General features: G+C 44.6%; 4 protein-coding genes, 2 long non-coding RNA genes and 1 other non-coding gene across 12 annotated transcripts; 4 read left to right on the top strand and 3 right to left on the bottom strand.

The window, feature by feature from the left end:
* Nucleotides 1-23,094: 23,094 nt before the first annotated feature.
* On the bottom strand, nucleotides 23,095-53,229 carry LOC132403558 (uncharacterized). The gene is made up of 3 exons (XR_009515292.1): nucleotides 52,744-53,229; nucleotides 24,502-24,655; nucleotides 23,095-23,382 (listed from the first exon to the last, which is right to left on the bottom strand). It is a non-coding gene; the product is annotated as an uncharacterized LOC132403558 (long non-coding RNA).
* A 14,363-nt stretch (nucleotides 53,230-67,592) lies between these two features.
* On the bottom strand, nucleotides 67,593-87,732 carry LOC132404250 (uncharacterized). Of its 2 annotated transcripts, XR_009515475.1 has the most exons (4): nucleotides 87,565-87,732; nucleotides 85,830-85,916; nucleotides 84,518-84,840; nucleotides 67,593-70,338 (listed from the first exon to the last, which is right to left on the bottom strand). It is a non-coding gene; the product is annotated as an uncharacterized LOC132404250 (long non-coding RNA). The 2 variants fall into 2 exon arrangements; XR_009515474.1 differs by lacking the exon at nucleotides 85,830-85,916.
* Nucleotides 87,733-87,741: 9 nt separating this feature from the next.
* LOC132404249 (cytochrome c oxidase subunit 6A1, mitochondrial-like) lies at nucleotides 87,742-90,364 on the top strand. The gene is made up of 3 exons (XM_059988369.1): nucleotides 87,742-87,878; nucleotides 89,162-89,304; nucleotides 90,133-90,364. Exons 1-3 carry the CDS (start codon nucleotides 87,785-87,787, stop codon nucleotides 90,211-90,213), a joined length of 318 nt encoding a protein of 105 aa, XP_059844352.1. The 5' UTR covers nucleotides 87,742-87,784; the 3' UTR covers nucleotides 90,214-90,364.
* Nucleotides 90,365-99,974: 9,610 nt separating this feature from the next.
* trnak-uuu (transfer RNA lysine (anticodon UUU)) lies at nucleotides 99,975-100,047 on the top strand. The gene has a single exon. It is a non-coding gene; the product is annotated as a tRNA-Lys (tRNA).
* Nucleotides 100,048-100,273: 226 nt separating this feature from the next.
* Nucleotides 100,274-101,585, top strand: triap1 (TP53 regulated inhibitor of apoptosis 1). Its single transcript, XM_059988367.1, has 2 exons — nucleotides 100,274-100,568; nucleotides 101,139-101,585. The coding sequence occupies exons 1-2, from the start codon at nucleotides 100,422-100,424 to the stop codon at nucleotides 101,229-101,231; spliced, it is 240 nt and encodes a 79-aa protein (XP_059844350.1). The 5' UTR covers nucleotides 100,274-100,421; the 3' UTR covers nucleotides 101,232-101,585.
* Nucleotides 101,586-107,034: 5,449 nt separating this feature from the next.
* On the top strand, nucleotides 107,035-131,627 carry gatc (glutamyl-tRNA amidotransferase subunit C). 2 transcript variants are annotated; one of them, XR_009515473.1, is made up of 6 exons: nucleotides 107,035-107,445; nucleotides 110,515-110,565; nucleotides 111,542-111,702; nucleotides 121,283-121,386; nucleotides 126,562-126,723; nucleotides 131,490-131,627. XR_009515473.1 is itself a non-coding variant. In XM_059988366.1 (5 exons), the coding sequence occupies exons 1-5, from the start codon at nucleotides 107,284-107,286 to the stop codon at nucleotides 126,606-126,608; spliced, it is 525 nt and encodes a 174-aa protein (XP_059844349.1). In that variant the 5' UTR covers nucleotides 107,035-107,283; the 3' UTR covers nucleotides 126,609-127,014. The 2 variants fall into 2 exon arrangements, 1 of the variants encoding a protein (XP_059844349.1); XM_059988366.1 differs by lacking the exon at nucleotides 131,490-131,627 and having other exon boundaries at nucleotides 126,562-127,014.
* LOC132404245 (serine/arginine-rich splicing factor 1B-like) lies at nucleotides 127,540-141,235 on the bottom strand. Of its 4 annotated transcripts, none has more exons than XM_059988364.1 (5): nucleotides 140,914-141,231; nucleotides 140,613-140,824; nucleotides 133,546-133,709; nucleotides 131,520-131,692; nucleotides 127,540-127,785 (listed from the first exon to the last, which is right to left on the bottom strand). In XM_059988364.1, exons 2-5 carry the CDS (start codon nucleotides 140,801-140,803, stop codon nucleotides 127,654-127,656), a joined length of 660 nt encoding a protein of 219 aa, XP_059844347.1. In that variant the 5' UTR covers nucleotides 140,804-140,824; nucleotides 140,914-141,231; the 3' UTR covers nucleotides 127,540-127,653. The 4 variants fall into 4 exon arrangements, 3 of the variants coding, with proteins under 3 accessions (XP_059844347.1, XP_059844348.1, XP_059844346.1); XM_059988365.1 differs by having other exon boundaries at nucleotides 140,984-141,231; XM_059988363.1 differs by having other exon boundaries at nucleotides 141,009-141,230.
* Between the last annotated feature and the right edge of the window lie 2,944 nt (nucleotides 141,236-144,179).

The following is a 144,179-nucleotide window of genomic DNA, read 5'->3' as shown; positions in this document are numbered from 1 at the left end:
CGATGGCCACGAATCAGTCGGTGTGTCGATGGCCACAGGCCACGGCCACAAATCAGTCGGTGTGTCGACGGCCACGAATCAGTCGGTGTGTCGATGGCCACAGGCCACGGCCACAAATCAGTCGGTGTGTCGACGGCCACGAATCAGTCGGTGTGTCGATGGCCACGAATCAGTCGACGTGTCGACGGCCACGAATCAGTCGGTGTGTCGATGGCCATGGCCACGAATCAGTCGACGTGTCGACAGCCACGAATCAGTCGACGTGTCGATGGCCACGAATCAGTCGGTGTGTCGATGGCCACGAATCAGTCAGCGTGTCGATGGCCACGAATCAGTCGGTGTGTCGATGGCCACAGGCCACTAATCAGTCGGCGTGTCGACGGCCACGAATCAGTCGGCGTGTCGATGGCCACGAATCAGTCGGTGTGTCGCTGGCCACGAATCAGTCGGTGTGTCGATGGCCACAGGCCACGGCCACAAATCAGTCGGTGTGTCGACGGCCACGAATCAGTCGGCGTGTCGATGGCCACGAATCAGTCGGCGTGTCGACGGCCACGAATCAGTCGGCGAGTCAATGGCCACAGGCCACGAATCAATCGGTGAGTCGACGGCCACGAATCAGTCAGCGTGTCGATGGCCACGAATCAGTCGGTGTGTCGACGGCCACGAATCAGTCGGCGTGTCGACGGGCCACGAATCAGTCGGCGTGTCGACGGGCCACGAATCAGTCGGCGTGTCGACGGCCACGAATCAGTCGGTGTGTCGACAGCTACAGGCCACGAATCAGTCGGCGTATCGATGGCCACGAATCAGTCGGCGTGTCGACGGCCACGAATCAGTCGGCGTGTCGACGGCCACGAATCAGTCGGCGTGTCGATGGCCACGAATAAGTCGGCGTGTCGACGGCCACGAATCAGTCGGCGAGTCAATGGCCACGGCCACAAATCAGTCGGTGTGTCGATGGCCACGAATCAGTCGGCGTGTTGACGGCCATGAATCAGTCGGCATGTCGACGGCCACGAATCAGTCGGCGTGTCGACAGCCACGAATCAGTCGGTGTGTCGAAGGCCACGAATCAGTCGGTGTGTCGACGGCCACGTATCAGTCGGCGAGTCGATGGCCACAGGCCACAGCTGAAAATCCAGTTCCACACTGAAGCCCCTCGATTAAATTGCACAAACAGTGAAGCATGTTCAGCACAGGTGGCTCTAAGCATCAAACTACAGCATGAGGTGAGTCCTTAGCCGTGAGTCACCATGGTGATTGAACCCTGCAGCATTAAACCCAAGACTCCTGGACCTTCCACCAGGAGCCGTGAGAGGGAGACCAGTCATCTCAGGCACACAGCGCCGAACACCCATTCATTTTCCACTCCGGTCCTTGTCAATTTTAACCTTGTAAGATGCTTTAATCAGTGTGGGGTTCATGTTCCACCATTTGCAATGGAAACAGCAATGGCTATGGCTGACTCCCCACCCAACTCTCCACAAGATCACATAAGCACCAGATTGTTCAGCTGGCCCAAAAATACAATCTTAGAAGAGAAATTACAGGCTGCAATAAATCCCAGTTTAGAAAAAGATGCATATTTAGAAGGAGAGTATCCGGTAGTTTTGTAAGCTGTCTGCAAGATGTCACCATCGCTCACAGATATTGCTACAGATATTATTTTCAAATTTCTGACACCTCAGAGAGAGGAGTTGTGAAACTCCCACCCCAATCTCCTAGCCAAAGTCAGTAATTCAAGGGGCAAATCCATAGGTGTGGTGAGAGATGACAGAGCATATGGATTGGAGGTGAGAAAAAAATGGAACTTCAGCCAGGAGAACACCGGAGAGATCTCCATACAGAAATGGTGGCTGGGAGTAAAGCAAAGCCTAGGGTTCACAGGGCATAAAGATTCCAAACTGCTGGAGTAGGCTTTCAGTTGGCACATCCCTCTGGGCCAGCAGGTACAAACAGCATCCCTCTTCCTGATCATGGTAGCTACTTATTCATAAAGTGTGATTACTGGACAAAATGTTGGAACAGGGTCCAGTTTGAATGGGCTACCATCCGGAGTCACTGCATACAGGGTATGCAGGCCATTCAGCCCAGCAGGTGTATGGCAGCTTTAAGCTCCAAGTGAAGCTCCTCCCACCTCCCCAATAAACCATCCTTTAATTCACCTCTCCTTGGAGTGCTTCCCCTCACATTTATCAGGACTATTCACCTCAGTCACTCCACATGGTAGTCTGAGCCTCATTCTCCTCATCACCCTCTGAGTAAAGAGACTCTCTTCAATTCCTGCTGAAGTCATTACAAACCAGCTTACTTACTCAACCTTATGTTTCATCCTGACACAAATCTTTCCTTGTGTAACCATTCCAAATTCTGATCAGGCCACCTTTCATCTTGCTCTTCCACAGTGAATCACCACCGTCCATTCCCTTTCACCCGGTGGTGTATGTCACCTCCCTTCCCGGCTCTCTCAGAGTCGCCCTTCACCTGCATCCGGCTGGGCTACAGAGGGTGCTGGAGGCACCTATCACCTACTGAGCAGTGCCTCCCTGAGGCAAGAGGACACGAGGAGGGGACGTGGTAATGCTGACCCCATCCATGACTACCGGGGAATGTAAACTCGGGTCCCATTCACACTGTGTACTCTGTGAACAAGCTCTGGCTGTAAACAGGGCTGTTTGTGAGGAAGCAGTGACGGGCGTGTTTACTTACCCACACTGTTTGTTAGAGCTTCCGAGAGCTGAGCCAAACAGCAGCAGCCAAAAAGCACTCAGAGGCTGGAAACAGAGGCCATTATTTTACATAAGCCCACGGCCTCCTGCCCTTGAATTTTAATGTCTGTGACAGTGTAGAAAGCGATGCCAGGCCAATCCCACTGGATTCATTTCCCAGTCATCTCCAATTCACTCCTTCCGCTCTCTTCTCCACAGTTAGCCATCCCGCCCAGGCCCTGGATTCATATTTCAGGTCCCTCTCATCTAGTAGGCCATGTGGATGGCTGAAAAAGGACATCCACAGTTCAGGCCTCGGCCCCAAGGTCAAAGGCCACGCAAGCAAGAGGTAAGCGGGCTGGTGGTTCTTCACGCCCAGGGTTCGAGCCTGAAGTTCGTCTAGAATTCAGGGCCCAATTATCAGCTGGTGCGAGGGTCTATGTGTGGAGCCTGAAGTCCAGAAGATGATGCCGGACGGCTAAAGGCTGGCAACTGTCGATGTGTGTGGGTGGTGGGAGGGGAGGAGAGAGGCTTGTTTTTGTTGTTATTTTCTGGCTTGCTGCGTTCTGCTGGAGCTGAAACGTGCTGCAACACTTGCATACAGCACAGCCTTCGGTTGTGTTGGCTGTTTACACAAACAACACACTTTGCTGCATGTTTCGATGTACTTGTTATAAATAAACCTGATTCTGAATCGAACTGGCTCGCAGAGCAATCTTATTGTCCCCACTGAATTCTCCCCATCTATCCCCACCCCACCTCCACCCAGGAGCAAGTTACCGTGGCCAGTTAACCTCCCAACCTGCACGTCTTTGGGATGTGGGAGGGAACGGGAATTCTTTAATTACCTCATGATTCCTGTTTTCTCCCCTCCTGTGCTCAGTCTTACCGCGATCACCAGCCTCATTCCTCTAGAACCGTACAAAGATAGCACAAGGACCAGGCCATGCGGCCTCCCACGCGCCACTAATTCTGTCAGATTACAGCTCGTATCTTTTCCTCGGAACCTGACAAAGAGGTTGAGCATCTGACATTGACCATCATCCCATCAGCCAGATGTCCTCTGTTCACTCTGATTTCAGCAGGAACCAGTCCCAGGCCTCCAAGCGGTTTCAGAAGATGAATCTGTCCGATTATTTATTCGTTTACTTGTCACACGTCCATCAAAACATGCAGTAAAATGTGTTGTTTGCATTAGCGACCAACACAAGCAAAGGATGTGCTGGGGGCAGCCCGCAAGTGTCCGATGCAGGATGCGCAGAATGTCTGCAAAACAATAACAACAAAACGATGGCAAAACAAGCCTCCTTCCTCCCATCCGCACCCCCCCCCCCCACCCACTCTGAAAGTCCTCCAACCCCAGGGCAGGCTGCCTCCGGGCCTCCAGCCTCCATCGGACTTCCGACTTCCCCAGTGTGGTCGCAGACTGGCAGGTACAGTCTAGTACTACTAGTACTAGCACTCAAGTTCCAGACTTCCCGTCGGCCTGCGGACCCCCGGGACCCCGAACTTCAGACTCATTGCTGGCAAACTCCAGACCTTGAAATCTGGACTCGCCGACTCGGACACCCAGCAGGTCACAGGCCCTCGTGCCTCCGATCTTGCTGATCCCATGGGGCCTTGCTGAACTAGGGTGGTGGGGGGACCAGCCCTTCCTGGTCTTTGTCCACAGCGCTCACTAGCCTGACAACCGTCCATGGATATCCGTCATCTACAATCTCGCTGGCATTCTGACGCAGAGGACACACCAGAGGTCTCGACTCCGGCCTGACAATTAACTCCCAGATCGCTGTCCCTGAGTTTGTGTTGTGCAGGACATTGACTCGTTAACCAAATACAGGTTATGTCTGGTTCAGTGCTGGTTGAGAAGCTGATACCAGGCAGAACCCACTGCTGCTGGCCTCTCAGATTAGAGGAATGAAAACCAGATTGGAGTTCTCCCACCTGGTCCTGGAAAAGACTCCAGGTTTGGCTCCATCTCTGTATACTACCTCACTCCGTTACACCCTGCACCATCCCACGCCTCCCCACTGCCCTTCACTGTCGGCGAGGCAATTTGCTAATGGAAGCTCACGAATGAACACTTGGCAGTAACAGTTAGCACAACGCTTTACAGTGCGCCCGCTGTAAGATCGGGGTTCGAACCCCACTGCTATCTGTAAGGAGTTTGTGCGCTCTCCCTGTGACCATGCAGGCTTTTCCAATTCCCAACCGCACCCCAAAGGTGTAAGGTGAGCATGCTGGTGTTGGACACCTGGCCACTCTTGTGGGCTGCCTCCAGCACAATCCTTCCTGACTTGATTGGACGCAAACAATGCATTTCACTGTAGGTTCTGATGTTTCGACATACACTGACAATCTGTAACCTTTTCCTCATCTCTGCCCCCTTTGGACAGGGAGACAAAGGACGGCTGGGGAGAAACGTTAAGCACCACAACTTGTTCTAATTATCCATGGCCCAGGGTAGAACACACAGACAGATTCATTATTGATATTGAACTCTCTGGTGTTATTGTGTGATCCACTTGTGCCTTGAAGTGAATTAGACTTGATTCAGTCTGACAGGACTCAGCCAGGCTTGGCCAAACTCCGTCTCTGATGAGCTCCCACAGGCGGTCACATGATTAAACAAATGGGTGTGAGTGCACTCCACAAACACAAGCTGGAAAACAGGCCAGAGCTCCAGCCCGGCCCCCTCCCTCCCCTCGCAGAATGGGTCTGACAACAGGTGCAGAGAGCACGTCGCTGGGACAATGGGCGGGGAACAATGAGGGAGGGTGGGGGGGCAATAGGGAGAGTGTGGGGAAAGATGAGATGGTGGGAGAAGACGGGGTGAATGTAGGGGGAGGATGGATTGAGAGGGAACTGGGTGAGGGTGGGAGGGTACTGGAGGATGGGTTGAGAGGGAACTGGGTGAGGGTGGGAGGGTACTGGAGGATGGGTTGAGAGGGAACTGGATGAGGGTGGGAGGGTACTGGAGGATGGGTTGAGAGGGAACTGGATGAGGTAGGAGTGAGGTGAGGGTACTGGAGGATGGGTTGAGAGGGAACTGGGTGAGGGTGGGAATGGATGGGAAAGAGAGGGAAGGAAGACGAGGAGGGTTGGGATGATGGGAAGAGGGTTAGGGAAATGAGATTAAAGATGGAGAGATTAGTTTTATTTGTCATGGGTGACATCCCAAAACATTGAAACACTGAGTGAAATGAATCATTTATGTCAACAACTGACAGTCTGGGAATGCCCTCAAGTGTTGCCCATGCTTCCAGTGCCAGAATAGCACACCCACAACATACCAACCCGAAGCACACATTTGGAATGTGGGAGGAAACCAGGGCACCCAGAGAAGACCCATCACAGGGAGAACTCCATGCAGACAGCAGAAGGGGAGAGGGTGGGGGAAGATGGTGGGGGTAGTGGAGGATGGGTTGAGAGGGAACTGGGTGAGGGTGGGGGTTGGTCTTTAATTCACATCCTTACTCTAAGCCTGCTGAAAATAAAATGAGAAAAATCAATGTGATTCTCACTGTCTAAAGACCGGGCTGGATCTGTTCTCCTGTGGCCCATTGCACCTTCTCCAGCCCACCTTAAGTTCATCATTTACACCAAAGTCGTCTCTCTTTCTGTCAACACCCTTCCCCATTTACTCCCTTTCCCATCTCCAAGTCTCTCCACCATCAACTCCTGAAGTTTCCAAGGTCAGGCCGTCTGCAAACTGTCCGTGGGTTTACCATCTGGACTCTGGTTAGGGTCTGTGGCAAAACCTTTAGGAGGTGCTCTCCTGTTCTTGCCACTAAATCTATTCGATGCACTTCCTTCAGTGACCGAGCTAGGTGCAGAACTCTTGGTCAAAGCCCAGCATCTTTGTGTTCCTCTCCCCAGGAGTCCTTGTTTCAAAATAGGAGCTGCACGTTGGTGGGAGCCAAAGTCGAAAAGCCCCCACTGGACCATCCTGTGGGATTTCACTGGAGCAGTCAGTCACGACAGTGAGCGTGATGGTCTGAGCCAAGTGTCAGGAAGAGCAAGGGTTGTCTCCTCCTCTGGCACAGCAGAGAGAGCCTCCCTCACACCTGGGTTCAGTCTGAACCTCGGGAGCTGCCGGTCTGGACCTCGGGAGCTGTCCGTCTGGACCTCGGGAGCTGTCCATCTGGACCTCCGGAGCTGTCGGTCTGGATCTCGGGAGCTGCCGGTCTGGACCTCGGGAGCTGTCTGTCTGGACCTCGGGAGCTGTCGGTCTGGACCTCAGCATCTGTCCATCTGGACCTCCGGAGCTGTCCGTCTGGACCTCCGGAGCTGTCCGTCTGGACCTCGGGAGCTGTCGGTCTGGACCTCAGCATCTGTCCATCTGGACCTCCGGAGCTGTCCATCTGGACCTCCGGAGCTGTCCGCCTGGACCTCGGGAGCTGTCGGTCTGGACCTCGGGAGCTGTCGGTCTGGACCTCCGGAGCTGTCCGTCTGGACCTCGGGAGCTGCCGGTCTGGACCTCGGGAGCTGTCCGTCTGGACCTCGGGAGCTGTCCGTCTGGACCTCCGGAGCTGTCGGTCTGGACCTCGGGAGCTGTCGGTCTGGACCTCGGGAGCTGTCCGTCTGGACCTCCGGAGCTGTCGGTCTGGACCTCGGGAGCTGTCGGTCTGGACCTCGGGAGCTGTCGGTCTGGACCTCGGGAGCTGTCGGTCTGGACCTCGGGAGCTGTCGGTCTGGACCTCGGGAGCTGTCGGTCTGGACCCCGGGAGCTGTCCGTCTGGACCTCCGGAGCTGTCGGTCTGGACCTCGGGAGCTGTCGGTCTGGACCTCGGGAGCTGTCCGTCTGGACCTCTGGAGCTGTCCGTCTGGACCTCCGGAGCTGTCGGTCTGGACCTCGGGAGCTGCCGGTCTGGACCTCGGGAGCTGTCTGTCTGGACCTCGGGAGCTGTCGGTCTGGACCTCGGGAGCTGTCCGTCTGGACCTCGGGAGCTGTCCGTCTGGACCTCGGGAGCTGTCGGTCTGGACCTCGGGAGCTGTCCGTCTGGACCTCGGGAGCTGTCCGTCTGGACCTCCGGAGCTGTCGGTCTGGACCTCGGGAGCTGTCCGTCTGGACCTCGGGAGCTGCCGGTCTGGACCTCGGGAGCTGTCCGTCTGGACCTCGGGAGCTGTCCGTCTGGACCTCGGGAGCTGTCCGTCTGGACCTCGGGAGCTGTTGGTCTGGACCTCGGGAGCTGTTCGTCTGGACCTCGGGAGCTGTCCGTCTGGACCTCCGGAGCTGTCTGTCTGGACCTCGGGAGCTGTCCGTCTGGACCTCGGGAGCTGTCCGTCTGGACCTCCGGAGCTGTCCGTCTGAAGCTTGCATACTCTCCTTGCGACTGTGAGCTTCCCCGGGCGCTCCTGTCCCCACCCACACCCCAAAGAGGTGCACTGGCACTGGTTTAATTGCCTTCAGTGTAGATAAGTAGGTGGGAGGGGGAGGGGGGTGGGGAGGGAGGGAGAGAGAGAGAATGTGTTGGCAGGAGTACAGGGAAATAAGGAGGGGGAAATGTTATGAATGCTATTGATAGGATAAATCTGGTAGGGGCCAGCATGGATGTGATGACCAAATGGCCTCCTTTATGCCATAATAGCCAAGTCATCTACCATCACTCAGAAGTATAAGAACTACATTGATGTAACCAGCATCAGTAATGGTAAAGCATTCTAACTCGCTATTGTGTGAATTGCAGAAAGCCTTGTATAAAATGCAAATAAAGATCCTTTCACCTCTTCTCTTAGCTTCGTTTTTAGGACCTTGGTCTTCCTAGTTCGGCCAAAGTGTGGCTATCTCTGTCAGTAGTGAAACATTATTACAGCGACAGCTGCTGGCTTTAATTCCGCCACCGTCTGTAAGGAGCTTCTACATTCTCCCTGTGACCGCAGAGTTTCCTCTGTATGCTCCGGTTCAGTTCCGGTTACCCTTTTAAAGGAAGGATGTAGAGGCTTTAGAGAGGGTGTGGAAGTGATTTACCAGGATGCTGCCTGGATTACAGAATATGTCTTATAGGTTGAGCGAGCTCGGGCTTTTCTGTTTGGAGCAAAGGAGGATGAGAGGTGACTTGATAGAGGTGTACAAGATGATAAGAGGCGTAGATATAGTGGATAGCCAGAGACTTTTTCCCAGGGCAGAAATGGCTAAAATGAGGGGGTATGTATGTATGGCATCCATTAGTCTCGTGAGACCACGGAGCTGTGCCTGGAAAGTCTTCTCCAGGGCACAGGCCTGGGCAAGGTTGGAAAGGAAGACCGGCTGCTGCCCATGCGGCAAGTCTCCCCTCTCCACGACACCGATGCCGATACAGCTTGGCACCAGTGTCGTTGCCAGAACGAGGTTGAAGACAACGTTGGACTGCCTTTGGGACTCCAGCTCCAGATTTGTCCTCAGGGTTTACTCCCGAAGCCTTTCCCAAGAGTGGGTATGGCCGCAAGGCAGCAGAGGTTTGAAATCAGAGTTTCTCCCCCTTAGATGGACTGCTTTTCCAGGCTGACGAGCTCCATCTACCCAAAACGAGGGCACATAATTATAAGTACAATGAGGATGTCAGAGAGTGGCGAGTGCATAGGATGCCCTTCTCCAGGGGTGATGCTAGAGGCAGATTTATTAGAAGCATTTAGATAAGCACATAGATGATAGAAAAATGAAGGGTGATGGAGGAGGGAAGGGACAGAATGATCTTACAGAAAGTTAAATGTCAGCACAATATTGCGGGCCGAAGGGCCTGTACTGTCTAGTACTCTTATGTTCTATTCTGACCCAGCAGCAAGATGGGAACTGTGATATATCCCCACATTGATATGGTGATATTGATACAGTCATGAAGATTTTCTACAGAAGAATGGTGGACAGCATTCTGATCATTTGCATTATCGCCTGGAATGGAGGCTCCACTGCACAGGATCCAGAGAGGCTGCAGAGGGCTATAGACTCAGCCAGCTTCATCATGGGCACTAGCCTCCACATCAGCTAGGACATCCTCAAAAGGCATCTGTCGATAAGCATCCTCACTATCCAGGACAAATCCTCTTCATATTATTACCACCAAGGAGGAATGACAGGAGCCTGAAGACCCACGCTCAACACTTTAGCAACAGCCACTTCCTCTGCCATCAGATTTCTGAATAGTCCATGAAACACTACCTCACTATTCCTATTTTGCAAAATGTATTTACTTTTACTGCAAGTTATTGCAAGTTTTATCTCTTGCACTGAGCCGCTGCCACAAAACAACACAGTTCACAATTTATGTCAATGATAAACCTGATTCTCACTCTGAGTTGGATGAAACAGGGAGACATCATCCCATGGATCGGCTGTCCTGTTTGTCCTGGGAGGTGAAGCCTCTGCGGTTGGGGGGGGGGGGGGTCCTTTCTTGATCCAGAGCAGTTGTCTAGATTACCCAGATCTACAGCACAACAGCATAGTATCGCAAGGTGTTTCTCACAGGTGGAAACAGCAAACAAATATTTTACACCAGATCACAAAAAGCAGAAGTAACCAAGTGTAGTAAAAGACAAGGGTGTTAGAAGCATTTTCATGGAGGAGAGAGGGAAATACTTGGCAGCAGAAAGCAAGTCTTCCAAAAATGGGACAACGGAAGTTAAGGATGTTCAAGAGGGCAGGAATGGAGAATGGACAGCTGACTATTTAGGGGATCACTTTCCCCACCCCAATTCCAGATCCAATCAGGATCTTTGAAAGTATCTCACCAGGCCCCATAAGTTCAGCTTTCACACAGCCTATCTAAAAGTTTACTTTTATATATTAAAATCTTTTAAATCTTGACCTTAAGCAACACTTCCTTCCAAAGGTACCCCAATGGAAAAAAAATGTGGCACACATAGTTCCCTGTTGAATATGGAGCCATTAGCTGGTTATTATTCTCATACAAGTCCAGTGTGTGACAGATGTCATTCTGAAACCACTTCTTTAACTCATATGTTTTGGTCATGTTCCGCTCTGAAAAAACACTGGGAAGATATCTTTGATATTATTTCATCTGTTTTGAATATTGACTTACAACCTCATCCTATTACGGCAATTTTTGGTTTACCAATGATAGAACCACACCATTTAACCTCTGCAGCGCGTCGGATGATTGCATTTCTCACATTAATGGCTAAAAGATCGATTTTGCTGAATTGGAAGGAGATTAATCCTCCCACCACATTTCATTGGTTCTCTCAAACTATGTTATGTTTAAACTTAGAAAAAATCAGGTGTTATATATGACCCTTCTATTAAATTTGATCAGACTTGGAGGCCTTTTATTCAATACTTTCATATGATGTGATTTGACCTCTTTCCAACCTATTTTTATGTTAATATATGCAGGGAGGTTTGGAGCAGGTGATACTAATGGTCCTGTGTTTTTTTTGATGCAATAAACAGCCCATGTTCTTTTCTTTTCTGTTAGGTTAGTATTGGTTCGTTTAGTTCTTTTTGGGGGGGGGTATAAATTTTTTTGTTTTTTTTTTCTTTTTTTATCTTTTTGAATATGTTAATCCTTTTTTTATGTGAACTCTACTTTTGTATTTTGAACATTTCTGGGAGGTTTATTACCCTTGTACAAACTGAATATATAACTATATATGTTATCTATTAACAATGTAGTCCCAACAATTGTGTAACAATACTATGTATATCCACTATTTTGATATTAATAAAAGAACTGGAAAAAAAGAGTATGGAGCCCAGCAAGGATAAATGCACCTCAGCTGGTCAATGCCAGATGATGGAATAGTCATAAACCACATGGAAGAGGGAAACATGTTGAAAGCATATCTAGATGTATAGTTCAATAGTTCCATTTAATATCAGAGAATGTATACAACATACAACCTGGAGTTCTTACTCTCTGCAGACATCCTCGAAACAGGAGAAAAACTCCCAAAGAAAAAAGATGTAAAACCCCAAAGCCCCCAGCCCCCTCCCACGCACAAGCAGCAACCCTCCCTATTACCCCGGAACTGATGCAAGATTAAAAAAAACACAGTAAGCATAAAGAACATGATAAATACGCATATAGGAGCAATCCTATGAAACGCAGTGTAAGTGTAAAGTGGTAGTGTTGTGGGGGAGGGGATGAAGGGTATTAAGGGGCTGCTGTGGATATAGTGGAGGTAGGGTTGGGTTAATTCGTAGAGGTGTTGATCAGTCTCTTTAGTTTTTTGATTAATTAAACCAGGACCTACATGTAAATAATAGGGCCCATGAGAGTATTGTAGAACAGAGAGAGCTCAGAGTACAAGTACAGAGTGCCCTTAAAGTAGTGACACAGGTAGCTTGTCTTCATTGTTTAGACAGCCAAGCACAGGAGCAGGGACTTCGTGTTGCAACTGTACCGGTCATTGTTAAGATCACTGTTGTACTCACCCAGCTGCAGGAACAATGTTATTAAACTGGAAAGGATTTCACAGGGATGTTATCAGGATTGAGTTAAAAGGAGAGACTGGAGAGGGCTGGGACTTTATTCCGTGGAATGTGAAAGGCTGAGAACTGATGTTACGGAGGTATTTAAAATCATGAAGGACATAGATAAGGTTGATGGTTACTGCCTGTTTCCCAGGAGAGAGGAGCCTAAAATTGGAGGCCAAAGTGAGAGAGGAAAGATTTAAAATGGACCTGAGAGGCAAAAGAGCATGGCAGACACGAAGTGGTTCTTATAATGAGTTATCTTTCAGTGTGTATAGTATTGAGATTACTACTTGGGTAAACTGCTGAACTAATAGTTAACTCTCTGTACATTCTATAGTGATCAACCTTTTTGAGTTTCCAACACACAGTAAAAAGCACAGCAGTGTCAGGTGCCTTTGTGCATTAGATCAGGTGTACCAGAACCTTATTTTGCTTTGGGAATTGGGCTGCGTGTATGCTTCTCATTGGTTTCCCCCATCCCATGTGGGTCTCACTGGGGAACTGATGTTTTTCAGAGTTCTGAGCAACCACCTGGGACTTAAACGTGACGTAGGGCCCAATAGGTGCAGCTCCCAAATGCACGGAGCAGATTTAGTTACGGCTTCAGGGTGAACAGTGCGATGCAGCAATCTGTTTTTAATGAGTGGAATCATCTGCCATTCAGTCCCTTGAGTTCCTGCCCATCGTCAGCAGAGCTCTCCATTCTTTTCACTTGTTTGATTGGGCAACTGTGGCATCGGTGACATAATGAGGGCTCTGGGTTGCCACCTGCTGAGACCGATTAGAAACTGGAGAACCTGCACTCGTGGTGTTGCTTTGAAATCTTGTGCGTCACAGAATTCCTGGGGGAGCCGGCTTCTTTTTTCCTGCAGATGCCAGTCACCACTGAACCCCAAAAGGGAAGCTCGGCGAATGGTGGGGCAGCCTCAAGGGGCTGAATGGCTTGCCTCTGTGTCTATGACCCTTTCCCTATTGGCAAACCCTAGAGGCCTAAGGTGATCTCAACTCATAATGGGAAGAGAAAGATCAGCAGACCTCTGTCTTTGTGTCTACTAGTTCAGGAGTCCACCGTGGCCTCTTCAGAGATCAAAGTCACCAAATATTATCCTGAGACTAATTTTCTTGCAGGCATTCACAAAAGAACAAAGAAGTACAATACCAAATTCTAACTCTCTCTCTCTCACACACACAAACACAAACTCTTCTCCCTCCTGCCATCTGGAAAAGGTACTGAAGCATTCGGGCTCTCACAACCAGACTGTGCAAAAGTTTCTTCCCCCAAGCCATCAGACTCCTCAATACTCAGAGTCTAGACCGACATCTACATAATTTATTATTATCATATTGAAATTTGTCCTCTACTGTGCCTATTGTCTTGTTTATTATTAATTAATTATTCTACTGTCCTGCACTGTTTTGTGCACCTTATGTAGTCATGTGTAGTTTTGTAGTCTACTGTAGTTTTTGTGTCATTTTACGTAGTCTAGAACCTTGAGTTGTCTCACATAGTCTAGTGTAGTTTTGTGTTGTTTCATGTAGCACCAGGGTCCTGGAGGAACGTTGTCTTGTTTTTACTGTGTACTGTACCAGCAGTTTATGGTCAAAATGACAATAAACTTGACTTGACTTGAAATACAAAAGAAACAAGTGATGATAATAATAAAGAAATAAAGAATACTGAGAACATGAGTTGTAGAATCCTTGGCAGTGAGTCCATTGGTTGTAATCAATGGTCAGCTCTGTGTTGTACCAAGTGAAGATGGTTCAGGAGCCTGATGGCTGAGGGTTAGCTGCTTTTGAACCTGGTGCCGTGAGACCTAAGGCTCTTGTACCCTTCCTGATGGCAGCAGCAAGAAGACAACAATGCTTGGATGGTGGTGGTCCTCGATGACAGATGTGCCAGTGCTCCTTGTAGATACACTCACTGGTGAAAAGGGCTTCTCCTGCGATGCACTGGGCTGTTATCCAACAGGGTTTGTATGCTTTTCTGGTCTTGGGCACTGGTGTTTCCATGCCAATCTGGGATGCAAACAGTCAGGAAACTCTGCACTGTGCATCTGTAGAAGTTTGTCAAAGTTTTGGATGACATACCAAATCTGCACAAACTTCTAAGAAAGTAGAGGTGCTGCTGTGCCTTTGTAAAGAAACTCTTGTGCTGGTCCTAGGATAGATCCTCTGGTATGGTAACACCCGGGACTTTAAAGTTTCTGACCCTTTCCACCTCCAATCCCTTAATCAGCACGGCTCATGGTCTCCCAAATTCTTCCTCCTGTGTTCAACGATCAGCTCTTTGGTTTCACTGGTGTTGAGTGAGAGGTTGCTGTAGCACCACTCAAACAGATTTTCAATCTGCTGATTTGTCATCACCTTTAATTCAGCCAACAATAGAGTGTCGTCCGTAAATTTAAATATGGCACTGGAGATGTGCTTAGCTTCACAGGCATAGGTATAAAGTGAGTAGAGCAGGGGGCTGAGCACACAGCCTTGTGGTGCACCTTTGCTGATGGTGATTGTGGAGAGGTTGTTGCCCATCTGAACTGACTGGGGTCTGTCAAGAGGAATTCAAGGATCCAGCTATCGGCGAGATATCGGCTTTTATTGACTGGAAGAAGGAACCAGCAGTGAGTGACCACCATACTACATCCTGGAGACTGAGGGCAGGGCTCAGGCCTTGATCGCCTTTATACAGGGGTCTGTGGGAGGAGCCACAGGAGCAGTCAGCAGGGGGTGTGTCCAGAGAGGCACACGTAGTTCACCACACTGGTGTTGGAGTGGTAGAAGCTGTTCATAAAATGTTGAGGGGGGAAGGTCTTCAGGCTCCTGTACCTCCTCCCTGATGGTAGTAATGAGAAGAGGGCATGTTCCAGATAATGAGGATCCTGCTGCCTTCTTGAGGCACCGCCTTTTGAAGATGTCCTTGGGGAGCTGGAGCTGGCTGACTCTACAACCCTCTGAAGCCTCTAATGATCCTGTTCATTGGTGATTCCATACCACCTGGCGATGCGACCAGTCAGAATCCAGGCCAAGTTCTGAGTCTACAACCCTCTGAAGCCTCTAATGATCCTGTTCATTGGTGATTCCATATCACCTGGCGATGCGACCAGTCAGAATCCAGGCCAAGTTCTCTTCCCACTACTACTATTGGGCAGGGGTTACAGAAGCCTTAGGTCCCACTGGGTTCAAGAACAGACAGCACCCTACAACCATCGGGCTGCTTCACTCGCCCCTACACTTAGTGACTCCACATCCTACAGGCTCACTCTCAATGACTCTACAGCTCATGTTCTCAATATTACTCGTTGGTTTTTATTTGCACAATTTGTCTTCTTTTTCACATCAGTCGTCAGTCTTTACGGATAGCTTTTCATGTATTTTACTGTATTTTCATGTAAATGCCTGCAAGATAATGAATCTCAAGATGACACAGATGTCCCTTTATAACAAATTTACCTTGAACTTTGAAAATTCCTGCAAATGCTCTCCATGGTAGTCTAGAAATTTGCTGGAGTCCTTGGTGACATGCCAAAGCCATCAGCAATCTATGGTGTTGTGCTGTCCCAATTAAGGAACTATTACCATCAGAAGTCCTTAATAAAGCTACTCTCATACTGACCAAACATTATTAACTATTCATGAAATGGAAAGGCCAGACTCAGAATGCCAAAGGGGTCTCAGGGGAAGGGAGAGGAATCATCCAAGATGCCTAATTCTTAAAACTCTCTTGTTTCGCTGCCTTACCTTCTTTCTTCTCCTGTTTTGGAAATATTGAGTTGCGTTTAGGGTAAAGGTCATAGATCAAGGGTCACCGTGCACATCTGAACTGCATCTGTGAATGGTAGGGCATTCAACTGAGCCTAGCCCGTCTCCTCAGTCAGATCTGGTCTAGTCTTGCAGACGAAGCCGAGATGCTTCTGTATGAATCAGCAGCTTTTTAACAAAATGGAGACATAAGAAGCAAGCAGGCTGCTCCACTGTTCATCATGGCTTGGCTGATCGTCCTTCTCAATGTCATTTTCCTGCACTGGATATACCTCCTCTTCTTTCCCTTGACTGAACCTCTGTAGGACTCCGGGGTAGTGAATTCCAAAGCTTCACCACTCTCTGAGTGAAGAAACATTTTCTTGCCTCAGTCCCTTTACTTTGAGACCCTTCTCTCTTTCTTCAGCCAGAGGTAATGTCCTCACTCTTTCTTGCCTTTAAAAATGTTGTAAATTTCAGTAAGTTCCCTCACTTTACCAAACTCTAAAGAATATAGTTTCAGTCTTTCCTTGTACAACAATTTCCCCTGAACATACCTACAACGGTTCCCCTGGCTCATAATCCTGACCTACACATGACAAACACTCCAAGGAAGTGAAAGTGAGTGTTGATATATGTCCAGAGTCAAGGCTGAGTTTATTGTAATCTGCACAAGTACACGGACACACACCTGGAATAGAAGCCTTACTTGCAGCACTGTCACAGGCTGGTGGTGTCAAATAGGCTGCATTCACAAGAAAAAAGCAAATTAAACATAAATTAATCTCAATTTTTTCAAATTAGAATTTAGATCTAGAAAAAAAGTCCATTGTTGAGCAAAGAAGCAACAGTGTTGCTATTCTGAGTACGAAACAGAGTTGAGCTGGTTGGCTGAAGGGAAGTAGCTGTTCTTGAGCTTCGTCTGTGACTTTGGGCTTCTGTACAAGGTTGTGTTGGCATGGTTTGAATGTGGACAAATGCTCTTAGGTCTAAAAGGCAAAGTCATCCCTCCAATCAAATGCATATCGTGCCTACCCAGAATAATAACTACTGGTGTATGGTGTCAGGAGGAAAACCATATTCATTCAAACAAGAGTCTGACAAGAGGGAAGAAAAACAGAATGAAATACAAGAAGCGTTCAACAGATTACTTATCACTTGAACATTTTGATCACAGATGAAAGCAAAATTTTGGGCCTGAAAATGCAACAAAAGTGGAGATCATATTTCACACAAAATGCTGGAGGAACTCAGCAAGCCAGGCAGCATCTATGGAAATGAATAAACAGTGGACATTCCAGGCCGAGACCCCTCAATGGTCCTCATGATGTGCCTGAAACATTGACTGTTTATTCATTTCCATTGATGCTGCCTGGCCTGCTGAGTTCCTCCAGTATATTGTTTGTGCTTCTTTGGATTTCCAGCATCTGCAGAATCTCTTGTGTTTGTGATCATATTTCTTTATACGTTAACAGATCCATTGCCACACCTGTGACACTCCAAAGCAACCAAACATCACTTCAATCTGGGTTAATCAGGAATACAAAAGGACCAGACAATAACTTAAACATTCACTTACTCTCTCAATGCCTTATTGATTAAAACTGGCTGTCTTAGCAAGTACACTGTTTCAATCCACTTTTGTCTTTTATGATAAATCTGCAATTAGGCCAATGGGAATTGGTGGGATAATACGCTTCCTTTCTCTTGAGTTTTGTTCCTTATTAATTATTCAGAGCGAGGTAAGGTGAGAGGGGGCGCATCTGTTTTCTTTGAGGAGGTCAGAGGAATTTAAAAGTTAGCTGCCTGTGGAAATGAGAGGTCTGAGCAAAGGCGGAGGGGGTTTAGAGATTAACCGGAGTAAAATATCAGTTTTGCCACCACTGACTTTTTGTAGCCTTCCTTCCTGCCTTTCAGATTTAGTTCCCCCCTCCCACCCTGTGATTATCTTGCACACACGGTGTGCACTCCAGGATAGAATATACTGGTGGTAACACCACACCCTGCAAGGTTCTTGTAACACCCCAAACCCTGAAAGGTTGCTATGGTAACACCAGATTTCTGAAAATGGCTCCTACAATGCCCCACTTTTCTATGTTGCTGTAATGCCACTCTCTGTAAATGGGCATGAAAGACAAAGATATTGGCGATGTGATCTCTGGTCTATATAAACAACATCCCCCTGTAATGATACAACACCACCGGTCTAGGCTGGGTACATGGAACAATATGGTACTGTACAGAACAGTACAGCTCAGGAACAGGCCCTTCAACCCACCATGCCTCTGCAGACCATGGTGCCAATTGAAAATAATCCCATCTGTCTGCACATGGTCCATATCCCTCCATTCCTATCTGTTCGTGGCTCTGCCTAAAAGCCTCTTAAACATCACTGTCTTATTTTTTCCATCACATCTCCTGACAGTGAATTCCAACTTGCCTCATACAACATCCATAAATTCCCCTCCACCCCCTTCATTAACCTATGCCCTCCCACATTAGACATTTCCATCTTGGGGAAAAAGAGTAACTACCTGCCCTAACGATACCTCTCATCATTTTATATATTTCCATTAGATCATCCCTCATCGTCCGACGTTCCAGTGAAATTCAGCTACATATTGGCAAGTATGACGTTGTGGCCATCTCTGAAACTTGGCCAAAGGATGGCCACCATTGGAAGCTGAACGTCCAAGGGTACACAGTGTATCGGAAAGACAGGTTAGTAGGCAGAGGGAGTAGTGTGGCCCTGTGTATAAGAAATAATAATAAATCATTAGAAAGGGATGGCATAGGATCAGAAAGTGCAGAGTCTCTAAAGATTGAGTTAAAAAATGGCAAGGATAAAAGGACCCTAATAGCAGTTTTATACAGGCCTCCGAACGGCAGCCGGGATGTGGGTTACACATTACAGTAGGAGATAGAAAAGGCATGTCAGAAGGCAATGTCATGATAATCTTTGCAGATTTTAACATGAAAGTGGATTGGGAAAACCATGCCAGCACTGGGCCCTCGAGAGAGAATTTGTAGAATGTCTAAGGGGTGGCTTTTTAGAACAGCTTGTTGTTGAGCCCACTAGGGGATCGGCTGTGTTGGATTGGGTGTTGTGCAATGATCCAGAGGTGATAAGAGAGCTTAAGGTTAAGGAATCTTTAGGGAACAGTGATCACAATACGATTGAGTTCACTTTGAAATTTGAGAAAGAGAAACTAAATTCCAATGTGTCGATATTTCATTCAAATAAAGGAAATTACAATGGCATGAGAGGGGAACTGGTCGAAGTTGACTGGAAAGGGACACTAGTAAGAAGGATAGCAGAGCAGCAATGGCTGGAGTTTTTGCAAAAAAAAAAGAGGGAAGTGCAAGGCAGATATATTCCAAATAAGAAGAAATTTTCGAATGGAAGGACACCACCATGGCTGACAAGTGAAGTCAGAGCCAAAGTAAAAGCAAAAGAGAGGGCACACAAGGAAGCCAGAGCTAGTGGGAGGATAGGGGATAGGGAAGCTTTTTAAAACTTGCAGAAGGAAACTAAGAAGGTCATTAGGAAGGAAAAAGAAGCTGGCAACTAATATCAAAGAAGATACTAAAAGCTTTTTTAAGTATATAAAGGGTAAAGGAGAGTCAAGGGTAGATATAGGACCAATAGAAAATGACGCTGGAGATATTGTAATGAGTGATGCAGAGATGGCAGAGGAACTGAATGCATATTTTGCATCAGTCTTCACAGTGGAAGACATCTGCAGTATACCAGACATTCAAGAGTGTCAGGGAAGTGAAGTTTGTGCAGAGAAAATTATGACTGAGAAGGTGCTCAGGAAGCTTAATGGTCTGTGAGTGGATAAATCTCCCGGACCTGATGGAATACACCCTCGGGTTCTGAAGGAAGTAGCTGGAGAGATTGTGGAGGCATTAACAATGATCTTTCAAGAATCAATAAATTCTGGCATTGTACCGGATGACTGGAAAATTGCAAATGTTACTCCGCCTTTTGAGAAGGGTGGGAAGCAGCAGTGGTTGGGAAGTTGTTGGAATCAATTGTTAGGGATGAGATTATGGAATACCTGGAGGCACATGACAAGACCATCACTACACGTGCTAACCAGAAGCCATGGATGATCGCGGAGGTGCGTGCGCTGCTGAGGACCCGTGACTCCGCCTTCAGAGCAGGCGACAAGGCAGCCCTAACAACAGCGAGGGCCAAACTGTCCCGGGCCATCAGAGGGGCAAAGCGTGCACACGCCCAGCGAATCTACAGCCACTTCCAGGACAGCGGTGACACGTGGCGCATGTGGAAGGGCGTCCAGGACATCATCAACTACGAGACAACATCACCTGACTGTGCAGGTGATGCCTCCCTCCCAGATGTGCTGACCAACTTCTACGCTCGTTTTGAGGCAGGAAATGATGTGGCAGCGAGGAAGTCCACCCCTCCTCCAAATGATCAGGTGCTGAGTCTCACCGTGGCTGATGTGAGGAGAACCCTGTGCAGGGTCAACCCACAGAAGGCTGCTGGACCAGACAACATCCCTGGTACAGTGCTCAGAGGATGTGCAGACCAGCTAGCAGATGTTCTGACATCTTCAACATCTCCCTGAGCAGCACCACCATTCCAACGTGCTTCAAGGCTGCTACCATCGTCCTGATACCAAAGAAGATTTCAGTGTCCTACCTCAATGACTACCTTCCCGTTGCACTCACATCCATCATCATGAAGTGTTTCGAGAGGCTCATCATGAGGCACCTCTAGAGGTATAAAATATAAGAGCAGGGATGTGATGTTGAGGCTCTATAAGGCACTCGTGAGACCACACTTGGAGTATTGTGTGCAGTTTTGGGCTGCTTATTTTAAAAAGAATATACCTACATTGGAGAGGGTTTAGAGAAGATTCACGAGAACAATCCCAGGAATGAAAGGGTTACCGTATGAGGAACACCTGGCAATTCTTGGGCTGTATTCCCTGGAGTTCAGGAAAATGAGGGGGGATCTCATAGAAACATTCCGAATGTTAAAAAGCCTGAACAGATTAGATATGGCAAAGTTATTTCCCATGGGAGGAGAGTCTAGGACAAGAGGGCACTACTTCAGGACTGAAGGACGTCCTTTTAGAACTGAAATGCGGAGAAATTACTTTAGTCAGAGGGTGGTAAATCGGCGGAATTTGTTGCCATAAGCAGCTGTGGAGGCAAGTCATTGGGTGTATTTAAGGCAGAGATAGATAGGTTCTTGATTAGCCAGGGCATCAAAGGGAATGGGGTGAAAGCAGGCAAGTGGGGATGACTGGATGAAGTGGATCAGCCCATGATTGAATGGTGGAGCAGACTCGATGGGCTGAATGGTCTTCTTCTGCTCCTATAACTGACAGTCTTGTGGGAAGCAACTCGAAGTGAAGTGATTATCGAAGTGTGCATCTGTCATATACCAGCTCCAGATCCACTTTCTAGCAGGCATTTACAGGAAAGTAAAGAAATTCAATATAATCTATGTAAAACTATACATAAACAAAGACTGACAAAACACTTTCTGCAAAAGAAGACAAATTATGCAAATAAAAAAATACTGAGAACATGAAGGTGAGTCTGCAGGATGTGGAATCTGTTCAGTTGTGAGGTGGGTGAAGACGTCCATGCCAATGCAGAAGCCTGGTGGCCGTAGTTTAATAACTGTCTCTGAACTTGGTGGTGTTAGGATTAAGGCTCCTGTACTTCCTTCCCGATGGTAGTAGTGAGAGCAGAGCGTGGCCTGGATGGCAGGGATCCTTCCTTGTAAATGCTAAGAGCTTCGCCTGTGATGGACTGGGCTGCCCTGGTTGGAAATCCCAGGTTTTTCAACCTCTAATTATAGTTAATGCATTCCGATCCAGGCAGCATCTTGCTGAACCCCTTCTGCACTCTCTCCAAAGCCTCCACAGCAGGGATTTCTGCTCCTGATCTGGAACCAGTCCTGTTGACTGAGAACACGTGCTTCCGTGGTTAGTGGTTGAAGAAGGGTTCGGGCTCAGCTGTTCACGCTGACCATAACCTAGTAACTTGCTGAGGGTTGCCACCCAGAGAGAGTTATAGAGAACCACAGAGGGTTAGAGCACAGAAACCGGCCCTTCGGCCCACTGAGTCCATGCAGACTCTCAACCATCCAGTTACACTAATCCCACACCCACCCACCCCGCTGAATGTGCCATTCACTCACAGACTAGAAGCTATTTACAGCAGCAATATACTTTCCAATGCACCCTCTCCAAAGCCCCACTACAGGAAGGATGTTGAAGCTTTGCAGAGGATGCAGAAGAGGTTCACCAGGATGCTGCCTGGTTTAGAGGGCATGTGTTATCACGAGAGGCTGGACAAACTTGGGTTATTTTCTCTGGAGTGTCGGAGGCTGAAGAGGGATCTGATAAGTGCTTTATAAAGTTATGGGAGACACAGATAGTAGATTTTCTCCAAGACTGAAATGTCTAATACCAGAGGGTATGCATTTAAGGTGAAAGGAGGCAAGTTCAAAGGAGATCTGAGGGGCAAGTTTTTTGCTCAGAGTATCAAGGATGCCTGAATGCGCTGCCTGGGGTGGTGTGGAGTCAGATACATTAGGGACTTTTTAGATAGACACATGAACATGAGGAAAATGGAAGGTTATGGACATTGTGTACGCAAAAGGGATTAGTTTAGTTGGCCATTTCATCACTAATTTAGCTGGTTCAGCACAACATTGTGGGCTGAAGGGCCTGTTTCTGTGCTGTACTGTTCTTGCACAGTGTCTGGGAAGAGGGAGGAAAGCTGAGTGCCTGGAGGATATTCATGAGGCCACAGGGAGAGCATGCAAACTCCACACAGGCAGGTCACTGCAGCTGTAAGGAAGGGACTCTGCCAAATGCTCTACTGCGCCTCCAAGTTCTGTTTTTTTATTTTAATTCACCTTCCAAATCTGGACATGCTGAGGAAGGTCAGCGTTTGTTGCCCATCCCCGAATGGCCTTGAGAGAGTGAGTTGTGCTCTTGAAATTGAGCAGGAGCTCCTGAAGTCAAAATCAAGGGAAGCATATTATCCAAGTGAATATGTCATCATATAATACCTTAAGATTCATCATTGTGCAGGCATTTACAGGAAAATGAAGAAGTACACTGGAATTAATGAAACATTTATGAACTTTATGAAAAAATATAAATGACAAAGATTGACAAACAACCAAAGTACAAATTGTGTAAATAAAAACAAACAAGTAATACTGAGAAGGTGAGCTGAAGTGTGAGCATGCAGTGAGCGTGCAGGTTATGAAATCAGTTCAGAGTTAAGGCGAGTGAGGTTATCCATTGGTGGTTGTAAGGGGAAATAAGGCTCGTACCTCCTGCCCTCCAAAGGCGATGTTGAGCAGGAAGTTCCAGGAGTTAAACCTGGCAACAATGAACAACTGACAACACATTTGCAGGTCAGGATGACGTGCAATTTAGGGTGAAACCTCCGCCGGATGTTCCACGAAGATGCTGCCCTCGCCATCTTGGTGGTGCAGGTCACAGGTTGGGGGAACTGTCCAAAACGAGGAACAGCATCACATTTTGTAGATGGTGCAGACTGCAGCCACAATGCATTGATGGTGAAGGGAATAAATGTTTAATGCATTTCAGAGTCAGAATTAGAATCAGGTTTATTATTACTGAACAACAGCACACACAGAATTCTGGTGGAACACAGCATGCCAGCAGCATCTATAGGGAGAAGCGCAGTTGATGTTTCAGGCCGAGACCCTTCGTCAGGACTAACCGAAACGTCGACAGCGCTTCATCCTATAGATGCTGCCTGGCCTGCTGTGTTCCACCAGCATTTTGTGTGCTGTTGTTTGAATTTCCAGCATCTGCAGATTTCCTCGTGTTTGCTCTTATTATTGCTGACATATGTCATGCAATTTGATCTTTTGTGGCAGCTATATAGTGTAATACACAAAATGTACTATAAAGTGTAACAATATACAGTATATATAGATAGGGAGGGAGAGGGAGGGGAAGGGGGAGGGAGGGGGAGATAGGGAGAATAGTGCAAAAAGAGAACAAAAATAGTAAGGTAGTATTATTAGTTCATTGACAATTCAGAATTGAATCACAGAGGTGAAGAAGCTGTTTTTAAAATGTTGAGTGTGTGTCTTCGGGCTCCTGTACCTCCTCCCTGATGGCAGTAATGAGAAAAGGACATGTCCTGGGTGATGGGGGTGATGGATACTGTCATTTGGAGACGTCCTGGATGCTGGGAAAGCCAGTGCCCATGAAGGAGCTGGCCGAGTTCACTGCCCTCTGCAGCTTTTCCCAACACTGCGCCGTGGCTGTGTGATATCCACACAGACTGGAGGGCGAAAAATGGGCTTGCAGAAAGTTGATTTGGCGGAGTAGTGGAAGTTCCACTCTGCTGGATAACTCAAAGGGAATAACTCCAGCCTCATTAACCCGACATGCTAAGCATGGTCACTCGAACGAGGTAGCAGGCAGCTGCCAGTGACTGCAGCGTTGCTCCAGATCAGGGGCCAGGCCAGCGGGCGGCCATTACTGCCAGGTGCTGATTCCCCGAGGTGCTGCGTCTTTATGCTGGGGGTGGGGAGATTACGCAAATTAGCTGGGGACAATACAATAGCTTCAAAGTAAAATTGCTGATTCTTACCAGCTATTAAGTGGCTGAAGACAATACAGGACATGGAGTTGAAGAGCTTTGCCACCAGCACGAGCTGCAATGAGCCCATCGCTTCGAGTTCGCACAGCAGGTGATTCTTGCTGCACGCTAGGACTCAAAGATCCGCGCCAATTAGTGTTTTTTTCTAAAAAAAAGAGATGAAATCGTTTAAAGATTTGGCCAAGGTGCCTTGACGCAGATGGTAGGGCTTCATTCACAGTAATTCCTTTCTTTGCCAATTCCCTCCCTTCAGGCGAATTTGCCTGTACTGTCGACTCTCACAGGTTCCAACATGGCAACCAGCCCACAGCAGCTTCACGTGAAGCTCCACCCAGTCCCAGGACTGACCTCTGCAAGTTTGCTGAGGGAAATAATAAGCCTTGAAACAGCAAAAACCAAAAAGGAGATGGCATTATTCTGGAAATATCAGTTTGCACCACGTCTGGCCTGGCCTCGTTAAGTTTTGAGGGAAGCGCTTGTAAGTAGGTGTGACTGTCAGCCAGAATTCCTGTTCACATTTCAGGAAATATCAAAGGGCAGCTCAAATTATGTACTGTCATACCTGTGTGAAATGCAGCATTTTTGATTAGCTGAACACTGTCTGTGTCACCTCCCTCCACAAGGTATAATATGTCACTTGTCTATCGCTCACACAGTGTTTGTAATGCGTCCACCTCAATTCCTGTTCTCCCATCAATGAGTCCCTACACAAACGCACACCCCTTGTTGGGGATATGGGTCACACAAACCCCTGGGGAAGGCAGGAAATAGTTATGTACACTAACTACTTGTCAGAGTCATATTTCCCTCCACATTTGGTTGTGTTGGGTTCAATGTAATGCGACTTGCAGATGACAGTACAGTCAGCAATGAACAAAGAGGAATTTCTCTGTCTGAACTGGGATCCAAGGCGCAGCCCGGGAATAAAGGGGTGTCCTTTCAAACTGAGAGGAGGGGGAAGTTCTGGTGAATCTGTGGAATTTGTTGCCACAGAGGGCTGTGGAAGCCAAGTCATTGGGTGCATTTATGGCAGATTCTTGACTGGTAAAGGAATAAGGATTAAGAGGAGAGGTGGACGAATGGGGTTGAAAAAAGCTCTAACAAGAGAAAATCTGCAGGTGCTGGAAATCCTAGCAACAGACACAAAAAGCTGGAGGAACTCAGCAGGCCAGGCAGCATCTGTGGAAAAGAGTACAGTCGATATTTCATGCCAAGACTCTTCAACAGGACTCAGCCCTGATTGAATGGCAGAGCAGAACTGATGGGCCAAACAGTCTAACTCTGCCCCTATAGTTCCTGTCGGAGCCTTCTGGGACTTCTTCACACTGCTCTCACCACTGCTTTTTCTCTGGAGTACTTAAGTCATCTTAACCAGGCCTGCAATCGGTGGCAAATAAATGGCCAGCTAGTCCACGAGGATGCAGGGGAAAAGACCTACATTTATTTTCAGCCAGAGGTCGACAAGCCTGAGGTATTTCACAATCAGCAAAATGGTTATGAATTGTAGTCAGTCATGTGGAGCAGAAGGCGAGTGGAAAGCACAGCAAGATTCCACCTGGTACCGTTCCCCAGGGAAGGACTGGAAATGACTAGACCACCTGGCATTGACCAAGGCACTGAATTAGGACGTGACAAAGTCACTCCCATCTCAGCGGATTCCACTCCGTCCTCCTTATAATCATCTGGGCTCCGGTCTCTGAGTTGGTAGAGCGGTCCCACAGGCTAACCCAGTAACACCCTGAGCAACACAAACAAAATACTGAAGGAACTCAGCAGGTCAGCCAGCAGATATGGAGAGGAATGAACCGATCCAGGCATGTCAGAGTCCTGATGAAGGCTCTCGGCCCCAAACGTCAACTCTATCCCTCTCCCTGGAGGCTGTCTGACCTGTTGAGTCCCTCCGTCATCTTGTACATGTTACTCTGGACTTCCAGCATCTGCAGAATCTCTTGTGTTAAAGTGACACCCAGACATAGCTGTACCCACAGAATCATACCTTCCTCTCTCACCACACTGGGGGTATGTCCTGTCCCACCAGAGGTGCCGTGTGGGTGAGAGAGAGGAGCCTTTGTGATCTTCAGTATTGACTCCAGTCATCATGAAGTCTCATGGAGTTAGCTCAAAGCTGAGAAAGGAAACCTTCCCCTCAACTGATGAACCAATGTTTCTCTACGTCGGTCAGATTCAGATTCAGATCTACCCATCACAAGCACATCGAAACATACAGGGAAATGCTTCATTTGTGTTCACAACCAAGGGATGAGCCAGGGGCGGCCCCCAAGTGTTACCGTACATTCTGGCGCAAACGTAGCATTCCCACAATGCTCAGCAGAACAACACAGAACACAACAAGCAAGAAAACAACAGCAGCGAAACTCCCTCCCACCCGCTCAACCACACACAGTCCTCCAACACCAGGCTCCAGGCTTCCACCGTCGGGCTTCAATCTCAAGAGTTATGATCAACCCCCAGACGAGATGATGGTGGAATCCTGAACTCCAGGTCCAAAATCCGGCTGTGTCAACTTACCTAGCCTCGTGCCCTCCTGCTTGCACAGACATCCATACCCAGGACCCACCTGACCTGGGACAATGGATGCCCAGCACCCATCCACGTTGCACAGCACTCGGCAGAGAACGCACTTTGGGTGAGGACAACGCTCACCTCCTGTGATCTCCGTCATTGCAGAAGCCAGTCTCACAGTACCAGGAAACAGCTGAAAGCTCTGGGCCCAGCAAAGCTGGTGGGGCCAGACGGGGTTGCAGCCGTAGTACTGAAGGGGCACAGTCCAGAGAAAGCTGTGCCTCTAGCCAAGCTGCTTCGCAGAAGTTGCAACACTGGCATCTTCTCAACAATGTGGAAAAATGCCTAGGTATGACCCATTCACAAAAGCAGGACAAATCCAAGCCAAAGATTACTGCCCAGTCAATCTACCTTCATCAAATACCTTTAACGGTGCTGTCAAAAGGCTTTGACTCACCAATAACCTGCTCACCACAACCAATCAGCCAGTGATATCATCACAGACGATAGACAGTAGGTGCAGAAGTAGGCCATTCGGCCCTTCTAGCCAGCACCGCCATTCAATGTGATCATGGCTGATCATACACAATCAGTATCCCGTTCCTGCCCTCTCCCCATATCCCTTGACCCCGCTATCTATAAGAGCTCTATAGTCCTGGTCCAAAGAATCAGAATCAGGTTTATTATCATAAAATTTGTTATCTTGCAGTAGCAGTATAATGTAGTACATAAAATATGCTATAAATTGCAGTGAGAATATATAGAAACAAATTAAATAAGTAGTGCAAAGAGAGAGCAGTCACGGGTTCATGGACCATTCATTAATCTGATGGCGGAGGGAAGAAGCTGTTCCCAAGTTGTTGTACATGAGGTCTTCAGGCTCTTGTACCTCCTCCTGATGCCAATAACGAAAAGTGGGCATGTCTTAGATGGGGAAAGTCTTTGAGTCTTGATGAAGGGTTTTGGACCAAAACAGACAGAGACAGAGAGAGATCTCTCTCTCTCTCACACGATTTCCAGCATCTGCAGAATCTCCTGAGTTTATGAGGTGACAGTGATGTCAAATGTGGCTTGAAGTTGCCCTGATAAAACTGAAATTCATGGATAACAAAGCAGAAACATCTCAATGGTCGATACCATCGCTCATGGCAAATGCAGATGGTTGAAGCTGGAGGTCCGTCATCCCAACCCCAGGATACCACAGTAGTTCCTGAAAGAAACGTCCTCAGTCCTTCAACTGCTTTGTCTGTGACCTTCCTTCCACCGTAAGTTCAGAAGCAGGGATGTTTGCTATTGTCAATTCCACACAATCAACTCCACTCACCTTCCTTCCGTAGAGGAAGCAGTTCCACGTCTGCATATGGCAAACGCTGAGCAATACTCAGACACGAGCTGATAAGTGGCAACTAACACCAGTACCACAAACATAATGTTCCCTTTCAACAGGAGAGGTTTGTTAGCTTCCTGGGGATGGTTTGGGGGACAGAGGGGACAGGGATGTGGGGGAATTAGTGGTCAGAACCAGGTTTAATATCAATGATACATGCCACGAAACCTGCTGCTTTGGGGGCAGCAGTACAGTGCAATAAAAATACCAAGAAAAGTATTTTTAAACATTAAATTAAATAAGTAGAGCAAAAATAGTGAGGTAGTGTTCAGGGGTTTATGGTCCATTCAGAAATCTGATGGTGAGGGGAAGAAGCTGTTCGAGTGTGTGTCCTCGGACTACTGTGCCTCCTCCCTGATGGTGTAATAAGAACAGACAATGCCCTGGGTGATGGGTGCTGGGGAGGATAGTGCCCATGATGGGGCTGGCTGACTTTACAACTCTCTGCAGCTTTTCCTGATCCTGTGCAGTGGCCCTCTCTGCACCAGATGGTGAAGCAACCAGTTAGAATGATTATTTATTATTATTTTGAGTTTTCTTTCCTTCTATATTATGTACTGCATTGAACTGCTGCTGCTAAGTTAACAAATTTCACGACACATGCCAGTGATAATAAACCTGACTCTGATGCTCTCCATGGTACATTTGCAGAAATTTGTTCATCTTTGGTGACAGCAATTCCACTCACACTCCTACAGCCACTGATGTGCCTTCTTCATAATTGGATCAATATGTTGTCTGGTCCTTTGCTTCACATTAGAAGGCCACCGATGTTGACAAGGATTAAGGACATCCCTGGTCAGACGATAGCAAGTACAAGGGCAGGTCAGTCAATCATCGGTGGGTTCTGCAATCGGATTTCTGTGTGGGTACGAGCCACGAGGGCCAGTGACCCCCTGGGTAGACAAATCGGCGAGACAGGAATTCGAAGCCCAGTGATTGGGTTCCCGTCATTGATGAGACTGGAGTTCAAGGCCTTGTATCAGTGTCCTCCATCGTCAGCAGCAAGTCCCGGGGTCGATACCGAAAACCAAAGCCTAAGGGTCGATCAGATGTTCAGAGGTCTGCGAGTCCACTGGGGAAGTGTCTGCAAATCCTCGAGTGTGCTGGAGGCTGAAGACGGACTGTCCTGGGACTGGAGGATTGCGTGCATGTGGGTGGCAGGGAGGGAGGAATAGGGCTTGTTTCGCTGTTGTTGCCTGTTGTGTTCTGCTGAGCAATGAGCTTGCCTCTGTCATCTCATTAGGTTGTTGGCTGCTGATACAAGTGACACATTTCACTGCTGGTTTCGATGTACTTCTGATAAGTACATTATTCTGAACCTGAGCGAGTCATTGCTGCCAATTCAGAGCGCTCTAAACAGTGAGGTGCCTTTAAACCTTCACGACTTCCAATATAGAACATTGGACAGGGAACAGCACAGTGTGGGCCCACAATGTTGTGCTGATTTATATAAACCTTCACATTCGATCTAACCTTTCCCTTCTTACATCTGTGTGCCTCTCTAAGAGCGCCATAAAAGCTTTACCTTGAATCTTTGCTCCCTGGCTGTAAGCAGCTCAACCACAGTACAGGGAAATGCATCTCACGATTCACCCTGCTTACCCCCCTCATAATTTTGTACACCTCAACCAGGTCTCAACCTCAGCCTCCTCTGCTCCTAGGGGAACAAACCTAGTCCATTTAGTCTCTCCTGATATTTAAAATGTTCCCACAGCACCCTTGTGAATCCCCTCTCTTGTATGATGACATCCCTCCTGAAGTGCCGTGACCAGAACTGTACACAGACTCTGGCTGTGACCTAACTGAATGTTATATTCGTTGCCCTGGCTAATGCAGGCAAATATCCTACTCCTAACCACCTGTGGTGCTGTCCTCAGGTGATCCTTAGACATGTACGTCACTGCTCCTCAGAGGCCAACTGTACGCTCTGCCCATCCCAGTCACATCGGTCCTCACAACGTGCTTCACCTCACATTTCTCAGGATTAAATTCTACCTGCCGTTTCCTGCCTGCTTGTCAATTCATCCCTATTCTCCTGCAAGCTGAGACCACCCTCTTCATTGCTAACATAGCCAGTTTTCAAGTTATCGACACACTTACTGACCATTCTGTCTCCACTCACATGTACTAGAGTACCAATCCCTACAGTTTGTCATTGGTCACTGGTTTCCAATCACAAACCAGCCCTGCAACATCATCCCCTGCCTCTTATCACCAAGACAATTATAGATTTAATTTGCATAATTCCATGCAGCCCCCTTGACTCTGATCTCTTGGACCTGTCTCTCATGTCGGACCTTGTCAAAGACCTTACTGAATGCCACTTACAATGTCAGCCACAGTGCCCTCATCAGCATTCTTAGTCACCTCCTCCAGATACTTGGTTATATTAGTCAACAAGAATTAACAAAGCCATGACCCACCAAGTGCAGATCAATCCTGTCCCTCATTATTTTTAATAATAATTACCCTTTGTTTGATCTTATTCTCATCAGCCTATAATTACTTCACATATGCCAGCTGCCCTTCATGAATAAAGGCATGGCATGACACGGCATTTGCTGCCCTCCGCTTCTGCGGTCTGAAAGTCTTTACAATCTCTATCAGAGCTCAGCACTCCTGTGGTGAACTACATATACCTGTCTGGACACGGCCCCCGCTGACTGCTCCTGTGGCTCCTCCCACTGACCCCTGTATAAAGGCGATTGAGGTCTGAGCCCGGCCTCTCTGTCTCCAGGATGTAGTATGGTGGTCAACCACTGCTTGTTCCTTCTTCCAGTCAATAAAAGCCGATATCTCACCTTTACGTCTCAGAGTTATTGATGGTGCATCTACTCCTTCCTCACCTCCCATAGCTGCCTAGGTGCATCTTATTAGATCCCGTGGGCCCATCCACCTCTGAGCCAGCACAAGATTGACAACAGCACGCACAAAATGCTGGAGGAACTCGGCAGGTCGAGCAACAACCATGGAAATGAACAAACAGCCAACGTTACACGCTGATACCCTTCTTGAGGACTGGAAGGGAAGGGAGAAGACGCTTGCTGAGTTCCTCCAGTATTCTGTGAGTGTAGCTTTGGATTTCCAGCATCTGCAGGATGCCTCGTATTTATAAACATCTAATAGCTCCTTATTCTCGAATCCACTGTTTGCTCCCTGAATTCTCCAATTATAATGTTCCACAATAAATACAGACAAGAAGTATTCATTTAAGATCTCACTCACGTTTTGATGATGAACTTCAATAAAAAATAAATCACAAAAAAAAAGATTTCACTCACATCTTTCAGCTCCATTGGTCCCATTCTTTATCTGACTGCCCTTTTAACCTTAATATAAAGTCATTTGGGATTTTCCTTAACTTTGTCCTACACGGTTATTTTGTCTCCTCTCTTTCCCCTCCTCATTAAGTTTTTAATTATTCTGCTACACTTTCTAAACTCCTGTATGTTTTCTCCTGTTTTGTTTTATCAAAACTTGCCGTAAGTTACCTTTTCTTCTTTCATCCGACCTTCAATATTCGCTGACATCCAGACTTGTTATCTTCAAACTTCACCATTACCCAAACAGCTGGGCCCTGAATTCTCACTGTTTGGTTTTGGAAAACCTTTCCAAATCCAACTGTAAACTTACCTGAAAGTAGTTGCTTACAGTCCACTTCTGCCATGTACTACTATCTTATATATTGAAATCCGCCGACCCCAATTCAGTAACTTAATTTCTGGTCTATCCTCGTCCTTCATAACAATACATCTACCCTGGGATGGTAAAGAAAGCAAGGGAGAAGACTGTGATGAGATTTTTGCAACTTCATCGCCACAGGCAAAGTACTAGAAGAGTGGAGGATAGATAATGTTCTCTTGTTCAAAAAGGCCTTGAGGAACAGCTTGGAAACTGTGAGCTTGGGAGCCTCACATCAAAGGAGGGGAATTTGTTGGACAAGGTTCTAGAGGACAGGATTAATGTTCCCCTGGGAAGACAGGGACTGATGAGGAGGATTCAGCATGATTTAATCATGTCGCACAAATCTGCCTGAGGTCCAACAGAGGCAAATGGGATTGGTGTAGGCAGGCATCATAGTTGGCATGGATAAGGTGTGCTGATAGGACCTGATTCTGTGCTGTGCAAACCTCAGAATCAGAATCATTTATTATCAAGGACGTTTGTCATGGAGTATGCTGCTTCATGGCAGCAGAGCTGTGCAAGTCACAGAAATTACTGAAGCTACTCTAATAAATAAAAAGTGCAAAGGTTAGTGTTCATGGGCAGTTTAGGATCCGGATGGCAAAGCAGAAATAGCTGTTCCTAAAGCATTGATCGTGGGTCTTCAGGCTCGTGTACCTCCTCCCTGATGGTGGTTTTAAGAAGAGGGCATGACCTGGGTGGTGGGAGTCAGTAATGGTGGATGCTACCTTCTTGAGGGGCCACCTTTTGAAGATTTCCTCGATGGGTTCTAGTTGTGATGGAGTGGCTGACTCTACAACCCTCTGCAGCCTCTTTCCATCTTGTGACCTAGAGCCTCCATACCAGGTGATGATACAACCAGCCAGGATACTGCTCACCGTACATCTATAGAAATTTTCTGGAGTCTTTGGTGGTTTACCAAATCACCTCAAACTCCGTGGTACATCGGTAGAAATCTCCTCACACTCCGTGCTACATCGGTAGAAATCTCCTCACACTCCGTGCTACATCTGTAGAAATCACCTCAAACTCCGTGGTACATCTGTAGAAATCTCCTCACACGCCGTGGTACATCTGTAGAAATCTCCTCAGACTCCGTGGTACATCAGTAAAAAACTCCTCAAACTCCGTGGTACATCTGTAGAAATCTCCTCACACTCCGTGCTACATCTGTAGAAATCACCTCAAACTCCGTGGTACATCTGTAGAAATCTCCTCACACGCCGTGGTACATCTGTAAAAAACTCCTCAAACTCCGTGGTACATCGGTAGAAATCTCCTCAAACTCCGTGGTACATCCGTAGAAATCTCCTCACACGCCGTGGTACATCGGTAGAAATCTCCTCAAACTCTGTGGTACATCGGTAGAAATCTCCTCAAACTCTGTGGTACATCGATAGAAATCTCCTCACACGCCGTGGTACATCTGTAGAAATCCCCTCAAACTCTGGTACATCGGTAGAAATCTCCTCACACGCCGTGGTACATCTGTAGAAATCCCCTCAAACTCTGGTACATTGGTAGAAATCTCCTCAAACTCCGTGGTACATCCGTAGAAATCCCCTCACACGCCGTGGTACATCGGTAGAAATCTCCTCACACGCCGTGGTACATCTGTAGAAATCTCCTCACACGCCGTGGTACATCGGTAGAAATCTCCTCACACGCCGTGGTACATCGGTAGAAATCTCCTCACACGCCATGGTACATTGGTAGAAATCTCCTCACACGCCGTGGTACATCTGTAGAAATCCCCTCAACTCTGGTACATCGGTAGAAATCTCCTCACACTCCGTGGTACATCTGTAGAAATCCCCTCAAACTCTGGTACATCGGTAGAAATCTCCTCAAACTCCGTGGTACATCGGTAGAAATCTCCTCACACTCCGTGGTACATCCGTAGAAATCTCCTCACACACCGTGGTACATCGGTAGAAATCTCCTCAAACTCCGTGGTACATCCGTAGAAATCTCCTCACACGCCGTGGTACATCGGTAGAAATCTCCTCACACTCCGTGGTACATCGGTAGAAATCTCCTCACACTCCGTGGTACATCCGTAGAAATCTCCTCACACTCCGTGGTACATCGGTAGAAATCTCCTCAAACTCTGTGGTACATCGGTAGAAATCTCCTCACACTCCGTGGTACATCCGTAGAAATCTCCTCACACGCCGTGGTACATCGGTAGAAATCTCCTCAAACTCCGTGGTACATCGGTAGAAATCTCCTCACACTCTGTGGTACATCTGTAGAAATCTCCTCACACGCCATGGTACATCTGTAGAAATCTCCTCAAACTCCGTGGTACATCGGTAGAAATCTCCTCACACGCCGTGGTACATCTGTAAAAAACTCCTCAAACTCCGTGGTACATCTGTAGAAATCTCCTCAAACTCCGTGGTACATCAGTAGAAATCTCCTCACACGCCATGGTACATCTGTAGAAATCACCTCAAACTCCGTGGTACATCCATAGAAATCTCCTCAAACTCCGTGGTACATCGATAGAAATCTCCTCAAACTCCGTGGTACATCGGTAGAAATCTCCTCAAACTCCGTGGTACATCGGTAGAAATCTCCTCACACTCCGTGGTACATCCGTAGAAATCTTCTCACACTCCGTGGTACGTCTGTAGAAATCTCCTCACACGCCGTGGTACGTCTGTAGAAATCTCCTCACACGCCGTGGTACATCGGTAGAAATCTCCTCAAACTCCGTGGTACATCTGTAGAAATCTCCTCACACTCTGTGGTACATCTGTAGAAATCTCCTCACACGCCATGGTACATCGGTAGAAATCTCCTCACACTCCGTGGTACATCCGTAGAAATCTTCTCACACTCCGTGGTACGTCTGTAGAAATCTCCTCACACGCCGTGGTACGTCTGTAGAAATCTCCTCACATGCCGTGGTACATCGGTAGAAATCTCCTCAAACTCCGTGGTACATCTGTAGAAATCTCCTCACACTCCGTGGTACATCTGTAGAAATCTCCTCACACGCCGTGGTACATCGGTAGAAATCTCCTCACACTCCGTGGTACATCTGTAGAAATCTCCTCACTCCTACTGAAGTATTGCTGTTACTGTGCTTTCTTTGTGAATTCATCAAGGTGTTGGACCCAGAGTAGGTCCTCTGAGATGTTGATGCTTAGGAACTTGAAGCTGCTCAGTCTTTCCACTGCTGACCTAATGAACACTGGTGTGTGTTCTCCCTACTTTCTGTTGCTGAAGCTTACAATAAATTCCTTGGTCTTGCTAACACTGAGTGCAAGGTTGCTTCTCCAATACCACTCAACCACCTCGCTCCTATAGTCCTCCTCATCGCCTTCAGAGATTTTGCCATCAACAGTGGTGTCATCAGCAAACTTACAGATTGCATTTGAGCTGTACCTAGCCATGCAGGGATGAGTGGAGAGAGAGTAGACCTATGGACTAAGCTCGTACCTTGAGTTACACTGGTGTTGATTGTCAGTGAGGAGGAGATGGTATTTTTGATCACACTGACTATGGTCTCCCAAAGAAGAACTCAAACATCCACTTGCAGTGTTTGATGCTGGGTGTTGAGCCAAGTTGTTGACTCTCCCTTTGGCTTCACCTTATAAGGGGCAAGTGAGGGACAAGTTCTTTACTTAGAGAGTGGTGGGTACCTGGAAAGGCCTGCCAGTGGTGGAGGTACATTAGGGGCATTTAAGAAACTAATTAAAAGATGGAGGGCTATGCAGAAAATGTAACAAAGTAGGTCACATACAAAAAGCATGCTGGGCAGACAAAGTAAATGGGCTGCACAGGGAAGAGGAAAAGCTAAAAAGTCAAGCTGCAGTTTCAAAACGAGCACTAATTGACACACTATTGATAAAAAATCTGAAAATAATGAGTGACCCTGGACTGAGTAGCCTTGAGATTTACAGTGTGAAAATTAACAATAGACAAGTGCTATGGCTTATGCTGGAAGTGAACAGAAAATTAATTAAAATGGAATTGGACACTGGTTCGACTGTTTCAGTTATTCCACAGAATAAGTTTGAACACCATTTCAAAGATACTGGACTGAAACCTGCAGTTATCCACCTGAGAACTTATACTGGAGAGAAGATCATTCCTATCAGAGAAATACAACAAACAACAAGCTTATATGCAGTAAAAACAGGAGGGCCAATGTTGTGGGTGCATGAGTGGCTGAGACAACTCCAACTTGATTGGAGATCCATCCACCATTTGCATGTCACATCCCTTGCAACAGAGTCAACTGAAAGCAAATTAAGAAATGTTCTGGATGATGCTGGAGCAGTGTTCAGGGATGGCATTGGAAATCTCAAACATAACAAGGGTAAAATAGTGTAAAATAATGAAAATGCCACATCCAAGTTTGGTTCCTTACACCAACCATGATAAAATAGTCAGTAAGCTAGATCACATGGAGGCTGAAGGAATTCTTTCCAAGGTTCAGTAGAGCCCATCGGCAATACTAGTGGTCCCAGTAGCCAAGGAAAATAGTGTCTGTCAGGATCTGTGGTTATTTCAAGGTCAACGTCAACCCAGTACTGAAAGTAGATCTATATCCTCTGGCCAGGTTACCTTCGCAAACCTTTCTGAAGGAAGAACTGGACATACCGGAGGCCTTCCTACAGATCAAGAAGGAAGAAGTGTCTAACATAAACACTCACAAAGGGCTTTTTCTCTATAATAGGTGTAATTTGGGAGTAGCACCTGCACCTGCATTGACAGAAAGCTAAGGACCAGGTGCTACAAAGCCGGCCAGGTATTCCATGTTACCTGGATGACATCATTGTTACTGGTGAGGATGACAAGGAACATCTCCAAAATCTCAATACAGAGTTAAAAAGATTAGAAGATTATGGGCTCAGAGCACTATGCAACAAATGTGAATTCTTTAAGCCAAGTATCACTTACTGTGGGCACACCATTGACGCACAAGTGTGCTAAGAAAATACAAGGCCAAATGATGTGTCATAGCTGTGGTCCTTTTTAGGATTTGTCAACTACTACAACAGGTTCCTGCCAAACCTGGCTACTATGCTCCACCCCTTGATCTCATTACTACAGATCTGGAAGAAATGGCAATGAACAAGCAGTGTGAGGTGTCTTTCGAAAAGCTAAAGGAAACGGTAATGTCAGACACTGTACTCACACATAATGATTCACACCATCCAATGAAGCTTGCTTGTGATGCCGTGCCCTATGTTGTAGGTGCAGTCATGTCTCAAGTTATGAGTTATGGAAGTGAATGCCCCATAGCCTTTACATCACTTTCCAGAGAAAAGAATATGTACACTTTACAAAGATGCCTTAAGTCTGGTTTGGGGTGTAAAATATTTCAACCAGTACCTGTATGAGAGAGAGTTTACCCTCATTACTAACCATCAACAACTGGTGTCCATTTTCAACCCACAGAAGGCAGTTCCACTAACAGCGGCAGGAATGCAGAGGTGGGCTCTATTTCTTGGAGGGCACAACTACAAGACCAAATTCAAGAGGATGACTAATGACGATGGATTGTCCTGTTTATCCTTGAAGAAGGAAGTACCTGAGAAATGTACAGAAGAATGACATATTCCCTAATGCAAATCGACAGTCTCTCTACTATGGCAGAGACGATCCAAAGGGAAATCAGAAAAGAGCTCACATTGGCTCAGGTCTACATCATGACTCAAAATACCTGAAGGTGCAATGTGCAGCAGGAACTCCCGATATTTTACCAGGAATGGGATGAACTCGCACTTGACGGGAGTGGGAGAGGGGTGGATTACTTTATGTGGGGATTGAGAGTCGCGGTACCGTCCAAGCTGAGAGTTGAAGGGCTGGAGGAGCTACCTGCCAGTCAAAGTGTTGGCTGGAAGCTTTGTCTGGTAGGCTGGGATAGATCGAGCAGCTTGCCATGCACTGTTCAGGAAGCCCAGAGCAGAGCCTCTCCATCCCTGGGAATGGCCTGCATTGTCCTGGCACAGGATTCGTGGGGACCATTCAAAGGCACAAATTTTTGGTAGTAGTGGGTGCAGCTACAAAGTGGCCAGAAGAGTTCCAAATAGTCTCCACTACAGTTTCACACACTGTCAATGTGTTGAGAAGCCTCTCCTCAAGGACTGGTGTTCCAGAACTCTTGGTCAGTGACAATGGACCACAGCTTGTTTATGAACAGTTTCAGACACTCCTGAAAATGAATGGAATGAAACATTTTACATCTGCACCATACCATCCAACTAGAAATAGCTTGGGGAAAAGGTTTGTCCAGAGTTTAAAGAAGGCACTGCGAGCACTGTTAGTGGAACACACTACACTGACATTGAATCAAAAGCTCAACAACTTCCTCCTTGCATATTGCCATGCAGCACACTCCACAGCCAACAACTCACCCGCTATACTGTTCCTGGGTCATCCCTTGCGCTCACACTTGGATCTCCTCAAACCCAGTCTCAGGAGGAGGGTGCAGGACAAACAGCTGAGACAGACTGAGGGCTCCTCAAACGAGGAGGTTCGATGTTTCACCCCTGAACAAGCAGTCCTGGTGAGGGACTACAGAGTGATCAAATGTGCGAACTTGGAAAGATTAAGGTCAGAACTGGACCACTCTCCTACACAACGGAGACTGGGTCTGATGTCTTCTGGAAATGACACGTCGATCAGCTGGAGAAGAAAAGTGGTCAGAGCAGTCAGAACCACTTCCTGCAGAGCCAGAATCAACTCATACAAGCATTGTGGAGGAGGCTCCAGAACCTGAGATTGTTTCACAGCCACAAGTCACATCTGACAAGCAAAGTGACCCCCCTCCCCACCCACCTTTGTCAGGAAAGACATTATTTCACAAGATTAAGAAATCCTCCGCAGTGCTCTTTGGGCCTGAATAGAAAATTTAAAATTTACTGTGCTGTGTATGTCTCTATAGTAGTTAGAGACAGCTAAGCAGGGAGGAGTGATGTGCAATTTCCATTCCATTCCATTTCATTTCATTCATTCTCAAAGAATGTGTAAATTATGCAACCTTGAGATTTGCTTGCTCAAAGCAAGAAACCCAAAAGAACCCAACAAAAGAAAAAAATAATAAAAAGAAAAATGGAAGACCAACACTCAATGTGCAAGAAAGAAAAAAAAATAAAAATACAATTCAGGCAAACAAATGAAGCGAACAACAGCATTCCAAACCAAAACTGAGTCCCCACATCTGAACCCCAGAGTAGCCTGGAGTAGGCCCAAAGCCTTGCTCATCAGTTCATCATATGAGTGGGCACAGAGCACAGCAGCTGGGGCAGGCTTCATAGCCTCATCGCCATGGAGATGACCATCGCGAAGCGCGAACAAAATCAGCTCTCGCCTCAGATCCCAACACCCTGTCTTTTCAGTCTATCTGGGCCAGCGTTTAAACTGACACAATGATAGAACAGCAAGAGGCTCCAGCGCCCGGCAAAGGAGTGAAGGTCACGGAGAGTGAGCAAAATCGGCTCTCACCTCCAATCTGAGCCAGTGTTTAAACTTCTAAACAGTGTATCGTACCTCGCACTAGGACCCAGGCACTGCTGCTGCGAAAGGCTATGGACCTAGACCACATTGGCCAGCAACTCACTCCAGGCCCAGGTTCCGTCGCCCAGCCTGAAACCACTCTCAAGCTCTCAATATTTCAGTAATATTTGAATAATATTGTAAAGGTATGGTTTAACTAAGCATTCTTAGTTTGTTTAAAGAATTCAATTCAGGTTCTATGTAAGAAGTACTTGAATGACACATGTCATTACACCACCACATCATAAACACACACCTCAATGAAGAAAGACAAAGACACTCAACGTTTTTCCTTCAATTAGCTTTATGGTTTGGAATTACAGGTTACATTGATCTTAGACTAGGTTAAAAGGTCGGCACGACATCGTGTGCCTAACAGCTTGTACTATGCTGTAATATTCTACACTCATTGAGCCACTGAGTAAGTAGCTTTTGTGAACCCAGTTGATGATGATGATAATCCTGAGGAAAGATCTTGGCCCAAAAATTTCCACTGTTTATCCTCCCCCCCCCCATAAATGATACCTGACTTGCTGGGTTTATCCAGCATTTTGTGTTTGTTGGTCTGTATCAATAGTAGTGGAGATAGGGCATAAAATTTAGATCTCACCAAATAAAGTGTGGCTTAAGACAGCTGATATCAATGTGCCTTTAAACAGCCTAAGATGGCCTTGTTGTACATTCCCTGCAGTATTATTCAAAAGCACCATGCTGCCACATAAGAAATTCTGAATAGGACAAGGGCCAAGTCATAAATGCGGAGAATAAACTGACATGACAACTTCCACAGCATGCATATGGGAGTTTCCTAATGCGGTTAACTAATGAACATGGCTTTGTTCTTGCTCTCTCAAGCACCCAAGGGTTGGACTCAGTAGCAGCAGTTGACATACTGTACATTCCAATTACAGGGCCTTTAACATTGTGCAGAGAGTGTGTGGTTCTCCTTCTTGTGCTGAGTGACTTGACGTATCATTGGGAGCAGAGATCCAGATTTCTATGTGGAGCAGCCCTTTCCTCTGGTACTGCCACTGCCAGCCGGTGATAATGATGCTAAATGGGAACAAGACCCACTTAGAACATTATAGGACAGTACAGTACAGTACAGGCCCTTCGGTCCACAACGTTGCGCTGTCCTTTTCATCTTCCCTGAGATCAACCTAAACTTTCCCTCTCATAGAGCTTCCAGTTAAGAGTTTGATAATGCCTATCTAAGAGTTTCTTAAATGTCTAACAGCCCAGCAGGGTGTTCCATGCACCCACTACTCTCCGTGTTAAAATCATGCCTCTGACATGCCCTTCTATATTTTCCTCCAATCACATTAAAATCATTCTATGGTTCTCTGCGGGAATGGGACCCGCTCTTGGCGTTTCACGACTGGCCGTTGTTTGGCATCTGGGCAGGAGAGCGCTGTGTCACGGGACCCTGACCTGGAGTTACATGCGGACTATGGTTCTCTGCGGGAATGGGACCCGCTCTTGGCGTTTCACGACTGGCCGTTGTTCGGCATCTGGGCAGGAGAGCGCTGTGTCACGGGACCCTGACCTGGAGTTACATGCGGACTATGGTTCTCTGCGGGAATGGGACCCGCTCTTGGCGTTTCACGACTGGCCGTTGTTCGGCATCTGGGCAGGAGAGCGCTGTGTCACGGGACCCTGACCTGGAGTTACATGCGGACTATGGTTCTCTGCGGGAATGGGACCCGCTCTTGGCGTTTCACGACTGGCCGTTGTTCGGCACGCCAAGGGCTCGGCCTGAGAGCTCAGCTCGCCTTCGGAGGGCCGAGATCTCGTGGCTCTGGAGACGGGATCGAAGGTCGGCGTCTGGGCAGGAGAGCGCTGTGTCACGGGAGATGGAAGATCTAAAGCTGTGTGCCCAGAGACCCAAGATCTTTGGGCACAGAGCTCGGAAAAAGTGACACAATGGACTTTTAACGTTGTAAATCAGCAAGTTGTTTGTTATGGGTCCCCTCTCACTGAAACCGGGACACCTCTTTTCCCTTATTAGGGAGAGATCGAGCCTGTGGTATGTTGAATACTGGGTAAATGAGCAGTCTTCGGGGTACTGCAAGTCTGTGTCTTTACTGATACTTTGCTCACGCTTGAGTGCTCGGGGGGGGTGCCAATGCTGTTTTTTTGACAGTGGGGGGAGGGGGGAATCGTTGCTTGCTGCACTTACATATGGGAGGGAGGGGGGAGCTGGGGGGGACTTTGGGGTTCTAACATTTAACTGCCATTCATTCTTCGGGGACACTCCTCTGTTTTCGTGGATGGTTGCGAAGATAAAGCATTTCAGGATGTGTACTGTATACATTTCTCTGACATTAAATGTACCTTTGAAACCCCCTCATATGAACTATGTCTGCCCTGGAAAAGGTCTCTGGCTGCCCACTTGATCTATGCCTCTTATCATCTCGTAAACCTCCATCATATCACCTCTCATCCTCCTTTGCCCCAGAGAGAAAAGCCCCAGCTCACTCAACCTTTCCATATACAACAAGCTCTCTAATACAGTCAGCATGCCAGTAAATCTCCTCTGCACCTTTCCACATCCTTCCTATAATGAGGCAACAAGACTGTCGACACAGGGTGTCAGATCACAAACTTCCCTGAGACACTCAGTCAGTTTTATGGATGGAGCTGTCCTGAAAAGACTGGGAAGATAAAAGAGGATCAAATTGAGGGCAAAGCTTTAGGTCATAAAAAGTACACTTGAAGTCATCAAGATCTGGGGATGAGTGTGTGCCTCCGACATACCCAAACCAAAAGCTGTGGATGAACCAGGAGATCCATCGTCTACCGACGGCTAGATCTGTGGCACTCAAGACCAATGGTCCAGAACTACACAAGGAGTCCAGGTTCAGCCCACGAAGGCTATTTTAACAGCAAGAAAACAACTCTGATTGAAGTTAGAGACAGAATCGGCTGCACATCAGCTCTGGCATTTCTTCCTACAAAGCAAAGTCTAACCATGAATAGCTGTGACGCGTCAGTCCCAGATGAGCTCAACATCTTTTAAAAGGGAGAATAAAACTACACCTGTGTGAATCTCATCAGTATCTGGCGACCCTCTGATCTCTGTCTCAGAGACTGACATCGGAACACCTTTCAAGAGGGAGAACCCTCAGAAGGCGTCAGGCACTGATGGTATACCTGGCAGGGCACTGAAGATCTGTGCCAACTTACGGGCAGGAGTGGTCAAGGACATTTTCAATCTCTCACTGCTGCAGTCGGGGGTTCCCAGCTGCTTCAGAAGGGTGACAATCACACCAGTGCCCAAGAAGAGCAGGGTGAGCTGCTTCAATGACCATCATCCAGTTGTACTCACATCTGCTGTGATGAAGTGAGAGGCTGGTCATGGCCAGAATCAACTCCTGCCTAAGCAAGGACCTGGGCCCACTGCAATCTGCTCATCACCACAATCGGTCTACAGCAGATGCAACCTCACTGGCTCTCCACTCAGCCTCGGATGACCTGGATAATAGCAATACCTACATCAGGCTGCTGTTTATTGATCACAACTCAGTGTTCAACATCATCCCCTCAGTACCAATCAACAAGCTCCAAAACCTCCCTCAGCAACTGGATCCTTGTCTTCCTCACCGGGACACCACAGTCAGTGCAGATCGGAAATAAAATCTCCCCCTCACTGACAGTCAACAGAGGCACACCTCAAGGAAGCATGCTTTGCCCACTGCCCTACTCTCTCGAAACCTATGGCACAGTTCAAACACCATCTAAAAATTTGCCAATGACACAACTATTGTTGGCAGAATTTCACATGGTGATGAGGAGACGTACAAGAGTGAGATAGATCAGCTGGTCAAGTGGTGTTGCAACAACAACCTTCCATACAACATCAGAAAGACCAAGGAACTGATTGTGAATTTCAGGAAGAGCAAATCAAGGGAACACACAGCAGTCCTCATTGAGGGATCCGAAGTGGAAAGGATGAGCAGCTTTAAGCCCTTGGGTGTCAACATCTCTGAAATTCTATCCTGAGGGCAACATATGGATGCAATTACAAAGAGGCATGACTATATTTCATTAGGATTTTGAGGAGACTTGATATGTCATCAAATACTCTCATGGACTCCTACGGAGGAGCTAAAAGAATTGGAAAAAGCTGCAGGAAGTTGTAAACCCAGCCAGCTCCATCATAGGCGCTAGTCCTTCCTGCATCCAGGATACCTTCAAAATGTGAAGCCTCATAAAGGGCCCTCATCACCCAGGACATGTCCTCTTCTCATTGAGGGAGAAGTACAGGAACCTGAGGACACACACTCAATATTTCAGGAGCAACACATATAAAATGCTGGAGGAACTCGGCAGACCAGGCAGTATCTATGGAACAACCTGTTCCCTTCCACCATCAGATTTCTGAATGGACAATGAACCTATGAACACCACCTCAGAAAATGTTTTACTCTCCTTTTGCACCATTAATTTCATTTAATTTTTATATATGCTTCTTATTTATAGTGTTTTAATTATTATGTATTGTAAAGTACTACTGCCGCTAAACAGCAAAGTTGGTGACCTATTCCAGAGATATTAAACTTGATTCCGTTACTGTAATATTCTCACTGTTAATTCAGAAGGGCGTTGTATTCACCAATCCTACTTTGATTCCTCGAATACTTACTATTCCTGAAGTTTCCTCCACTCCTCTTCTCCCTCTCCAAACTTCCAAGATATCTGTCTTTCTCCAAGGCTTTGGAGAAGTTATCACACCCTTTCATTCACTTGATTGGGCATCAAACCCAGTACTAAAGCCCTGATGCATTTACCCAATTGAAAACACATTAAAAAAAAACTTAACTGGAACTCAAAAATTCCCATGGAAATGATTCAAAGCTATCCACTGCTTAGAATATTGAGTTCATTTCTGGTCGCCTCATTACAGGAAGGATATGGAAGCTTTAGAGATGGTGCAGAGATTTACCAGAATGCTGTCTGTCTTGTGAGAAAAGGTTGAGTGAACTAGAGTATTTCTCTTTGAAATAACAGAGGATGAAAGGCAACTTGATAGAGTTATGAGAGTGGGCAGCCTACACCTTTTTCCTAGACCAGCAATGGGCAAAAGCAGAGTTTAGAGGAGATATCAGAGGTATTGTTTTTAAACACAGAGAGTGGTGGGTGTCTGGAATGCACTGCCAGGGGTGGTGGTAGAGACTGGTACAATCAGGACATATAAACGATTCTTAGATGCCAGGATCCAGATGTCTAATATATGGGGGAACAGACGTAAGGGGAGACCCCCCCGGGGGAGGTTCAAAGGAGGTGTGCAGGGCAAGATGTTTGTAGGGTGTCAGGTGCCTGGAATGTGCTTTCGTAGGTGGCGGTGGAGGGAAATTTGATCAAAGTGTTGAAGAGACTCTCAGAAAGGCATACAGATATGCAGGTAATAGAAGCATTGAGACATGGTGTAGGCAAAAGGGGTTTGTTTCATTGACTCTGCACAACAACATGGGCTGAAGGGCTTGTCCCAGTTTGGTGCTGACCTATGTTCTATGGGCACGTGGATGTAAGGAAAATAGAGAGTTATGGGTGACGTAGGAGGGAAGGACTAATCGTGAAATGGGTTTATATAGATGGGCATAATATTGCAGGGTGAAGGGCTGTACTGAGTTACGACTTCCTATGTTCAACACAATCATTCCCTCAGTTCTAATCAAATGGCTCCAAAACCTGGACCTCTGTACCTCCTCCTGCAACTGGATTCTCAACTTCCTCACCAGGAAAAAAGATTTCCTCACTGACAGCCAACACTGGCCCACCTCAGGGAAGTGTGCTTGGACCACTGCTCTACTCTCTCTACACCGACGACTGTGTGGCTAAGCACTGCTCAAATGTCATCTATAAATTTGCCGATGACTTAACTATTGTTGGCAGAATTTCAGATGGTGACGAGGAGGCATAAGGAAGGAGATAGATCATCTAGTTGAGTGGTGTCACAACAACACCTTGCACTCAGCGTCAGTAACAGCAAGGAACTGATTGTGGACTTCAGGAGGGGGAAGTCGAGGGAACACACAGCAGTCCTCAAGCAGGGATCAGCAGTGGAAAGGGAGAGCAGTTTCAAACTCCTGGGTGTTGACATCTCTGAGAATCTACCCTGGGCCCAACATACTGATGAAATTACAAAGAAGGTGTGACAGTGGCTATATTTCATTAGGACTTTAAGGAGAATTGGTATGTCACCAAAGTCACTCACGACTTTTTACAGGTGTATCATGGAGAGCATTCTAACTGTTTACTTCACTGTAGGGCATGGAGGGCCCCTGGGGATCCGAAAATGCTGCAGAAAGTTGTGAACTCAGTCAGCTCCATCACAGGCACTCGCTTCCCCAGCATCCAGGTCACCTTTAAAAGGCGATGCCTCAATAAGGTGGCATCTATCATTAAGGACCCCCATCACCCAGGACATGCCCTCTTCTCGTTGCTACCATCAGGGAGGTGGTACAGGAGCCTGAAGGCACACATTCAATGTTTCAGGAACAGCTTCTTCCCCTCCACCATCAGATTTCTGAATGGACACCGAACCCACAAACTCTTCCTCAGTACTATCCCTCTCTTTTAGAACTACTTATTTAATTTTTACATATACTCCCTATTGTAATTTACAGTTTTTATTAATATGTACCGCATACACAAAGCAACAAATTTCACGACATATGCTGCTGCAATTAAACCTGATTCTGATTCTTCTGGGCATGAGGGAGAGAAAGATGCCGTTGAGGATGGTGTCTGTCGAAGAAAACCTCCTCACCAGAACCTCCCCCACTGCCGGCCTCTTTCACTGCCCTGACACGTCCCAGTGGTGTTACTGTGGGCAACAAAGAGCAACGGCCGTAAAAGGCAGTCTCCTTCATCCTCGTGGACAATGTAGACTGAAGCTCTGCTGGAGAGCAGGGTATTCCCTGGATGAGGAATTCTGAGGGCCCTGCTGTTACCCTTTCACACCATCCTTGACAACATAACAAGGGTTTGTTTGACAATAGAACATGTCATTCACACCTGATGCTGTTTCTTTGCAGAGCATCCAGCAGCCTGTCTCACAGATAGCAAGGGACATTAATCTTTCATTTTAACAGAGCGGCTGGTTATTATTCTCATTTCTAAAATGATTCTCTGTACAGCAGTGAGGTGGTTGTAAATCACCCAGCCTTATAGTGAGTGACCAGTTCACTTTCCTTGTGCTTTTCCCAGGATTTCTTTGCCTTAGAATGATTGGTTGGCTGGATTTCCAATTCATTGCCCTAAATTATGAGTTGGGCATTTTCTATGGAAATCGATAAAGTGTAATTCAGGTGTTTTCCTTACTGTTGTTCCAAGATAAAGATCAATGTTTCCCCCTGCCACCTGTATCACCTGTTGGGACTCATACAAGTGCGTGGTAATCTTGCCCCAAGGTCAGACAATCTTATTTAGAATCAAGCAGCATGAAATCAGGCTCTTTAGCCCACTTTGTCCAGATTTACCCTCGAATACCTCTCTATACTAATCCCATTTACCAACACCAGATCCCAAGAGACACTAGAGTATAGGAGCTGGAGTAGACCACTCGAGCCTCCCCATGCAATCTGATCATGGCTGGTCTATGCTGCCCTCATCTCCTCAGAGTCAGGTTCATTTACCACATGTACATCGAAACGTACAGTGAAATGTGACGGTTGCGTAAACAGCTAACAAACCCAAGCCCCCACACATTCCGGCGCCAACACAGCGTGCCCACGATGTTTGGCAGAACGACAGCAACAAAGCAGCCACACTAAAACAAGCAGTTTTCCAGATGCATTGGACAAGATCTTTCAAGAACCATTTGATTCTGGCATGGTCCAGGAGATGTCACTCCACTCTTTAAAGAAGGAAAGCAAAAGAGAGGCAATTATAGGCCAGCTAGCCTATCCTCAATGGTTGGGAAAGTGTTGGTTTATTATTAAGGATGAGGTTTCAGGGTGTTTGAAGACTAATGATAAAGTAAGTCAAAGTCAGCATGGTTTCTGTGAAGGGAAATCTTGCCTGACAAATCTGTTAGAACTTTTCAAGGAAGTAACAAGCAGGGTGGACAAAGGAGAGGCAGTGGATGTCATTTACTTGGATTTTCTCAAGGCATCGAATAAGGTGCCTCACATGAGGCTGCTTAACAAGATAAAATCCAATGGCATTACAGGAAAGATACTGGCACAGATAGAGGAATGGCTGACAGGTAGGGGGCAGTGAGGGGGCCTTTTCTAGTTGTCTGCCGGTGTCTAGTGGAATTCCTCAGGGGTCAGTATTGGGACCACTACTTTTCACATTGTTTGTCAATGATTTGGATAATGGTACTGATGGCTTTGTGGCAAAGTTTGTGGATGATACGAAGATAGGTGGAGAGGTTGATAGTGCTGAGGAAGCAATGCGATTGCAGCAGAACTTAGACAAATTGGAAGAATGGGCAAAAATGTGGCAGTTGGAATATAGTGTTGGGAAATGTATAAAAATAAAAGAAACAATAGTGTGGACTATTACCTAAATGGGGAGAACATTCAAACATCAGAGGTGCAGACAGACTTAGGAGTCCTCATGTAAGACTCCCAGTAGGTTAACTTACAGGTTGAGTCTATGGTAAAAAAAAAGACAAATGCATTGTTGCCATTTATTTCTAGGGGAATAGAATAAAAAAACAAACAGATAATGCAGAGGCTTTATAAGACACTAGTCAGGCTGCATGTGGAGTACTGTCAACAGTTTTGGGTCCCATGTCTCAGAGAGGGTGTGCTGTCATTGGAGAAAGTTCAGAGGGGGTTTCACAAGGGTGATTCCAGGAACGAAGGGGTTAACATATGAGCAGCGTTTGGCATCTTTGGGCCGGAACTCACTGGAATTTAGAAAAATGTGGGGGGATTTCGTTGAAACCTACTGAATGTTGAAAGGACTAAATAAGATGGATGTGGAGAGGATGCTTCCTATGGTGGGAATATTCAGAGCTAGAGGGCACAGCCTCAAAGTTGAATGGAGTTGAGGAGAAATTCTTTTGAATGATAAATCTGTGGAATGCTTTGCCATAGACTGCAGTGGAGGCCAAGTCCATGCATATATTTAAGGCAGAAGTTGATAGTTTCCTGATCAATCAGGGCATCAAAGGATATGGCGAGAAGGCAGGTGTGTGGGGTTCAGTGGGGTCCGGGATCAGCCATGATGGAATGGCGGAGCAGACTCAATGAGCTGAATGGCCTAATTCTGCTCCTATGTCTTATGGACCCAAGGTGTTTCCTCCCTCCCATCCACACACCCACACACAGAGTCTTCTGAACCCAGGACAGGCCACCTCCAGGCCTTCAGCCTCCAGTGAACTCACTGGCATTGGGCCTACAACTTTCCCAGTGTAATGGCAGACTCAGGGCTTTGGACATCAGGCCTCAACTTCCAGACTTCTGATTAATCTTCAGATTTGTTCTTCAGTATCAATCCCAAGAATCAACCATGGCGCAGTCCCGAACTTCAGACCTCGAACTCCAGACTCACCAATGGTGGGACCCTGAACTCCAGGCCTTGAACTCTGGACTCGCCAACTCGCTACGCAAGGGATCACTGCACCTTCAATAGCCACAGATGAGTATTCAAAAGACTGGATACCTCATGTGGTTCCTTGATCTTAGAAAGGCAGCCGGAATAAGCTCTGAGAAACAGAAATTTTGTCTTTGAAGCCTGACTGAGTGGACACTGTTGTCACTTCCCAGTCTTTCTTCACTATAGTGCTCCAGAATCTTTTATTTTCTCTTAAATTGGACATATAATCCCACTCGTAGTTTCTCAGAAAATGGAGCAGTCTGCACTAACACGCAGATAAACCTCGAAACCATCTGGGAACTGGACTGACAGATTCACAGGGTATATATCTCCATTAGAGTGTCCCACCACCTATCCATGATATTCAATCAGCTGCAAAAACCCTTCAACCCCCACAATTAAGACGCTGTAGCACATCACTGGCCAACCCCATCAATACTGTCTACAGGAGCAGGCTGGAGCCTGGTTATCCTGCAACAAAAGACTCGCCTCGCCACACCTTGCTCCAGCTGTCAGGAGTGGGATGAAATACTTTCCGTCTACCTGGGTGAATGCGGATACAGAAATACTTTTGGAATTCAACGTCAAGGAAGCCACTTGATCGGCACCCCATTCACCACTCTGAATGTACACCACCTGCACACTGTGGTTATATGGTTGAGTGGCATCTACAGAAAGCACTTCAGTTACATCAGCAGCTCTCCCAAGCCCGTGAAATTCGAAAGTCTAATCCAATACTGGCCTTTATTGCAAAGATATGGAGTATAAGGGTAAGTAAGTTTTAATGCAACTCTATAGGGAACTGTGAAACCATACTGGAAGTACTGCATGTACTTTTGGTCTCTGTTTGAAGGAAGGAATGTTTGTATTGGAGGCAGTAGATGGTTCATTCATTCGTTATGTGCTGTGCCATATAATGTAGGCAATCGTAGTCTTCCCATGATCATGACTGCTCTTGGCAAATTTTTCTACAAAGTTCGTCTGGGCAGTGTTTTTACAAGATGGGTGACCCCAGCCATCATCAACACTCTTCAGAGAATGGCTGCCCGGTGTCAGTGGTCGCATAACCAGGACTTGTGATATACACCAGCTGCTCATACGACCATCCACCATCTGTTGCCCTGGCTTCACGTAACCCTGATTGGGGAGGGGGGGAGGTAATAAGGCATTCCACCTTGCCCAAGGGTGACCTGCAGGGTAGTGGGGGAAGGAGCGATTATACCTCCTTTAATCGAGGTGCATCTCCAAGCCGCCACTCTGGAGACGGTTCACCAGGTTGATTCCAGAGAAGCATTGAACTGCTTCTTGCTTTTTGTTATTCCGGAAGCTCTCCATTCTCACCCTTTTTTAACCGAATAGGAAGACCTTGCAATTGAAGTTGAATCCGTTCGCTTAAGTCTTCAATTAACTTGTCAATATTTCATTGTAACCAGGTGCTTCCCTCTACACTTCCAACGATGCCATGCCTTGCTCTATCAATGGGGGTGTGGCTCCCTATCCCACCCTCTGAGGCACTGAAGAACATAATGAATGGTCAGGACCCTGTACAGCTTCACATGTGCCTCACATGATGGTAATTAGATAATCCAACTGCTGAACCTAATTTCAATGTTCTCCATCATCGAGTTTCATTGAATCGTTGAGTGAATGTATCACCAATTCTACTCAGCTCCTCCACCCACACCCATCTATTAACCCAGCCACTGCCCTGCACTGTAAACCCTTTATAATCCTGGTTGCATTGTAAACGCATGATGCTGTTTATGTATTTATGCAAATTTTATTCAATACCTGTACTTTCTCAACTTTAATTATTATATAATCTTTATTCTTTTTAATTGTTGAATGTTGTTGTATTTTGTTGCATGTTGTGCCTCACCAGAAGTAAGTTCCCAATAATGGAAATATATATGGTGGTCCTTGATGCTTGAGTTTCTCACTTGGGGCAATTAGTTACCATCAGTTCCAGGCTGCCAATGCAATGCAATCAGAAGGAAATGCTGTCTTGTCATTAGTGCACCTTACAATACTGCTTTGTAAAAGAGCATTCAGCGCTCCCTAGTGCAAACACAGAAAATGCTGGAAAATCTCAGGGGATTGGGCAGCACCTGTGGAAAGGGAAACAAAGTTATGGGTTCTGCCTGGTGTCCCGACAAACATACATCTTATGGGCACAACAATCTGACTCGTTGTTCGCACATAGATTACTGTGTTTCCCGCACACCATGGTGGTGCGAGCCCATGGAGAGTTTCACTTCGGGATATTGTGGGTTTATTAAATCTGCTACATAAATGCAACTCTCAATGTCAAGACGTTGGAAAGCCAGCAGAGGAAGGGTGGAAATAGGTAAAGGTGAATGGCCACACAGAAGCAGCAAGAAGTAAACCCGCTCCCAGATGCCCAGTATTCACCAAGGGGAGGGGGGGGGGATTTCTTCCACCAGGGGAAGTGAATCTGTGGAACTCATTGCCACAGGCGGCTGTGGAGGCCAAGCCTCTGTGGGATATTTAAAGCAGAGGCTGATAGGCTCTTGAACTCTGCTTCTCTTGAAAAATTAAGAACTGGAACTAATAAAAGGAAACATAAATTGTTCAAGTATCAAAATCGAAAAGCTCAAAGGAAATTTATCAAGATACATATATGTCACCTTATACAACCCTGAGATTTGTTTTTATTTATAATTGACATACAACACAGAATTGGCCCTTCTGGCACCCATCCAGCAATTCCCCCATTTTAATCCTAGCTTAATCACGGGACAATTCTACAATGACCAATTACCCTACCAACCACTATGTCTTTTGGACTGTGGAAGGAAACCCACGCGGCCACAGGGAAAACGTACAAACTCCTTACAGGCAGTGGTGGGAGTTGAACCCGGGTCACCTGTACCGTAAAGCATTGTGCTAACCACTGCACTACCGTGCCATTCTCTTGTGGGCATCCACAGTAAATCTAAGAAACTGAACAGAATCACTGAAAGATCACACCCAACAGGCCTGACAAACAACCACTGTGCAAAGACAAACTGTGCAAAAGCAAAAGAAAAAATAATAATAAATAAACAAACAATAAATATCAAGAAGATGAGATGAGTCCTTGAAAGTGAGTCCATTGGTTGTGGGAAGAGTTTGGTGTTGGGGCGAGTGAAGTTATCCCCTCTGGTTCATGAACCTGATGGTTTGAGGGGTAATAATTATTCATGAACCTGGTGGTGTGCATCCTGGGGCTCCTGTACCTCCTTCCTGATGTAGCATCGAAAAGAGAGCTTGGCCTGAGTGTTGGGAGTCCTTAGTAATGCACATTGCTTTCCTGCAACTGTGCTGTGTGTAGATATGCTCAGTGGTGGGGAGAGATTACCTGTAGTGGACTGGGCCATGTTCACTACTTTTTTTAAACAGGATTTTCCATTCAAGGGCGTCGGTGTTTCCAAACCAGGCAGTGATGTAATCAGTTAATATACTCTCCACCACGCATCTATAGAAGTTTGTCAAAGTTTTAGATGTCATGCTGAATCTTTGCAGTACAGACACTGCTGTGCTTTCTTTATAAAGGCACTTACCAGGCTGCCCAGAGCAGATCCTCTGAAATGATAACACAGAGGAATTCAAAGTTGCTGACCCTCTCCACCTCCGATCCTCCGAGGAAGTGCTGGCATAAATCACTCAGTTGGGTCAAAACTGCAGGAAAGAATTAACATAATTAATGGCAGCTTGCCACGCTGATAGAGCTAAAATCACAGCACATGGAGGCAAACCCATTGGCTCACCGAGACAGCACTGACCACCAGTCATTGACGCTAATTCCACATTTTACTCCCCCCACATTCCCACCAGTTTTCCCCAGATTCTACCATTCACTCACATGCAAGGGATAATTCACAGTGGCCAGTTCACCTACCAACCTACACCTCCTTGGGATGGAGGAGGGGTCAAAAGAATCTGGGAGGAGCCCTCACAGTCCCAGAAAAAAACATACAGGCCCCACACGGACAGGACAGGAGCAAACCCAGGGCAGCAGCTCAGCTACACTACTGTGCAATGTTTCAGGGAGCTGGTTCCCTCTCAAGCTCTAGGGCCATCTGAAGACAAGCTGTCAGCAAAACACATCCAGAGTACGCAAGTGAAGGGTAGAGCAGGAGCAGCAGCAACATCAATGGATTTGAACAGATTAAGCACCTTGAGGGACCCTGCTGAAACAAAATCAAATAAAAGCTGACATCGTCACTTAAGGTCAGGTGATGAAAAGTTTGGCCAAAGAGGATTTAACGAATGTCAAAGTCGATGTCAATTTGTCTAAGTGAACGTATTATCAAAGTACGTATGTTGCCATATACTACCTCGAGATTCATTTTCTTGCAGGCATTTTGAGGGCAGTAACAAAATAGAATTTATGAAAAGCTACAAGACCCTAAGGCCAAAAGACAAAGCAGAATTAGGCCACTTGGCCCATTATGTCTGCTCCACCATTCCATCATGGCTGATTTATCATCCCTCAACCCCAGTCTCCTGCCTTCTCCCTGTAACCTTTGGCACCCTGACTAATCAAGAACCTATCAATATATTCAATGACTTGGCCTCCACAGCCATCCGTGGCAATGAATTCCACAGATTCACCCCCTCTGGCTAAAGAAAATTCCTCCTCATCTCTGTTCTGAATGGATGTCCATCTATTCTGAGGCTGTGGCCTCTGGTCCCAGACTCACCCAGAGCCATCAAACACTCCTCATACATTAACCCTTTCAATCCTGGAATCATTCTTGTGAACTGCTGGGGCCATTGGGGTCCAAAACTTCTCACATTACTACAAGGGCAGTCTGACCAATGCCTTATAAAGCCTCAGCATCACATCCTTGCTCTTATATTCTAGTCCTCTCGAAATGAATGCTAATGTTGCATTTGCTTTCCTCACCACCAAATCAACCTTCCAGGCTAACCTTTAGAAAATCCTGCACAAGAACTCCCAACTTCCTTTGCACCTCTTAGAAATGAATTTTCAAATTTTCTCCTGTTTAGAAAACAGTCTATGCCTTTATTCCTTCTACCAAGGTGCATGACCTTGCACTTTCCTATGCTATACAGTGCATTCCATTTGCCACTTCTTTGCCCATTCTCCTAATCTGTCTCCGGAACCACTCCAGAACCATTCTGTACATTCTAGAATCATTCTATACATTAAGAAAGACTGTCAAACAACCACAGAGCAAAAGGAGACAAACAGTCCAAATAAAAAGATAAATAGTGCTGAGAACTTGAGTTGAAGAGTCCTTGAAAGTGAGTCTGCAGGCCGTAGGATCAGTTTAGAGTTGAGGTAAGTGAAGTTATCCTCAGTGGTTTCCAGGCGCCGGGTTATGGTGTGATAATAACTGTTCATGAACGTGCTGGAGCGGGACCCAGGGCTCCCGTACCACCTGCCGATGGTAGTAGTGAGGAGAGAGCTCGGCCTAGATGGTGGGGGTCCTTGATGATGGATGCTGCTTTCTTCTGGCACTCCCTGTAATGGTCGGGCTGTGATGGAAAATGAAATGATGTGGTGTGGGGGGGGGTGGGGGGGGTAGGGTAGGAAAGGTGATCCAAGGGGAAAAAACCCAGCCAGACAGACCAGGTTGGAGAAGCATGAGCATGAAACACAACAGAGCTTTAGCAACTGTTTAGCAGAGCACCTGCTCTCTGCCCAGAACAGACACCCTGAGCTCAGGCTGCAGGTCATTTCACCTCCCCTTCCCATTCCCACATTGACTTGTCCGTCCTTGGCCTTCTCCACTGCCACAGCAAGACCAAACACACACTTACCTATATGGTGACCAGGGAAACTGCTGGAGACAGTGACGAAGGAATGGCTTTTACATTGGCAACCAAAGACCAGGTCTTCTGTTGCCAATAATAGATTGGAGATTCCTGCTGCATCAGTTGAAATGGAGACCATCAGGGATAAGGTACAGGAGCCTGGAGACCTACACTCAATGTTTTAAAGACAGTTTCTTCCTCTCTGCCACCAGATTTCTGAACCCATGAAGAGTACCTAAGCCCCACAGTACATGGAGCTTGGAAAAATAGAGGGCTATGAGGTAGGGAAATTCTAGGCAGTTTCTAGAGTAGGTTACATGCTCAGCACAACATTGTGGGCTGAAGGGCCTATAATGTGCTGTAGATTTTGATGTTCTATGTTCTACCTCTTTTGCACTTTTTTTAATGTAACAGTTTTTTTAAATGTTATACCATGTTACTGCCACAAAACAACAAATCTCACCATGTCAGTGACAATAAACCTGATTCTGATTTTGACCCTTATTTTCACCTCCCGTTCTGTGAGGAGTGTGGCTCCTTTTACCATGAGGATATCAGCGGTGTCAGGGTGAAAGCAGGCAGCATCGGGGTACAAAGGCATTCAGCAGAAATTATAAAACAGACAGGAGTGTATATACATCCCTCTGATAGGAAATTTGAGTTTCCTCTCTGCCCCCGAGTGGGGCCGACAAAATGAAGGTCTGCGTTGTGTAACTGCCACTGACAGTGGGAAAGCTGGGCGTCTGCAGTCAACGGCACTTCTGAAGCAAGGTCCCACGGCCTTTATTCCCTACAAACAATCGCCTTTCTTCTCTTCCCTTGGTTCAGCGGCGAATCCAATTACTGGTCTGCTGCGCTGGGGAGCAGCCGGTCTGCTCACTAATGAACGCAGGGGGAGAGGTGGGCAGAGGGAGAGTACAGCGAAGGGCTTCAAGATGCGTGAGGACAGGGGCTGGGATCCGCAGAGAGCAGCCCTCTAACAGCTCCCTGCTTTTGCAACAAAAACACAGAGTTTTGTTAAAACTTTCCAAACGCTCCTCTTCAGTATCTTTGAGGCCCGGGCACTGTTTTGTTTTAAAGATGTTTAATGAGATTCTACTCCCTCTTTTGCTTTCTCAACTCCCCCCACCCCCGTTGACATAATTAAGTACAAAACACTCCTCTGGATGACCTTTAACCTGCAAGTCCCACCTCATTTACACATGAAATAGGAGATGCAGACCTTTTCTCTTTTCCCATTCAGGATGAGTCCAGCCCCTTGAACCGCACAATGAGGAAGCCAGTAAAGCCTTTGTAAGCAGTGGCCCTTTGAAAAGGGCGGGCTGCACCTCACAAAGAATTACCCTTTCACTCCATTCCAGCCATCTGCACTGGGACTTTGAATTGGATCGAATCAGATTCAAGAAATAATCAGGTGTAAAATTAAAGGGGATGACCGTGCTTCCTTGCACTTTCCAGCTCTGGGGTGCCCTTCCTTCTTTTTGTTTGTCCCCTTTATTTATTCTGCCTCCTCTGCTCGCTCCACCAAACATTAGACCTCCTCACCATGTCCCTATCTCCGGCATCCCTCAGCACAGGGCCATCAATATGGCGGCCTTCATTTTAGTTCTATCAAGGCCAAATCCTGTGGCTCGTTGGCACTAAAAATAAAGCAACCTGGCCCAGCGGGTTTAGACTTTTTTAAAAAAATCTGTCTTTCAGTCGAGCCTGCCCCTCGCGTCGACACCACCAGAGGAGCAGGTGTCCAACCTCTTAACCAGAATCCCTACAACGCTCTATCTGATCGTCATCCATTCATTAATAGAAGCACAGACTGCAGAACCATTTCCTCACAGTGCTAGCACCCCAGGTTCAATCCTAACCTCGGGTGCTGTCCGTGTGGAGTTCGCACAATTTCACCGTGGTTGCACGAGTTCCTTCTGGGTGCTCTGATTTCCAGGAAAGTTTGCGATGTGTACATTAGAACGGAAGAAAATAATACAGGAGAGGCCACTCAGCCCCTCAAACCTACACCACCAATCAACATGATAGTGCTGATCTGTGCTGTACTCCTCTACTGTGCCGATTCCCATAACCTTCAGTTCCTCAATCTTTCAGGTACAGACAGCCCCTGAGTTACAGAAGAGGGTTGCTGCTCCAGAAAATGGTCCATACTACGTTTTTCCATTACACAAAGCCCTGTCATTTGTCCACACAGGTTGAAGTAAACGTGTTTAGTGTTTCTTTTACTTTCTTCTGACATAAATTCAGTGAGAGCCTATTTTACTTCAACACCACCAATGACAGACTGGAGCATGGCATCAAAAGCAGGAGGGTTAGGCGTGGGGCTTGTAACCCCATCCTATGAAAAACTCAGAGACACAGAAACGCAGACAGAAGCTCTAAAGACCTTATCCCTGGGAGGGGAAGAAGGGGCACATCTGGAGACAATTTGAAGGACAGGCCCAGGAGAGAGGGCCCTGGTGAGCTGCTGTCAGCAGCAAATATCCAGAAGGGGTGAAGAAGAAGAAGAAATATTTTATTTCATATCACAAAAATTTGGGTAGCAATTTGTGAATTTTGTGAGGACAAATTTCTGTAACTTAAGAGCTGGGACCTGTATTTATCTAGGCCTACCTTAAATGTATCCAATACGAATTGCCATCTTTCCCCTTTTGCAGCAATGATTACACTTCAATACAGTTCTATCGGTTACTAAGGGTGGTGAAAGGTACTGAGTAAATTCAAGTCTTTTCTTTTCTAGATTGCTTGAGAACAGTGGGAATCTGGGATGTAGTAGTCTGGAACATGGGAATCTGGGACGTGAATGTGTTTTGATCTCTGAATGCTGCAAGCTCTAGTGACACCAACAGTAGGATGTGCACAATGCCCTTTGAGGAACGGTTGGACAGGCCAGGTTTGGATCTGGTGGAGTTTAGGCAAGTTAGAGGCAACACAGCTGAAACCAGTGAGGTCCTCAGGATGGATGTGAAGAAGATGTTTCCTCTCATGGGAGAATCTTGAACGAATGGTCATTGTTTAATAACGAGGGGGTCGACTGTTGAAAACGTAGAACAAGTCAAATCTTTCCTTTCAGGGAAATTGTGGATCTGTGATATTCTCTTCAGAAAAGGAGGTGGAAGAAAGCAGTCACCACTAGGCTCAGGGACAGCTTCTGACCCACTGTTAGAAGATTTTTAAACGGTTCCCTAGTACAAAAAGATGGACTCTTCACCTCAATCTACCCTGTTGTAATCTTGCACCTTACTGTTTCTCTGTAGATGTTACACTTCATTCTGCATTCCATTTTGTTTTACCTCAGTGCTTTGATCTGTACAAACAGTGTGCAGGACAAACTTCTCACATGTGACAATAATAAACCAACTCCAATTCCACGTCCAGTTCTGATACTTTAAAGGCGTAGACGAAAGAGAGCGGTGGGTGTCTGGAACACGCCGCCGGGTGTGATGGTAGAGGCAAATATATTAGAGGCTTTTAAAAGATGTTTAGATAGACATGAATATGAGGAAGATGGAGGGATATGGACATTGTGTCGGTCAGAGTGATTAGTTTTCGGGAGTATTTACTTTTTATCTGGTTTGGCACAACATCGTGTCCCTGTACTGCACTGTGTATGTTCTATGGAACCTGACCAGCAAATTGGATGAAGGGACGGGGACGAGGTGGAGATGAGCTTGCAGACAGATCAGCCATGGGTGGCCCTGTCAGACAGTGGAGCAGGTTCACGGGGCTAAGTGCCCTACTGATATGTACAGGAGGACCAGGAACCACAGTCTACATTTCCTGAGAAGAAATGGAGACGCTTCAGCACTTAATTCACCTGTAAACTCAGACATTTCTCTTTGTCTTGAGAACTCGTTGATAGTGCACAATATGTTCAACAAAAACATGTTTTGGGCTCCACTTAGGATAAGAACATGAGCAAACAGGAGTAAAAGTAGGCCATTTGGACCCGTGTGTCTGCTCAGTCAGATCAGGGCTGATCTTTTACCTCAGTGTTATTTTCCTGCACTAAATCCTTACCCCTTCAGCCCCTGGCGATCAAAAGAGGTGGGTTGTTCCCAGCCCTCCCTTTTGGCTGTGTTGATTTGAGTGAGTCATTAAATTAAGGGGTTATTTTTAAACCAAATCGAGTGACGCTCACGGCAAATGAATTAGATGGAGCAGATCTGGGTTTGCTGCAGAGCAGCTAACAGCTGGTGTTCATGCACATTCCCAAAATAGCGCCACCTAGGGCACACGCGGGACAGGTACCACTCTAAACAAACAGTATTTGCCCAAATGACGGGGACTTCCTCCTCCAAAACAAAAATCATTGGATTAGAAAGAACTTGTCAGCCTGATAGTCACATGACAAAAGTACACTGGAGGTTTTAACCATTGTAAACAATCACCTTCACGGCATGAACACTGATTTCTCTGACTTTTGGTAACCACTTCCCTCTGCCTCTTTTTCTCATAGATCAGTAAAAACAGTACAGTATTTTCACCCCATGATGTTTTGCCACCCTTTAACCTACTCTAAAATCAATCTCACCCTTTCCTCCCAAATAGCCCTTCATTTTTTTTTAAATCAACGTTATTATCTAAGGGACTCTTAAATGTCCTTAAACATTGGGGCCTAATGTATATCTGCCTCTATCACCACCCATGGTAGTGTATTCTTTATGCTTGTACTAAAAAACTACCTCTGGCACTCTCCACCCCACCTCCAAACTTCCCTCCAATCACCTTGAAATTATGCCCTGATGTATTAGCCATTTCCGCCCTGCGAAAAAGTCGCTGGCTGTCCACTCACTCTATAAGTCTTAACATCTAGTGCACTTCTACCAAGTCTCTTCTCATCGTCCTTCGCTCTGAAGCGAACAGCCCTAGCTTGCTCAACCTATCCTCATAAGCGTGCTCTTTCATCCAAGCCGCATTCCGACAAACCTCCTCTGCACACCCTCTAAAGCATCTTCATCCTTACTCCACAGAGGCAAGCAGAAGTGAACACAGCACTCAAAGTGTGATCCAACCAGAGATTTACAGAGCCACCGCATTACCTCGCAGCTCTTGAACAAGAACACGGTTAGAACAATCAAAAACTCTACTGCTGCGCAAAGCGGTCCTGATGAGGGCTGCACCCAGTGGGCCTGAAGGAGCCTGCTACCTAACGTAGGAAGTCTACACGTGGCTGTGGTCAGAGACACTGGGTCTCAGCTCTCCTTCTGGTCCTGACGAACCAACCCAACATCTGCAGGGCTGGAATTAAATGAACACTCTTTGGATACCACAACATTTTAAATCCCTCCAGGACACAGTCAGATCAGTGTCACTGCACTGGATTCTGTCCTTCTCTCCCCCCACACCACCCTCCGAATCCCTTCCACGGAGACTGCAGACTGTTGAATCTGCAGCTAGGCACCCCCCCCCCCACCTGGAACACGGACTTGAATGTCATCTCTCAGCCTCACAACCTCTCCCACCGAGAAGGACGTTCAACTGGTGACCACTCTCCCTCCAGACCTGGCAAGCTCATTCTGTGCACCCGAGGGAAGCTAACTAAAGTGGCAAGGCTTTGATGGAGGAGAGGTGTTTCTGTCCCCCGCCCCCATGTTCATTTGTTTCACGGATTATTACTTTATTGACCTGTCCAATTCTCTGCCAAGATTACCACACACACAGACAGCACATTCCAGATAAATACATGGACACTGCACAGAAATAGGTCCTTCGGTCCATCAGGGCCATGCTGACCATCACGCCACATACACTAATTCTATGTTAATCACCCAGTTACTATTTTCACATGGCAAACGAATGCCCTCAGACTCCACAATGCATTAAGAGCAATTTGCAGTTTTCCACTAAGCAACAAACCCACACTCTTTTGGGACATGGGAGAAAACCAGACAGGACCCCACACAGTCACAGGGAGAATGCATGAACTCCACACGGACAGCACCCGAGGTCAGGACTGAACCCATGTCTCTGACATGACCAAGGGCTTTATTTACCTCCTGACCTTCTGCCAAACACGCTGACCTGACGCAATGACGTCCCATCACTGCCAAGCTTAGAACCTCTCTTGGGGGGGAACAGCGAGACCAGCAGTGGTTCAGAGAGGACAAGTTCTGCTCTCTTTTTCCACTACTTGTTTAATTTAGTATTGCTTATACCTACTGTACACTCAGTGGCCATTTTATTAGGTACCTCCAGCTCCTAATAAATCGGTCACGGAATGGTCTTCTGCTGCAGTAGCCCATCCTCTTCAAGGTTTGATGTGTTGTGCGTTTAGAGATGCTCATCATTGTAATGTGACTATTTGAGTTTCTGTTCCCTTCCTGTCAGCTTGAACCATTTGCCTCCAATTGCTCCCATTAACAGGGCATTTCACCCACACCTGCCACTCACTGGATTTTTTTTTTAAACACCATTCTCTGTAAACCTAGAGATCGTTGTGCATGAAAATCCCAGGAGACTGACAGCTCCTGAGATACGCAAACCACGCCATCTGGCACCAACAATCATTCCACGGTCAAAGTCACTTAGATCACATTTCTTCCCCCCCCCCCCATTCTGATGTTTGGCCTGAACAAATGAACCTCTTGACCACATCTGCATGCTTTTATGCATTGAGTTGCTGCCACATGATTGGCTAATCAGGTATTTGCAATAACGAGCAGGTGTACGGGTGTACCTAATCACTGAGTACATGTTTCTTGTTGTATTTGATGCACTGCGCTGGACTGCTGCCACAAAACAACACATTATTCAACATATGTCAGTGATATTAAATCTGATTGTGATGCAGCAGTGTTTAGAGGAAATGAATCAAAAATGTGATTTCAGTAGCATCTCCCAAAGACTGGGAAGATACAGATGGCACAAAAACAATAGCGAAAGCATCTGGGTGGAGAGCACAACCAGCTTTCCAGTGCAGCTAGCTGACTAATTCCAGTAACTGGGCTGTTGTTCCTGAGTAATAGTCCAATAATGCATTGTGGACATTGAACTAGGACTGGCAGCGATAACCTTCTCAAAATCCAACAAGCCGGGACCAATATTCACCTGAAGACGTTGGATCCGCCGGCAGTGGGGTGCAGAAGGCACACCCTGCGGAACGGTGCCGTCTCAGCTCAGTCTGGAGGCTGAATGCTCCAATCGAAATCAGGAGGTGGGCCAGCGTTTATAATGGCAATGCCGAGGTTATTCGTGCGTTTCTGGGACTGGTGTTCTGGGGAGAGGGGGAGAGAGGAGACACGGTCCTCCCCACCCCCCTCCACCCACCAAGTTTGTAGTGGCCACGGGGCGGAGAAATCTGTGAGGGTTATGGATGCAATGTGGATGGTGTTCTAATGATATGGACAAGCCTGCAAAAGATCATAAATGCCAACTCAAGCATGGAGCCAACCTTAAATTAAAAAGTTATTTAATTTAATTAATTTTATGTAATTTTATCTATCTACTTATTTATTTTAATTTTATTTAATTATGTGAAATATGGCGTGTACACCCTCTCCCCAAGACCACTGGGTCTTCTCCCACATTCCCCAGGCTGAGGCAGTTGTGGCTATGCTGTACCGTGTTGGCTCCAGATACACGGCCACACTAGGGCTGCCCCCCCACAGCAACCTTTACTTGTCTGATTTGATGCAAATGGCACATTTTACTCTATGTTCCGGTGTTTCCATGCATATGTGACAAATAAAAAGCTAATCCTTAAATCCCCCTGCTTGTTATCCATCACAGCACGACTTACGGTCACTTTCACCTGCATGACGTCACCCACTCCTCACCATCACCACTCATCTAAATGCTCCTGTCTCACACGAACAACGCCCTGCCTGTAGGAGATTCATTCATTCAGACACAGTGAGAGGTGTCATTTGGGTTAACAACCAACATAACCGAGGGTGAGCTGGGGGCAGCCTGCAAGAGTTGCCACACGTTCCCACCAACACAGCGCGTCCGCAATGTGTGGCTGAGGAACACAGCAAAACGACTCCCAGCTATTCACCCTCCCACACGTACGATCGTCCAACCCCAGGATCGCTGTCTACAGCCCCCGACCCCGATGGATTCACAGACAATAGGCTTCAACTTCCCCAGCAGGCTCAGGGCTCCAGCAATCGGGTTTCAACTTTTGGGTTTCCAATGGACCTTTGTGTCTTCATCTTCGGAATGGACCCCTGGACTCACCGATGATGACAATTGAGGAGTCTCGATGAGGTCTGTGAGCTCCAGGCCTCGATTCTGGACTCTCCAACGACCAAGACCCTGACTCTCCGATGATCTGGACCCTGAATACAAAACCTCAATCTCTGATCTCCATTATTTGCTGACCAGGGGGTCTCGTTCGCTCATGACTCCTGCCCACGTGGTACTCCAATCCCAGAACCTGCCAGCGACTCGCTGACATGGGGGGGGGGGGGGCGGGGGGTGCACATTGACCTTCGAATGTAGACAGAGGCCTAAATTCTGACCTGGCCTCTAATTGGCCATATCCCTGTCTGTAAACCCTAATCTGACCTCAAACTCCCTGTTCTGTCCCCAAAACCATCCCTACGAATTAAAAATAAACTAAGAAAGATCTGACTGGAAAATTTACTCACATCATAAATGATCAAACTTTCATTTAATGATGATTTTATATGGTAGACGTTATCAAAAATTGTGTTAATAGTTACATTCATTTTCATGAATGTTGTTTTGTAAAACAAACTCAGGAAGAGACTGAAGAAAAGGTACATGGGCTCATTCATTTAGTCCCTCATCATTACATGTCTGTCCTATCAATCTCTGTACCAGGTAAGAGGACAAAACTGAGGTAACGTACCACAAATTGTACAGAGAAAGTCTTAGTCATGGTACTTGAGTGAAGGAGATATGGAGCTTTCAGACAGCAGATGACAGAATTACAGTTATTTCCACCATTAAAACATTGACTGCATACATTCCTTGACTGAAGGTATGTTGAGTGCACTGCTGATGGGAATTGTTAACACATTGTGTCATAACTACACAAAGAGAAGAATTAGGAGCGGAAGTATGCAGAAAGAGGTCATGCTTCAGTTAGATAGGACATTGGTAGGGTCACATCTGAAGTATAGTATACAGTTTTGGATTCTTCCTCATTTAAGGAAGGATATTAATGGTCTGGAAGCCATCCAGAAACTGTCTCTGTCTTAAATATTTAATTTAGTCTCTGTCTTGTTATTTTTAAACAGCAGCTCCTAGTTCTCAGTTCTCCCAAAAGAGAAAGCATTCTGTGCAGATTCCTTGAGAACCTATAACAAAAATCAAGCCCTCTCTCGCTCGCTCTCTGAACTCAAAGTGGATACAACTGCAACCTTTCCTCACAAGACTAGTGCCCAGGTGCAATAAATCCTCCCTGAACTGCTGCTCTGAGCTCTCGGTGACAGGGAGGATGTGCCCAGCATCCAAGGTCAACATTGGACTCAGTCCTGGATGCCCCAAGTAGAAGTTCTACCAGCTGTACCACCATGATCTCGTCACTGAAAGGTGTGTGTGAGCTCCTTCATCCTCCAACTTCTCCCCGGGGTGGCGCAGTGCAGAACAAACCATATAAAATGGAGAGCTACACAACAGGTGAGATTGATCTTGGAGTAGGCTAAAAGGTTGGCACAACATCGTGGGTCAAGGGGCTTGCAGAGTTTTATGTTTAAATTAACATCCTTCTGAGCAGCCTCAGTACCGTGGACAGTGGTGCACTTCCTCCAGTGATCTGCTGTGATCAAAGCACTCCTCATCCCAGTCCTACCAGGCCACAAGCTAATGTCAACAGTCTGAAACGCAAAAGATCCTGAGCAAAAGATCCAGAGCAACACACACACACACACACACACACACACACACACACACTCACACACACACACACACACACACACACACACACACTCACACACACACACACACACACACACACACAATCACACACACACACACACACACACACACACAATCACACACACACACACACACAATCACACACTCACACACAGACACAGACACACACACACACAATCACACACACACACACACACACACAATCACACACACACACACAATCACACACACACACAGACACACACACACACACACACACTCACACACACACACAATCACACACTCACACACACACTCACACACACACACACACACACTCACACACACACAATCACACACTCACACACACACACATACACAATCACACACTCACACACAGACACACACACACACACACTCACACACACACACACACACTCACACACACACACACAATCACACACTCACACACAGACACACACACACACACACTCACACACACTCACACACACACACACACAATCACACACTCACACACAGACACACACACACACACACACTCACACACACACACACACACAATCACACACACACACACTCACACACTCACACACACTCACACACACACACACACAATCACACACTCACACACAGACACAGACACACACACACACACACACACAATCACACACTCACACACACACACACACACACACACACTCACACACACACACAATCACACACACACACACACAGACACACACACACACACACACTCACACACACACACAATCACACACTCACACACACACTCACACACACACACACACACACACTCACACACACACAATCACACACTCACACACACACACATACACAATCACACACTCACACACAGACACACACACACACACACACACACAATCACACACACACACACACACACTCACACACACACACAATCACACACACACACACACACTCACACACACACACACAATCACACACACACACACTCACACACACACACACACTCACACACACACACAATCACACACTCACACACACACACACTCACACACACACACACACACAATCACACACTCACACACACACACACACACACACACAATCACACACTCACACACACACACACACATACACACACACACAATCACACACACACACACACACACACAATCACACACACACAATCACACACACACACACAATCACACACACACACACACACACACACACACAATCACACACTCACACACACACACACACATACACACACACACACACACACACAATCACACACTCACACACACACACACACACACACACACATACACACACACACACACACACACACACACACACACACACACACACACACACACACACACACACACACAAAACGCTGGAGGGACTCAGCAGGTCGGACAGCATCGATGGAGAGGAGTAAACCAATGAAGTTTCAGGCCGGGTCCCAATGAAGGATCTCGTGGCCAGAATCTCGTTCCCTGGATAGGTGCAAGTGTCCAATATTAGAGGGAATATTAAAGGTGAATGGGGAAGCTTAAGGGAGGTTTAAGAGAAATTTTTGAGAACAGCCGGTGGCTGGAGCAGAGACGTGGTGGAAGCAGATATGACAGCAATGTTTAAAAAGCATTTAGACACAGGCAGGAAAGAGAGGGACATGAACCTTGTGCAAGCTAATGGGCCTGTTTCTGTTTGGTACTATTTATTCTATGCATATCCCCCATGTCCAAAACACCAGGCACAACCTCTCTCTTAAGCATTTGTCAGAGCAAACTGAGACACATGGCTCAGATGGGGAAAGTGCAAGCTTTAACCACTCACTTGAACCACTCCTCAGTCTCCCTTTGATTTTCAGGCTCATATTCCCCAGCCCAGCAAGAGCTATGTTAAATTCAGATATAACGAAAATTCAGTTGAAAAACCATGTCGTTCGCCTCTCAATATCTGGCTGAAGTGTATTGATCATGGGCCCACAGTTAACCCCTCATGGAAGGTGATTCAATTATTTCTACCACTCTTCTGATCCCAAACAACTGCTACTGGGGTTAAGACCCCCACCCCCTTAGCAACTGCCCTTCTTCCCGAGGGGACAAGGGAGGAATGTCTGAGGAAATATGCACTCCCCATACATGAAAGGAATAAGTGCCAATATCAGCAGGCCAGGCAGCATCTATAGAAAAGAGTACAGTTGACGATTCGGGCCGAGACCCTTCACCAGTCCTGATGAAGGGTCTCACCCAAAGTGTCGTCTGTTTACTCTTTTCCACAGATGCTGCCTGGCCTGCTGAGTTCCTCCAGCATTTTGTGAGTGCTGTTTGGATTTCCAGCACCAGCAGATTTTCTCTCGTTAGTCAATAACAAGCTGCGTTTGAATAGCACCTGTTTCAAAACATCCTAGATACTTCTTGAGAAGATTGTGATGATCAAACACATACAGTTGCAAACAAAGTGTAACTCAGTATTTTTTTAACCTTTAGCTGAAAGTCAAGAGGCAAATCAGGCCATTCAGCCCATCGAGCCTGTTCCACCATTCCATCATGGCTGATCCACTATCCTTCAATCCCATTCTCCTGCCTTCTCCCCGTGATCTTTGATGTTCTGACTAGTCAAGACCCTATCAGCCTCCACTCTGAGGGGTTTAGGGCAGGAATATCAGAACGAAGGGTCTTACCAGGTGGAAGGCGCGATCATATATATTGAATGATACTCAGGATGATCAAAAGGCCAGAAGAAAAAGTGTGGATGAAGGGTTTCAGCCCAAAGCATCAGCTGTTAATTTTCCTCTGTAGCTGTTGCCTGACCTGCTGAGTTCCTCCAGCATTTTGTGGATGTTGCTTAAGGATAGAGCCGAGATAACATTGTAGAGTTGTGGGATTGCAGAAGATTAGCAAGGTTGAGTCAAAGCAATTGAGATCTGCAAATGAGGCTGAGTAGTATTTAATCAGTAGGTTAGTGAGTAAACGGTGATGGACCAACAGGATTCGGTTTACAAGTCATGATGCAAATGAAGACGAAATATGTGACAGTAACCAATAGATCACAACGCATTCAGCCCATCGAATACATTCTACCATTCCATAATGGCTGATTTATTATCCCTCCCAACTCCAGCCTCTTGCCTTTGACATCCTCAATCATCAAAAACCCATCAACTTTAAATATACTCAGTGAGGGCAGTGTAATTCTGAAATCTACCTCCACTATTGATCTGAGGTCATAAAATTAACTCTCGAGGGAAGCCTCCGTTCATAGGGGGTAAGTTTGCTGCACAGTGTGCCACGATGCCGTGTGTGGTGGAAGGTCCCGGATTTCACCTGCTGCTTTGTCCGACGTTGTCCCGCACGGCTTACTGCAAAGTGGCGGCTCCACCTCCTGGCTCCAGGGGGAACTGAAGGCTCCCCAAACGTGGACAGATCATTGTTTCTGCAGGCTAGTCACTGCAAACTACTCAATACTGAAAACATCAGCTGTTGCCTTAAGTAAGAGTCACGACAGATGAAATAAACACCAAGCATGTTACAGGGATGAGCAGAACAGGTATCACACTTACACTTCAGCCAAAGCTCCTGATCACAACAGCAATTGCTCAGACGTGTGTGACCCAAGAATTTTAAAGGAAACTGTGAGCACGGGTCTGGGACAGGAACACAGGTTGAGGAAGTTAGCATTGATGGAATGAAAACATTTCTATAAGGTATTTCACATGTAAGTAATGAAGTGAATTCAACTGAACAAACTCAGGGCATCACAAAGCTCTCAGCAGCAAACCTGCTCATAGATTCTGAGAGTGAGAAAGAGGCCATTCAGCCCATCAAGTCTACGCTAATATCCACCACCCATTTACACAAATCCCATTATTTTAATTCAACTCCCCCCAGATTGTACCCGCTCACCCACACACTAGGACAGTTTATAGTGGCCAATTAACCTACCCACCCGTCACCTTTAGGATGTGGCAGGAAAGCAGTGTGCCCATTGGCGTGAAGGTACACACACCGCTCTAAAGGGTACCTGAGGTCAGGATTAACCCCTATGGGGTAGTGACTCTGCCGGCTACCCCAAACAGCAATGTGATCTATTTTGTTGATGTTGGCTGGGCCCAATCACCAGAGAGAACTCATTCCCTCTATCCTTTAGTCTCTCGGATTAACTTGCACCAGCCTGACAGGGCAGATGGTACCAGAGTTTAATATCTCATCTTAAAGCAAGTGGGGCTTCCTTCCGCTCCATCTGGACACTCAGTTCAGAGCAGTGGAGCGAACACCATCATCTAATTCAAGGTGAGAATGTTTCCTACTCAACCATGGTTAACTGGTCTAAGATGACAGGAGGGCTCCGCTCCAACCCCTCCATCTTGTGACGCAATTGGCCCTTCCTCCAATGATCCCAGGAAGCATCCTTTAAACACTTGGTTCTTCTAGAGGCAGGAAGCTCTCATGTGCTGCAGGGATCAGTGCTGGATCCATTGTTCCTTGTCATCTATGTCAACGATTTGGATGATGATGTGATCAACTGGATCAGCAGATTTATGGATGACACCAAGATTGGGGGGCATAAGTGGACCGTATGAGGAAGGCTAACGAAGCTCGCAGAGAGACCTGGACCAGCCAGAAAAACAGCGGCTGGAATTAAGTGCAGACAAGTGCGAGGCGTAACACTTTTGGAGAACAAACCAGGGGAGGAGTTACACAGTGAATGGTTGGGCACTGCGGAATGTGGGAAAACAGAGGGATCTGGGAATACAGATCCAATCAATGTCACAGGCAGATAACGAGAGCTTTTAGTACGTTGTCCTTCATAAATCAAACTACTGAGTACAGGAGTTATATTGAAGTTGTATAAGCCACTCTTACTCTTCCAATCCCACCTCCCCTTTACTTGGGCATCCAAGAGGAGCTCCCCAGTCCTCTGAAAATTAACTGGCCCTCTGGCTTCCGCTTTCACCACCTGACTTCCTCTGGTCGAAGATCCTTCCTCTCTCGGGGATGAGGTCTTTGGTGTTTCCGTCGCTCTGGGTTCTTTGGGATGGGGTTGCTAAACCCGTGCACACCTTTCTCCTTTCCGAGCTGGGCTTGGGACTGTCTATGGCAAAGTTGTATAAGGCATTGGGGAGACCTAATTAGGAGTATCATGTGCACAATATGGTAACCAGTTCGATTAGTATCTCTGGCCATCATGATCACGAGTGACTGTATTCCTTGAGATTTATGTGCATTGAAATCTTTGCCAAATGAATGAGCTTGCTTCTCATTCTCTTGTGTGGATTTTTTAAAGAACAAATTATTCAATTGAGGTGTTCCTGATCATGAAAAGATACAAGGAAATGATTTCCTCTGACTTGGAACAAGTGGGTATTGCTAAAAACCACGAGGGAACAGAGAAAAAATTGTATCATGGAAAGAGGGGAAGAAATTTGGAATGTTCTCCCTCAAAGGGTCAGTGGTAACCCTGGATCACTGGAGCAAAAACGAAATACTGCAGACTCGGGAAATCTGAAATAAAAACAGAATACATACAGCAGGTCAGGCATCACCTATTGAGACAAACAGTTAATGATCTTTCATCAGAGCCAGAAGATGTTAAAAGTAAAAATTAGTTTTAAGTTGCAGTGAAAGCAGGGTGGGCTGAGAGATTAGATTTGGAGGTCTGCGGTGGGGTGGAGGCTGGAGGTATGATTCAAGGAATGGTTGACAGAGGGTGGTAGAAACCCGTCAGGAGGAGATGAGGGCAGGAGATCAGAGGGAAACAACCCTTTGCTTGAACTGTGGGATACAGTGGCAGAATGGCTGGTCTGATATTGAATTTGTTAAGCCAGAGGCTGAGGGAAGAATATTAAACTGGTATAATATTGGTTTATTATTGTCACACACACTGAGACAGTGAAAAGCTTGTTCATCCAGATCAAATCATTGCTGTAACCATTCTCTCCATCTGCACTTCAACTCCTCTTTACTGCTGCCCCCTTCCTAGAGGCACCACCCTGCACACCTACCCCTCTTCAGAGGCTACTCAAACAATATTGGATCAGAGCCACCTGGGGACAGAAGCGAATTACGATGTGCACACCTCCCCTCCCATCTCCCTCTGCCTCAACGTAAACCAGGGTGGAGCAGGAAGACATCTGTGTTCCTAGATACTTCGCTGCCCCTTGGGCAGTCCGTTTAGCTACAGAGCAAATCCCTTGTCTATGCAAACAGGGATCCCTGCTGCTCACAACTTGTTCTGTCAGGTGACATGACCCAGGTGAGAAACATTTCCACAGCAAACTCACACTCTGGTCCCTCTATAAAACCAGCAGGATCTGTCCCACTCTAATTGACAGAATGACAACACTGGAGAGCCAAAGGTAATATATTTTGCAATGAAATAGAATTCAAGTCATCACAGTATAATTGATGAGTACTGTATGATGAGAGGGACCTCCATCCTCTGCTCTTCAGGCCAATCTCAAGTCCTGAGTGGTGAGGAGATCAGTCTATGTAGTTCCCCTTAGCCAACTGACCTCTCCATACTGAATGGTGCTGGAGAGAGATTAGAGGATCTTGTTATGTGGAGAGACTGAAAAAGCCAGGTCTGCTCCCCCAGAGCAGAGCAGGTTATGAGGGAAAATGATTGAGGTATATAGTGAGGTATTCAGAGGGATATAGAGAGGGTAGGCTTCAGGAAGCCTATCTCAAAATCAGAAGTAAGTAAAACTAAATGACATAATTTTAAGATAAAGAGGTAAAGATTTAGAGGGAAATTCAAATGTTCAAGTAAATGTAATATCAAAGTACGTATATGTAACCAAGGAAGAAGACAGAATGAAGATAGAAAGATAGATAATACAAAGGACATGTGTTGTAGTGTCCTTGAAAGTTAATCCATAGGTAATAGAATCAGTTCAATGTTGGCCAGAGTGAAGTTATCCACTCTGGTTCAGCAGCCTGATGGTTAAAGGGTAATAACTGTTCCTAAACCTGGTGGTATTGGGACCCAAGGCTCCTGTACTCCCTTCCTGATGGTGGTAGCAAGAAGAGAGCATGGCCTGCAGGATGGGGATCCTCGATAATGGATGCCACTTTCTTGTGGCAGTGATTTGTAGATGTGCTCAGAAGGGGGGGTTTTGCCTGAGATGTGACCAGCACTTCATTCAAGAGCATTGGTGTGTTACCAGGTGGTGATGCAATGTCAGAACACTCTACACTGTGCATCTACACAAGTTTATCAAGTTTTAGATGGCCTGCCAAGTCTGCACAAACGTCTAAGACTACAGAGGCTTTGTCATGTCTTCTTTGTGATGGCTCTTAAGTGGTGGCCCCAGGACAGATCACCTGAGATTATCTAAAATGAGGTGGACCTTGAAGTAGAGATTGGCAAGAAACAGAGATGCCTGAGATAGTGAATGAAGCAAATTTGTTGCCTACATTTATCACATCTTTAGACAGACACTGGAATTGGTTAGGCATAGAGAGAGCCATGGACCAAGTGCTGGGCAATGGGATGAGCACAGAAGGGTGCATGAAAAAGCTGGGCTGTATGACCCTCCATGAACTCTATACTTCTCGCTGCCTCAGCGAAGCAGCCAGCACATTAAAGATCCCACCCACCCTGGACATTCTCTCTTCTCCCCTCTTCCATTGGGCAGAAGCCAGAAAGCATGTTAACACCAGGCTCGAGGGCAGCTCTTACACTCTTGAATATACTTCTTGTACAAGGAGATAGACTCCTGACCTCACAATCTACCTTGTTATGATATTGCATTTCTTGTTTCCCTGCGCTGCACTCTCTCTGTGGCTGTTACACTTTATTCTGCATTGTTATTGCTTTACTTTGTTCTACCTAAATGCTCTGTGTAATGATTTGATCTGCACGAACAGTAAACAAGATAAGCTTTCCCCTGTATCTTGGTCCATAAAAATAACCAATTCCAAATCGTGGGTACAATTCTATGATTAGATGTTTGGAGTAAAACACAGGCAGATATTGAAAGCTAAATTTATTATCGAAGTATTTATATGTCACCATATACTACTTTGAGATTCATTTTCCTGCAAGCATTTACAGGAAGTAAATACGATAGAAATTATATAAAAATAAAGACCAACAAACAATGTGCAAAAAGACAAATTGTGCAATTTAAAAAAATAATGAGAACATGAGTTGCAGAGTCCTTCAAAGGGAGTTTGTAGGTTGTGGAATCAGTTCAGAGTTGTGGTGAGTGAAGTTATTCATGCTGGTTCAGGAATCTAATGGTTGTCGGGTAATATCAGCTCCTGAACCTAGGCCTCTTTGAGTTGTGGAATGGGGCGGGGGGGGGGGGAGTACGGGACAGATTCTGATGGTCCATTTGCAGTGGGATATGCTTTTGATAGAGGCCACAGGAGATGAGCCAAACCTCGCCAGTGGCTGACAGAATCTGTTTGATCCCCGTCCAACTCTGCCAGTGTTTTGCGCTGTGTCCAACAGCGCCACCTACTGTGGAAACACCATCCAGGCACTTCTCATTCACTTTCTCTCCAAGCCCAGGCTCTGGGCCAAGGTCGTCACATCAAGTGAAGAGGAAAATGATTATTAATAATATCTCTTGGGAATATTTGCTTTGGTTTTGGGAGTTTAAAAGAAAGTACAAGTAGCGGCTGAGTTTGTATCCCTCAGTTTGGAAGTGATTCCAAACAGCTGCCGATCAGTAGTTACTTTTACGTAAGCCAAGACTAACATCGTCTCCCCACAGATTTTAACTAAATTGCAATAAAACTTTAACAGCTGCTAAGAGCCCTGTCAGGCCCTGGAAGTTACCCTAGCACTATTTAAAAACTGGAAACAAAAAAGATGGTGTCATTGAAAGATGACGTTGATACTTGCAGATTGCTGTACAATTTCACCTGGTTTATTATTGCTTAAAAAGACGAGCCAGTCAGCCTGCTCAAAATGTGACTCCATGTCCCGCACCAAAATTGATTACGTCCTTTGGTAAACCCTGGGCCACCAGCAGGTGCTGAAGAAACAGTGATTTCTGGAGTAAGGGGAGAGGGGAGATAGTGCCCATTTCATGTAACCTGACCCCACCATCCCCCAACCCATCATCTGTCCCTCATCAACTCAGTTTCTTCTACACACCCCCTAACCCCTGCAACCTCAAATCACCCAGTTTCTCTCCCCTCCTGCCACTGTTCCCACCTGCCCTCCACATCTCCCTTATCTGGTTCTACACACCGCCTTCCTTTCCTACCAGACTCTACCCTCTGCAGTTCCTTGTTGTCTCCACCAATCAGCTCCCAGCTCCCAGCCTGTCACTATTTCTGCTTCCCCTCACCCGGATCCACCTATCGTTCGCCAGCTATTTTATCTCTAATTTAGAGACGTAGCACAGAAACAACCCTTTCTGGCCCAACGCGCCCATGCTGTCCAATCACACACATGAACAGTTAACCTACTGACCAAACGTCTTCGGACTGTGGGAGGAAACCCACACGGTCACTCCCAACAAACTGCAGCGGAACTGAACCCAAGTCACTGACACTTGTATTAGCATTAGGCTAACCACTACCCTACCATGCCACTTGAACCTTCCTTGCCCCACACGGCCCCCTCATCTCTTTCAAGTCTCTATCTCCCCTCTATTCTTTGAAGGATCTTGACCAGAATCACTGACTGTCCGTTTAGCTCTATGGACCCCGCCTGGCCACTGAGTTCCTCCAGCATCTACAGTCTCTTGTGCCTGGACTGTACAAGGTAAACACTGTTTCCAGGAGAAACACTCCATTTCACGTTGGAACCACCAGCCTTCCTGGATGTTCCCTGCAACTCTGAGGGAATCTGCATGGCCAACCAATGGCAGACCACAGCATCCCAAAATTCCCTTATCCTTTAAACTCTACCGCCACCTGGCAGCTACCAGTGTGGAAAATATTTCTGAACACTACTAGCTTTGAAGTTGGTAAAATTGAAGTTATAATTAGTGTTGAACCAGATCTGGAAGTCAACTTATGTTGTATTAACGTTACTGATCTGATGCTATTTGTTTGCGATGCTGCTGTTAATAAGTTTTCCATGAACGTACTCTTGCATACGACAATAAACTTAACTTGTATCGCTCACTTTGTTACTTCAGTAAAGCTTTCATCACTATTTTTTGAAAACAGTCTTGTCTTTAAAACAGCTTCAGATTCACTGAGAGCTAGAACTCCGCAAGGTCCACACTATAACTTTAAATCTGCATTCACTTCTGGATTTCAAAATCTTCCTTCCTCTTACCACATCTTTGCACATCGTCATGACCGTACTTCTATCAATTTTAAATCCGTGAAGGAAAAGGATGAGACAGATCTACAGATTAGGGTCCAGAGCTAGTTTGGGAGGATCTAGCAGAGGTTGATTGGTGAAGTCTGTTTGAAGGACAAGTAGCAAGTGGCCAGAACCAGCAAGAAAAGAGTAAACATTTAGGGAACCTTGGCTAAGAGATATTGAGGCTCTGTAGCAGAAAGCTTATATTAGGATTTAGAGGTTAGGATCGAGTGAATCCTCTGATGACTATAAAAAGATATAGAGCAGTCTTAATAGGTACAGAGAGGGTCTGGAATTGATTGGGCAGGCAAGGTTACAGAAAACTGCAATAGATTCTTTAGCTACGTTAAGAGTAAAAGGAGAGACAGACAGACAGACAGAGACAGAGAGAACATAGGAGATGGGTGGAACTTAAATATTTCTCTTCGGTTTTTACTGAGGAGAAAAATCATGACGCTGAAGAAGAATATGGAGATGTTCTGGAGGATGTTTGTGTAACCCTCTCACCAGGGTTTGTATACAAACTCAGCTCATTAGCTAACAGCCATGCAACTCTGCAGTGAGCAGGTCACCTCTCATAAATGATGCACATCTAGGGTCAGTATGATTTGGGGTTCAACCAAACAGGAACATTGTGATGTTCTGAATGAAGGAGCCTCGATTTGATCAAATGCTGTGTAAATCAAGTTAACAGGAAAAATAAAAGGACCCATGACAGTGAAACCAGTCCACTGTGCACATAACGTTGGATCTCATACAGGAGTATTTGGGGGTGTATCTTTTACTCACATGCTGACCCACGGTCTACACAAAAACACCTGCCACATTCTGAAATTACCTCGAGGACCACCTCGAACAAACTGGCTCTCTCTTCGGAGTATTGACCCTTCCTCCTTGGAGCCATTCATCTGCACAAAGCACTTCTTGCAACAGGGACTCCCCTTCCAACGGCATTCTGCGGTAACTTGTCTTGTGCCCCATTCTGTAGCTCCCGCCAAAAGACCCCAAACCAGACTACTGTCCTTCAGAAATCTCTTCCCCACAGCTCTCCAGAACCTTCTCTCACAATTCACAATCCTGATTGGCTGACTCAGTTGGAGCACATGGATCCTTATCTTAGCTGAAGCTAAAACACACTTTCCACCATGGCCCACTGCTTTTACAGAAACCTGCTCATGTAAACCACTTCTCAGCATAGCCCGGGTATTACATTCATACAGGTGGCCCCCGTTTTTCGAACATTCACTCTACGACACCTCACTGTTACGAAAGACCTACATTAGTTACCTGTTTTTGCTAACAGAAGGTGTTTTCACTGTTATGAAGAAAAGGCAGAGTGCACCCCAAGCAGCCGAGCTCCTCCCCCGGAACTGCCATTCTAGCCCCCATTGCTTAAACACATGCCTGTGAGCATCTGTGCTTTACGTCGATTTATTTTGTGCATCTGTTAGCAAGATGAGTTCTAAGGTATCAGAAAAGCCTAAAGGAGCTCATAAGGGTGTTACACTTAGCATAAAACTAGACATAATTAAGCGTTTCGATTGTGAACAAAGCAAGGACATTGTCCACACGTTGAACCATTCGCACCATTTATACGCAGAGAGAAAGAATTTTGAAAGCTGCCTATGTTACTGTTGGTTCTGCTCGTAGCAAAGTGGTCTCTCTTAGTCAGCATCCAGTAATGGATAAAATGGAAAGTGAGTGGATTGATGACTGTAGAAAGTGTGGTGTTCTGTTAAGTTATCATACTTAAGGAGAAATCAGTCAGTCTTTTTAATAAGCTGAAACAGAAAGCACTGGACGATGGTGATGAAAGTGGAATTTAAAGGTAGTCATGGGCGGTTTGATCGGTTTCTGAGGCGAGGACAGCTTCAGAGTTTAAAGTTTACTGGAGAGAGTGCTTCGGCTGATACTGAAGCTGCCGAAAAGTTCCCAGCAGAACTGAAGAAAATAATTACAGAAGCTGGTTATTCATATAAGCAAGTGTTTAACTGTGATGAAACTGCAATTTATTGGAAAAAATTGCCAAGCACCCCAACCTCCAACAACTCAGCCTAACACACCGTCATCAGTGTGCTCGCTGTCTTCCCGATTCCGGTAAGTGAAACAACATTGTACATACATTATTTCTACTTTATATAGGCTGTCTATTTTTATGTTATTTGGTATGATTTGGCAGCTTCATAGCTTAAAGGTTACTGGAGAGACTGCTTCCGCTACGTAGTGAGATTTTTGCTATGCTAGACAGTGCTGCAATGATTGCAGAAAAATCTCTACTTCATATAAGCTGTGTATTTATCAGATCAGATCATTCCTGCTTTTACTATGTTACCGTTATATTAGGTTTTATATGTTATTTGGCATGATTTGGTAGGTTATTTTTTGGGTCTGCAAATGCTCACGAATTTTTCCCGTATAAATAAACTGTAATTGCTTCTTCACTTTACGACATTCCAACTTACGAACCGTTTCATAGGAACGCTCTACCTTCCAATAGCGGGGGAAACCTGTATTACCGAGGAAGAGGTATTTGACATTTGACACAGCCATGCAGCACATTAAGGTGGATAAACGGGCAGCCCTGTAGTTTAGCGGTTAGCATAACACTGTTACAGTGCCAGTAGCCCAGGTTCAATTCCCGCCACCGTCTGTAAGGAGTTTTAACATTCTCCCTCTGACCTCGTGGGTTTCCTCTGGGTGCTCCGGTTTTCTCCCATATTCCTGAGGCCTGCAGGTTAGTAGGTAAATTGGTCCCATGGGTGTAATTGGGCGGTAGGGCTCAGTAGGCCGAGAGGATTTCAGCCCACTGACGCATGACTGTGTCACAGGATTCACCTCAAACCATGTCGTCAGGCTTGAGGATGACACAACAGTGGTCGGCCTCGTCAACCACAATGAGGAGTCGGAGTATAGAGAGGAAGTGGAATGGCTGGTGTGAGAACAACAACCTGAGTCTGAACGCAGAGAAGACCGAAGAAGTGATTGTGGACTTTAGGAAGGTGCAGATGAACCATCCCTCTCTGCACATACTTGGCTCCTCCATAGAGAGAGTTAAGTGCACCAAGTTCCTGGGAGTTCACATCATGGATGACCTCACCTGGTCCGTTAATACCACCTCCCTGAATAAGGAGGCACAGCAGCGCCTCCACCTCGAGGAGATCGAGGCAAGCGAGTCTCCCCTCCATCTCAACTGAATGTTACAGGAGCACCACTGAGAGTATCCTGACAAGTTGCATCTCCATCTGGTGTGGGAGCAGCTGAGCATCGGATCGGAAGTCCTTACAAAGGGCAGTGGAAATGGCCGGAAGGATCATAGGAGTCTCCCCACCATCCATCGGGGATGTTTATCAGGAGCGCTGCATACACAGGGCCCTTAGTATGACCAACAATTTCACCCATCCATCCAGCATCCTCTGACCTTCTACCATCAAGCAGGAGACTCCAATGTTTGAAAGTAAGGGTCAGGATGGGGAACAGTTTCTTCCCTCAGGCCATTAGGCTTCTGAACGCCCTGCCGCATTGCAATCAAAGTGTCACTGGTTATCTTGCTCTGCACCTTAGAATATTTAAAGTGCAAAGTGCACTTTGTTTATTTATGCCTGATTCATTTTTATTCTTACTTTCCCAAGTTGTGTGTTATGTGTACTATAGTGCTTTATACCCTGGTTTGGAGAAACGTTGTTTCATTTGACGTATGTAGTTAAATGACAATAAACTTAGTACAGGAGCCTCAGGACTCACACCACCAGATTTACGAAGTTATTACCCTTCACTTATTACGCTCTTAAACCAAAGGAGATTACTTAACTCAACTTTACCTGCCCCATCACTGAAATGTTCCCACGATGTTCCCACGACTTACTTTCAAGGACTCTTCATCTCACATTTTTGATATTTATTGCTTATTTTTAAATTATATTTCATTTTCATATTTGCACAGCTCATTGTCTTTTGCACACTGGTTGAAGGACCGAGTCGGTGTGGTCTTTCATTTATCCTATTAAGATTTTTATTCTATTATGGATTTATTGAGTATGGCCACAAGACAATGAATCTCTGGGTTGTATGTGGTGACATTTATGTACTTTGAACTAGATAGCAAATTGACAAAGAGAGAAAACAGAGCGGTGGAAAAGTGATTTTCCTTAGACTGGATGCTGGTAGTGACCTTCCCTGATGCTCAGGGCTGGGAGCACTGATTTTCTTCTTAATATTGTGTACATATCAATGATTTGAAATGAAGCTTGAAAGTGTGGTAAACACTGAAGATTGCAAGGAACAATCAGATGTAATGCAGAGAACATGGAGAACTGGAGAAAGGATATGGAGAGATAATGTGGATTAAATGCTAGGTGAGTGCAAGAGCAGACAGACCTGGGTCTTCTGGAGACAGAGAGATGGAGAGATATGTCAAGAGGTTAAAGAGAGATAACAGAGGGAAGCATTTTTTTGTTAGCAGATGATTCAATAACTAGCTGTACAGGTTTAGGAAACAAGTTAGAGGTGACAGAGCAGGATGTGAGGCAAAATATATATAATTTTTTTAAAATCCAAGAGGTTCTATAGATGCTGGAGATACAGAGCAACACACAAAATGCTGGAGGAACTCAGCAGGTCAGACAGCATCCAGGGAGAGGAATAAACAGTCAACTTTAGAGCCAAAACTCTTCACTGAGACTGGAAGGGAGGGGAAGAAATCAGAATAAAAAGGTGGGGGGTGGGGGATATAGGGAGTACAAGCTGCCAGGTGAAACCAGGTGAGGGGGAAGGTGGGTGGCTGGAGAAGGGGGAATGAAATGAGAATCTGGGAGCTGATCACTGGAGAAGGTAAAGTGCTGAGAAGGAATCTGATAGGAGGAGAGAGGACCATGAGAGAAACATCTTCTTTAAACTGTTATAATCTGAAGCTTACTTCCTGTAAGTGTGCTGGAAACAAAATCAATATGGGCTTTGAAGAGGGAATAAGTAGTTAATGGATGGAGTGGGAAGCTAGGATTTAAAAGATCTGATTATTTTAACTTTAATTTGCACTGCCGGCAGCGGTGGAAGCAGATACAATAGGGTCTTTTAAGAGCCTCTTAGATAGATGGAGCTTAGAAAAATAGTGGGCTATGCAGTAGGGAAATTCTAGGCAGTTTCTAGAGTAGGTTACATGATCAGCACAACATTGAGGGGCGAAGGGCCTGTAATGTGCTGTAAAATTTGTATGTTCTATGTTTAATTGTCAAATGTATATTGAAACATACAGCATCAACAACCAACACAGTCCAAGGATTGTGGTGGGGGCATACACAAATATCACCATGCTTCCAGCACCAACATAGCATGCCCACAACTTACTAACCCTAACCCATATGTCTTTCAAATGTGGGAGCAAACCAGAACTCCTTACAGTCAGCAGTGGGAGTTGAACCCTCATAGTCGGCACTGTAAAGTGCTGCATTAACCACTACGTTACTGTGCTTTCAGGAAACCTGAATGGTCTCATTCTCCCATTTGATGACACATGAAAACGCAACCTTCTAGGCATTCTGTGAAGCAGAATGTGCTAGGGATCTGCAGGTCTGGACGACAGATCTAAACCCGAGGAAAGACAACCTGTGGACCAAAGTCACTGGTGTCCACAAAAGTGAACCCTGACACCTCAAAAATATGCAATGACATTGAAGAAAGACTGACAGACTGGAGGCTGTGGGCTAAGGATCTCAGAACTGAATCGTCAACTGTTCCTCTCTTCACAGAGGCTGCCTGACCTGCTGAATGTTTCCAGTTTTGTCTTATTATGGAGATTATTACAATGTCTTCATTTCAAACCAATATTGTCTCACATTTACCTTTCCCAATACAATGGCAGTTCTGCTAATGTTACAACATCCACCTTTCAATGTAGTAAATTCCCTGTGACTTCACAGAGGGAATTTCTGATTGTTCAAAGAGGAAATGGTTGGGAGCATTTATAGAAACATTAACTTCCTGTTGTTTTGTTGCAATTTTCTAATATCAACACTGATGAATTGGCCTGCCGTTTAGCAGTTTTTAATGGCGGGAAAGACCCCGAAGAGTCCCTTAGAACTACAGGAAATTTCCCTTTTTACAACTGAAGATAGTCTCAGGCACTCCCTGGGAATTTACTTGGAAGCGACATTACCCAACAACAGGGATCCTGCATGAAGGGCCAAGTAGAGTGAGAGAGAAGGTAACCAAGTTTCTCATCCCTTCACACTTAGTAGAGGGTGAGCAGAGAAAACAGTATGACCACATCCCTTCTTGATTAAAGATGGTCTTGTCTCATGGTCCTGGACAAGATGTCCTGAAGAATACTGTGATGACCATTTAGCAAGATCTCTTCCTTTTCAGTATCAAGTTATAACTACTTTCGAGCGGAAGGTAAAATCTAGCTCCGACCCTGAGCAAAAGGGATGATGCTAATGATTGATGCAAAGTTATTGGCTCCCAACCAGTCAGAAGTTCTGAGTAGATCCAGTGATATAGTACAAGACTGAGATCAAAAGCTTTTTATATCTCCATACTTGCAGAGTGTATTGTCAACAGTGTGAGAACTGGGGGGAGGGGGATGTTGGGAAGTAAGCTGCTTGTAGGAACTGGGTGAAGGGAGAAGTCTGTGGTGGACTATGGGCTGAACCACTCTCAAGCAGAGTCTCTGCGGTCCGCTCTGTGGAAGTGCATGACCTCGTTAACTGTAACATTTCAAGAACATGCAATAAATCAGACTGGAGGCATTACATTAATTTCCACTTGCCAAGTTTGTGCCCACTCACTCAACCTAACCATAACTCCCGTCATAAAAGCTAACATACTGTTTGCATTTCTAATCACCCTTCTATTGGCCTTCAGTTATCTGTGTGTTTCTTTGAATATCGGTATCCACCAGTCTCACCGTTTCCCTTTATGTGCACCAATGCAGATAACCTCACATTTTTCCTGATTATATTTCACAGACCCAGCCCCACCCATTCATTCAACTTTCCAAATTCCACTGAAGCCTCTTTCAATCAGCCACGATATTGATAATATGAGGGCTGGTTCAAAGAGAATGACTAATTAACTACAAACATAAAGCATTCTTGGAGGAGCATCAAAAAATAAATCTAGTGAAATGCATTGTTTCCATTAACAGCCAGCACACCCAAGGACGTGCTGGGGGCAGTCCACAGCTGTCGCTACATGATCCATTGCCAACATGGCGTGCCCACAACGCTCAGCTGAACATCACAGAACACAACAGCAAAAAGCAAGCCCCTTTCCTCCCTCCCACATACAAGGGCAGGCCAGACCTTCAAACCTCCAGCCTCAAGGCTTCAGCCATTGGACTTCGAATTCTGGACTTCCCATCAACTTCTGGGCTTTCATCTTTAGTATCTACCCCTCCCCCCCTCCCGGACTATCTGATGATGGGACCCCAATCTCCAGGCTCGAACTCTGGACTCATCCACCCTTGTGCTTCCTGTTCACACAGACATCCGAGCCCAGGACCCACCGACCTGGGAGAGCAAGTCACCCATGGACGTTCTTCATCACGCAGCTGGTCTTTTGAGTGCAGAGCAAATGCCTGGACCAGATATTCTTCGTCACCCGTCTATGTCACTAGCCTTTGAGCAAGGAGCAGAGGCCTATGCTCTGAATGTCCTTCATCCATGTCCACATTGCTGGCCTTTGAGCTTGGAACGAAGGCCTAGACTCCAGCATGACGTAACTCCTTTACCTCCCTATTCCAACCTGTGACTCCCTGATATCCCTGTCCCTGAACCCTAACCTAACCACTAATTCCCCTCACTGCCCTGAAAACCATCCCCAAGAAAATAAACAAACTAAGTCTGAGCCACAGCCTCGACAGAGGCACTTGAGGCCTAACAGAACACTCGGGACCCATAGACATGAGATGCATTGGGCATCTACATGGATTTGAGAGGCTTAAAGAGACAGGTGCCAACCACAGGCAAACGGGACCAGCTCCGTTAGGCAACTTGGTAAGCATGAGTGAATTAGGTTGAAGGACCTGTTTCTGAGCTATCTAACTCTGTGTCTGACAATTAGCCCATAAACTAGCAGTTTAGAAACCTGAGATATCGAAAGATTAAAGACTTGTCACATGTACATCAAAACACACAGGAAAAAAAACACATCACAAAGATGGCCTGCTGAGTTCCTCCAGCGTTTTGTGTGCGTTGCTTGAGAAAAAACATTTTCATCAAATCAGTCAGGATTGTGCTGGGCAGCCCACAAATGTCACCACACTTTCGGCACAAACAGAGCATTACAACAGTCACTAACTTTAATCTGTATATTTTTGGAATGGGGGAGGAAGCTCAAAAGAAATCCATGCGGTCACGGGGAGAACATACAAACTCCTTACAGACAGAGGTGGGAATCGAACCCCAATCTTACGGCTGGCATGCTCTAAAGCTGAGGTTCTCAACCTTTCTCTGCTCATGGCCTATGCTTGACTTTCATTTACTGTTCCTCTGTGCCCCCACCCCCCAGAGTCTCCATTAGTTGTTGGTTTTTTCCGGTCAATTGTACTAATTATTCTTACGTACAGTCAATATTTATGTTTTAACAGGTTATACATATATTGTGTTAAATATAATCTTACAGATGCATATGAAAAATAAAACTATTTCAAAGCTCTGAACAGGATATTCTATTTATAATACAGTTTATCTTCCAACCAGACTAGCAATTCCTTTGGGTATTTAGTGAGATCCTTACAACCAATACAAACTAGTGAGTTTTTGGAATATCTGGTTGCTACTTGGTTAATCAAAGATCACCACTTTTCACATCAAGATGGATACCAGCTTTTGATAGCAAGTGAACAGCTTGATTTAAAAAAAAATCACATTCAACTAAATAAGAGGTGGGACATCCAATTAATGACAGCGTTGCTTTCTCCCAGAGCTGTGGAAACTTATCTTGAGTATCAGGAGTTATCCAGGGGGTTTTTTGGGCTGCTTTTGAACTTTGTTTGAGCTGTTGGGTCACTCTGCAGCATCATTGTTGCAACGTGTTGTCAATGTCTTCCATGGGTCCACCACCCAATCTGGAATAGGCATCTCCAGCAGCTCTTGGAACCAAAATTCCATATCAGTATGCAGTTGTTTCAAATAATCAAGATACAATCAGGTCGCAATTCTGTTTTAAAGGAAATCACATAAACTTGTAACGTCCAATATTGCTGCTGAAAAGTTTGAGCCTTCCAGGGAAAGTGATAATAATCTCTTTGCATGATATTGGATTACCGTTTTTCCCTCGTTTAATGAAACCAGCTTTTCAGATAGATCTGACAGGCAAAATATGGTCAGATTTAACAGTGACAATTTGTTCCCCAAGCAGCTCATCGCTTCGAAACTACCCCAAGGTGCAAGAAGTGACAAAGGCAATTACCTTTTGATAACCCTTGGAACACGGTGTCATTAGCGGCCTTCCTTCCCCCCACTACGTTGTGGGGGAAGATGATCTTGAAGTGCTTCTGGTTTGATGAAGTTGGCAGCCGCTATTACAGCCCAAGGGCGTCGTGCAAACCTCCTCCCAGTTCCTTTGCCATTGAAGTGGCGCCATCGGTTGCAGAAACTTTCTGCCTGTAGTTTCTGCCGCCATGAATCAGAGCGCATACGAAGCCACCCTCGAGCAACTCAACAGCATCAAAGCGCTTTGATGAAATGTCGGATCATGTGGAAAATCAACTTGCTGTACACCGCGCGTTTGCCCTGGAAATCGGAATAAAACCAAGTTTTCAGGCAGTTCTTACAACATGTCATAAATATTTTCGAAATACTACTATATATGCACATTCTAAGTGGCAATAAAGAGCACGCACTTGCCAAGAAGCGTGAATGGAACTTCCTTTCACAGGTGATGCAGTGGCAGACCACAGGTGACCCCACTGCAGCCTTCGTGTCACGTTTCAAAAGCATCGTGACACGAACAGGTCAGTGGAACCAGCTTCCCACTGCAGACAACCTGGCTTGCCCGCAACACATCAACTGCTCCAATTAGATTACTACAACACGGACCAGCCCAGGCTTTCAGTATCACATCCCTTCTGATATGGAAAACCTGACAATTTCTGACAGTCTTTCAGGGGGGAATTAGATGTGGAAGGCTCCCTATTAACATATAATTACCTGTAACAAATTAATCATAATCACTAGCTGGCAGAACACGTGGCGGGGTGTCGTGCTGGGTTAGGCCCGCCTGCTCATGGTGGATGTGGAGCCCTGTGGGGTGTGAATGGGGGGTTTGTGCGTGATCAAGCAGGAGCAGAGATGTGCCCTACTCACCCTCCCCAACACACACACAGAGGCTAAGCAGTTTTCCAGCTTCAGTTACAACATCAAACATATTTTCCCATCCATCCCATTCGGGTTCCAATTAAATTAGAAATATTCATTTTTTATTTACATATTTTAGTAACATTTCATTAAAATAGTCATACCCCATTCCAAAACTCCTGTTCCCGCCTCCCCCACCCCCCAATTTCTTGTTTTTCACTTGTGGCCCTGCCAAATCTGGCCGGATCCCGAGGAGGACAGATGGCCCATGTTGACTGTATGTTGGCTAACAGTATGCTCGGGAGCAGGTATCTCAATGCTTTAATCTGACTTGAAGTCTGCCAGTGATGGCTGGCCTTTGTCTGTTTCAAGGTGTCATACATGAAAGTAAAGTTCACCAAATCCTTCGGGGGATCATAACTCACTAGTTTCTTTAGACGGTTCTATAGTATGTTTCTTAAACTTGGTGCAGAAGGACTTCAGTCACAAATTCACAAGCTCGTCATCCACATCTGCAAAGAGGGAGATGCCAGGAGACATCAGACATACTATAATTGTGACCATATTCAAGAAAGGAATCAAATGTAATGACAGTATCTGCAGGGGGGGTGTCCCAACAATGAAAAAGACAATGGAGGGCTTCCCTTTATTAGTCCCCTCCCCAAAGGGCAAGAAGGTACTCCCCAAATCACCTTGTAAATTCAGTCCATGCAAAAGAAAAACAAATAAGATCTTCACCAACTTCAGGAGAAATGAAGGAAGCAATAGCAATGACGAAGAAAGCATTTCTCAAAAGCATCAGTCACCATCAGTTGAGAAAGTTTGTGCGGTATCCTTTCTTATGTTTAGGTGTCTTCAAATACGTATTTCCCTCCTTCACCTGTTACATGCTGGCCTGAAAACCATGATCTTAAGAAAGACTCGGGTGCTGCAGCATCTAGTCACTGGCTACTGCCAGGCAACGGGGCTTGACCCTGCTCCGTTTCTGACCTGGGCCAGTTCACCCATCTTTACTAACATGGTGATTCCGGACTCCTCTGGAGACACCATATGGTGGCATGAAAAACCATGATCTTAGGAAAGACTTGGGCATCAAGTAAGGCTATGTCATCAGCCCAACCCTTTTCTCCAACTTTCTCCACATAATACCCTTTGAGAAAATTCCAAATGGACAAAAATGAATCTGCAGGTCAAATGGGGAACAGTTCAACCATCATCACCTCTACCCCAGCACAAGGTCATCCCCAACCCGCATCATCAAGCAGCAGTATGCATGTGACTCCTTCAAAGACTGAACCCCAAGTCCTCCCTCTTTCACTGAAGCATGCAAATGAACAAGACATACAGTTACCATCCAAAGTATAAAGGTCATTTGCAAAGCTGCTCAGCAGTACACCACCACCCAACAGCATGGACTGTACACCATCCCTCAAGAGCCAGCTTGCAGCAAGCAGAGACAGTCGATGATGAAATTAGAAGTCCGCAGAGAAATGTTGCTGACTGGATCGTTCTGAGTGACAAACCTAGGTTTGGTACAGACTCGGTGGGGAAGGATCACGGTGAGGGTGTTTCAGCTACAGGGCAGAGACAAGCTGGGCCAGGTGGGGAAACCTCTTAAATATTGTACTCGCATGTCATCCCAGGTGAGTGGCAATGGTACTATCAGTTTTAAATCTGTAAATTAGTGCAGCTTATGATAGGTGAGACTAGAATGAGGGGACATAGCCTCAACGTTCTGGGAGTAGACAGGTGAGGAGGAACTATTTTACTCAGAGAGTGGTGGATCTGCAGAATTCTCTGTCCAATGAAGCAGTGGAGGCTACCTCAGTAAATATATTTAAGACAAGGTTGGATAGATTTTTGCATAGTAGGGGAATTAAGGGTTATGCAGAAATGGCAGGTAGGTGGAGATGAGTCCGTGGCCAGATCAGCAAGGGTCTTATTGAATGGCGGGGGGCAGGCTGGACGGGCCAGATGGCCGACTCCTGCTCCTATTTCTCTAAAGCACCAGTCACCATCAGTTGAGAAAGATAGGGAAATTTAATAAAAGATAGAGAAAGTTAGGGAAATGGCTTCGTTCATGATGAAAAGGTTTTGCATGATTTATTCTTGGATATATTATTTATTCTGAATAACATTGATTTTGTTAAAAATATTCACCATCATGTCCTGTATCATCATAGCCTTGGGCGAGCTGAAGAATTATTGTTTGAAACTCAGCAGCAGCCATAACAGAGATCCCCGCCCAGGTCACAAACTGAAATAGTCTGAAAGATGGGGAAACAAGCCTGCGTTGTTTCTGAGCAACAGGGACGGCACTCCTCCCGCTGACTGACCTTTAACCCGCGCGAGCGCATGCGCGCTGGGCGGCAGTGGGTCCATGATGGCGGCGATGTGGGGACGGCTTTTCCGCAGCGGCTTCAGCGGCGTCCGTCAACTGTCGGCGGCGGCCGGGGCCGAGGAGCACCAGAGCGGTGAGCGTCCTCGGGCGGCACTCCGGGGGCTGTGGACGGGGAAAGCGTGCGCGCAGGCCGCAGCGGGACTCGGTGTTCGGCGGTGACCTTGCGGCCCGAGGGAGCGGCTCCGGATGAGGAGCCCGGGGCGGGCGGGAGGAGCCGGCGGGGTCGGCCTGTGTTGGTGGTCTTTCCCTTCGCCGGGGTGGGAGAGGGAGTTGCGACTGTGACTGCGGATCGGGTGATGTTGGGTGGGGCCTCTCGCCCAGATCTGGAGCTGCGGTCAGAGGGATGCAGTTAGAGTGGTGTGCGGGTGATCATTGACCGAGTTAAAATTATATACTTGCTTTGCTAGGAATTTTTAAAATATCTTACTCTGGATTATTAACTATGTCCAATAAACAATCCAAGCACGGAGAGACTGTCTGCGGTTTAATGCTCAAGGTCATGGGTTAAAAATGACCGTTTAACCTGATTTTGGCCCCCATTATCTTGCTTCGCCATTAAATAAAATTGGCTTAGACTCTGCTTCCTTGTTGACTGTAGTAATCTTTCACTTAGTTTATCAAGTATCTGTATTTATATTAAAATGTCCAAAGATATTGTTTCCATTGTCCCCTGAAATGAAGGCTTACAGGACTTCACATTGAAGGGATGGATGAAGCATCTTATTTGACCCCTTATTGTTTTCAAATTAATTTTTCCACAAGAGGAAGCATCTTTCTATATCACCTTGAAAGGAATTTGTTTCAGTCAACTTTCTTCAAAGCACTAGCAGATATAACCCTTCACTTATTAACCTATTTTAGTAGACAGTCCACCCATTTCAGGTTAGCTTACTAAACCTCTGAATAGCTTCCAATGCATAACACTTCCTGATATAAGGCAACCACTACAGGGTTCTCTAGAAGTTTCTGCACCAGAGCTGGAGACAAAAGTAGGCAGATAGATTTCCACTAACAGTAAAACTCTTTCCTATTTAACCTGCTGTATCTGCCAGCCAACATTTTGAGAATCATGCATCAGACCACTATTTTTCATTACTCCATTTGCAAATTTTTGCAACCAGCTGAGTTTGAACTTTATTTGAAGTCCTTATAAAATGACGCAATAAAGCTTTAAATCTTCACTGCCAAGGGATAGGTGTGTGAGATTGAAAGTATCTCATCAGAATGGGACTGACTCTGTATGTAATACCAGTGCATAGTCAAGTGGTTTGTAGCAGCGGCGATGGGAACAATGTCTTAGTGTATTATATCCTGGTAGACTTGGCTTTGGCAGTGATATTCATTATCTTTCACTAGCACGCATGTGGAAAATCCTGACTTTTGTTGTTGCCATTCCTGGAGTATCTGTGTGTATGTTGAACTGCTACTTGAAGGCGCAGCAACACACTCATGAGAGGATTGAGTTTGTTCCTTATGATCATCTTCGCATCAGGAGCAAAGTAAGTAGAGCACTTGTAAGTGAAGGAATTTTGTGCATTTATGATGTAATGATTAATGTATATAAATCGACTCTTAAAATCAAAACAGCGATCTTTATCAATGAAAAAATGTTATCTTGCAAACTATGACCAAGTGTTCTCTTGCTAAATATTAATTGGACTGAATGTTCTTCTGGGCTTTTCATCCTCTGCAGAAGAGCCTTTACTTTGGTGAGAGATCAACATCTGCTCTAGATATTTCCTGGAATATGGTTTAAGTTATCTGAATTCTGCATGTGGTTTGAGTGAAGTGGCTCATAGCTGTCCGGCAATCCACAACCATGAGTTGCTACCTCACCCACTGGCAATAAGGTTAAATGATTTCCCAAGGAGTTAATGCCAGTTGAAGATTGGATCACAGTGCAGCTGCAGGAGATTAAAACATTTGACACTTGACTGAATATGATGGGCAGACACTTCTAGGACTGAGAACTGCTCAAACCACCAGTTCTGTCCAGACACTGCAATCCCTGGAGCAAGGTGATGACTGCAGTCCACACCGGAACTGGTCCCTAGGAGGTATTAGTATCTCCTCTGGGCAAGGAAATATTGACTCTTCTATTCTTCCATAGTGGTGCTTTGTGGAGATTAGCATTTCACACAGGTGTTCATCTCACTGGCACAGTCCGTGGATCCTCATGATGTTGCAGGGTTACCTTTGAATTGTGGTGGGTTTGAAGGAATGGAAGTAGTTGTACCACTTTCTGGTAGTCCAGACATTGAAAATTAAAATGGTTTCTGTTTCTGAATGTGTCATTCTAATGTATATTTCTGCCATTTTGTTCACAGCCATTCCCTTGGGGTGATGGGAACCATTCTTTCTTCCATAACCCCCATACCAATCCTCTGCCCACTGGCTGGGAAGATTGAAATTTTGGAGCAGAGAAGAATTCCCCAGATGTTGTGGATTGTTTGTTAAATCCAATTATGTAAATGAGTGCATTTTTCCCAAACAAGGGCAGAAGTTGGAGCTGTGTTTACCTTTATTGAGGTAATACCATAATAAATATACTGTGGAGAATCATGTGTTGGCTGTTCTTTATTACATAGATGAAAAACAAAATTAACTGCAAATGCTGCAGTAAAGAACTTGGCAAGTCAGCAGCATCAATGGAAAAGAGAGAACAGTCGATGTTTCAAACTGAGACCCTTCATCAGGATCAGTCATGAAATGTCAGCTGTTTGCTCTAGTGCCACTGCCTGGCCTGCTGAGTTCCTCCAGCATTTTGTGTGTGTCGTCGTATCTGCAGATTTTCTTGTCTTTATGCAAATACTGGAAATCTGGAATGAAAACGAAATGTGACCCTGCAGCAGTATCTAATGGTCTGAGAGGCAGAAATCTAATTTCCAAAGTTGAGGGACGTTATTCCACCATGAAGCTTTTATTGCTAGGATATTCAAGTAAACCTGAATTTTTGGTGTACATCTTGATTACTATTGTAGTGCATGCCTGAGGAAACTAATTGTCCCTTCATCAGAAAGACCAGTTCTTCGTAAGAGTGACTTGACACTAATTAGGAATAGCAATAAATACTTGCCTTTCCAGTGATATCTAGGTTTAGTAATTCAATATCTAAAAGATATGAAAATGGCTGACACATAGCTTGTTAACAGCTACTGTCCTAGGATATCACAGTATTAGTTTTGGGCCAGCTATATTAATTTATTGAAAATAGTTTTTAAAATGCTGGAAATTTAAAATAAAAGCCAGAAACCCTCATCAAGTTGGGGTATCTGGAAATATTTTGGTTTAAAGACTATCAGAACTACATTAGTGGTCTTAATTTGGTACTAATTTCCATGCTACTGACAATGTGTTGTACTTCAGGGTTAGTTTCCAGTCTTGGTAAGATGTAGTTTAGATGTTGATGCAGATGGTGGGGAATTTTCATGCAATTCTAGGTATTGATCAGAACTGAATTACTTTCAAAACCAAGGTGCTTTAAATTGTGGAGGAGAAACTATCTGGTTGAATTCAGGCAATAAAGTTATTAAATTTGCATTTACTGTTCAGTTACTTGTACTCCCCACTTTCAATGAAGTAGCATCCTAATGGCCAAATAAATTGCAAGCATATGATATATGAACGTTGCTCACTTGCACAAGTTTAGCCAGGACTTTCCATGACTGTAGTATACCATTTACTCCCCTGAACTCCTTTATAAATACATGGTATAGAAGATCTAAACTTGTAGCACCCATAACTTGCTCAAGATGAGGGATGACTCCATTTCAATTTTCAAATGCAATGGCCTTTGGTCATAAATTTTCTTTGATTCTACTAATGGACCATTGTATGTAGTAACACTCAGAAGTAGGAACACAGAAATATTTGTGAGGGGATGATCAGAATCAGGTTTAATATCACTGGCATTTCTTGAAATTTGATTTCTGGCAGCAGTACATTGCAACACATTTAAAAAAACAGATTACAGTGAGTCTATATAAGACTGATAAGTAGTCCGAAGAGAGCGCAAAAACCCTGATGGCAGAAGAGAAGCAGCTGCTCTTGTACCACCAGAAGATGGTAGCAATGTGAATGGGGAAGGCCTGGGTGATGAAGGTCATTTAAAAGATGCACGCTGCTTCATGGAGGTTTCCTTGATGCTGTGTGGCTAGTGCCCATGGTGGAGCTGGATCAGGGTACAATTTTCTAAAGCTTTTTCTGAGCCATTCCATTCCAGACAGTAATGCAACCAGTTAGAAGGTTCTCCATAGTACATCTGTAGAACTTTGCTGGTCTTTAGTGATATGCCAAATCTCAAATTTCTCATGAAATACAGCTGCTGGCATGCAGCCTTTGTTAATGCATCAATATATTGAGCCAGGATAGATCTTCAGAGATGTTGACAACCAGGAACTTAAAACTGCAACACACAAAATGCTGGTGGAATGCAGCAGGCCAGGCAGCATCTACAGGGAGAAGCAATATCGACGTTTCAGGCTGGGACCCTTTGTCAGGACTAACTGAAAGAAAAGATAGTAAGAGATTTGAAAGTAGGAGGGGGAGGGGAAAATGCAAAATGAAACATTTTGTGTGTGTTGCTTGAATTTCTGCAGATTTCCTCATGTTTGCAACTTAAAACTGCTCACCCTTTTCACTTCTGAATTCTTGATGAGGACTGGGGTGTGTTCACTTCCCCTTCCTGACGTTGAGTGCGACACCACTCAACCAGCTGATCTAAGTTCTGTACACCACCGTCTGAAATTATGCCATCAAAATCTGTGTCCTGGGCAAATTTACAGGTGGTGTTTGAGCTGTGTCAAGACACACAGTTATGGGTATAGAGAGAGTAGCACAATAGGCTAAGCACATGTCCTTGAGGTGCATCAGAGTTGATTGTCAGTGAGGGGAAGATGTTATTTCCGATGCACACTGACTGAGGAAGTCAAGGATCCAGTTGTTGAGGGGGTACAGAGACCTGGATTTTGGAGCTTGTTGATTTGAACTGAGGGTATGACTCTGTTGCTATTTACTGTATTACAGCATTTGCTATAGCAACAGATAAGGAGTTGGGCCCCAGCAAAAGCGGTCAAATATGGATGGTCTGTCCTAGTAATACAGGCTATAAAGGATGAGTTATACACAGTCAAAGACTGTTTCTAGCTGAAGGAATAACAGATTTTGAAACTGCTGAATATGAGAACCCAAAATGGGAGTTGGAGTAGGCAACTTTGCTCCTGGAGTCTACTGTTCAGTGTGGCTACGGCTGAGTTTACACTTGGTCTGTACTCCTCTACCAGTTCTACATATATGACTTGATGGTCTAACCCAGGGGTGGGCAAACTTTTTGACTTGTGGGCCACAAAGGGTTCTAAAATTTGACAGGGGGGCCGGACCAGGAGCAGATGGACGGAGTGTTTTGGTAATACACCTCATAAGAGAAAATAAAATATCACGGGATATGTAGAAAACATGTGCTTTAATTTCAATTGAAAATGAACAAATGCATTACAACAAAATATCTGTCTTTGAAGTCCCATGGTATTTAGCTATTTATTGAAATGACTTTTAAAACACTGAAAATTAAATGAATAAAATACAGCTTTTTTAATAGTAACAGTTATTATTTTAAAGCACTGAAAATTATGTTATCCTTCAAGATATTATCATCATCACTCTCCTCCTGACTGTCTTTATTTCAAAAACGGTAGGAGATGCAGGTCTACTTGTCCTGCTCCTTCTTATTCAATTGTCCCCTGTGCCAAAACTCAACAACGACCAGCACAAAGACAGAACAGTGACAGCGCGCCAGTATGCGGAGCTCATTATTTGATCTGGAGCGCATTTTTTATTTTGAGAACGTACGTGCACCTGCGCACTACTCATGTCCATCACTTAACAGAAATGACATGTAACATGTAAGGCTTATTGAAAAAAATATTTTCAAATGCATTTTTTACATAACACAACGAAGAAACTTATTTTTAATTTCAGTGGGAACAGTGTTGTTGGTCTCCCTTTTTAGCCAGCGCATCAAAGTCTGGATTTAGTTTTAGTTTTGTAGTGGCGATTCTCAGGATGGATCTGAGGTGTTGGTCATTTAACTTGGATCTGTGGCTGGCTTTGTTGATGTTCATGACGCTGAACGCCTGTTCACACAAATAGGTCGAGCCGAACAAAGAGTAAAGCGCAAATGTGGAGTAATACGCTGCACCTCAACAAAGGTCAATGTATATAGAGTGCGTCATCTATTGGCAAAACGCCAGAACTGCGGGGAAAAAATGTTAACAAGGTTTATTAATATAATTTCATCAAGTTCTGCAGGCCGCATTAAAAAGCTTAACGGGCCGTATATGGCCCGCGGGCCGTAGTTTGCCCATGCCTGGTCTAACCTGAGATACTGATCAAGAAAACAAGGAACTATTAATAAAAAGTGAAGTTATTTACCTACTCTTCTTACCCATCCTGGAATTGGTACTGACACTATCAAAACTAATTTTCACTATCGAGATGTGAAACGACAACATTAGTAATGTTACAGAAGAAAGACAAGATGTGTATGGAACTTGTCATGATCCTGCCCTGTTCTGCTCATCTACATCCTTTTGAACCATCTACTTCCTATGCTTGTAGAAGTCCCACCAGAAATCGAGCTTAAATTTTGAGGTGTTACAGGATTGGCAACATGATCATTATTTGGCAGACCCAACCCAAAGTATCGCCATAATCCACCTATTAACCTGACAATCATTAAACACCCTGACCATCTGTGACACGTGCCCTCTTCACGTTACTACCATCAGGAGGAATTCCAGGAGCCTGAGGAGAGACACTCAACATTTTTTTAAAAATCTGCATCAGATTTCTGAATGGTCCATGAACCTGTTAACACTACCTTATTATTTGACCTTTGCACTATTTTTGTAACTTACAGTAAATTTTATGACTGCTGCATACAAAACAACAAATCTCATGACACATCAGTGATAAACCTGATTCTGAGTTTGATTCAGAAGTCCATAAATCAAGAAGCCTAGCATAAATTGTCAGTCAGTTTAGAGTTTACTACATAAGTCATCAAAGTCAGACTTGCATCAATAGGAGTCAACAGTATGTTATCACCTCAACAATCTTCTCCCTCATTCTTCCCAAAGATTGCCATCCCTTCAGAAGCATCATCGAACACAGAATAGGTGAGGTGAGGGATCTTCAGTCTTGTTCACCACTTTCAAACACTATAATTTCCAAGGTTTTGGTCCTCGACCACTATGTGCTAATGATTGTAAAATCCTTATGCACATGAATGGTAACCTCTACCTTTCATCCTACAGAAATTCACCATAGCCTTGTTCAAGATGTACCCCAGTTTAGCTGCTTTCAGTTGTTAATGTTGGGCTTTTAAAACAGTTTGTTTTTTGAACTTGAAGGTAGCCTCCATAATTCAAATAAATTGCAAGCTGGTTGTGACCTGAGCAAACAGGGAATTTTATAATTAGTCTGTACAGCCCAATAAACTGCTCACTGGAGAACACATGGGATTCCCCCACATTTTATTGCCACAAAATGAACACACATTCAACATTAAATAAAAACTTCAATTTTTCATGGGTGTCAAACCTTTTGTTTCCTTCAAACTATGTCCTGTCACAAACAAGAGAACATCTGCAGATGCTGGAAATCCAGGCAACACACACAAAATGCTGCAGGAACTCAGCAGGCCAGGCAACATCTATGGAGAAGAGTACAGTCGACATTTCAGGCCAAGACCCTTCAGTAGGACCATTTCCTGCTTACTTTTCCAACTACCTAGATGTGCTAAACTGCTGGCTGTTGAGTTCACACATTAACTTTATATCCCAGAGAGCAGTGGCTGGTGTGTCTTGGATCTGGATCACCAAGTTTGAAGAGGTCAAGAAGAAAACTCAATTGATAGTTAAGTCAGTGAGCATGTTGTCAGAACACCCTGAGGTATTTATGGGCTGCTTTAGCACCTTACTGCAACATCGTGCTGAAACAGCCCTGACTATTCTTTAAATTAAATCCAACTATTAATCTTTGTTCTCACAGATAACTAAAAAAAATGAAGGTCAGCCAGCCAATAATATCAAAAATGATGCCAAAAGATTTTTCAAATACATGAAGTAAAAGAGAGGTGAGAGTAGACATTAGACCACTGGAAAATGATGTTGGAGTGATAGTAATGTGGACAAGGAAATGGCAGACAGACTGAATAAGTATTTTGCATCAGTCGTCACTGTGGAAGACACTAGCAGTATGCTGGAAGTTTGAGACTATCAGGGGGTATAAGTGAGTACAGTTGTTGGAGAAGGTGCTAGGGAAACTAAGAAGTCCGAAGATGGATAAGTCACCTGGACCAGATGGACTACACCCCAGGGTTCTGAAAGAGGTGGCTGAAGAGATTATGGAGGCATTAGTAATGATGTTTCAAGAATCAATAGATTTTGGGATGGTTCTGGAGGACTTGAAAATTGCAAATGTCACTGCTTTCTTCAAGGAGGGAGGCAGAAAAAAATGAAATTATAGGCCAGTTAGTTTGACCTCAGTTATTGGGAAGTTGTTGGAGTCAATTGGTATGGATGTGGTCTCAGGGTTCTTGGAGGCAGATGAAAAAACAGGCTAAAGTCAGATGGTTTCCTTAAGGGAACATCTTGCCTGACAAATCTGTTGGAATTCTTTGACACAGAACAAGCAGGATAGACAAGGGAGACTGTGGATGTTGTGTACAGTACTTGGATTTTCAGAAGAACTTTGGCAAGGTGCCGCATTTAAGGCTGCTTAACAAGATAAGAGCCCATGGCATTACTGGAAAGGTACTAGCATGGATAGAGCATTGGCTGATTGGCAGGAGGCAAAAAGCAGGAATGAAGGGATTACACTGTCGATGACTACAGGGGTGTTCCACAGGGATCTGTGATGGGACTGCTTCTATTTACGTTGTAGGTCAACAATTTGGATGATGGAATTGATGGCTTTGTGGTCAAGTTTGCGGATGATACAAAGCTAGGTGGAAGGGTTGGTAGTGTTGAAGAATCAGAGCCGATGCAGAAGGACTTAAGCAGATTAGGAGAATGGGCGAAGAAGTGGCAGATGGAATACAGTGTCGAGAAGTGTATAATCATGGTAGAAGGAATAAACGCATACTCTTATTTTCTAAACAGGGAGAAAATTCTAACATTTGAGATAGAAAGGGATTTGGGAGTCCACATGGAGGATTCCCTGAAGGTTAATTTGCAGGCTGAGTCTATGGTGAGGAAGGTAAATACAATGTTAGCATTCATTTCAAGAGGACTAGAATTTAATGGAAAGGATGTAAAATTGAGGCTGTATAAGGCTGGTGAGGCCTCACTTGGAGCATTGTGAGCAGTTCTGGGCTGCTTATGTGCAACATCGGAGAGGATTCAGAGGATGTTCACGAGAATGATTCAGGGAATGAAAGGGTTATCATATGAGCAGTGATTGAAGGCTTTGGTCTTGTATTTGCTGGAATTTAGTAGAAAGAATGGGAAACTCATTGAAACCCATCAAATGTTGAAAGGCCTAGATAGAGTGGAAGTGAAGAGGATGTTTCCTTTGCTGGATAATTCTAGGACCAGAGGGAAAATCCTCAAAGTAGAGAGACATCTATTTAGAAAAGAGATGAGGAGGAATTCCTTTAGCCAGAGGGTGGTGAATTTGTGGAATCATTGCCACCGATGGCTGTAGAAGCCAAGTCTTTGGTTACACTTAAGGTGAAGGTTGACAGGTTCTTGATTAGTCAGGATGTGAAAGGTTATGGGGAGAAGGCAGGAGATTGAAGTTGTGAGGGAAATAGATGAGACATGACGAAATGGTGGAGCAGGCTCAATGGGCCAAATGGCCTAATTCTGCTCCTATGTCTTATGGTTATTCAGCCATCTCTGAGTCAATTCTCCCAATGCCTTTTCTCAGCACACGTCTCAAGCCATCAGGTTTTGCATGATAAGTTAAAATAAGGTCCTCTACTCCCTGAACTGATAATCTTGGAAGAAGAGATTGGGAGTTTCCCTCCAGCATTAAAAAAGATTGAAAGGTCACTGTTATTTGCCATATGCAGGGAGATCAGTGGGGAGGGACAAATGGACAAGGGATTTGCATAGGGAGCAATCCCTGTGGAAAACAGAAAGTGAGGGGGGAGGGAAGGATGTGCTTGGTGGTGGGATCCCGTTGGGAGATGGCGGAAGTTCTGGAGAGTTAGGTGCTCAATGCGAAGGCTTCCAGAGTGGTAGGTGAGGACAAGAGGAACCCTATCCCTGGTGGGATGGCAGGAGGATGGGGTGAGGGCAGATGTGCATGAAATGCAAGAGACGGTAGCATTGATGGTGGAAGAAGGAAAGCCCCTTTCTTTGAAGAAGGAGGACGCCTCCTTAGTTCTGGAATGAAAACCCCAAACCTGAGAGCGAATGTGGAGATAGAGGAATTGAGAGAATGGCATGGCATTTTTACAAGTAACAGGGTGGGAAAAGACCAGGTAGCTGTGAGAATCAATGGATTTATAAACTATACGTGAGAATCAGTGAGTAGCCTACACCTTTATTTCTCCTCCCAAAGAGCATGATCATACACTTCCCTAGACTGTATTCCATTTGTTGTGATGCCAACAAAATCACAGGAGAGGCACAGCTGTGAGATATGGAATAGTGTCACATGATATTGTATATGCTAAAGATCAAAGGACAATTCCATATTTGCAATGCATCTACAATGCTTCCTTTCAGTTACATATAACTTTCCGACCTCCTTCTTCTCACCCACACTCCACTCTGTTTTTTCAATTAACTGCTGTTCATGGCTCTAGTAACCTATAGTCCAGAGCTGCATTTTAAATTTACTCTACAGCCCATGTTCAAGTCGAAAGACTGGATGCTAAAGTTAATATTTTGTTATACACCCTAAGGCCAGAATATGCCACTTCTCTGCACGTTCTCTTAATCTGTGCAAATCCCTCTGCAGACACCCTGCTTCCTCAACACTATCTGCACCTCTGTCTATCTTTGCAGCATCCGCAAACTTGGCTACAAACCCATCAATTCTGTCATCTAAATTATTGACATAAAAACAGAAAAGTAGTGGACCCAACAGCAGCCCCTGTGGGACACCATTTATTCTCTCTTTACCTTCAACCAGTCAACCAACAATCTTCTACTCACGCTGGTATCTTTCCTATTTTATTGTGTGCTTCCAAGTACCCTGAAATCTCATTCTTACTCTTTTATCTTGCCAATCACTGAAGTCAGGCTACATAGCCTCTAACTTCAAACAGGAGAAAATCTGCAGATGCTGGAAATCCAAGTAATACACATAAAATACTGGAGGAACTCAGCAAATCAGGCAACATCTATGGAAAAGAGTACAGTCGATGTTTCGGGCTGAGACCCTTCAGCAGGACTGGAAAAAACGATGAGGAGTCAGAGTAAGAAAGTCAGTTCCTTGCCACCAAACTTCCCAATGCTAAGCCATGCCGTTGAAAGGGCTTGCCCGGCGGTACAACATACTGTGCATCACCTGGGGAACGGGGTTGCCATGAAGTTGTTGAACGTGGAAGTATAAATTCCAAAAGCACATTTCGTAAACACAAGTGTTAACGAAAACAATTCACGTTGTAGTTGAGAACTGTTGCTTAGAGGTGATCTCTGATGAGTGATGTGCAGAATTTCACAGATGTATTGTAAATGGAATTGGTTTACTGTTGTCACGTGTGTCGAGCTACAGTGAAAAGCTTGTTCTGTACAGTTCATTCACAGTGACTGAGGTAGTCCAAGGTAAAATATCAGAATGCAGAGTAAACTGCCAGAGAAAGTGCAGTGCAAGTAAACAACAAAGGTGCAATTCTATCTGATAGATTATGAAGTTATCTATCGTACGGAGATTTATGCAATAATCTAAATTAGATCGGGGGAATGTCAATGTGAGTCAAATTAGAGTAGTTTGCAGAAGAAATGTTTGCAAGAGTTAAACAAAAGCGGCAATATCCGTGCAGGGAAAAGGATCGTTGATATTCCCTACTGAAGTATTGTTGGAGTGTTTCAGCCCCAAGTGTACACTCTTAATTCCTTTCTGCTTGATCTGCTGAGTTCCTCTAGCATTTATCTGCGCAAAATCGTTTGCAGAAGTTTGCTCCAAAGTTACTGTCGGCTGACTATTGCTCAGGGCCCGGATAGCTCAGTCGGTAGAGCATCAGACTTTTAATCTGAGGGTCCAGGGTTCAAGTCCCTGTTCGGGCGATTGCTTTTTACACTCGATCACTTCTATTTTAAATCGAGCTGACTCCACGTGACACGGACCCCGGCCGGCTGCGGGCACCGGGGAGAGTGTGGGCGGGTGTGCGAGGGCGACTCGGGGACACTGCGGGATCTGGTTCGGCCGCGGGAGGCACGCCAGCCGCCGACGCTGCAATGTGCGGGGAGCAGACCCTGAGCCCGCGTGTCTCCCCTTAAGCGGCGCCGAGGCTTCCCTTCCCGGCCGGCATTGTGACTTCAACCAGGGAGAGGGGCTTCGGCCGCGGTCGCCGGAGGCCGGAGCCATCGCGGCCCGTTGCGGCGCCGGCTGATGACGTCGGACGGGTGCCCAGACGGGGGTGCGGGGCGGCCTGGCCACCATGAACAGCGTGGGCTCGGAGTGCTTGGAGCTGAAGCGCGGCTATGACCTGTGCTTCAACCGCTGGTTCGCCGAGAAGTTCCTGAAGGGCGAGCGGAGTGCGGACCCGTGCAGCGAGCTCTTTAAGCAGTACCAGGAATGTGTGAAGGTAAGGCCGCCGCGGGGTTGACAGCAGCCGTCAATCCTAGCTCTACTCTCCCTTGTGGGGAACAGAATTCTTTCCCCCATCTCCAAGAAGCATTGCTCACAGATCTGATCTGCTGCTCAATGTTTTTTTTTGGTGGGGGTGGGGTTCCCACCATTCTCTGTAAACTATAGAGACTATTGTGTGTACAAATCTCCAGGAGATCAGCAGTTTCTGAGATACTCAGACCACCCCATCTGGCACCAGCAATCATTCCACTGTCAAAGTCACTTGGATCACATCTCTTCCCCCCCACCCCATTTTGATGTCTGGTCTGAACAACAACCTCTTGACCATGTCTCCATTCTTTTATGCATTGAGTTGCTGCTTCATGATTAGGTATCTGCATTATTGAGCAAGTGTACCTAATACAGAGGCCACTGGGTGTACATCCAATACTTTAAGAAGCCAGTGCTATCAGAATGGAATATGTTCTCTTTTTGGTACTTAACATGTTGGGATTTATTTGTAAAATTAATATTTTTAGTGGATTTAAGTTTTCAATGCAACCTGAGCTTTTTATTTCAATTACAGAAAGCCATCAAAGAAAAGGAAATCCCAATTGAAGGACTGGAATTCATGGGGCCAAGACAGGAGAAGCCCTTTGGAAGTGGTGGTTCATCGTAATGAACACTGACATGGGATTGTCGCCTCCATTACTGTATGAACTTTACAAGCCATTTGTACAGCTCGGCGTGGGGAACCTCACAACAGTGGACACAGGGAGCAGAGTTAATACAATGCTGGTTAATTAAATTCTGGAACTATAGTTGTGAATCACTTACAAAGTGATCATGATTTGAAGTTGGTGAATTTGTACGCTTTTTATAACTTTGAAGTGGCGCGTAACTTTGGTTCTTGTGAGACCCTGATCCACAAAATAAGAATGCTACAGTAATGAGTCGATTTCTGCACTGAGCAACAAATAGTTATGTAATTTTTTTGTGACACACAAAATTTTAATATATTCCCTTAAGTCTTGTTGCCGTCTTTAATTTGACAACTGTGTGGTCTTGTACAAACCCATGTTAAGATGCAGCTGTCTTCCACTCAGCGGCATTATTGTACTGCTGTTGGCTGAGCTGAGCAAGCATTGAGCAGTTGAGTCGTGCAGACCTGGTGCCGTAGCTGTTCTGAGTTGCTCTGTCTCAGTGGGGTTAGGGGGCGAGGTGATTGCAGTGGGCAGTGACAGGAGAAGAACCAAAGAAAATACAAGCAGGAGTCCCTCGAGCCTGCCCTATCAGCCCTACGTTCAATCTCCCTTTCTGTCTCAGTTCCTTGGCCTTTTAAAAAGGATCTTCTGTACCATCAATGATCTTCCCCCACAACCCTCTGAGTGGAAAATTCCAGAGATTCAGCAATTTCTGTGAGAAACATATAAGATTATTAAGGGATTGGACACACTGGAGGCAGGAAGCATGTTCCCACTGATGGGTGAGTCCAGAACTAGAGGCCACAGTTTAAGAATAAGGGGTAGGCCATTTAGAACAGAGATGCAGAAAAACTTTTTCACCCAGAGAGTGGTGGATATGTGGAATGCTCTGCCCCAGAAGGCAGTGGAGGCCAAATCTCTGGATGCATTCAAGAGAGAGTTAGAGCTATTATAGATAGCGGGGTCAAGGGATATGGGGAGAGGGCAGGAATGGGATACTGATTGTGTATGATCAGCCATGATCACAGTGAATGGCAGTGCTGGCTAGAAGGGCTGAATGGCCTACTCCTGCACCTATTGTCTATTGAATTTTCCATTAAGAAATGTCTGTTGGTTCTATTCACAATAACCAGACTCCGCTTGTCCTCCTTTCCATGGATTATTTTCCTGATGCTGTCCACCCCAATTCAGCAGCATCACTGCTTCCCTGGCTTTAACAGCTGACTCAGCAACACTTTCAAAAACAGTAGTGCTCCAGTGTAATCAGTGATCTCACTAACTACACTGAGGCATCGTATCACTCTCTAACTATAAGGCTACAAAAGTAAGTGCTGCTTTCCTAACCATCTCCTCCACTCACTCAGTGGCCATTTTGTTAAGTACTTCCCGTACCTAATACAATTATCACTGTGTGTATGTTTCAGAAATGCTGTTTTAGTGTGCTCTTGAGTTACCATTGCCTTCCTGTCAGCTTGAATCCGTCTGGCCACTCTCTGACCACACTAACAAGGTATTTTCACCCGCAGATTTGCTGCTCACTTGATGTCTTTTTTTCCTTTGTGCTATTCTCTGTAAGTCTACAGAATGTAGTGTGTGGTCAGCAATTTCTGAGATACTCAGTCTGGCACCAATAATCATTCCATGGTCAAGGTCACTTCTCATTCTGATGTTTCAACTGAACCTCAAACACATGTTTAATGCATTAAGTTGCTATCACATGGTTGGCTGATTAAATATTTGCACTAACAAGTTGGTGCACAGGGATACCTAATGAAGTGGGCACCGTGTCTATTTTATTCCTCTCTCTGAGTGCAGATGCACGCTTGTAGCTTACCCTCTGGTAACTCCCTCACGAGTCTGGACTGTGGAATCCTAATAGGTTATCTGTTAGATTGTGGTTCAGAGCAAGAATCATCAGGTGAAATACAGAGACCTAGGTGACATCACACATGAATCACAAACAATTATCAGTCAGATCTTGTTGAGGGTCCAGTCCTTTAGGAAACACGAATGAAGAAGATAGAGCGTTCAAATTTCAAAACCATAATTGAGTTTAACGTGTGTTTCTTTTTACCTGCAAACTCAGTAGTGCACGCTACTTTTAGATTTCCTCAGGAACAGAACTTGGGCAGTTACAGAATCCAAATAAACAAACGCATTTGTATCTTTGCCCCATCGAAGGCAGAATGTATTGTAGCAATGGACTGCAGAGAACATTGCAACGCTGGAGTCAGAGTGAGCTCAAGGGGAAGGATGTTTCATTAGTTCACAACCTTTGTGAGAAGTCCTGAGGTGCTGGAAAGCATTGGGAAAATCATAGTTAGGGGGTAGAGATACCTTGAACTTCATTAGTTCACAGAATAGTGGGATCTGGATATATACATCTGGTGTTGATATTCAGAGTAGTAAGCATAGTGCTGCCTTCGATGTTTCTGAAGTCCACAATTTTCCAAGCTGTTACACATGTTAGAGATCGACATTCTCAGAACTCTCAAACTAGTGGGGTTTCCTACAGTGAAGCTTCACGGAGTTGAAGCCTAATTAATAGAAAACAGTGCTCTTAATATCCAAAAACATTCATACAAAATCAAAATATGCAACGGCCTATGAAGAGAGAAACAATGTTAATGTTTCTGTTCAGTGAGTTTTCATCAGAGCTGGGTAAACGAGAATGGTTTTAGTAGGTCTCCTGTGGAACAGGAGAGATATGAGGTTAGAAGGAAGGGATGGAAATGAGCCATAATCAGCCAACCATTACTCAATAGTCATCTGACCACGTCACTGTGTAAGATAATTAAAAAGATGTGCCAAGTCAACTGAATAGAACCTTTCATTACAGGCATTGGCCTTGGAATGGATACAGTGTAAATTCACCAACATTGTTACTGGGCTTAAAGGTTTAAATTATAGAACAGTCATAAATGTGACTTGTAATCTTGATTTTAGAAGACTGAAGTACGACACAGTACAGGTACTTAAAACAATGAGAGGACTTACAGTGAAATGATTTTTCTGGACCAGAGTTAAAATTAGAACTAACCTTTTCACACAAATGGTATTGTAAATCTAGAACTTGTTCGCTGTACAAACCCAGGATGCAGTTTAGTTTCTGGATGTTTTTCATTGGCTCCTAATGAATCCTTCCATTGTCTTTGCCTTACCCATTTCCCATCACGGTCTGATGTGAATATTGGGAGTGCTGTAGAGGAAAGATACTCATTAAACTCATTTGGAATGGTACTGAAAACTATGACTCAATGCATCAGGAGTGCTTGAATGCCTGGCATCATCACACATGCTACCTCAAAAACTGCCCATGTGCCTCTGCCTCTTTATCACCCTTCTACTGTCAGGTCCCTTTCCCTGATGTTTTTCTTGCTTTAGTCTAGCTCTAAATTTCTTTCTCACTTTTTTACTTCCTTGCTCTTTCTCAACCACCATTAACCACCACCCACCCCCCACTCTTATTTAGTCTCCCATTCTATTTCTTTTCCAAATATCTTCTGGGATTTGCTTCCTGTTTATATTTTCTTATTTTACTTTTGCTTTTTTTCCCTCTCTTCCCCCCACCCCGTGTCCTACTTTACTTTCCATGACTCGATCGCTCTCTCCTACATGCATGTTTGTCTTTGTCTCCACACGTCTTCTTTGTAGCAGTTCCCTGTGCTCACTGCGTCCCCCTCACTTTACCCATCGCTTGTTCCTCTCTGTGCACGAGAGAGACAGAGCCAACCCTACATATTCTTGCAATGAAGAAACCAGATCTGTCAAACAGACTGGAAAGACACCAGCTCCAAATCCCCTTTCCAGGAAAACACATAATCCTGATTACACTTACCTTTCACATCAATGAGTCTAAATCACAGAATTTCCTACCTGACTACATTGTTGATGTATTTTCGTTAGAAGGACTACTGCAATTTCTCAGAAAGGATTCCTCAACTGCATTTCGGGTCTAGGGGGGAGAAAAAGCCTTGAGTCATCCTATACATGACAAATACACAAGAACCAATGCATTATTGCAGAGGATCAGTGCAGTATTTTATTGATTTACAAATGTTGGAATCATGAACCTACAAAATCTTTGAGGTTTTGATTTACAAAACTATTCTTTGTGGTAACAAATGGAAGGTTACTCTTTGCATGTGGGAATGTGCATCAAAATGTATCACACCCAGCTTTTAGAATTTATGAAATTTTCTTTAACAAAACATTTTTCCAGGAATGGATTCCTCTCATAAGTTGAAGTGCAGCTGAAATATGGCAAATGAGAATTAAACACATTTTGGAAATTGGAACTGGATTCAGTTTATTATTTACTTGAAATAGCTTCTACGTGCCTCCACCACCACACTCAGTCCACTGAGTGGCCACATTCACTCAACTGTATAGGGCACCAGGTTAGGAAGAACAGAGTCAACAGTCCCAGTGAATTTGACAGGAAAGACTACAACAAAAATGTAAGTGTAAGCGTGTTTCGGCTGACATCATGAAAAATACATTAATCAACTTTATCTAGGAGTCTTGTTTTAGATCAGTAGGTTCATTCTGAAAGAATTCTTTGCCACATCAGTATGTTTATTCATCATACTGAGAACACATATATTAAGGCATATGGGCAATTGATTAGAATATGTCTATTGATTGGAAATCAGATTTGTGGAATTATTAATTCAAACATGGTTTATTGATTAGGATTTGTGGGGTAATTGATCTAGGTCTATTTATCAATGCCTGCTGGTTTTCAGTTACAGTCTGTGATGATAGCTATTTAGTTTATTGAGGGTGAAGAACAATGATTCACACCTGTTGGTTACGGATTAGGGGTTTGTGGTCCTATGGGGTTAGTAGTTTGACATGGTATTTTGATTAAATATGTGGGGTAATTGATCTAGATCTTCTGGTTATTGTATAGGGTCTGTGGGGTTACTTGTGCAGTTTGCAAGTTATTGATCCTGTCTGCTGGTTGTGGATGAAGCTTTATGAAATTATTGTCTCAGTCCCCTGGTTTTCGCTGAGGGTGTATGGGGATATTGATCCGTTCTGCTGGTTTTCGATGAGGGTGTGTGGGGATATTGATCCGTTCTGCTGGTTTTCGATGAGGGTGTGTGGGGATATTGATCCGTTCTGCTGGTTTTCGATGAGGGCGTGTGGGGATATTGATCCGTTCTGCTGGTTTTCGATGAGGGCGTGTGGGGATATTGATCCGTTCTGCTGGTTTTCGATGAGGGTGTGTGGGGATATTGATCCATTCTGCTGGTTTTCAATGAGGGCGTGTGGGGATATTGATCCGTTCTGCTGGTTTTCGATGAGGGCGTGTGGGGATATTGATCCGTTCTGCTGGTTTTCGATGAGGGCGTGTGGGGATATTGATCCGTTCTGCTGGTTTTCGATGAGGGCGTGTGGGGATATTGATCCGTTCTGCTGGTTTTTGATGAGGGTGTGTGGGGATATTGATCCGTTCTGCTGGTTTTCGATGAGGGTATGTGGGGATATTGATCCGTTCTGCTGGTTTTCGATGAGGGTGTGTGGGGATATTGATCCGTTCTGCTGGTTTTCGATGAGGGTGTGTGGGGATATTGATCCGTTCTGCTGGTTTTCGATGAGGGTGTGTGGGGATATTGATCCGTTCTGCTGGTTTTCGATGAGGGTGTGTGGGGATATTGATCCGTTCTGCTGGTTTTCGATGAGGGTGTGTGGGGATATTGATCCGTTCTGCTGGTTTTCGATGAGGGTGTGTGGGGATATTGATCCGTTCTGCTGGTTTTCGATGAGGGTGTGTGGGGATATTGATCTGTTCTGCTGGTTTTCGATGAGGGTGTGTGGGGATATTGATCCGTTCTGCTGGTTTTCAATGAGGGTCTGGGAGGGTTACCGGTTCAGTCTGCCGTTCACTGAGTCACTCCCCGCGGTGCTTGCAGCCTCCGGTCGGCCTTCGGTCGCCTTAGGCCCCGGCCTCCGAGCTGTTCCCTCCCCAAAGGGCGGGGCCTCGAGCCAGGGCCGGACCTTCCCTTGATCGCAGCCGGGATGTGGGGCCTCGGTCGGTGGGTGTTGCTACCGGCATGGCTTCGGCCTGCCCGGGCGGCGATTCCTTGGGCTGCAGGCCGGGTGTGGGCCGCCGGAGGAACGGGACCGGCCGGCACCAAGGAGGCGGCTGCGGCGTTCGTGCTTCGGCAGAGGCAGAGCAAGGTAGGGGGGCTGGCTGGAGGACGGGGCCTCGTCCCGGGAGGGAGGAACCTGCCGCCTCCGTTCTCCCGCATCTCTCTCCTCATCCCCTCCCCTCTCTCCTCTGTGACCTGCCAGCCAGCCATTGGTATCAGTTGCTGTTTTTTGGCTTTACCACCGTCAAGGCAGTCCCTGAAAATCGAGGAGGACTTTTACCTCCGCCCCGAGGTGATTGATGAGGCCAGTGTGTGGGACAAGAGATGTGGATGGTTCAGTGCTGTGCTCCTTCTGGACACTCCGACCTTCAATGGATGCCCCCCACCCCCCATGTCCTTTGCCACTTGAAGTGGTGATTAGCCAGAGATGCCCAAGAGTCTGTGAGGATGTTGTAATCTTTTTCATGGGGGCTTTGAGCATATTGTTGTCACTCCTTTGCCTGATCATCTCTTCCCACTGGCAGCTCAGGGTGGAATGGAGCCTCACATGGACATTGGGACCCAGAGGAACAGACTATCTACTGGAGGAACTCAGCAGGTTGAGCAACATCTGTGGTGGGGGCAGGAGAGAGGAATTGTCACCGTTTTTGAGACGAAACCCATCATCAGAGTAGAGGCTCTGTATAGGGATTCTGTTGATCATAAGTCTGATCACTGGGTACTTTAAACATACAGTATGCTGCATAATGCTTCTTGGGGCCTCAATGCTGAGTTTGTTAGCCTGGGATGGACTCTGGTTGCTGCTTATCCTGCCAGTAGGCTTGGAAAATGTTGCGGAGATATCACTGGTTTTATCTTTCTAGTGGCTTGAGGTACCTACTATCCACTGTCATTTGAGGAACATAGGAAGGCAGGGTTCACAGCTGCTTGGTAGACCATGACTTTTCTCCAAGGGCTGAGGTCTTAATCTTCAAATAGTGCTTTCCTCAGGCGGGCGAAATCTGCACTGAAACACTGAAGGCGTCATCAAAGTTTTCCATGCCTCTCAAATTTAGTTAATGAGTGTCTCTAACATGCTGTATGCTGATGTGAACTTAGTCCTTCAGATGATTTTCAGTCCAGTGGGTGGCTTGGACGGGAGATGGGGCACTGCAGCAAGGAAGATTGAAAGATGCAGTGGGACAACGAGATGCATTTCTGCAGTCGGCCTGATGTGAAGATGATGCCTCACACTTCCTGGCTGATGGAGTTTGAAAAAGTCCGCATGTTGACAAGCTGCTCCCACTCTGCATTTGAAGAGATGAGTTCTACACTACGGGGAACAGCTCTTCAGCCACTGGGAGCACCACAGCAATGACTTCCAGTCACAGCCTCTGTAATCACCATAATCAGACTTTCTTGAAGATGGTCACGATTATGGTGTCTCTGAGATTCCTCTGCCATACCCTCCTCTTCCCAGTTTTTCACTTGGTATATGGGATTTTAAAATTCTTGCCACATATGGTGGCAAAGCTGGAACAGATAATTACTGTGGGACAGTGTCAAGATTGGAGCTATGTTTGGGTTTATCATATCTGGTTGGATGTTTCTGTTCTCCAGGATTGTAGAACACAACTTCCCTGTAGGTGTATCCATAGCAGATCCTTCTGTAGGACCACTAATAGAACATTATACTTCCACCCACCTCTAGACTTGGTGTTTGTATTGTCACTTACAATTTTTGTGCACACGCCATTTTACACCGAGTTACGCTTCATCCCGTCCACAAAATACTAGTCAATTAGCAGGATTGAACATATTCTCTAGGCCAATTTCCCTTACTTCATTAGGACTTCATTCCCTGCTTATTACTGGATCCAGACAACCACTTGATGCACAGAAAGTCCATGGGCCGGCTGGTGTTTGTTTAAGTAACTGCAACCTCAGCAAGACCAAGCAATTGATTGTGGACTCCTGAAAGGGAAAGTTGAGAGGACTCACACCAGTCCTCTTTGAAGTGTCAGCAATGGAAAACTTCAAGATCCATGGTGTCAACATCTTAGGGGAGCTGTCCTGGACCTAACGCATTGTTAAAATCATGAAGAAGGTATGCCAGTGTCTACTATACACAAAGTACACTGCAGATGCTGTGGTCAGATCAAGACGTACAAAAAAGCTGGATGAACTCAGCAGGTCGGGCAGCATCCGTTGAAAGAAGCAGTCAACGTTTCGGGTCGAGACCCTTCATCAGGACTCAGTCTATACTATATTAGGAGTTTGAGGTGATTTTATAAAACGGGCTCTAGCAAGTTTCTGTATATGTATGGTGGAGACTGATTGCATTTCAGCCTGGTATGGAGACTTGATGCACAGGGTCACAGGAGGCTGCAGATTGTAAACTCAAGTCAGTTCCATCTTCAAAAGGTGGCGCTTCTATCATGAAGGGCCTTCACCATCCTGGACATGCCCTCTTCTCATTGCCCCCATCAGGGCAGAGGTACAGGAACCTGAGGACTCAAACTCAGCAGTTTAGGAACAGCTTCTTTCTCTCTGCCTTCACATTTCTGAACAGTCCATGAACCCCAGAACACAACCTTGTTATTCCCTTTTGCATAACTTGTTAATAATTGTAACTGGAAGTAATTTTATTTCCCTTGCACTGTACTGCTGGCACAAAACAACAGATTTCCAACAGTGATAAAACCTGATTCTGCTTGATGGTGAGCCAAGGGACCTGCTTCCGTTCTCAATGACTATGGCAGAGTTCTCCCCTTGCACAAGCTCCTTTGGCCGTCCATTAACAAGTAGCGAGGAATGTTTAGTGAGTCATTTGTTCTCAATTCTGATGAGGAATGCTGCCCGACCTGCTGAGTTCCTTCAGCATTTTGTGTGTGTTACTCTGAATTGCTGTCATCTGCAGAATCTCTTGAGATTATCATGTTCTTAATATTTTTAAAAAATATTTGCACAGTTTGTGTTTTTTTGCACTTTGGGTATTTGTCAGTCATTGTTTGATTTTTTTAATTTCTTGTATTTCCTAATTGTTCCTGTAAATGTCTATAAGAAAATGGATTGCTAGGTCGTGACATATATGTACTTTGATAATAAATTTACTTTGAACACCATGAGCACTTGCAGCTGGTATTATGTTATTTATTACTATTTTTAATCTTCGTAGGTGCCTGGGAGTCCAACCTGGAAGCCCACTGAGTCCAGCCAGTCTCCGGAGGTAAGCAAGCTGCAGCGGATTCTGAAAGCAGCTGAGAGCCAGTAATTTGTGACTCTGCTACAGAATTGGCAGCGAGAACAAGTATTTTATTAGGTTGATCCCATTGCTGCATTTCTGTAGTGGGGCTAGGATTGTGGCGATCGGATCCCTTTTTGAGGATGTGGGAGCTGGCTCGTAAACTGTGTGTCCATTGTTGATTGCACCATAGCGATCTCTGCCTGAAATTCATGTGCATGTAGCCTGGCCTTGGGCCTGTACAGTGGGCCTGGCCTTGGGTCTGTACAGTCAGCCTAGCCTTGACTGTACAACTCCTAGTCCAGGGACACTCTGTCCTCATCACATTAGCTTGATATACGGAGTTTAAAGTGCTTCGTAATGTCTACAGAAAGTGGTGGATACAGCTCAGTCCATTACGGGAGAAGCCCTACCCACCACTGAGCACATTTACAAGGAGCACTGCCTCAAGAAAGCAGAATCCATCATCAGGAACCCCCATCATCCAGGCCATGCTCTCTTCCTGCAATCTCCATTGGGCAGGGGGTACAGAAGCCTCAAGTCCCACACTACCAGGTCCAGGAACAGTTATTACCCTACAACCATCAGGCTCTGAACCTGCATGGATAACCTCACTCACTTCAACTCTGAACTGATTCCACAACCTTTAGACTCACTTTCAGGGACTCTTTACAGCCCATGTTCTTGGTGTTTTTTTTATTAACACACTGACTTATTTTGCACATTGGTTGGTTGTCAGTATTAATGCATAGTTTTTTTCATATAGTCTATTGTAGTTCTTTAATTTCCCATTGATCCATCTCTAGGAGCTTATGGTGACGCATACATACTTTAACTGGTGGGAGATAGTGGGGGTTCTTGATCATCAGTCCAGGCTGTTCTCACTGTGCTACAGTCTGCTGAATTTGGGGTTGGGACGTTACACTAATGAGCTCCATATCTTTTCCTGGAAAAACTATAGGTATCCATGGAGATGATCGACCACCTGGAGCGCCTGGCGCTTGTAGATTTTCGGAATCAGGAGGGTGTGCGAAGACTGGCAAGTGCCATACAATTTGCCAGCCAGCTGCATGTTGTCGACACTGAGGATGTGGAGCCCATGTATTCAGTACTGGAGGATCGGTAACAGCTGTCTCTTAATATATGATTGTAAAGTGGTTATCCATTTGTGAATCTATAGACACAAATGCTTTAGAATAAGGATGCGACTTCTTGGTGATACTCAGCAGATCAAACAGAATATGCGGAAAGAGAATCGGTTACTCTTTCATGATCTGCAGGATGGTGGCATTGGTACAGTGTATGTTCTAGATTCTAGATTCATCCATTTAAGAGAGTGTTAAGGAGAAATCTTTCCACAGAGGATTATGCATCTTTGAATTGTCTACCCGAAAGAGCTGAGGAAGCTGAATCATAAAATTTATTCAACACTGAGACAGATTTTTGGAATATTGGGGAGTCATAGGCAAGTGGAACAGCAACCTAGGTCTGAGCGGCGACCAAGATCTGAGCAACCTTGAATGGAGGCAGAAGCTGAAGCGGTTATGTAGTCTATTCCTATTTCTCCTGAGAAATCATCTTACCAGCAGCTTCTCAGGGCCTGTTTGGGATGACCGATGAACACAGACCTTGACAGAGATGCCTTATCCTGAGAGAAACTGCCTGCTCTTAAGCAGTGTGATCTTGGTATAGACTTCTTGCATTGTCTTTCGTTAGAGTTGTGGAGAACTGTGAAAATACTCTTGAATTTGGATCTAGTGCTTTCCCGGCATACAGGTATATGATGAATAAGCTCTTCTTGGGCTTCCAGCCAGGCACAGATGTCAATTATAAGTGACGTTTTGAAGTGTCTGTTCTAATTGATATCTGTACCTGGCTGGAAGCCCGAGAAGAGCTTATTCTTGAAGTTGTTTGATTTTGAAAGAGATGCTGGGGAATTTTGAACTATGCTGGAGAGAATACAGAGGAGATTCACCAGGATATTTGCCGAATTGGAGGACTTCAGTTATGGGGAGAGATTGGTTAGGCTGAGTTGGTTTTCCGTGATGCAGAGGAGGCTGAAAGCTGAGCTGACAGAGGTATATAAATTTATAAGATGCATATACAGAGCAGAAAGAATTATAGGCAACATGCTAGCATAACACTACAGTGACCTACGTTCAGTACTGTAGTGTATTTAACATTTCAGTAATATTTGATTAATATTGTAAATATATTGTTTGGTTGAGCATTCTTTGTTTGCATAGCTCATTATGGGTTATATGTAAAAGTACTTGAAATGCCTACGTCTTATGTGAGTGCCTCACTAAGGAAAAGAAACCAAGTACACATGTATCCCTACACCCGCGTTTTTCTTTTAATTGGCTCTAGAGTTATGAAATATAACAAATACCATCGCTGTCGGTAAGGACGTTCTCTTGTGACCAAGTGGGTTTCCTCTGGGTGTAATTGGGCATTGCCAGCTTGTTGGGCTGGAAGGGCCTGTTAGAGTGCTGAACTAGGAACAGTCAGAATTGTTTCCTCCGTTGGAGGAATATCAAAAGAAGAATGTTCAAGTTTAAGGTGAGAGGAAGAAATGTTAAAGGGGATTTGAGTGGGGAAGATTTTGACACAGCGGCTGATATCTAGGCACATTGCCAGAGAAAGTAGTGGAATCAGATATGTTGGCATTGTTCGACAGATAACTGGAGTAGGCACGGTATAGCATACCAAACTGATGTAGGCAAATTGGTTTAGTGTGGGTGGTCAAGAAGGTGAGTATGGACGTGTGGGCTGAAGGGCCATTTCTCTGTACGACTATATTGCAGTCAAAAGAATTGTTGTGTATGTGATGAGCCTCATGACCTTTTAGAACTTTATTCATCAGCTAGAGAAGCTAAGAGGACACAGTGTGTCACGTGCTATTCACAGTCGGTTAGAAGCAAAATGGCATTTACTGTTGGTCCTGCCCAGCATCCCAGAACTTTTCTTTTAGAGGTACAGCACAGTAACAGGCCCTTCTGACTCAATGAGCCCACGCTGCCCATTTACATATTAACTTACTAACTCGTACGTCTTTGAGGAAATTGGAGCACCTGGAGGAAACCCATGTGGTCACAGGGAGAACTTTCAAACTTACAGACTACAGTGGGAGCTGAACCCAGGTTGCTAGGACTGTAGTGTATTTGACTGCACTAAAAATCTAATTGAGGTGCAAAGAAACAAGGAGTATTTCAATGACTCGTTAATCCTAAAGCCTTCCTCTATTGCATCCAGGTAAATTTCATGTAATTTATTGTCTCTAATCCAACAGGCCGTTGCAGAGAATCTGCCAACCTTGGGTAGAGAGGAACCGATGTTGCTACAAATGCTTGGCAGATCAGACAGTATTTACAACAAGATTTAGTGCTTCAGGTCAATGATCATTTAACAATACTGAAAACAGTTTTAGATGTGATAGAGGTACAGAAAGAACTGGGGAGGGGGGTGGGAATGTAAATTGTAAAAGCGAAAATCTGTAACCAAATGGAAATGGCTAAAGGGAAAAATGAGCCTGCAATGACAAAACAAAGAAACGAGTAGAAAATAACAAACTTGAGAGCCATTGCCATATATATAACCCATATAACAAATATTACTGAAATGTCTGGTTATAGCCATAACATTTGAATGATTTTAGTTTAAAAGTCCAGTTTTTAACATATATTGGGATGTGTGTTTTGGTGTGCACAACTACCGGTCATGGGTTAAGGGTGTGTTACGAATTCCCGTAACTGGATCACTTACCAGCAAAGATAGAGAGGTCCGTTGAAGTCTGATGGTACTATTTTTAAAAGTATTTATTGATAAAGGGCACAAAAATAAGATTAATGCAAACATACAGATAATATATGTCGTCAATACTAAATCTAAGCGCGGGTATAATAATAACCAATAAGAAATAGCTCTATCATTGTCTGGGGTTAATGTATTGTCCGATAGAAAGATAACAGTCACTATCAGTTCGTTCATGCTTTATGTGATGCTTAAAGCATCACTTTAAGCTCCCATTAAAGTGATGCGGTTTAAACTTGCCCCAGGTCTTTTAAGATGCCGATCCGTTGAGTCAGGGGAGCGGGCTTCCCCGTTGTTAGCTAAAAGCTGTTTTCCGTGGTTCCAGCCACCAATTCCAGCCACGGAATTGAATGCACGTGGCTTCCTTCAGATGACTTCCTGCTATTACGTGGTCGCTTAACGTTTCTTCTGGTACGTCTGAAGGGGTTATTCCCCAGACCCTCTTTTATACTTCCTCAGGGGGTCTCAGATGTCAATCAAGTTGGGATGATGCAATCCCTCAACCAGCCCACTCTGGTTATCCCCTGAGGGGCTTCAATGAATAGTACAGTACTCAATACACAACTTGGTCTTCCGGAGACAATGGCCATGTCCCGTAGCTTTTCATCGCCGGGGAAACGAGGCATTTTGCACATCCCACTCTCATTTCCTGGGTCCCTTGACCCAACCCAACGGTGATCTTGCGATTCTCACAAAGGAGGGGGCTACGGATGTAACACCCCCTTTCTTCAGGGTGTTTTTTACCATCGGAAAAAATGAATACAGAGTCTTACAGGGTGTTAGAATCTAACACAACACCAAAGTTTTTTTTCTACAGAGTAATACAGTGATACATTCACTTCAGTATCTAAACAGTTAACAATTACAGTGTCACTTTCTTCAATATCTTAACATCGTGTACTGTACTAAAGTCTAGTAGCATCAGACCAATTTAATAACCACCTTTTTTTTTATTTCTTTCCTTCAGCAACAACTGTAAGGAGGTGTGATCTTAGCTTCCGTGCATCTACAAAAGTTTATGGAACTACAAATCTTTCTGTCGTTTTCAAGCTGAACAGGCAGACTTCAAGGGGGTTGTCTTTATTATTCACAGGCTGAGTCGAAATCCCATACAACCGGCTTTGCTATTTAAAAAGGGCGTTCCCATCAACCCTCGCCTCGTTTCCGGGTACTTCCCACGTGGGGAGCTTGGGTAATGTGGCGAGGTATAGGAATTATTTTAACAACACCGTGTCCCAACCTTAGACCATCTTATGAATTTCCACCCAATTCTTTAATTTTACACAGGTGGCTAACCCTCTCGTCAGGACCCTTCAGGCTATGTGTTTCTCGTTCGACCGCTTTGCTCAAGCAGCATTTCAAATTCTGTCTCTTCATACCACATTCTGGAATAACAATAGCGTGGGGGGCCCTGTCACCTGCCGGCTGAGTCGGTAAGCAATCGGCAGGGTTTAAACTTTCTTCATTCGATTTGGGAACTACAGATTTCCCGTTTCCTTCAATGATAATATTTATCTCCCCATTTGTGAACTCCGCATTAACTTTCAGCACCCCTTCGAGCACACACACCTGGGAACTCTCACTTCCCATTATTACCAAGGTTAACCCTTTCTTCACTGAACCAAGTCTATCTGACCCACAAGGACGGCTGTCTCGTTCCACTGAGCCAAATACCTCAGACTTTTTCTGAGCTCCGTTACTAGGTTCAGTACCACGTGCATCCCCATCTTGGACACACTCAAACGGGATATTGGTCTCTTCCAGGCTTTCAATACCCGTACCCTTTTCAAATTCTACGTTTCCCCGATCCTCCCAGGTACTCTCTGGGCAACTCCCTTCCAGAGTAAACTCAACCCCGCGGGCTGAAACAACCTCATCTGCCAACCCAGCAGACTTCTTCAAGGCAAGAGCACCCTTTTCATCTAGAGCTGCCCTCATTTCATTATCGGGAACACCTTTAGAATTTTCAATTTCTTCAAACAGTTCTGCCAAACCAGACAGATCATCCCTGTCCAACTCTGGACCTCTTAACCGCTCTATCAGTTCCTCATCTTTATTTTCTGCCTCTAGGACCTTTCTCCTCGCTAAGGGCAGATCTGTCTCCACTCCTTTACCCTCTTTCACTTTACTACTCTTCGTTTTACCACCCTCTAAACCCTCATGGTGCAGGGTCGGTAGAAACGTCTCGGCCAAATCAAAACTGGTCGGATTTAAACTGCTCTCATTCTCAGCTGCCTCTCTCGGCAGGCTACGAGTGACCGCGCATGCGGGATAGATCTTGGAATCTAGGGGCGGGGCCTCAACCCTCACAGGCTTGGTTGTCAGCTTCACGGCTGCACCCACCTTTCCACCTGCTAAGTCGTTACCCAGAAGGACGTCCACGCCTTCCCCCGGCAACTCCGGCAGTACCCCCAATTCCACTGGTCCAGACACCAGCTCCCAATTCAGAATGAGCCTATGCAGGGGCACCACTTCGGTCCATTTTCCTATGCCTCTCAGGGCTACCTCTCCCGTCTGAGGACCAAAATATAGCACCTTACTGCTAATCAATGACAGCTCAGCCCCCGTGTCTCTCCAGATCCGTACTGGAACTGGTGTGCCTCCCTCTTTCACCGACACGGTTCCGTGTGACAGACAAGTCTCAGACCCTTCTCGTACCCTGTCTACCCGAGGCTCTCTTGTCGATTTACGGATTACCACGGCACATCTGATAGGGACTGCTGCTGTCCCTTTTTCTGTCTCTTTCGTCGGAGCAAAGCACCAAGATGCAATATTCCCCCCCCTTCCACAGTTAAAACAGGTCAAGCCCGGAAATCTCTGGCCGTCTGGCCTTTCCCCCTCTAAGGTTCCCCCTCTTACCACTAGCTTCCGGCGGGACCGCTGCCTCAGCCGGCAGACTTTCTCGATCGTTTCCCCGGTCTCTCTAGGAACTTTTATTCGAGGAAAACTTTGTCTTGTGGGTTAGGGCGTATTCATCTGTGAACCTAGCAAATTCCGAGATGGACTTAAGCGGCTTCTCATTCAAATACGTCCGGATATCCTCCGAAACACAACCTTTAAATTCCTCAATCAGAATTAACTCCCTGAGATGCCCATAATCCTCTCCCACTCTCTCTGCGGTGCACCACCGGTCCAAGAGCACACCCTTCTCATAGGCAAACTTGGTATACGTCTGATTCCACCCTTTCCTTAAATTTCTAAACTTTTGTCTATAGGCCTCAGGTACTAGCTCATAACTCCGGAGAATGGCCGCCTTTACTTTGTCAGAACTCTCCTCCTCCACGGCCAACGCCATATATGCCCGCTGTGCCTTCCCCTTTAACACACTTTGTAACAATGCCACCCACTGACCTCTGGGCCACTTCTGATTCACGGCCACCTTTTCAAAAAGCAAGAAATAACTATCCACATCCGTCTCCTCGAACGGAGCTACTAGCCTCAACTCTCGACTAACATTGAACTGCTCCTCTCGGTCTGACCCCGGAACTCGTGGCTCCTGCCGTAACTTCTCCATCTCCAAGTCATGTTTCCTCTGTTTCTCTTTTTCATCTGCTTCCAGCTGTTTTAACCTCATTTCATGCTCTCTCTCTCTCTCTCTCTCTCTCTCGGCCCTTTCCCTCTCTTGCTCTCTCTCGGCTGCCTCCAGCTGCTTTAACTTAATTGCATGTTCCAACTTTAATTTCTCCAACTCTAACTGAGCCATCCCACTAGCTGGTGCCTCTTCAGGGATATTTTCCAATACCTCATCTGTAAACACATTCTTCCCAAAATAATACTGAGTTATTGCCCTTCGCACCTCCCGCTTTTTCATTGACAACCTCACCCCTGCGAGGTTTAACTCCTTCGCCAATTTTATCAAGTCCGATTTGGAGGCCACCTCCAGCGCCTCCAGAGTCGGGTTTTCTATAAATTCACCCACGTCCATCTTTGCTGGTTTCCCGTCTGGCTACCCGTGTAACCAGATCCAAGTTTTGGACTTACAATCCCGATTCACTGGCCTCCTAATTTGGTGTCAAATCCCAAGACGAGAACCCCAACTTTGTTACAAATTCCCGTAACTGGATCACTTAGGAGACAATGGCCATGTCCCGTAGCTTTACATCGCCGGGGAAATGAGGCATTTTGCACGTCCCACTCTCATTTCCTGGGCCTCTTGACCCAACCCAATGGTGATCTTGCGATTCTCACAATGGAGGGGTCTACGGACGTAACAGGTGAAAGGTGAAATGTTTAAGGAGAACATGAAGGGGAACTTCACTCAGAGGGAGATGAGAGTGTGAAATGAGTTGCTGGTGGAAGTGGTGGATGAAAGTTTGATTTCAGCATTCATGAGAAGTTTGGATAAATACATGGATGGGAAGGGTATGGAGGGCTATGGCCCACATGCAGGTTGATGGGACTAGGCAGAATAATAGTTCAGCATGGACTTGATGGGCCAAAGGGCCTGTTTCTGTGCTGTAGTAAGTGTTCTATGACACCATGATTCTAACTTTTGCAATATTATAAACTGTATGAAAAGAGTCAGTTTGTGCAGATGGTGCTTTGGTTGTCTCTTACGTATCTGTGAAGGTAATTCACGGAATTTCCTTTGTTTTACCAGTAGCCCCCTGTGCACTTTAACTATTGATATCTACAATATCTCGATCTTGTTTTCCTGAACCTCTGAGGGCAAATTAAACCAAATAGCACTGCTTAATTACTCTTGACATCATCAAGTCTTGCAGCTTCTTTGCATATGGTCTACTCTTTAACATCCCCTCTTCTGGTTGTCAGTGTGGTGCACACTCTCCTGACTAATGTGAGGAATATTAATGTTAGCAGTAACACCTCCCAAAGCTATACTAAAGTTTACAGGGTCTACAGCATCGTATGTTCATTAGTGACTTTACTACTCATAGTTTCGGGGAACTACAGGCCAGTTAGCCTGACGTCAGTGGTGAAGTTATTCTCAGGAAGGTATTCTAAGGGACAGGATCTACTAGCATTTGGGTAGACAGTCAGATTAGGTGGAGTCAACGTGGCTTCATGCATGGAAAATTGGCTCGATTAACCTTTTAAAGTTCTTTGAAGAGGTAGGCAAAAAAGGTAAATGAGGTTAGCGTAGTGGATGTTGTCCATATAGACTTTAGCACAGACTTTGACAAGGTCCCACATGGTATGCTGATTTGGAAGATTAGGTCCCATGGAAACCATGGAGAATTTGTTAAGCAGATTCACAATTGGTTCAGAGATGATTGAACATTGTTTCTTGGAATGGGGCTGGTGACTAGGGGGTGGGCCACAGGATTGCTGCCAGGACCCTTATTATTTGATATTTGTATGTACAATTTAGATGTGAATGCGCAGGACTGATTAGTAAATTTGCAGGTGTCATGATATTGGGCTGCATCACTATCTGGTTTTGGGGTGGGGGGCCTTAAAAGGTGGCATCCATCATTAAGGACCCCCACCACTCAGTTCCTGCCCTCTTCTCATTGTTACCATCAGGAAGGAGGTATCAAAGCCTGTAGGCACACACTCGGCAATTCACGACATATGCTGGCAGTATTAAACTGATTCTGATTCTATTGCTGATGGTGAAGGACATTACCATAGATTACAAGGGTGATGTTGATCAATTCGGGAAATGGGCTGAGGAGTTTTAAATGGATTTCAATACAAATAAGAGTGAGGTGATGCATTTTGGAAAGTCAAACCAAAGTAGGAGTTGTACTATGAATGGTAGGTATAAGTGGTGTAGTGAAACATAAAAACCTAATAGTACAAGTGCATGGTTATTTGGAAGTGGTATCATTGACAGACAGAGTGGTGAAAAGGTTGTTTAGCACACTGGTCTTCATTGGTCAGGACACTGAGTATAGAAGTTGAGACTTTTAAGTTGCAATTATATACGTCATTGGTAAGGCCAGACAGACAGACATACTTTATTGATCCCGAGGGAAATTGGGACACTGTGTATGGTTTTGGTCACACAGTTATAGCAAAGATGTGGTTAAAATGGAGAATGCAGAAAAGATTTGCATGGATGTTGCCAACACTAGAGGATATTAGATCTGGAGATGATGTTGTCCACAAAGTTCTTCAGAGGCCCACATCTTACGGTTGCAGTCATTTATTAGACGTTCATCATAGTACAGGTCAGAGAGGGTCTGGTGAAGGCAAGTAAGAAGTAAGTAACAGCAAGCTAAGTATATGCCTTTTTTTATACTGCAAACCTTCTGGAATGGTTTAGATGAAAAATCTGTTTAGCAGGTACTGTCTGAATCACATTTCAGCTTTGCAGACAAGGAGACTACAGAAGTTTAGAATCAAATGGATTACAAGTTACTAAAAGTTTATAGGAAAAACATGATTATACAAACATATAAGCAATCAAATGAAAAGGCTGAAACTCCAAGGAAAACATTAAAAACAACAATCTGGATCCTAATCCACCGTGGGCGAGACTGGGTTTTCATTCCTTGATATGTAGGAGAATGGGAGTGACCTTATAGGAATGTTTAAAATCATGACAGGATCATGATGGATTGTAGCAGTCTTTTCCCTAGGGTAAGGGAGTTTAGAACTAGGGGGCATAGGTTTAGGTAAAAGGGAACTGAGGGGCAACTTTTTCACCCAGAGGATGGTGAGTATATGGAGTGAGCTGCCAGAGTAATTAGTTGAGGCAGGTACAGTAGTATCATTTAAGAAGCACTTGGATAGATACATAGCGGAGTGGGGTTTAGGGAAATATGGGCTTAGATTGGGTCTAATTGGATGGGCACTATGGTCAGCCAAACAACCCAAATCCATGCTCTATCGCTCTGACTCTAAGATGGATACTGAGCCAAATATAAGCTATCTAAAGATAACCAATTATAAGTACATCTATTTATTTCCCCTTACATAGGCCTTTGTATCTGCGTGCAGATGAGGTCACAGATGGTTACTGTACAGAGGCGGTCTTGAGCAATGCAAGTCAAGTTGTAGAGGAATACTTCGTGGCACCTCCAGGTAAATGGCCATAGTTGATGATTTTTGCAATCAATCTTCATGAATGTTCAGATTTTCGGTATGTTCCCTAGTTGTAAAATGGAAATGGACTGGCTACCAAATTTTCATTGATAGAAAATAATCCCCATTGTATATTTCCCGATGCAAGATCTGCAGTTGCCATCGTTAACCAAAGAGCTTCTATTTACCACCTGGGACTCAAAAAGATTTTGTGGAGCAGGTACCAGACATAACATGATTCTGATTTCACCAAGTCTTCAGACATGGGCACTTAGGAGTTGTTATTCATGAGTTGAACTAGAAGTCAGAATTGTGAACGTTGTTGATTTTGTTGCATGTTCCACCCTATAGACACTTTTTCAAAAACTCTACAACTCAATATTATTTTTAAAATTTATTGTTTATATGATCCTGTACCCTTTTATACACTTGATATTTGTCAGTCTTTGTTAAGTATAGTTTTTCATAAATAGAAGCATGGACACGAAACGATTGACAAAGGAACTACCCCAACTATACTCCAGATTAATTTGTTGCTAACCTTGCATTATGTTATTTCCAAGTGATTTTTTTGTATTTTTTAAATCCCTGCACAAATAGAAATGAGACCCAATTTTTTCTGTTTATTCAAATATCCCACATGATTACTTCAGAATGAAATCAAAACATGATCTTCAGCAGATGTGACCTTTCTGAATGTGATCCTGTTTCTATTTTTAGTCTTCAAAGAGATTAAGAGCTCTGCAATACCTCATTTGTCATTGTTCATGGTGAATTTTAGTAATACGAATACACCAGGTCTCCAATCCAAGTTCTTCAGGACTGGACTGCACTTGAATATCAGATATGTTTGGGTAATAGGTATCAATGAATATCATGAAGACCTTAGAGAGACTTGTTCTAGAGCAGCTCCGGCCTGTGGTTAGGCCACACTTAGACCCCCTCCAGTTCGCCTATCTGCCCCAACAAGGAGTTGAGGATGCCATCGTCCTTCGTGCTGAATTGTGTCAACGCCCACCTGGACAAGCAAGCGAGCACTGTGAGGGTCATGTTTTTTGACTTCTCCAGTGCGTTCAAAACCATCCGCCCTGCTCTGCTGGGTGAGAAGCTGACAGTGATGCAGGTGAATGCTTCCCTGGTATCATGGATTATTGATTACCTGACTGGCAGACTACAGTATGTGCACTTGCAACACTGTGTGTCAGACAGAGTGGTCATCAGTACTGGGGCTCCACAGGGGACTGTCCTGTCTCCCTTTCTCTTCACCATCTACACCTCGGACTTCAACTACAACATAGAGTCTTGCCATCTACAGAAGTTTTCTGATGACTCTCATAGTTGGATGCATCACCAAGGGAGATGAGGCAGAGTACAGGGCTACGGTGGGAAACTTTGTCACATTGTGCGAGCAGAATCATCTGCAGCTTAATGTGAAAAAGACGTAGGAGCTGGTGGTGGACCTGAGGAGGGCTAAGGCACTGGTGACCCCTGTTTCCATCCAAGGGGTCAGTGTGGACACGGTGGAGGATTACAAATACCTGGGGATACGAATTGACAATAAACTGGACTGGTCAAAGAACACTGAGGCTGTCTATAAGAAGGGTCAGAGCCGTCTCTACATCCTGAGGAAACTGAGGTCCTTTAACATCTGTCGGACGATGCTGATGTTCTACGAGTCTGTGGTAGCCAGTGCTATCATGTTTGCTGTTGTGTGCTGGGGCAGCAGGCTGAGGGTAGCAGACACCAACAGAATCAACAAACTCATTCGTAAGGCCAGTGATGTTGTGGGGGTGGAACTGGACTCTCTGACAGTGGTGTCGGAAAAGAGGATGCTGTCCAAGTTGAATGTCTCCCATCCACTCCATAATGTACTGGTTAGACACAGGAGTACATTCAGCCAGAGACTCATTCCACCGAGATGCAACACTGAGCATCTTAAGAAGTCATTCCTGCCTGTGGCCATCAAACTTTACAACTCCTCCGTTGGAGTGTCAGACACCCTGAGTCAATAGGCTGGTCATGAACTTATTTCCACTAGGCATAATTTACTTGTTATTATTTATTTATGGTTTTGTATTGCTATATTTCTACACCATTCTTGGTTGGTGCGACTAACGAAACCCAATTTCCCTCGGGATCAATAAAGTGTGTGTCTGTCTGTCAGTCTTGACAATCTAAGATTTTTGTATACCTAGTGCAATTTTAACATGTTATTTTTAAATAAAATGTCTTTATGTAGCCAAGTAGTGTATCAAAGAAAATCAAAATCATTATGTACTTGCCCAGATACATGGCATCAATAGACTGCAGAAACTTTTTCATTTTGAAAATCTTGAATATGACATTTTTTGGCTGGAAGACCTTTAATGTGACAAGCAAACTGCTTGACCTTAATTTTTTTGGTCAAACCAGAACCTGCCTTAATGAAGGGCAGGACCCTGACTGATTTTTTACCCCCTTTCATATAAGCCAGTTGTAGATCTCTTGTTCTAACTTCTGCTTCTCCTAGAGGCTGTAAACATCATTTAAACATGCTGTAGTAATGCCACTCCGAATGTACTTGTTAATTTATTCTGTAAAATTGTTTCAGGTATTTTGGGCCACAAGTTAACCTCAAAATGTCACACCATTAGGCAGATTTACTTAATTAAACAATCAAGAGTCAACCTGGATCAGCTTGGTAGGCAATTCTGTTGAATTTATTTTTTTTTGAGCAAATGACTAAATACATCGAGGGCAGTGCAGTTCATGTGGTTTATATGGATGTCATTAAGGCCTTTGACAAGATCCTACGTGGAAATCTCCTATAAAAGATTAGAGTCCATGGGATCCAAGGAAGTTGGCAAATTAGAAACAATTGCCTTGGTACTAGGAGAAAGGAGGTGATAGCAGACAATTGCTTTTGTCACTGGAAACCTGTAGCTAAGTGTGCAAAACAGGCATTGGTGCTGCGACCCTTGCTATTTGTTATATACATTAACTTAACATTTGAATGTAAAGATACTGTGGAAGTTTTGGCATGGCAAGGGTTAAAATCCAGACAAGAAAGGTCTTTGAAGAGCATATCTTCCCTCTGCACAGCAGGAGCCTGCATCCATTTGGGATTCAGAGACAAGATAAGGATGTAAGCCACACACTTCAACTGAGGGACAATTATTACAAAGTATCATCAGTTGTTATCTTGTAGTTTCTATTGACTTTTAATACCTGTATAGTGGTGATTGAATTCGCAAATAAGGAATTTGAACATACACAATGTTATCTATTGGTTGATATCTGTAACTAACTAATCAATTCTGCATAAAAAGGGCATTTCTCTGTTCAGATTTGAGAATGGTGTGTTTTCAGAGTCCTATTAATCAATGACGACAGTATGATTATCAGTAATTTTCCAGTTTACATGAAAATTAGTGGTGTTCTGGATAATGAACGTAGCTTTAGCTACAGAACAATATTAAAAATATGCTAATTCTGATCAGTGTGAGCTGATGCATTTTAGGGGAGTTTATTAAAGGAGGGTAGGAGTACAAGTCCAAAAATCTTTTAAGGTGCCAGTACAGTAGATAAGGTAGTGAATAGCATGCAGGATGCTTGGATTGATTAACATGGACATAAAATGCTTCCACCCAGGACGGATATGATTATGCTGGAGAGGGTACAGAGGAAATTCACCAGGACGTTGCCTCAGACAGAATATATGCTAAACGTTTCCTTTTGAACAGAGACTAGATGTGAACTTGATGCAGATATACAACCTTTTGAGAATTCTGAGCACTTGAATTGTCAAGGCATAGGAGGCAGCGGGCCAAGAGCTGCTAGTAAATATAGGTGCTGATGGTTGGAATAATGTCAAGAAAGCAACCTCTCCCTCAACGTCACAAAGACAAAGGAGGTGGTTGTGGGCTACAGGAGGAACGGAGACAGGCTAACCCCAATAGACATCAATGGATCTGGGGTTGAGAGGGTGTATAGCTAAAAGTCCCTCTGCATAAACATCACCGAGGATCCCGCGTGGTCTGTACATACTGGCTGTGTGGTGTAAAAAAGCACAACAGTGCCTCTCTCAGACAGTTGTAGAACTCCCAAATTCTAAGAACTTTCTACAGGAGCATGATTGATAGCATCCTGACTGGCTGCATCACTACCTGGGACGGGAACTGTACTTCCCTCAATCGCAGGTCTCTGCAGAGAGTGGTGCGGACAGCCCAGCACATCCGGAGATGAGAACTTCCCACTATTGAGGACATTTACAAAGACAGGTGTGTAAAAAGGGCCTGAAGGATCATTGGGGACCTGAGTCACCCAACCACAAACTATTCCTGCTGCTACCATCTGGGAAATAGTATCACAGCATGGTACCAAAGCCAGGACCTACAGGCTTTGGAACAGCTTCTTCCACCAAGCCATCAGACTGATTAATTCATGCTGTTGCTACTGTAGTTCTATGTAATTTTGACTATTCTGTTGTACATAATATAAATTACTGTAATTGGACATTTGAACGAAGACGTAACGTAGAGATTTTTACTCATGTATTTGAAGGATACGTAATAAAGTCAATTCAATTCATGGCAGAACAAAGGACCTGTTTGTGCTGTATACTCTATTTTCATTGACATCCTAATTTTAATGCAAGTTGACGGTGGGAATCTGTCACCTTTTGTAAGATATTTATCTGCAAAAATCTATGAACAGTTAATATTAAATCCACACCTAAGTTGTTAATTGTTCAAATAATTGTTAATTATTTGAAGTTAATATTACCGGAAATACAAATGCTAGAAGCAAATTGCTGGTGATTCTGTAAATATATAAAGTTAACAATTGCCAAAGTTGGGGTGAGTTACAGTAATGGTCTATTTCATCAGATTGTACTAATGTAGTGAAGCCAGAGCTCTTGCTCAATGAGCAATCTGATGGAAAGTACACGTGCTAAGCTGCAAATTCATCCCCACTGACAACAGAAAATCCATGGGGCCCAAGAATCATAACGGAGCTGCTATCTTCAATGATTTTACAAGTATTATTTTGCTGGAAAGTGCCTAGAGGTAGTGAAATGACTTTTTTGAGCAATATGTACACGCGTGTATTATCAGGATTGCATTTTGCGTATATTTTAATATAAATGTTAATATATTTTATATTTTAATATAAATAAACATCTTTTAATTTCAGGCAATATTCCACTTCCACGGAAAGAGGAGAGAGATGACTGTCTTTAATATTCCAAATGGCAAACACGGACTTGCTGCTTTACGGGAGATACTGAATTCAAAGCGAACATTTCATTTCAGCAATCCACTAAAGACTGAAGTACAACAAAACTTTCATTTGAAAGTAAGGACAGTGCCATCATTTTTGAAATTTATTTAAGTATATTTCTCTTGTGGAAATGTAATTTGCTATGTCGTGGAGAGTTTACTAAGACAAATGCAGAAAAGAAACAGCTCGTTCATAGCATTCCTGACTGATCAAGCAAGCTGTAATATCACAACTTTGAGCAGGATCTAGATGCACACTAACACAATATGGATAGAACACTCTGCAATTACACGTTTATTTCTGAGATCTAAATAAGGCCAGACGGTGTTCCTCAGTAAAATGAAAGATGGTGTGGCTTTTTTTTTTCCCAAATGCTGTATCAGACCTGCAGTAACAATCATTTCATTCTCCTTTACACCCTTAAATATGAAAGAATGGAAATAAACTATTTTGAATCTTTTGAAGAATCACCATCCAGGACTGCACAGAACTTCCAACTTGCAAACAGGCTTAAGCAACCAGAGTACCCTTCATTAATTTAAAATTTTATCTGGAAGTCAGCACTGCTCATTGCTGGACTACTGCCACTGTAATGATGTTGAGAAGATGCAGCGAGTGGCCAGAGGTGCTGTCTAATATTAAACGGGCAAACATCTGTATCAACAGCAATATCCTCTATAACCTGAATATGGGCAACGTCTTCCTTTTTAACATTCACTTTCAACATAAACAAAGTTATTATTTTCAGTACATTTGGGTTTGATATATCAGAACAACTGTATTTGAGGACAACAGGCTCAGAAATAAGCATACCAGTTCCCTGCTATTTTTTATTTAATAAAAAGGGAAGTGTATAAGTTAGCTGAAGCCAGTAAAGATCAACACAGTCAATAATAAAAAGGAAAAAACAAGTTTATTCAAAGCATTGCATGAAATATAGAACTGAAGGAAAAACTAACCACCAGTGATGGAATGTAGATTTAAAAAAAATTGACTACCAAGTCCTCATCTATATTGGGGGGAGCTTCTGCTTTGATAGGGAGAATAACGACCTCTAGAAAGGGACCTTGATCTTGATCTCCCATAACTAGAACTTCTGGGTTTGTCAGCGCGAACTCGAATATAAGCAGTTTCTCCCTGGAAGAGAATTGAAGATGATTAGTAGCAGAAGCCAAACTTGTTGGGAAAGATTGGACTGCAACATTCAGATCTCGTGCTTCAATAATACAGTACACTAGGCAGGAGGAATTTACCAAAGGTACTCCCGGTAATTTATCAACCAAACATCTCTAGGACCTTTCTTGGAATTCCAACTGATATTTAAGAGGATAACGTTCTGTCTACTGACCAAAAGGGTTAGGTAAACAGCTTGGGTTCCTACTAAATATATGCTATTTTACAAACTGCCCCCACTTCAGCAATACAACAGAATCTCAAAAAGGGCACAGAGTGGCTGATGATGGAAGTTGGATGGTTTCTCCTTGCTGTATCCATTAGGATTTTTGAGAGTTTAATATCAAGGCTTGTTATTAACAGAGTAGTTCTTAATTTGCTTCTAGCTGCTATGTACCTAACCTGGGAGTACTTTATATAAATATTTAATATCTGAAGGAAATACATTCCTATCACTTAGTAAAAATAAACTCTACAAGGTCCCAAATTGTTTAGCTCATAATCCCAATGTGTTAACTGGCAAACAGACCAAAGTGCATCTGCTGGAGTGGCAGCAGAGTTACAATTAGACTGCATGTTTTCCCTACCTCTGCTTTTTAATCAATTGGGGTTTTTTTTTGCAATATTTGAAAGAACAATAAGAAAAAGATGCTGCTGTCATGTAAGCATAGGTGATTCTGGCCATAATCCATACACAAAATATACAATAGGAATTACAGAAAAGGGAACAATTTTGGGAAGAAAATACATAACATATTCTATATAAATTAACAATGAAAGATCTCGATATTTTACAGGCTTTCCAAGTCTAAAACCATTAAGACCGAGCCGAGCCAAACCAAAGCACGTGCCTAGTCCCGATGATTGATTTGAAAAGATGAGGCACAGTTTAGTTAAAGTTAACATAGGTATTTACAGACTCGAGAAACTATACAGGGAAAAATCAGAAAACAACTATTTTGGATTTGCCTTCGTGGATGAATTGAAAACCTGCTTGACATAGTGGAAACTACAGGTCTAAAGTGAATGGAATTGTCACCAAAATTAGTATTGATGAAACTGTTGGGTGTTTTTAGGGTTTCAAATGTTGCTGTCTTTCAAAGCTCCATAGGTTAGAAGGCAACAAATGTAACCCCAACGTTTAAGAACGGACACAGAGAGAGACCAGAGACAGAATGAACATGTGGAACTATCGACCAATAGTCCAGACATCAGTATTGGGAAATGCTAGAATTTATTGAGCAGTATTAAGAAAATAATATCAGGACTGGACAGTCAACATGGAGTTATAAAAGGATAATTATGTTTAACAAATCTGAGAGAGATTCTGAAGACGAAACTACTGGAGTAGATAAGTGAAAGCCATAATGTATTATTTATAAACATTTAGTAGATACATTCAGTATATTTTTGATAAGGTTTTGCATAAAAGATTAAAAATTCAAACTTGATGTTGTAGATTGATGGTTAGCTGAAAGAAAATAGCATGAATAAATGGGCTATTTTCTAGTTGTGAAGCAGTGATTAATGGGACAAAGCTGAGATCTGTGCTGAGGATTTAGCTGTTCATTTGGATCAGTGTAATACAACCCACCCACCTTTACTGAAGATACAAAGTTTGGATGGTTCTGAGGGAGTTGTAGAGAATATAGACGTACCAAATGTATGAGCATGGACTTGACAGATAGAATACAAGTGTAGAAAATAAAGTTATCCACTTTGCTAGAATAAAAGAAACCTGAGAAGAGTTTGTTAGTATATATTTCCTTCAAATGGTGTTTAAAAGACGCTAATATTCATAGGCCTGAGTGTTCTTATACAGAGCCTTGAAGAAGTATTCAGCTCATAATCCTTTGTTCAATGAGTATTACAACCAGGGATTTTGATCAATTTAACTGAAAATTTTTATTTGCAAATCACGTGCTTTTTAAAAAAACAGTAGTACAGCCCAAAAATCAGGGAACATTGTAAAGCATGTAAAACTAAAAATTCAAAATCTGAAATGTCAGTTTAAAAGCATTAATCACCTCTCGCAGCTATTATAACCAGTAGTCTTTTTGATCGGTCCATTGGCTTTGCACAATGTAATGGAACAAAATTTTCCCATTCCTCCTTGCAAAATGGCTCAAGCTGTGCCAGTTAGTTGAGGAGTGGCGATGGACAGCAATCTTGAGGTCTTGTCAGAGATGTTCGATCAGGTTAAGGAGAAGACTCTGAATGAGCCACTCAATAGCAACTCCATGGTTGCTCTGGAAATGTGCTTTGGGTCATTGGCCTGCTGAAAGACAAACTTCCTCCAAAGTTTAAGTATTCTGACATGAGGCTAGCACGTTTTTATCCAGGATCTCTCAGTATTTAACAGCATTTGACCTCCCTGCTGCTGAAAAGCATCCCCATAGCATGATACTACCTCCACCATACTTAACAATGGGGATGGTGTTACCTGGCTTTTGTGCAGTGTTAGATTTACACCCCACATACTGCTTAGTGTTGAGGCCAATAAGTTCCACTTTGGTCTCATCTGATATACATATTCATTGAAAACACCTGATCCTCCAATTTTCTACATCAAGGAATTGGGGTGAGTTGGTGATTACAAAGTGGAAGAGTACTTTTTCAGCCTCAAATTTAGACTTTCAATTTTTACTAAATTGTTGACAGGTTTTGAAATTTGTTTTGTAGACTAGCTCAAAAAATTCTACTTTAATACATTTTAAATTTAGAAATTGAGACAGTAGAATGTGAAAATAGTGGGGGCTGAATTTTTTCCAAGGCACTGTATATGAATCACTGAAAGTAACATTTTAGGTACCACAAACAATTTGGAATGTCAGCCTTTAATGCAAGAGAGTGTCTTGTTATACCACTCCAATTATTTGGACCCGAGTGAGACCATACTTGGAATATTATGTATAGGATCTGTTCTCTGTCGGTACAAAAATATACAAGACAGAATGAGTGTCATTCGCCAGATTGATTCCTGGATGGGTCCTTTGCTCTATAAGAGATTAAAAAGAATACTTTATAGGGATTAGAGAAGAACAAGAAGCCATCTTATTGAAACATAGAAAATTCTCACAAGACTTGACAGGGTACAGGAATGAATGATGTAATAATAATGAATGAAACATAGAACCTGGGGTCACAGACTCAAACTCGGGGGTTGGCACTCAGACAGCGACAAATCTTAGGAATACTCTGACCAAGTGGGTCGTGGAATATTAATATAGTGAGAATCCAGAGGTGGGAGATAGTGCAGCAACATGAGATCAAATTTTAAAATAAGTCAAGACCTTAGTGAATAGTGCAGCAAGAATGGTCTATTCTTACCTCTGTTCTTGAGCCAGTTTAGTGTTACAGGTATTGTTACAGTGTCTCATCCAAAATAAATACTAATCAAATTAGACCGAGAGAGTCACCACTTTTAAATTGTAGCCATCGTGCACACTTGGGCTCTAAACAATTTTGAGAGTGACCTCAGCTAAATTCCATGAGAGCAAATGTTATTCTGTATCCCAAATTCTGAGGCAGTCATTTGTGAATTCACATAACCCACATTATGTAAACCAATGAACATCATGGATCAAATCTGATCAAAATAGGACTCAGCAACAGGACTGGCAGTGAACAGCATCACTAATACCCATATCTTGTAAATTTTTTAAAAGCACACCCGGAATTAATACAAACCAACTAACCTGATGAGAACGGAACTTTGTATCGTCAAGCTTCCTTACTGCATAATCCACATCTTCTTTACGGAGGAATTCCACCACTCCAGCACCTTCTCCCAAAACATCTGCATAGCAAACATCACCAGCTTCTCGCATGTGATCCTTCAAATCCTGCCAACTGCCAGAGGGTGGTAGCCCTACACAGAAAAAGATGGAAGTATTAAATTCTGATAAATGAATTGGGATGTACTGAATGTGCAAGCCCTAATGATTTTTAATTCAGAATACTATAAAAATGAAGAAATAACTAAAGGGAAGTGAGCGTTTACGTAATCACGACTTTTCCAAAGTTAACAGGAAAAATACACAATAAAGAGGATATTTAGTCTTTCCTATATGTTGTGGTACTTGACTATCTCCTATACTAGCATAACTCCTATATAGGACTATCTCCTATATAGCATCTCCTATACTAACATTAATTTGCAGAATTTATTCTCCAGTCACATTAGGAGTGAATACTCAAGCAACAAATCTAACCGCATTTTAAATGCTGGTTAAGAAAAGGGTTCACGTGGGTTCATTTTCACCCAAAGAAAGTATATTTGAAATATACAGGCCAAGTCCTGTGATCTTTTCATATTGTATTAATCGCTTTCCAAGTGCCTGAAGTTCCAGGGTAGTGAAGATGCCAGATGTGGTTTCAGCTGTTCTCAGTTTCCCTTCCCCAGAACTTATAATTCATTTCCAGATGTTTCATTTTTAACATGTCAGCTCGTTCCACAAGTGAGACAGACCCAAGTATACAATTTGTTCAGCTTTGAGAGTAACGGCTACAGACCATTAAAATAGCAAATCAACGTGGAAAAACTTATCAATGTCCAGCATAATTAAGCAACATCTCTGAAGTATCAATCCAGAAGGAATGTCCTTTATTGTAACATTTTCTTCAGTGTTATTGAAACAAATGGACCTCACATTCTTCTTCTCTTCATTAAGATTGAAGCATCTGTCCAAGGTTAATCAGTCATCAGAATTAAATTTAGGGGCAAAAACAGCAACCCAAAAGGGACTGGACAGCACAAAGTTGAAAAAAAGATCGTCTTTTCCCCTATGTGTTGATTGACACAATATAAAACATTTTGTTTTTACATCAAGGAATCAGTGGTACCTTGAAATGAATCATATCAAAATATAACAAGTGCTGATACAATTGATTTCAGAACCCTTGGACTAGAGGAGAGAAAATTATCAGGATTTCCCACTCGAGAGATATTCATTAAAATGCTGGAAGGGGACAATGGATGAGGACTTTGTCACTATGGCCTTCAGAGGGTAAAACAGGTTGCTGGCCGGGCTCATCTCAAATTGAAAGGCTTTTTTTTAAAAAAAAGATACTTAAGATTCCTGTGGTATCACAGTCTTGCAAGTAATCAATGTCTAGAGGGTGGAGGAAACAACTGGCAAGAGAGATTTTTAAAAGACTTTCTATTCTTTTTTTTAATGAATAATTTTCATGCATGATTTTTAAACTAGAATTACCGTGGCAGTGCACTGACGATTCCAAAGGATGGCAGAAATAATGCACTCGCTACCCTGTGTGTTTGTAGTTCTGTAGCAGAATAAGAATGTATAAATCTCCACAGGAAGCCTCTTGTGCCAATGATCTTCATCCACAAACATATGAAGTTGCTCGATACCAGCTGTGTCCAAATCTTTGTGTCCAAACTTAATTCCTGGTGCACACAGGGTTCCGTGCAGTCCAATATAAAGACTAAATGGGCGTTCCAGTTAATTTGCTGGATTAACAGATGTTGATATTTTCATTGATGGTTTATCAACAAGCAGCCCATTCCAAGCCTCCCAGTTCATAAAAATCATACAAAACATACTAGAGTGAAAAGAAAAAAAGTTTGCTAAGGTTGTTGGTCAGCATACGGAAATTCCAGCTTTAAAAGGACACTCTACACTAATCGGTTTTCCAATTCTACTCAGCTCTTTAGAAGAAAAACATTGGCTCTTAAACATGAAATGGAAAACAAAAACGCACCGGAGACAATGACCCTGAAATCTGATCTGCGGGCTGGTGGTCCTGGTCTTCCTCTAGATCCACCGCCGATTCCGCCAATTCCTCGGCCTCTCTGGAACTCCACGCGTAAGCGATAGACTCCATAATCATACCCATTTCTTCCATAGACTGCGTCTTGTGCATCTCTGCCAATGCAAGGGGGGAGGAAGAAGTTAAGCCACAGTTTTCCATCTATTTGGTAATTTCTTCCTTATGTGCAATGCAACGAAAGATCCAGCCATTGGTGACATCAACAGGAGTTCTATAATTGGTTTATTTATTTCAGATGTTTCATAGGCCGCCCAGCTGAGATGCTTATGGATGGTCCTGTTGGCTGTGCTGTTCCACAGGCTGCAAAAAGTAAACAAGCAAATGAACACTAAACCTAAGTTGTAGCTCAATCATGAGAGAATTTGTAAATTTATCAAATAATTAGGCCTGTGATGGGAGGAGCTTCTTCTGTGTTTGAGAACTTAAGACAATCATTCCAGCACGCAGAAACAGTACACAGATGACTTTCCAAAGTAATAGAACTACACCAGATAAACAATATGGAGGTTATACAAGGACTAAAAAAGCACCATAATACTTTTCATATTATATCCAATTTAACAGCTGAAATGTATGATTATGAATCTGACTTTCAGACTGTGTCCAGGCAAATTATTTTGAACTGCATTAAAAACAAAGCAAGGCACTGCTAGTAAAGTTACAGGGGTAGGCATGTTGCTGAATGGACAATTGAGAATACATTAAGGAGTTGGGAAGTAAAAGCCAATAAATCTTGATTTATTATTACAGCTGAGAATCACAACTTTCCCATATATAATTAAGGTGAACAAATACATCTTCATTATATACTTTAATTTTATTTATTTTGATACAGACCAGTAACAGGCCCTTCCAGCCCTACAAGCCTGTGCCCCCCAAATTACACCCATGTGACCAATTAACCTACTAACCTATATACCTTTGGAACACGAGAGGAAAACAGAGCACCAGAAGGAATCCCAAGCAAAATCCTTACAAACAGGGCATGAACTGAACGCAGGTCGCTGGCACTATGAACATTACACTTACCACTACACTACTGTGCCATCCCCAATATTTGTTGTTCAAGGCAGTCTTACAAATGGATCTAAATAAGCTTGGGCGGAAAAGTCACTTGGCACAGTATAATCATAGTTTACAATCTGCTTTGTCCTCAACAAGACCTGAATAAATTAATGTCACCAGACTAACTTAGATACACCTCACCTGTTAAGCTAATGCACTCTTTAAAGATGTAAACAAATTATTAACATATCAAATTGAAAATATGTTCTAAAGTGCATGGAAGGTTATACAGCATCTGAAGAAAAAATACAAGTTAATATTCAGTTTTGAATTTGTCTTCTCTTTTTGAATACTGGCCAATTTGCCATTTCTACATTTTAGTCAGGTTTGGATTGCCAGTTCATGCTAACAGTTCACTGATCAACATTTCAGCAAAAACCCCAGATGAAGATTTAACGAGTACACAGCCTAGCCTGTTCCATGACAACAACCATCATAACGATCATTTTAACATAGCAATCTACTAACTGATGAAAAATAATTTTTATGGTTCACAATCTACCAAATAAATAGCAGGATAACTTGTATTTAACACTTTTTCAGCCAACCAGAATTTCTAATCAACCTCAATGCAGTCCTTTGGTCCTGAATGTTGACTTGTTGTCTGTACTATCTATTGAAAGCAGTATGCACCTTGTACCTCACAGAAGCAGTCATGATCTGTATGCTAATTCCATGAGGGAGGATGTCACCAACTAAATATCCATGAGGGGGCATCATTGCCCAGCCAAACTTAAGATGCAGATCATAATTTTCCAGCAGCTATTGCTGGAAATTTTGCACAACTTTATACAATTAAGGCTTAAACGTTTTAGTTTTTAAAACCATTTATAAAAGCAGTTGCAGAACATACCAATAGAATTGAATTAATATTTTCATTGATTTTTCTTCCAATAATTTGATTTAGAGATATAGCACTAGCCCATACCTCTCTGGAATGTAGGAGGAAATAAGACTGAGTCATTTGGTCTCCTCCGCCTATCAGCCATTCAACAATACCACTGCCAACCCCATATCCTGTAATATCCAAAAACTTTGAATCCTTTTAGAGTGTAAGCTTCCACAACCTTTTTAGAAACAAAACTCCAAAGATTCTTCAGCCTCTGTAAGGAACCTTAATATGACTTCACATTTTCCAATATTAGATTCCATCTGCCATGTCCTCATTCACTTGATGTCCTCATTCACTTATAATCACTGCCATGTCCTCATTCACTTATAATCGCCATCTGCATTTTCTTCAAAACCCATACTGCCAGCTATATCATCGGGAAAAGAAAATGCATTACACTTGATTTTCCCATCCAAATCATTGAGCTAGTTTGGGAAAAGCTCAAATATTACAGATAATTATGCCACCCCACTAGGCCTATCTTTTTCATTGTTTTATCTCTCAACCAATCCTCATTCCACGTCAGATAATTACTCCCAATCCCACATGCTCCAAATTTTGATGACTTTGTGTGACACCTTAATTATTGGTGGTAGGGAAATCAAATTCAAAGTAAAACTTATTAGCAGAGTACATATATGTCACCACATACAACTCTTGTGATTCTTTTTTCCTGTGGGCATACTCAGCAAATCTATAGAATAGTAACTATAAACAAAATCAATGAAAGAGCAAGGGGACAGAAGACAACAATGTGCAAATGCAAATACAAATAAGTAGCAATAGAGCATGAAAAAAGATTAAAAAATTCTTATAGTGAGATCACTGGTTGTGGGAACATCTCAATGGATTGAGTGTAGTTATCCCCTTTTGTTCAAGAGCTGGATGTTTGAGAAATAGTAACTGTTCTTGAACCGGGTGGTGTGAGACCTGAGGCACTTGCACCTTCTACCTGATGGCAGCAGCGAGGAAAGAGCATGGCCTGGGTGGAGAGGACCTTCGATGATGGATGCTGCTTCGCTACAACAGAATTTCATCTAGATGCGCTCAATGTTTGGGAAGGCTTTACTCGTGATATACTGGACCAAATCCAATACCTTTGGTAGGATGTTCTGCTCAAAAGGCATTGGTGTTCCCATACAGGCTGTAATGTAGCCGGTCAATACACTTTTCACTACACAGCTATAGAAGTTTGTCAAGGTTTTTGTTGTCATGCCGAATCGCCACAATCTCTGAAGGAAGTAGAAGTACTGTCATGCTTTCTTTGCAATTACATTTATATGATGGGTCAGGACAGGTCTTCTGAGTTAGTGACATCCAGGAATTTAAAGTTACGGAACCTCTCCACCACTGCTGAGGACTGGCTCACAGAGCACTGGTTTCTCTCCCCCGAAGTCTACAATCAGTTTTCTGGTCTTGCTGACATTCAGTGGGATATTGTTGTCATGACACCACTCAGCCGAATTTTCAATCTCCCTCCTGTGTGCAGATTCATCTTTTGATAAAAGCCCACAGTGGAGTCATCAGCAAACTTCAGTGAGGTGTTGGAGCTGTACTTAGCCACACAGTCATGGGTGTAAGAAGTGACTTGAAGAATATTCTGTCATTCAGCAATGATGAGGCCCAGCACCTGAGCGATAAAGACAAAGCTAAATCATTCAATGCCATGTTCATTCAGAAGTGCCAAATAGATGGCTTTCTCATCATCACAAAGCCAATCTCTCACCAACATGATTAAATCCACAAATTAACTCCAAATGGCAGGATGACTGGCTGTGACACACTAAGGAACCAGGCAACATCCCACAGCTGCAATACCAAAGATTTGCATTCCAGTACCAGTTACACTTCTAGCCAAATAATTTCAGTTATTTACAATACTGGGTTCCACACCACAATATGAAGATTGGTCCACAATTGTCACTCTTGCACCAAGCATGGATGCCAGATCTGAATTCCACAGTGATTATTCTTGACATCAAGGCGGCATTTGATCAATTATGACGTCAAGGTATCCAAGTAAAACAGATCAATAAGCAAAGGGAGAGTATGCCATACCTCACAAAAAGGATGATGGTGATTGGACGTCAGTCATCTGGCTACCACCTTAACACCAGTGTCCCGAGGCCCAACTGCTGGGCCTAGAAAACAATGGTATCCTTTTATCAAAAGATTAAGAGCAGCAACTTAGTTGATGATCATTCAATATTCAATTCCTTTCACAACTATACAGCAAATGAAGTCTTGTACTGATGCTTGTAAGCATTAAAAACACATTTCTACCAAACATATATTTGAGCCACAAATTCAATTCTTGAATCATTTCAGCCCCATCCAATTTGCATGTAGAGCATTACAGCACAATACAGGCTCATTGCCCCATGATGTGCCAAACTTTTAACCGACTCCCAAGATCGATCTAAACCTCCAATCCACACAAGCCCTCCATTTTTCTTTCTTTACTTTCGTTACTTTGAGAAGTCAAATTTAAGAGGAAAGTACACAGTTGATGGCAAGACTCTTAATAACATTTATGGACCCCAAGATTCCTCTGCACAACTCCACAGTTAACTGAAAATGCCAAGCAAGTAGACTGGGTAATAAAGGAGGTATATGGTATGTGTCCTTTATTGGTCAGGGCACTGAGTATGTGGTTCAGGAAGTCATTTTGCAGTTTTAAAAATAGTTTGGTCACACTTGAAGTACAGTGTGAAACTCTGGTCACCTCAGTAAAGGAGAATATGGAGGCTTGGGAAAGGATTCAGGTTGCCTGGATTAGAGGGTATGAGCTGTAAGAAGAGGTTTAACAAACTTGGGTTGTTTCTCCAAAGAGTCAGAAGAGACCTGGAAGAAGTTCAAAAAGTTATGAAAAAGTACAGATAATATTATTTCTTTCATTTCGTATTTGCATAGTCCGTTGTCTTTTGCACACTGGTTGAATGTCCAAGTTGGTGCAGTCTTTCATTGATTCTGTTATTGTTCTATGGATTTATTGAGTATGCCCACAAGAAATATAAGTCTCAGGGTTGTATATGGTGATACATGTGATAATAGATTTACTTAATAGAGCAAACTAAACAAATGCAAATTTGGACAATTTGAAAAATGGATTCAATACTGAACTTCTTTTGTGCTGCAAACTCTTAAGACAGATGTTCTAACTCTGCTTTAGATTTTATGAAATCTGAAAACACAGCCAGTTGAAAAGGCAGGGAATTACACCAGCTCTGAACAACTCAAAACCAACACCCTTACCTGAGTTAGAAGCTCCACTGCAGAAGTTTATATCATGCACAAAGATAATAATCTACAACAGTTCTTGGGAAATTTTGTATCCTCAAATTTATAAGAAACAGGTGTAATTTACATGTTCAAACATTCAGATGAATCAAGGACATTTGAAGAGTAAGGCAGACCTTCAATTCCATAGCTATTCACCTCCCTAGAAAAATAACTAGCAAGTCTCATTATTACTACTTCTGTGATTACATATCATATAATATGTACTGCACGTATGCACAACTACACATGAAGCACCTTACAAGTTTGGGAGTTATCAGAAAAGCCACTTAATTGCAAGGTTTTAGTTACGATTTGGTCACAACGGCAGTTCACATTTCACTTTGCAGATTTTAGCATCCAGCAGAACAGAACTGAGGTCTACATTAAGCTAAGACAAAGTTCCCCAAAGGGTCAACAAGAATATTTATTGCCCAGCACACATCTGAATCAGTGCTATCTCGAAAGTTAAGAAATCAATTTGAATGAGCGCTACAATGACCAAAACCATCTGGGCAGGACCCACCAGGCTTATTTTTAACTTGGTGTCTGCCTACCCTACACCGTCAGTTCAGATTTTTTGAGAATAATCAAGATTGTCTCTGCAGGAAAGACCATAAGGATCACAAACTAGTTTCGAAGGTTGTTGAAGACTTCAGGAATGATTCTGAAACTATTGAGGGAAAGAGTAAAGGAGAAGTGGTTAGATGCTAATTCTCCCATCCAGGTAAAGAGCTTTCTTCACTGCATACTCTAGAAGCAAATCACTGTCCACTCCAATGGGAAGAAACCCCAGGCTCATTCTAATTTCAAAACTCAATTCAAGTGAAAACTGGATAGATTTTGCAGCGCTTAAGATATTTTGAAGTTATGCTAATAAAATATAAATCAGCACAAGTCTTTAATTTAAAACACAAAACATAAATGTTAATATCCGTGTTAGTATTTTTCAACTGACATGTTTAGAGCTTGAATTAAAAATGTGGAATGAATAAACGAAATGGGAAAATTTTAAATCTTTATATGTAATTAGATAGAATGAATCTGATTCAATTGAGATTTATGGAAGATAGGGATGAAAAGATGGATGAGGCGTGATCGTCTGAAATTAAAGGTGGGGAAAATCAGATAAAAAGATTTAACCAAATTTGAAATGCATACATGGAGAACATAAACAAGTTTGATCAGGGACTGAGAATTTAGGATGTTCCTATCTGTTTGGATGGTCAGCAGGCCAGGCAGCATCTACGGGAAAAAGAGTACAGTCCACATTTAGAGTCGAGATCTGTCCTGATGAAGGGTCTGGACCCTAAACCTGGACTGTACTCTTTTCTGTAGATACTGCCTATCCAGCTGAGTTCCTCCAGCACTGAGAGTGTATTGCTTGGATTTCCAGCATCTGCAGATTTTCCCTTGTTTGTTTGGATAGTGATGGCATTGAGAAGGGAAAGTGTGAATGACACAGGCTTTGGTTCTGGACTGGGGGTGTAATTGAGAGACCCTGCGAAGGAAGGAGACAATAGCCTAGTTTCGGGAGCGGGTAAAGACAAGACACAAGAAGGGTTCTCAAATGGTGGAGGGTGAGGTTGGGAGAGGGAGAGAGGCAGTAAGTGGTCGGATTCGGGAGCCGGACGAGGCAGTGGGGGAAACCAGCCCAGTTAGGGGCGAGAAGCCCATGACTGAATGTTGGAACAGTGGCTTTTTGTTCCGCAGGGTCTTTCTCTGATCCGATGTCTGAGGCCTGCGTGGCTCCGCCGTTTACCTGGGGTCCTCGAACTCCACAAAGGCGAAAGGCGGGGAGCCGCGCTTGTTCTTCAGGTCGATATCCCGGATTTTTCCGTATTTATAGAAGATATCCTCGATGTCTCGGATCCGCACGTCGGTCGGAAGGTTCCCAACGTAGATACGGTTCTCGCCGCCGGATGGGCCTCCCCATCGGTAGCCGCCCGACATTTTCCCCTCAGAATAAGATCCCTGCAATGAAAGAAGGTAAAGTGAGTAACAGCTGAACACCCTCCCCCCCATGCAGCCACGCCAGTCTGGGCCAGGCCCCGCCGACTCACCGGTCTCGCCAGAAATCGGCCCCGCAACGCCGACTCGGGCCACCATAGCAGCCCGCCGACGGAGACTCACCCGAAGGTCGACGGTCACTACGTACCCGGCTTTTCCACGCTTCTGGTTCCGAGCAGGCCGCAGCTCAAACCGATGCCGACCTTGCTTCCCGCCGCTTCTTGTTCGGCGGCCGGCCGCACGAGGGCGGTGTGGCCTCGGCGGCGGGTTAACCCGAGCGACGCCGCTCGGACCAGCTCAGCGCCCGTCCTCCCCTCATGCAGGGGGAGCTGGAATTACTTGTTTTCGCGGTTCTCAGGTGGCTGATGTGGACACTGTTGGAATAAATGGGGGGGGGGGTAGTAGGAGAGATGGTGTCTCCCCCCCCCCATCATCCGACGCTTTCATTAGTTCCCATACTCTCATCGCCTTCCCAAATGCTTCTCCACTTTACTACCGGCTCAAGGGTCCCATAAGTCGGTGGAATGTTGCACTTTTTCCTAGAGACATTGGAAACTTTTCTGAAGCATTTCCACGATCCACCTGGTAATCTCTTGTGATATCCCTCTGAGTGTCTCTTTCAAGATCCGGGCTATGTGAACAATGTTGCCCATAGAAAAGATGCAAGCATAATGAGAGGTTAGATGCTGGGAATGATGCGACATTGCTTCTTTTTACAGGATTACAGGATTCTGGCACACTGAAGATAATGCTGAATATTTTCACTGAAAGATGCCCAAATCATTGTGTACCATTCTACATCATTGTCCATCCTACATCTGCAACACAATGACATGCAAGTTATAATATTAACTAACAGGTCACAACAAACCCAGTCTCAGTACATCTACTGGCAAGCATCATTGTCCAATACCCTTACCTAATTACTTCACTGTAATGCATTTGGATCTCATTATTTTGTGTAGGTGAATGTGCAGAAGCTGGGGTGCAGGCAAGTTCTGGGTGACAGGAAAAATTAGGCACAATTCCACCCATCAGTTCAATCAGTAGTATCATCATACCAATGCAGACTGAGTCAATCAACTTTTCCAGATTCTCAAAAAAATCTCTCTTCATTCTAAAGAGCAAGAGTGAGCAGCAGGAATTTGTGGTACTTAATGGTATCAAAATGGAGGAGGTCCTGGAGTGATTGGGCCGAGGATACAAGTAGATGTGGTGTGTAATGAGACTGTGAGGAAAGACAGACAGATAATAGGACAAAATTGCAGTCAGCAGGATGAGTTGTTGTGTAACATGGGGGCAAAATCAAAAAGGGTGATGAATACAGGACTGAACGTGTTATATTTGAATGAACACAGTTTACAGAATAATGTAGATGATCTTGTAATGCAGATAGAAATTGGCAGGTATGATGTAGACATCACTGAGTTGTGGCTGAAAGAAGATCACAGCTGGGACCTTAACTTTCGATTAGTGGATGTTGTTTACTTGGATTTCAGAAGACTTTTGACAAGGTACTACACATGAGGCTGCTTTAATAAGATTAGAGCCCATGGTATTACAGGAAGTACACTAGCATAGATGGAAGATTGGCTGACTGGCAGGAGGCAAAGAACGGGAAGAAAGGGGGTTTTTCTGGTTGGCTGCTGGGTTCCGCAGGGGTTGTTGTTGGGATCAGTTCTTTTCACATTTTCTGTCAGTGATTTGGATGATGGAATTGATGGGTTTGTGGTTGTTTGAAGATGATACAGAAACAGGTGAAAGGATAGGTAGTGTTAAAGAAGATGGGTGTCTGCAGAAGGACTTAGATTGGGAGAGCAGGCAAAGTGGCAGATGGAATATAGTGTATGGTCATGCACTTTGGTAGAAGGAATAAAAGCATAGACTATTTTCTAAATGGGAAGAAAATTCAAAATCAGAGGTACATGGGAGTCCTAGTGCAGGATTCCCTAAGGTTAACTTGCAGATAGTGTTGGCAGTAAGGAAGGCAAATGCACTTTTAGCATTGATTTTGAGAGAACTAGGATATCAGAGCAAGGATGTAATGCCATGTCTTTCTAAGGCAGTGGTCAGACCACACTTGAATATTGTAAGCATCTTGGGGCAATATCTAAGAAAAGATGTGCTGGTATTGGAGAATATCTCACTCTCACTGAAGTTTAGAAGAATGGGGGGGATCTCATTGAAACTGATCAAATATTGAAAGGCCGAGATAGAGTAGATGTGGAGAGGTTGTTTTCTATAGTGGGTGAGTCTAGGACCCAAGGGCACAGCTACAGAATACAGGGACATCTATTTAGAACAGAGATGAGAATTTCTTTAGCCAGAGGGTAATAAATCTGTGGAATTCATTGCCACAGATGGCTGTGGAGGCCAAGTCATTGAGTATATTTAAAGTAGAGGTTGACAGATTAATGATTAGTTAGATATCAAAGGTTATGGGGAGAAGGCAGGAAAATGGAGATGAGAGGGTTAATAAATCACTCATGATCGAATGGCAGAGCAGGCAGTGGGCCAAAAGGCCTGATTCTGTTCCTATGTCTTATGGTTTTCTGGTCTTCTTTCTCTCTCCCACCCCTCTCCCCTCACCACACACACACATTAATCTTAAATACACTGAAAGACAACATTCCGCACTTCATCGCCACAATCACATTGCATATACTGTCCCACAGGTAGGAAAATACAACAGAGGATGCAAGATGGAATAATAGCTGTGGACACCTCATCAATGTCTTCAGATCTCGTGAGTAGGGAAATTTCTCTCCGATGAATTTGCCAGATTAGCTGTGAAGCAGATAACAGGGAGCTAATAGAAAGGAAGGGATAAATTTATTGATCCACCCATGGCAGATACATTGTCCATGATAATATACATGAAGTGACCATTGCATAGTTCTCCTCAAAACCATCTGATGTAATGTAGCACTAACATAGTGCTAAATGGGCTAGGCTCAAAACAAATCACCAGCTCAGAATGATCCAGGAGGTGATCGGGAAAATTAGCAAGAGAAAAAGGATCCAAAATCATTCCCATTCTCATCAATGACAGGATCCAGCCAAAGACGAGGCTGACAAATTCATCAAAGACTTAAGAATTTCTATAGATGTATGGTGGAGAGCATCTTGATTGGTTGCATCATGCCTTGGTATGGAAGGTCCAATGCACAGAATTAGAAGAGGTTACAGAAAGTTGTATGCTCAGCCAGCTCCATCCAGGCACAGTCATCCCCACCATCAATGGCATCTTTAAGAGGTGGTGCTGCAGTAAGGCGGTATTCTTCACTCAGAGTCCAGGTTATACACTCTTCTTGTTACT

The sequence above is a fragment of the Hypanus sabinus genome, chromosome 13, assembly GCF_030144855.1.
Source record: "Hypanus sabinus isolate sHypSab1 chromosome 13, sHypSab1.hap1, whole genome shotgun sequence".
NCBI classification, from domain to species: Eukaryota; Metazoa; Chordata; class Chondrichthyes; order Myliobatiformes; family Dasyatidae; genus Hypanus; species Hypanus sabinus.
Note: the sequence above shows the minus strand (reverse complement) of the source record. Positions and strands in the feature narration are given on the sequence as shown.

Bases quoted from the DNA above. Each gene is read 5' to 3' on its own strand.
- LOC132404249 (XM_059988369.1), top strand. From the start codon at position 87,785: ATGATGGCGGCGATGTGGGGACGGCTTTTCCGCAGCGGCTTCAGCGGC. The intron at 87,879-89,161 runs GTGAGCGTCCTC...ATCTTTCACTAG, and splicing joins GGCCGAGGAGCACCAGAGCG to CACGCATGTGGAAAATCCTG. The intron at 89,305-90,132 runs GTAAGTAGAGCA...TTTTGTTCACAG, and splicing joins ATCTTCGCATCAGGAGCAAA to CCATTCCCTTGGGGTGATGG.
- triap1 (XM_059988367.1), top strand. From the start codon at position 100,422: ATGAACAGCGTGGGCTCGGAGTGCTTGGAGCTGAAGCGCGGCTATGAC. The intron at 100,569-101,138 runs GTAAGGCCGCCG...TTTCAATTACAG, and splicing joins AGTACCAGGAATGTGTGAAG to AAAGCCATCAAAGAAAAGGA.
- gatc (XM_059988366.1), top strand. From the start codon at position 107,284: ATGTGGGGCCTCGGTCGGTGGGTGTTGCTACCGGCATGGCTTCGGCCT. The intron at 110,566-111,541 runs GTAAGCAAGCTG...GAAAAACTATAG, and splicing joins AGTCCAGCCAGTCTCCGGAG to GTATCCATGGAGATGATCGA. The intron at 121,387-126,561 runs GTAAATGGCCAT...TTTTAATTTCAG, and splicing joins ATACTTCGTGGCACCTCCAG to GCAATATTCCACTTCCACGG.
- LOC132404245 (XM_059988364.1), bottom strand. From the start codon at position 140,803: ATGTCGGGCGGCTACCGATGGGGAGGCCCATCCGGCGGCGAGAACCGT. The intron at 131,693-133,545 runs GTGCGTTTTTGT...TTTTCTGTGTAG, and splicing joins TTTCAGGGTCATTGTCTCCG to GGCTACCACCCTCTGGCAGT. The intron at 127,786-131,519 runs GTTAGTTGGTTT...ATTCTCTTCCAG, and splicing joins CAAAGTTCCGTTCTCATCAG to GGAGAAACTGCTTATATTCG.